This window comes from Falco cherrug, chromosome 2, assembly GCF_023634085.1.
Source record: "Falco cherrug isolate bFalChe1 chromosome 2, bFalChe1.pri, whole genome shotgun sequence".
NCBI lineage: Eukaryota > Metazoa > Chordata > Aves > Falconiformes > Falconidae > Falco > Falco cherrug.
In genome coordinates, this window is record NC_073698.1 from 10,266,103 (window position 1) to 10,410,281 (window position 144,179).

At 40.2% G+C, this 144,179-nt stretch overlaps 3 protein-coding genes across 6 annotated transcripts; 2 read left to right on the forward strand and 1 right to left on the reverse strand.

Moving 5' to 3' along the window:
- The first annotated feature begins 6,833 nt into the window (after nt 1-6,833).
- On the forward strand, nt 6,834-38,336 carry LOC102058819 (putative N-acetylated-alpha-linked acidic dipeptidase). 2 transcript variants are annotated; one of them, XM_055701700.1, is made up of 19 exons: nt 6,844-7,113; nt 8,448-8,553; nt 11,651-11,837; nt 12,625-12,726; nt 17,114-17,239; nt 18,979-19,165; nt 20,613-20,706; nt 22,871-22,969; nt 24,077-24,162; nt 25,225-25,344; nt 26,731-26,813; nt 27,108-27,171; nt 27,680-27,747; nt 29,795-29,886; nt 30,715-30,805; nt 31,587-31,851; nt 33,039-33,120; nt 34,826-34,918; nt 35,983-38,336. In XM_055701700.1, exons 1-19 carry the CDS (start codon nt 6,996-6,998, stop codon nt 36,170-36,172), a joined length of 2,253 nt encoding a protein of 750 aa, XP_055557675.1. In that variant the 5' UTR covers nt 6,844-6,995; the 3' UTR covers nt 36,173-38,336. The 2 variants fall into 2 exon arrangements, 1 of the variants encoding a protein (XP_055557675.1); XR_008730833.1 differs by lacking the exon at nt 35,983-38,336 and having other exon boundaries at nt 6,834-7,113; nt 31,587-31,697.
- A 13,216-nt stretch (nt 38,337-51,552) lies between these two features.
- On the forward strand, nt 51,553-84,703 carry LOC102054726 (N-acetylated-alpha-linked acidic dipeptidase 2). Of its 3 annotated transcripts, none has more exons than XM_005434687.3 (19): nt 51,553-51,699; nt 53,232-53,343; nt 55,949-56,135; nt 57,551-57,652; nt 58,446-58,571; nt 59,254-59,440; nt 60,623-60,716; nt 60,996-61,094; nt 63,315-63,400; nt 63,986-64,105; nt 64,513-64,595; nt 67,315-67,378; nt 69,982-70,049; nt 74,704-74,795; nt 76,197-76,287; nt 76,942-77,206; nt 80,591-80,672; nt 81,621-81,713; nt 83,410-84,703. In XM_005434687.3, the coding sequence occupies exons 1-19, from the start codon at nt 51,618-51,620 to the stop codon at nt 83,597-83,599; spliced, it is 2,223 nt and encodes a 740-aa protein (XP_005434744.2). In that variant the 5' UTR covers nt 51,553-51,617; the 3' UTR covers nt 83,600-84,703. The 3 variants fall into 3 exon arrangements, with proteins under 3 accessions (XP_005434744.2, XP_027654765.2, XP_027654768.1); XM_027798964.2 differs by having other exon boundaries at nt 51,561-51,699; nt 80,609-80,672; XM_027798967.2 differs by lacking the exons at nt 80,591-80,672; nt 81,621-81,713; nt 83,410-84,703 and adding an exon at nt 78,597-80,584 and having other exon boundaries at nt 51,561-51,699.
- Nucleotides 84,704-93,109: 8,406 nt separating this feature from the next.
- On the reverse strand, nt 93,110-112,716 carry CHORDC1 (cysteine and histidine rich domain containing 1). Its single transcript, XM_005434688.4, has 11 exons — nt 112,404-112,716; nt 106,859-106,908; nt 104,088-104,144; nt 103,452-103,612; nt 102,785-102,885; nt 101,755-101,813; nt 100,628-100,698; nt 100,295-100,400; nt 98,498-98,617; nt 97,780-97,842; nt 93,110-97,309 (listed from the first exon to the last, which is right to left on the reverse strand). Exons 1-11 carry the CDS (start codon nt 112,465-112,467, stop codon nt 97,166-97,168), a joined length of 996 nt encoding a protein of 331 aa, XP_005434745.2. The 5' UTR covers nt 112,468-112,716; the 3' UTR covers nt 93,110-97,165.
- Nucleotides 112,717-144,179: the final 31,463 nt, after the last annotated feature.

The window sequence follows — 144,179 nt, forward strand, 5'->3', positions numbered from 1 at the left end:
ACAGTTCATTTGAGCCACTGGGATATTCTTCAAGGAAATGCTTGAAATATGCAGACAAATGGGGGAAAAAAACCTTGCCACTTTTACTGACAGCAGAAATTATGATACAGTAAGTGGAAATTTCCCTGGTAGCATTTTTTTCTACATGTGCACAGTACATAACTAACTTTGTCAAATTTGCCTTTCCATTAACAGCAATTGCAAAGACCAAGGACTAATTAGCTCATCATCTGAAAATCAGATGTAGACTTCAGGAATACTGTAGGCTTTGGATTCAGGGAAGTTATTGTAGTCTTGTGGTCAGGACCCAGGGCTGAGAAATCAGAGACCTTCCTGTCTACTACAATGACCTCAGACAAGTTAGAAAGATTCCACTTCAGACCCAGAGAGGACCCTGCATAAAGTGCTTCAAACCATGCAGGAGAAATGGTGCTGTTTAAGGCAAGTACTCTAATTTCTCCATATAATAAAAGAAATAAAAGAGCATGAAATCTCCAACCACAGAATTATCCTGAATAGGACAAAAATTGAAACAGCCATTGTAAACTTCTGGAGCAAACATTTAGTTCTTACATCTGACCACAAAAAAATCCCACTGAGAATTATTAGCCTCTCATTTCTGAGAAAATGAAATTCACAACAGGAAACTATTAAAAAATGAGCTTCATACTTTGCATTACAATGCAATCACACAACAAACACAAATGTCCATAACAGTGGTGCCTATTTTTAACTTGTTTTTAAAATTTAAAGCCACTATGTCTTATTCACTGACAGAATTGAAATGGTTCCCTGCTTCTGACTACATATACTAAAACTCTTCCAGCTGCAACAGAAGATCTTAAAGAATAAACAGCTAGGAGCACACAAAATTGCCAAAACATATACAACAGTGATAACCACACCAACACCACTATTCTGTAATATTCAAAGAATACATATTGGTTAACTGACACTCAGCATCAGTAAAGATGGGTATTTAACAGAAAATACAATTCAAGTCTGTATGGGTAAGCACAGAAAAAACCCCCGTTATTCTTTTCTCCTGTAGCACGCAAAATCTAGGATATTAGTAGGCTTCAGAGCGCTCCAGTGCAGCTAGGAGGAAAGCAAAAATGGTCAGAATGCTCATCTTAAGGCAGTTGCAACATGACTAAATTGCATTTATTGATTTCTCAGAGCAGAAGGGCACATATTTTAACATCAGCTATGCCCTAACACCTGAAAGGATTTCCATGGATTTCCATTAAATCTACTCCATTCTGCTTGTTTTCCACATTGACATCCCGGTCTTTGCCAGAAGAAATTGTGCTTGCTACATGCAAAAGATCAATGCCCTGGGAAGGAAAAAGCTGGAAACAGCCACAGAAGGAACTGCCTTTCTGTAAAAACTTGTTCTCAATCCATAGAAACATTCAAAGCAGTTCATACATGTGGGGTTAATTCTACAGTAATAACAAGCCACTTATCTTCCCACGGTGACATTAACACAGAGAAGCTTGATTTAATATTTTGCTGCCACAAAAGGGGAAGATACTCCCTGGATTACCTTTTGCCATATCTGCAGCTTGTCTGACTCCTCCACAGATCAATTCAACACCATAATCCAGATGGAAACTGAACTTGAGAGAACTAAATACTCTTCTGTGCCATACTGATTAAGCCTAATCAATCAGTTCATGAGCAGTCCAGTGAGCACTACGACTGGGAGAGAACCGATTTGTGAAACCAAGAGCAGAAGCAAAAGCAAAAGCTCCCTCATTCAATATGACAAGCTGTTAAATCAGGGCAGGCATCTTCATTTAGCTTTATCCTTCTGCATCTTCCAACACTGGGGCTGAGTGTTACAATTCAGAATTATCTCAGGTCTTTCCCTGTGGAGCACAGATCCTTAGAACCTTCACACTACTTCACAGTACCTTCTTCTACAATGTACTACCCTAAATGCTATATTATTTGAATAACTAGACTTCCTTCTGCAAATAGATGGATATTTACTACTATGACTTCTGTAGAAGCTAAAGGGTTCCAGCATTTCATTAGCAAGCCCCGGAAGATAGAAGCATAATTACTTCTGATAGAGTAACTGCGGTCACCATTAAAGATAGAAGGGAGTCAACAGCACAGCACACCTGGGCAGGTAGTTACTACAGCCAATTCATTACCACTTTCACTAGGGCATAAGAATTGATTTCCTTGCAGAGTTTTAAGAGCTGGGAGAGGAGGAAAGAGGACTTGAAAAGAACTCAGAAGACAGAGGAAGGGCAAATGAGTGAACCATTATGGTAGGAAAACAGCTCTGCCACCCCTGCTTTTTCAGGCAGTTACCAGAGCCTCAGCTGAAGGAATGTTATCACTGCAATGATCACTCCACAAATCTCTAAGCACACTGCATAGGGACAAGGCACAGACTCGACATGGAAAGGTAATAAACTTAACTACCAAAAATTAAAATCAGGGAGGTGCTGGGAGGTGATTTTGTCCCTCTATTCTGCTCTCATGAGATCCCACCTGCAGTGCTGCATTCAGCTCTGTGGTCCCCAGCATACGAAGGTCATGGACCTTTTGCAGCAAGTCCAGAGGAGGCCACAAAGATGATCAGAGGGCTGGAGCACCTCTCCCATGAAGACAGGCTGAGCCAAATAGAGTGGTTTAGCCTGGAGAAGGCTTTTATAGCAGCCTTTCAGTCCTTAAAGGGGGCTTATGAGAAAGATGGGGACAGACTTTTCAGTAGGGCTTGTTCTGATAGGACAAGGGGTAATGGTTTTAAACTAAAGGAGGGTAGGTTCAGACTAGATATGAGGAAGAAATTTTTTACAATGCAGGTGGTTAAACACTGGCACAGGTTGCCCAGAGAGGTGGTAGATGCCCCATCCCTGGGAACATACAAGATCAGATTGGATGAAGCTCTGAGCAACCTGATCTAGTTGAAGATGTCCCTGTTCCACTGCAGGGGGGTTGGACTAGGTGACCCCTAAAGGTCCCTTCCAACTAGACTATTCTATGATTGTTCAGTGCTTCATGTAGGCGCAGAGACAGCATTCCAACTTCTTATATAGACACCTACAGGGAGAAAGATATTAAGAAACTAAGTTTTGTTTCAGGTACATAGGCACGTGTGGCACCTTGCAGAATGGGATGTTTCAGAAGCACTGTAAGAGCTTGTGAAAAAAGCAGCATGATTTCTAGACACCTGAAAAAGTTTTATGTATGCAATGTCTGTTGCAAATACAATGAGAAGAGTATACAAAAGGGCAAAGCAAACATCTGCATGCCTTATATAAGTAAAAAGTGTGAAGCTGGTATTTTGAATAGTTTGAAAATACAAAGCTAAAGTGTAAGGAAAATTTCCTAGGTGAAAAGTCTTCAAGGTTTCATTTCCTGCTCTTGCATTGACACTTTACAACAATACATCTAATGTAATTCACTCGTGATGTAACAATAACTTATACCAGAAACACTTCAAATTTAATCGGAACTCATTATTTTTTTTTTTTTTCAAAATAGATGATTTAATCCTACAGAACCCTTGGGAGCTAGGCAAGTCTTTTCATTTTATCATCTGTATGGCAAATCCCTAACAGAGAAACACAGACTTTACCGTTTATAAAGTAGGCCACGAGTTAATCCAGAAGCAGCTCTCCATTAAAACCACAGAATTGTAGGTAAATGTTAGAAGGGATCCTAGGAGGTCAATCCAGACCAACTGCTGCTCAAAACAGCTCACATCCTAGTTAGGTAAGGTTGTACAGGGCTTTCTTCAGGTATATGCCACATTTTGGGGCAGCTTGTTCCAGTGCTTACTCAATCTCGTGATGAAGGACCTGTAATCACGAGACTGCTTCTAGTTGTTTGAAAAAGGTTTCATCCATTTTCTTACCTCGAGAGAGCAGTCAGTAGCAGATGACTGACATAATGTCCCCTTGTTGGCCTCCTCTCAAACCCTGACACATGGGCTCTCAGGCAGCCTATCACCAATTCCACGGTACAATTCCATGCATTTGAGTATATCCTTTGCATCTACTCTCTCACAGTTAAAACTGTAACAGAGACCGGCAGCCATAAGTAAATACACCTGTATTTGACAAGTTATATAAACTGTCCTCAGACACTACAGTAACATTACCTCCACGTTAAACTGGCTGTTCCTCCAGTGGGTTTAAATGACATGACTGGTTTCACCTTCTTCACTTTATGCTCTAATCAAAAGTGTGTGGAAACTCCTGTCCCAATCACCTATCAAACTAGCTTTGTGACTCAGAAGAATGAAATGCTACTGCAGAAACTGCCACTGAGACAACTTTTCCCCACACTTCCCAAATCCCAAACGAGTAAATGCACAGGATGCATTTAGTAGGTACATCAAGAACCCTCTCCACAATATTTGTAACCCTTATTTGTGTAAATTAATGTGACAACATTTTCACATGCTGAAGGGCTAGCAAAGAATAAAGGAGCAATCCTGCAGGTATATCAAAAGAAAGCAGCACAGAGTTGATCTTACTCTATCTGTGTTTGAACAGCATCTTAACACACAACTGGGTTCCTCAACACCTTGCAAGTACAGCTCCTAAGAGTCACATGAAATTGGTTTCAATTGGACGTAAGGAAAACTGTCATGATAAATTATATGTGAAGGGATAATACATAACCAAAACATTGCCTAAGATTTGCATATCAAAACCCAGTTTGTTTATTCAGGCAAATGTATTGAAAAAAAAACTTTCAGACATTTCTCCCAGCTCAGAAATAAGAAAAAAAAATTATAGTACTTTGATTAGTAGAAGATTTTCCACTAAAGCATAGAAAAGAAGCATTAACTTTTCCTGCTTTTGGTTTATTGAACATTTTTGGTTTAGTGAAATGGCTTTGCCTGCAAAGTGACCTAAACAATTCTGTATAGGAACAAGAATAGCATTTTATGCATTTATCATAACTGTAATCTACTCTTGAATAAAGGTTTCCTATGTCCTTTGGCTGCTGCTATTGTGTGTTTAGGAGTCATAATGTCCTGTCCAAGCTGCAGGCACACTGGAAGACTATAAAATGTCTCAAAGCAGTAATTCATAACTTCTAAGTGCTATGGGCAGGTTAGTTTCAGAGTACTGAACAAAGAGCACCAAACTTTTGACTATATTTCCATCTCAGTTTCCTCACTGTTTCTTTCCATCTTATTTTACTTTGAATAAGTGTGGCGATAAACCACTGGGATTGATTAAATCCCTCTAGAATATTAATCAAGAGATAAGATATGCTTTTGCTCCGTGCCTAGTCCCATGGTGCTTCATTAACTTAATTTTCAAGTGCTTCAAACAGAAATAAGCTGATCCAGGAGTTCTTCCAAGTTTCTATGCCCAAAGGTGCGCTGTCCATATTAATCTTTTTAGGAATATCGAAAAATATGCCCATTCGTCAGCCCACTTATCTTAAACACCACATTGATTTCAGCTTCCATCAATGAGTAGTGGTGGAGTAGCAAACATGGGCACATTATGCCCCTCCAGGTACAGAATGGGGAAAGAAAGTAGACTGCTGAGTAGAGGTAAAACATTCCACTGTGCTCATTTCCAAACTCAGGTTCCCTGTATATTATAGGGGGGAGCTGAGCATTCCAGAATGGTATCTACAACAGCCAGCATGCTGAGGGCAACTTGGCAGGTATCTGGGTTTGACTTGACAAGTGGCAGAGTACCCTGCTCAAAGTACCATTAAAAGCTGGGCTTTTGCACAATAAAGCCAGTCTATGTAGGAGACAGGACTAATATCACAAATACTGACTTTTTTGTTAGTATCTGTCTAGTCATTTGAAGTTTTTTGTCTCTTAAAGATTTTGCAGCATGCTGCTGCCACGTTGGTATATTGATGTTTGCAACGAACACTTCTGCTTGCCACAGGGCCCATCTAGCGGTCTTGTACTAAGATTTCCTAGTGCAACGGGCTCTGCAGGTGAGGTCAAAGCTCAGTGTCTGGAATTTATCCGAGATTTTGCCTGCATCAGCAAGTAGTGTGGTGCACTAGGAGCAGTCCTGTAGAGAGTCTGTTGAGAACATGCTGCCCAGACTGTATGTGGATATGGACACAAAATAACCACAGACATTGTGCCTTAAACACCAGCTGTCTCCCTAGCTGGCAACTGGGCCAGGTTCTGGGGATGAAAATACACACAGAGCCCCGGAGGTCCCCTCCATGTGCAGTTCCTCTCTGGTCATGGCCCTCATCCCAAATCCCCATGAGCAAACTGAATGGAGAGGCTTTTCCCAGAGGTGGAAAACAAGACTCCAGCAAAATCAAGTGTGTACAAATTTTCAGGTTTCTCCTCAAAGCAGCAGCCGGGGTGCACCAACACTCCGGCATTACACCTCCATAAAACAGAAAGAAACACAGAGGACAGATGTGGGGTAGTCAACCCACCTCCACAGGGGCACATTTCTCTCTGAAGCGTCTTTACAGCTTTTCAGGGCGTTGGGTATTGAGATACAATCTTTCTTAAAACAAATCTCTTAAAATAATGGGGTTTACCTTTCCCCCCCACCCCCGGGTTTGCCCCGCTGCGTGTGCCTGGCAGAGGGTGGCGCGGCCCCGTGTGTAGCAGCCCCGGCAATCACCGTTTCCCTCCTCACCGCACATTTGTAGCAAATTAAAATAATTAGGGGATGGCAGGCTCTCTAAGACATGCGGGGAGAGAGCGGGAAGGTACAGGGGAGGGTGTGCACGTCTGGACGGACTGACATCCCTCAGCAAGCGCCCGGGCAGAGGCTTCGGCAGCCGGGCGGGCTCCGGTATCTCCAGCCTCGCCCGGGCGTGCTGGCGGGAGGACCTTGTCCCCGGGCGGGGGGGGGGGGCGGGGAGCGGAGCCCTCACGGGCGGCGCCGGGGGTGCCCGTGAGGCGGCCGGGCCGTGGCCGGAGCCCGCCTCCTGCCGCCTCCGGGGCGGGCCGGGCCGGCCGGCGGCGCGGCGGAACTCGAGCGGGCGAGCGGGTGGAGCGGGCCGCCGCGATGTGGTCGTCGCTCGGCAGCGTCGCGGAGCCGGCTAGTCCCAGGGCAGCCAGGGGCCGCTTCTGGGCTGTGGCGCTGGGAACAGCGGCAGGGCTCTTCCTCCTCGGGTTCCTCATCGGTACGGTGCAGGCTAACCGTCCTTCGGATCGCGGGGCTCTCCCCGCCCTCCCCGGCCCTTCCAGCCGGGGGAGACGGCTGTGAGCCGGGCCGGGGGCGGGAGGGGGCGGGAGGGTTCCAGCGCCCGGGGCTCTGTGCCAGGGAGGTGCAGTCGCCGACCCCTCCTGGGGTGATCAGCTCCTCCGCAAGAGAAAAGGGGCCTTTGTCTTTTTGACTTACCTTTCACTTTCCTTTTACATAAAGTAGTTACGCTGTGGGCGTGAGAGGAGGCGCTGGGTTTGTGAGGAGGGGACCGGAGACCGGCCACTCGACCCTGCTGGCTGCAGCTGCACCAGCCCAAACCGGAGGGGCGGGAAGATAAATGCGGGGCTGGGGCAACGCCGACAGGAGGGGTGAAATAAGACTTTGATTTAATGTCCCATCTCTTCCAGGAGGGGTGAAATAAGTCTTTAATTTAATGGCCCGTCTCCCCCTCGGCCCAGGCCCGGCAGGCCTGCAGGCTGCTGCCACACAGGATTTCCTCTCCCCAGCCACCCAGATGGATGAGGGTTGGCATGCGGGAGGAAGGAAAACAAAAGAGCCACTTGTATTTCGAAATGCCTTTTGGTGTGTGCTTGAGGTTCCTGGCATTGGGAAGCCCAGACTGAATTCCTGTCTTGTGGAAAGAGCCTTTCACTGTGCCAGTGACCAGTGCCGTGCACCGTGCACCGGTGCCAGCTTGTTACCCGCTCTCTGCTCCCCACCACTTCTCTCCTTTGCACTACCCATGTCACTGCTGCTGCGTTTGCGCTGAACGTGTCCACAGATGTCAGAAACACTTTCTTTCTAGCCAGGTGTTCCTCTCATCACTTACTCTGGTAATGTCTGCACGGTAAGGGATGGATTCCAGACTAAGAGCCAGACAGACCAGAGAGTGAGAAAGGAGTTGCAAGACATCTGTTCCTTACAAAGGGTGTCTGTGTTTCTGTGCATTTTTGTAAAGCTGCTGCCTTATTACTGAGGTGACTGACATGACTGACAGCATGATGTTCTGGTGCTAAAGGGAGACAGTCAAGTCTCCTTAGAATCTACAGTAAAACAACTGTGATGAATAAACATAGTATTTTAATCCCCCTCAATATCTCCCTAGGTAAGTTGAGTTCTCTTACTGTGTGGGGGACTGCCATTGCCATCACAGTGCAGCTGACATTAGGTTGTGGCTGCTTGTCTGTGCTGAGAGAAAAACAGTTGTAAAATACACAGTGAAAATCTTGTGGTGATACCAAAGAGAAATGGTGTGTGTCATGGGAATGTTGGACTGGTGTTTTTACTGTTGTATTTTGGTGTGTTGTACAGGTTGGTTTGCAAAACCTGCAGAAAAGACGACATCGAGTCCTCATGAGGACATGAAGGCGGCATTTATGGCTGAAATGAAAGCTGAAAACATCAAGCAGTTTCTTTAGTAAGCAATGTGTAGATTAATCAGTCCAAAAAAGAAAAAAAAATATTTCAAGCAGGAACCAGCCCAAGGATGCCACCAGACAGGGGATGGTGTGCAGGTTCTCAGATGTAGGTTTTATTTAATGCCTCCCAATTAAAAATTAGCCAAGCTCTTCCTCAGCATTTAGTGAATGCTTGTACAATGAAGTGGAAGTTCGGCCTTTCTCTTTTCAGTCTACAACAGTGTTATCTTACATTATTTTTTATGGAAAAAACATTCACTTCAAATTAGGCTGTATGAATGAACTTAAATGAGAAGAGATTAAATGGAAAATAGTAGAGCATGTCAATGTAAAAGAGAAGAAAATCATACCAGTGTTTGAGCCTTTAGTTCTTCCTACAGCTTAGGCCTTAGTACTTTATTTCTACTTCCCCTTCACACTTTGTCATGCTGTGACCAGACCCAATTTCTGTTAATTTGTCACCATTCCAACCTTGTACTCACTTCCACGAAGAAAGATAGGTTTCCAAGCTCTGTCCCTCTCACAGTGAATAGCTAGGACATGGTAGATACCTGGTGTCATCTCATGGTACATTAGACTGTTCATAATACATCTAATAGTCTTAAACCTTTAGTCTTTTTTTAAAGACCATTTATTTTCCCCAATAATTTTTTCATTTCATCTACCCTTTAAATTAGGTGATCTCAAATCTAGTTTTATTTATTAAATCATGTAAGCTAAGTTGCTGGCATTTTTTCCTGAAAATTCAAGCAATGCAAGATAATATATATATATATTTTAAAATCTATTACAGTTTAATACTATAATTGATTTTGCAATTTCTGTAACTTAGAAGCTTTAACTACAAGGAAGCTGGTGTACTGTTATTTGTTTGCTTTAGGGATCTTGTAAACAGATTAATTTTCTCTTAGAAAAGTATAGTATTTGTTAAAAGCATTAATTTATTCCAGTAAATAACAGACTAGAAGTCACACTTTTTTGATAAAAAATTATAGTCTGTGGAAAGAAAGTGTTAAAGTATCGGTTATTTTAGGAGTAATCAACAAGCTTGGGTTTGCCTTAAATTCCCAGCCTGACTACATAGCATGAAGTTGTATCTTAGTACAAAGCTAAATTACTTAAAAAAACATTTTTGGTTTATAAGACTGTGGCAATCCCACTGATTCCATTTTAAATGCACTTACCATAAACTATTGCAAATAATTTAGTTGGGAAGTACACTCTCCTTGCTATATAACAGTCATGTCTTGGACTATATAAACATTGAAAACTGATGACTTAGGATTTTTTTTTAAAAGTCTTAACCTGTGGTTTTGCTCCTACAAAGTCAAATGTTGTTAAACAGCTCTGTAAAAGGACTGCTGACTTCTCAACTCCCTGTCTCTGTGCAGCAGGAAACATTGTGCCTCGTTTACTGGCATGCAACCAGTTCTGTGGTGAAATATGGCAGATATTTAGTCACTGCTCAGAACTACCAGTACAGTCAACAAATTAAAGGAGGAAATGAAGAAAAACATTCAGTTAAATGGGGTTATAATACAGGAGAATGTTATTGCATAATTCAAATGTTGATGAAAACTTGAGACTTAAACATTCTTAGCTCTTACAGAAAACAGCCTTTGCCTCTAACAGTAACTGTGCTTATGGTTCAGTATGTCACCCAGCAAATGGTACTGTCGCTGTAACAGGGACTTTTGGTAAGGTGTTGGTACTAGGTGTTGACATTATCAGAAGAACATGGTTTTATCAAGCAGAATTTGGCTGCTAAGGAGTTAGGACTTGTTTAGTTTGGAGAGAAGGATGCTGATGCTGAGGGGTTATCTCATTGCTTTCTGCAGCTCCCTGAGAAGGGCAAGTGGGGAGAGAGGTGCTGATTTCTTCTCCCTGGTATCCAGTGGTAGGATGTGTGGGAATGGGTCACAGCTGCACCAGGGGAGGTTTAGACTGGACATGAGGAAGCATTTCTTTACCGAGAGGGTGTTCAGACCCTGGAACAAGCTTCCTAGCAAGGTGATTGATACCCTAAGCCTGTCAGTGTTTAAGAGGCATTTGGACAAACCCTTAATAACATATTTTAACTTGGGCAGCCCTGAATTGGGCAGGCAGTTGGCCTAAATGTTTGTTAAAGGTGACTTCCAAATGAAATGGTCTGGTTCTGTTCAGTTCTATTCTAAGTGTATAGTTCTTTCAAAGTGCTTTGTTGGATGGCTTTGTTCTCACATGAAGTCAACAATTAAAATTTTTCCCAGTCTTAAACCCCTTCCTTATTGAAGATGCAATTTCCTTCATTAATGCCAGCTGGTGCAACACATGCTTTTGTGGCATGTTGATGGCATGGTCATATGACAGAATGAGGTCATCATGATGACAGCCTCATTCAGCTGGGAGTTTCTTCAGCTCACTTTACCACTGGACTTTCTTGATGGTCTAGTCAATGGGTTTTCTTCAGACAATGGGTTGCTTACTGTTTATGGTATCTTTCACTATTTTTTTTTCACACTGCATAGCTTTTAAGTCACAAGCTGTTGAGTTTTTCTGTTCCTTGTTTGTAAGCCACAGTAAACTCACTCTCTTATTTGCCAGCAAGACATACTCAGAGTAAACTTTTAAATAAATCAGTATTTCTGCCAAAATTAGCTAAAATAGTGGGATGCAAAGAGAATATCCAGTTAATTAAAAGTAGAGGTCAGAGTAATTATGCACATTTCTAAATTCAACACAAAAAAATAATGACACTCAATGCTTTTATCCCTTTGCAAGGAAGGTCAGTCTCATTATGGATAGGAGTGATTGGCCTAACGGCACTTAGAAGACAAGGAGTAAGGGACAAGACCCCATAGCTGATGAGATCGTGCCATTCTTGCTAAACCATGCTGTGAGGAAGATGCAAACATCTGTGATAGCTCAGGACACACTGAAAACCTTTACCTCAGCTTACATATAACAGGCAAAAGCATAGATGCAGAGGGGTCTAGGTCCTTATTTAGCCTGGGCACATCTGGTCATATCTAGGGGGTTTATTTCCATCTAGGCTAAGAGGAGTTCTGCTTATGAGGTGCAATGCTTGATACTGATTCATTGCTTCTTTTTCTCTAGCAATTTTACACGCCTTCCTCACCTAGCAGGAAGCAAGGAGAATTTGCATCTGGCACAGCAAGTCCAAGCTGAGTGGAAGGAGTTTGGTTTGGATTCTGTTCAGTTGGTTCATTATGATGTCTTGCTCTCTTACCCTGATGACACTAAGCCCAACTACATCTCAGTAATTGACGAGCATGGAAGCGAGGTACAGAAAACACCATTTTTTGCCACCAGGGAACAAAATCACCTTCATATACCTTGGAAGACTGGGAGGGAAAGCAATCCTCTGCTCTGTTAATGGCTTTGGGCCTGATCCAAAGCACACAGAAATCAGGAATTCTTGTTTGCTTTTATAATTTGTATCTTTGTTTTGTAATGTATGTACTAGGAATACTAATAATTACTCTGGTTCATATAGCACACTGACATATGGATTAAAGAAGAATGATGTGAGAGAATTACTTCATGTTATACAATTGTTTTAATATTCTGTTATTTAAAATTAGGAAAGCAGCTGCCGTCAGCATCATTGTTTTCCATTGATTCATTATACGGTATTGATGATTGTGCTAAATTAAGTTTCTTGAAGATTAGAGATTAGGCCTGGACGTGTACTACCACAAGTAACATCAGTTCATTACAGAGCTTCTCTAGTGCTCATAGAAGCTCCAGGAATGAGCAGAATGCAAGCGTTTTTTACCATTACGGTCTAACCTGCTCTTATCTGCTGAACTGAGACCACCTTAAGGGACCCTGTGATCATTTAAGCAGGATTCTGTGCCAAGGGTGGAGATGGGATTTGCAAGATGACACATTGAATCTGCATACTAAAAAGGATGCCCAGTGCTTGCTAAAGTATCGGCCACTCCTTGTTTAGAGTCCTAAAACTAGAGTCCTTTAAACTGCAAGTACCTGTGAAATGTGCCGCAATAGACAGTACTCCTTTTCCATGTTGCCTGATTTACTTTTTTTCTTTCCTTCTTTCCTGTTAGATTTTCAACACATCATTATCTGAGCCCCCTCCTCCAGGCTATGAGGCTGTTAGAGATGTGGTACCACCCTACAGTGCGTATTCAGCCCAAGGAACGCCTGAGGTAACATAGTAGAATAGTATAAGAAATGGAGGGACAAACGGAAACAGAATTAGAAACAGGAACAGAGGTAGAAATAGAAATAATAGAAATAGAAAAGATGGAATGCCGTAGCGTAGTGTAGCATAGCATAGCACAAAATAGCAGAGTGATACAGAATAATGTGAAACTCCTGGATCTTAGGCTTTAGTCCAAAACCTGACATATCACCAGCAGGAAAAATGTCCTAGCTCAGATGTTCTTATGAGTTTTGCTATAGAGTAATGTTCAAATTGAACAGTCTTACATATATGTTTGATTTTTTTTCTTTAGTTTGAGTCAGAACTGGGTTTTATTTTTACCTTTTCTTTAAAAATTATGATAATAAATCTTCAATGTTCTGAGCTGCTATAAGCTTCTCCAGGTATTTCTGTGACTGTGCACCATTGTTTCCCATCTTGGTGAACAAATAAGACTGTTACATTTATTGGCCAAATGAACAATCTTAATTTTCAAAATGTTGCTTGCCCAAGGCTCACACTGACAGGTATAACTACACGATGTACAGTATGATTGAAAATGGCTTTTGCTACCATTTCTAGCAGGCAGTAAAAGTGTTGCTGTGACCAGAGCTTAACACTAATCCTTTCTATCTTGTGCTGCTGGTACCAGCTGATGGGTTTTCTTTTATAAAGCTGACTGTGTAACAGGAGCCTTCTATCCTATGATTGTTAGTGGTTTCAATTAATATTTTGTAAGATTAGAAATGTTTTTTTGTTTTTCTCAGTATCTTTCCTGTCTACACATGGAATAATTTAGGTTGGCAGGGCCCTCTGGAAGTCATTTTGTCCAATCTCTGCTTTAAAGTTTGATCTGACTTTGAAACCTGCTAACAATGCTTTTACTCACACAGTGCGTTACTAGTCATGTACTTTCTGAAGTTTGTTAATAAGCTGTGCAAGTCTAGGAAACAAAAGGTATCTTATATTCAATTGCCTCAGGCACTCAAAGTGAGCTGGAGAATCAGGCGGATAGTCTGTGCCCTAGGATATGAGACCTTTGAGTGTTTCAAGAATTGCAGTTGGAATTTTGGAACATAATGTGAGGAAAAATTAATGGATTCTGACTTTGTATTGTAACATAATATCCCCAAAGAAAGACAGAATAACCTCCTTGCTTTACTTGGTCTGTGAAGAGCTGTAGTAAGTGATGGGGTACGGGCAACAATAAAAACAAGTTTAAGAAGCTGCAGCTTCCTCCTTAGAAAATTATTTTATTTTAATTAAGTACAATAACTTAGTTTCTGAAAAAAACAAACCACAATACCTAAAAAACAGATTTTATTTTTTTAAATGTGATGCTTATGTTCACCTTATTACATAGTATTTCGACAAAAACTCCAGGTACCTAGCTAGCAGTGTTAGCAATTATAGTCTCCAGTGAGCGGTTGTCTGCACCTGTACTGCAAAACAGCACAGGAGGGAGCATGTATGGAGCTCGGCAGCGGGAATACTCAGTGGGTTCAGGGTCAGGCTTGTTTATGTATTTTGTGTTAAAACCCATTCTATTAAAAACCACAACTAAGTTGTGGAGAGAGGTCTTTGGAACTTGCAAACTGCAATCATCAGTCATAGGTTCTCTTTTTGCTCATTGATTTTGCAAACGATTCCTGCATAAAGCGCCAAGTTCAATGAAGGGAAAAGACGGTAAAGTACCTGCATCCCAGCATAACTGTAGTCTCATGAAGAGGCCACCTGCCTGGGAAACAGGAGAAATGGTCAGCGTTCTTTCCACTGAGAGAGGCCAATAACACAGCTCACATTTTCTGGATGAGTGCTATAATTAGGGAGTTGTGGAAATGCTGTTCAGCACTGCTAGCAATATTACTTTTTCCTGCAGCTGCTTTTTGAAAATAAGTGGCAGTGACTGTGTTTTGAAGGTTAAATACTGCTAGAGTGGGATAGTAGCTGCTAGAGTGGGATAGTAGCTACTTGCCTGCTGAAGTGAGACCCCACAAAGATTTAGAAGTAGTTCCCACTCATTTCAGGTTGTCGGTAGATGGAACATGGAATATATCCTCTTCTGTCATACAGATGGACAGCAAATTTATGTTTCTTCTGTATGGTGTGTTTTAACTAAATCCCAGTAAACAATCAGATGAAAACAGTTAAGTTTTGAGCAGACAATTCTTTTAAAAGAAATATTTAGCAGATAGCAGACAAAGTAGCAGAGTCAAATTCTGTCAGACAATAGTAGTGTTTTGAACATTTAGCATCATAAATAATGGTAAAATTCTGCTTTTCACTTCCTTTTTAAGTGACTGCAGAAGTACTTCCATCTAGTTAATGACGGTCGCAGGTAAGAGGTGTAATTGAGATCTCTAACTATGCTAAAAGAGCCCAGACAAGATATTTTATGAATCCACGTTACATTTTCAAACCTTGCATTTCCTAATAGTTTTATAAACATGAGGGATTTTATCACATCACTAGGAAGTTATGATGCAAAACTGTCACAATGCCCTGCTGACAAATTTATTACATTGATGTAGTTCATAGTCCTGTTAATGAAAGTTAAATATGAAAAGTTTTCAGAGATGCTAAAAGAATTTAATTAATAAAGCCTAATTTACTATGCAATAGATTAAATATTGCCAGAATCTTCAAATAAGTACCTTTAATGTAGTTTCAGAAATCTAGAGATTGAATCTTAATTATTGCACAACACGCAGAAAAATGCCATGAGTACAGATTATGTACTTTATATCGGGTATAGTTATGAGAGCTTCTAAAGATCAGAGCTGTTCTTATCTTTATGTGATGGCATCTGCTTAATGAAAGACATTATTTAAAAAAACCCTGTAAAGTGTGAACAGGTTTTCAACGTAAAATGTTACTCTCATGTTTTACGCTTCATTGTAGATCAAGGGCCCTGCATGTGAGAACCCTGCAGGTTGCTGTTAATTATTATAATTACAGCTCTGCACTTAAGTAAGCTAAACTATTGAAAACAACATTTTTGTATTTGTCATAAAAAATACAATAGCCTACAAGCGTAGGTATTCTCTACAAGATATTCTAAAGAAATTATGTTAAAAGGGAGGACCAAATTCCCCTTCTGCTTAATCTAAATAGACTTGAAGAACTGTCTTGACTTCAGTAGTTACACTTGATTTTACTGAGGGGGGAAAACTATTCCATAAATTCCGAAAAGCCTACCTGAGAATAATCCTTGTGTTTATTAGTTAATTCTCTGAACAGAGAAGACCAGTCTTACTAGGTGTGAAACCGCCTTATTTAAATACAGTCCCCTTTATTTAATGGATTTTTCCTAACTGCATTAATTTTGCTGAATTTAAGAAGAAATTGCAAATTAAGCAGATTACTGATGAAACCACTACAGTCAAAATGACTGTACCACAGTGTTATCGGGGCATGCTGTATGCTGTTACATGAGACCACCTGAATGTCTAGTCCGTGATATTTATTGGTATAAGAGGTTTAAGCATATGCCTTTTAGAAATTAAATTGAAGACCTCTGTGAAAGTGACTAGTAATATGGAGAAATGCACTAAGAGTTTCTTGTCATCTGATTTTAATTGTCTGAAATTGTAGGCATCTTCCCTAAACCAGTCTTTGAGGGTTGTTATAGACATCTACTCTTAATAAATGGTCTTTGAGATATAATCAATGAGAGGTATATCCAGAAGGCAATTTATTCCTTCCTAAAATAGGTTTTTAAAATAAGTTTTGGGTGAATTCTCCTAGAAAGGGTGTTCTCGGGGAATTTTCCAGCTCTTCACTGGCTATGGAGTGCACTACAGGACCTTCTTAGGCAATGCACACAATTTTCAGGTAGCTGACATTAAGGAAGATGAATCACACCTCCAGTATTGAATAGCACGGTTGAGACAAATCATGAAGAATACTTTATTCATGTGCAACGTGTATTTATTTTGACAGGCAGCCACCTGTAAGCTTCTGCAGTATTATGAATAAGAATTAAGCGCTGAGAATTTCAGAGGGCATTGACATCTTGCTACATAAAATACAATTGATATTTACTGTGGTGTCTGAGTCCAAAATACCTCCAGCTGTCCAAGACTGACTACAGCTTAAACAGACTGTGAAAAGAAGTAAGTGCCATACTCTGAGCACTTACTCTAAGTTTCTCATTCAGAAGTCATATCTTAACATTTTCCATTGTGGACAAAGTCTGGCAGCTTTGGATGGTAGGAGTCTAAATTCATTAGAAATCACTTACCTATGTATTTGTCTCATGATCAAAGAAGAATTTATACTGAAGCCAGTCCCAGAGCATATTGTTCCCAGCTTATTCTCCTACTGGATCACATCCTCCTTTTGACATGCTAATTTATGTTCTTGTTTCAAATTCTACCTCTTTCTATCAGGGTGAATTAGTGTATGTGAATTATGGCCGCACCGAGGACTTCTTTAAGCTAGAACGTGAAATGGGAATTAACTGTACAGGCAAGATTGTTATTGCCAGATATGGGAAGATCTTCAGAGGAAATAAGGTAATGCCTCTATATAAAAACATTAATTGTGCTGTCCTTCAGTTGATTTCAAGAGACTGAAACACTTAATTAAAATGATCTGGAGATTACTTAGTGTAACTGAGTTTTCTTAGAGCTGTGTTCAAAGATGACCCTTCAGTAGAAGGGAAAAAATCCATGTTTGATATGTATATAATACATCTGTAGGATAAAGGTAAAAAAGTTGGAAAACAATACATATTTTAATATTAATTGTCATACTTTAAATTGCTCCAAAATATTACTAATAGTCTTGGGTAATGCACTCTTAACTCTGAACTAAACTGTTCTCCGGTTGGTTCAGCTGTGCTTTAAGATACTTATATTGTGTTTCTTTGTAATGGTTTCTATACAGTAGACAGAGACTATAACTATATGGAGGTTATTTTAATTTCTGTATTTGTTTATTCAATGTCCCTATCATATAAATATTTTTAAACTAAAGATTTCTGCAGATATCCATGGCCTGACAGGAAAGGACATAATCATGTACATGCTTGAGGCATACATTCAAGTTATTTCCTCAGTGAGGATGTGAGAAGACAGTCTATTTTAAGTGTGTTTGGCTCTTGTACAAAAATCAGTTTTCCCCAGTGAAAGTGACATGTAACTCATATCCTGGGTCATTTTTACAAAATTGTTACTGCTTTTAAAGATACTCTCTGAATGGGAAAGACTTAAAAATTGAAGAAAGTGTTGCTGTCTATGAATCTTTTCTAAAAATGAAATACAAACCCTCGAAGTTACTAATATCTAGAAAGGCAGTTGTCCTGTGGTTTAGAAATTACATGCCCTCATTGACACAAAGGGACAATATGTTAATTCTTACAGGAATATTTGTAATGACTGTTTATATACTGAAGTATTTGGTAGCCTGTATAAAATCTGGAGAACCATACTGTCATTTTCCGACTTTCTAATGGTGGGCAAGAATAGCATAGAGCATGAAGGCAAGTACTGTGTTTCCAAAAAAAAGGCTATGGTATTTCTGAATTAAAATACCCAAATTTAAAACTGTTAAGGATTAGTTGTCATGCAGTCACTATACATCACTGTCATATCCAGTAGCAAAAGTGATTGGGATGTCAGAATGACATATATTTTCTCTCTCTCACTCTCTACCAACCGGTATTATACAATCATAAAGTCTACCATGAGAACACTTTTTAAAATCAAAACAGTATGCAGTTCAGGCCTTCTGCCATAATGAGCCTAAGATACACACTCTAATTTAGTCTTGTCAACAGCCGAAGACAGTGTCAATCTCTCCAATAATAATCTTCCTGTGTAGTTTGAACCCTGAGATACATTCAGGAGATCATTTAGGTAAATAAGGTAAATACGTGACTAACTGAAAGACAAGGTTTTTTCCACGCATGATGTGTACATTTCAGTAGTCAATTGATTTGATCTGGATGACAGAATACAAACTCAGGTTATGTAGTAATACTGTGAAGGATGTTTTCTGTGCCACTGCAGTTATCTCCTAACTAAAAATCTAAGCAACAGCAAACCTCTTAATTTCTTATGGAACCTGATATATGCATATATATTTTCAGGAAAATTTCTGTTACAAGACAGTTATAGGCCCTTTTCTTAGCCCAAGCACTGTAAAAGGCCCTGAGGAGTAATCACTGTAATTTATAATACTTTCTTTTGCTCGTTGAACTCTGGTATCAAGCTATAAAGGACTGGATAGGGACCAGAGATATGCTTTGCAGGTGAAGAATGCTGAATTGGCAGGTGCCAAGGGTCTTATTCTGTTCTCTGACCCTGCTGACTACTGCGCCCCGGGAACAGATCCCTATCCAAATGGCTGGAACCTTCCAGGTGGAGGAGCCCAGCGTGGAAATGTGTTAAACCTGAATGGGGCAGGGGATCCTCTCACACCAGGTTATCCTGCAAAAGGTGAGTAACACTAGAGAAGTCATGCTCTGAGGGTCTGGTTTCAGGAAAGGGGTGGGGGTTAGTGAGGGTGTTCTTTCCCTTGGAACAAACCACATTTTTTCTTGGTCTTCCTGTTTCTCAAAGGAGGCAGCTTTGGGCTTCAGATCAGTAGGCCGCTTGTGTAAATGGTGCATGAGGGAAAGTGAGTGAGGGGATGTTAAGGGAGCCACACAGTGCAGTCCTGGGCTGCTTAACTTCACAGATGTACCCAAGTTAGCCCAGAGATCATGACAGAAATATTCAACAGCTGAATCCCTGGTCTTTTCTTTCTGCATCTCATCAGTAAGTCAGCAAGGAGCCAACCTGCACAGCTCATGGGTTTCTTTGCTTTTGCAGTTCTCCTTTCTGCAGGATTTGGGCTGCTTTCACTGCACAAGAGCCCATGCTGGCAATGCTGAGATCTTTCATGTTGGGACTCATGTCACCTGGCTGCAGCTGAGGCTCCTGGGAAGATAACCATTCCCCACTGGTTCATGACCTTCACCTCATGCTTCCTCAGCTGCTTATTTGAGCTCTGCCTAAGCTGTTCCATTTAGCACCTAACCCAGATCATTTTGACTGAAATGCATTAAGAACCATTCATGACAGCACTTGAGCCAGCGTGTCTGAGGGAGGCAATCACCTCAAGAAGAGTCATCCCAAAGTGATGGGGAAAGTTTCCTCTAGCCAGCACGACTTGAGCTGGAAGAGGATCCATGTTCACAACAGCAGCATGGTAGGAGCTGACCATGAGGAAGATTTCTGGTTCCTCATGCAAGGGTCAGTGATCTGATAGGTGAATCCCTGTCTGCTTCTCTCAATAAGGGCCCCTGTGACTGTTTTATTAAGGAGGAAACTATTTTTTTCCATATCTTATCTGCTGGCTTGCAAACATCAAATTTTGTTCACATTGTGAAAATTAAGATTCCCATTTGTAAAAAAACAAACATTATTTGTGTTTGAGCTTTGTCAAAACAAAACCTAGACTTCATTTTGTTCAGCAAACCAGAATATTCAGTAGCCCAGTGTGTAAGATTTTATCTTCATCTCTTATCAACTGGCACAATTCTTTTAGTGCCCAGCTGAATTTTCTAAGCATCAGACTGTGGGCTTCCTCTTTGCCCTTGTTCTTTATCTGTGGCTTACTCTGAAGTTCTTTCTAAAAACATTTCAGCACAAGTAATTAACAAAATTTTAAAATTTCCAGCTGGCTCTAAATGCTTGACTGCAGACACTATGGGAGATCCTTTGTTGGTGTCTCTCTGAAAACGTGATGAAGCATAAAGAAGGAAATCACTGAAGTAATGTCAGCCTGACTTTGAGGACTGTGAAATAATTATCCCTGACTCCAGTGTTAGGACTGTGCTACGAACTGTACAGATTCCTTCTGAGAGTTGTAAATATGAAAATATCTGTCTTTTGCTTTCAGAATATACCTACCGATTAGACAAAGCCAGTGGTGTAGGTCTCCCAAAAATTCCAGTTCATCCCATTGGCTATCATGATGCCGAGTCATTGCTGCGGTAAGTGTATGGGAGACATGAGGAATTTCAAGCAGACTGTTTGTTGAAAGTTATGAGAGTATTTGAAAATAAAGGGAAAAGACTTTTTCACTGTGCTTCTACTGTAGCTGTTGAAATAGTATGGTTGTTTGTCATTAGGTTCTCTGTGGGAGGTAAACATGCTAGCTGTTACTACATATCAGGTGGTCTGCGCAGAGCGATCTGGAAATGATCATTTGTAATATATCATATCAGTCAAGAATACTGATGTTATAAAGTGCCTCTCAGTTTGAATAAAGGCAAAAATTTTTGGAGGTGGCATGAGACCTGTCTTGTGAAAAAGACCGCAAATGAAGTCATTCATTTGTCCAGGGAATTACTGGCCATGCATGTTTGATGGGACAGTATCTGTACTGTCCTGTTAAATGAAAGCGTGTGCTTTCTCTCATCAGGTGTATTATGTCGCTTAAATATGAAATGATGCCAGCGAACTAATCTAAGGGCACTGTGCAAATTCTGGAGTATTATAGGCTATTTAATAGTCACCTACCAGTAAGTAAGTGTGCTTACTAAACATACAAGTCACATGAAGACTACCAGCTTGCCAGAGGAATCAAAATTCATAATTATCTCAACAAATCGAGGAAGTTATCTGAAAAAAACTAAGATGTGATTCAGTTGGCAAGTGTATCATTCCCCTAACGATGTAACAGCAATCATCTGTATCAACTGTAGAGGGAGAGCAGGAAATGCCAGGGTTGGCAACAGTACCATGGGTAAGTGTTTAGTGCAATAAGTGAACATAATCTTGGGTGTTTATATAGGAGCTTTACATCTAAATCACACAAGCAGTCATTCTGCTCTGTCTGATGCCTGTGTTTGAATACAGAGTCAAAAAAATGTTCTACATTGGTTTTCTATACCGGTTTCTTCTGAAGTACTGAAGCTATTTATTTTTATGTGAGGCAAAATTTGACTGTCTTTGGTGGTTTTGCATACCTGATGTTTATTAACACTATTCTATTATTTTTCTTATTTCCTCCCAAACTTTACAGACTAATACATCTCCAAACTTTCTTTTCTTTAAAACTTCACAGTCATCAGTGTTATGAGTATAACTGCTCATAAAGATAAAGGTATCAGTTAAAACCCCCTCTTTTTCCCACTGCCAGCTGGTAGTGGTGGAGCAGATTACTATATATGAATATGATGTAGCTAGATATTTCTTTTCGATAAGTTTTAATAATTCTAGAACTTGGTTTTAATAATTATGAATAAAATCTAAATCTTCTAAAAATACTGGGTCCTGTTTTTCACTTTTGTCTTGAGGAGTCATAACTTCTAGTTATTCCTGCTATCATATTTTTATATAAAAAATTTACTGAGGACTTGGAGACATGCTGAAGTGTTCTGCATAATAAAGCTTGACTGAAGTAAGCATTTACAGTAAAAGACATGCTTTCATTTGTAATAAATATATTTTGCCTAATAAGAACCAGAACATCCAGCATACTTTTAAATATTTTTTAATGTTTCTCAGAAGTTCATGTAAAAAATGGAAATCCTTTAGAATGTGTGATAATTATGGGTTATTGTGACCCACTGACTTACTGCATTTCTAGTTGTGTTAACTGAGAAAAAACATCCCACCTTTGACAATGGAACAAGAAAAAGTCACTTGGGCTGATCACGTTTCTCCAGTTTTAGGCATCTTTGAAACACATCAACTCTGCCTATGCTACCAGATTAAACAGTGCCCAGGGACAGGCACTGGAAGACAACTGCCTATGCTGTTAAACTATTCAAATAGTACAAATCGATCTCTGCTAATTCAAATGCAAATGGAGTTCAAGGCAGTAGAAAGTTCCAGGGACTCTTTACAAGAGACAGTTTGTATACAAAACATTTGGGGGCCAACACTGTTTTCCAACATAGCTGCAGGCCATTCCAAGATAGTCTCAATGCCCACAACTATTCCTGTATGTTAATTTGCTAGTATTAATGTAGCTAAAAAGATTATTCTCCTGTGGAATCTTATAGTATAAATTGCCTGAGACAATGACTATCACTGTGGTCTATGTGTGCATGGGACTTAATAGTGATTCTTGGTTCCTCGTTTGTGTTTGGTTCTATTGTAAGATGTCTGTAACTAATAATCTTTTTTTATTTTTATTTTTCATAATAGTAATATGGGAGGATATGCACCGCCACATAGTAGCTGGAAAGGAAATTTGAATGTGTCTTACAATGTTGGTCCTGGTTTCACAACAAATTATTCTACGAGGTCAGTTTTATTTCATAAGGAAAGAGTGCTTGGCATCAGAGAAAAAAACAGCTAGAGCAATAGAATTTGACCAGGATAGAGTACTTGGGGTTATTTGCATCATTCCTTTGATTACGACTATTTCCTGGGCTGAAATGCTCTCAGTGCAAAGCTTCAGTAGATTTACATCTTGATTGGGTGAATATGACTGAATTGCTTTCGTTTCCAGCTAGTCTTGAACCAGTTTCATTTGAAAAGCAGCTAACCTTTGACAAACTATTTTATGAGACTGATTATTTTTTTGAGAACTGCATTTGTTGGTTTTCTTTTTTAAATTCATGAGGGTCCAGCTTCTGATCTTACCTATTGCCTTATATAAACCAGTATTAACCTACAGGTCAAGTTTTCCAGAAAAAAAAGCTTGAACTACAATATCATTTTTATTGCTTTGGATTATTTTTGAACTGATTTAGTTATTACAGTTTAGGACTAAAGTCCAGGGGTTTCAATATTGGCTGAGCTACTGTACTGATTTCATATGAACTGTTTGACCTTTTCCATATGGCTTAGTTACACCACATGAAAAATTATTTCTGAAAAATATACAGACAACCCTTGAGGATGAGTTGTTGCACCTCCAGTTGTATTGTAGATAAACAAAGTCTCTTGATGCAACTCGGGCTGTCTGATTTTTTGCTGCCAGAGATGCCACATCAGTATTGACTCTGCTGGAGTCAGTTCTGATTTGCACCAACTTCTAAATGATTAAGAGCTATTCACCTTTTTGACATTAGGTGGTTTTAATTTTTCTTTCATTCTTCCAAATTTAAAAACTAGCTGCTAGCAAAAAATCTTTGAATTTGGAGTTCTGAGCCTGTTGCCAATATAAAACTTACTGGCATGAATAACACTACATAGCTTTCAAGGGTTAAATATTGTTCTCAATCCCACAAGTATAAATCCAGGGGAAAAAACCACACTAAAATCTTTTTACTTTGGTTTAATGGAAGGTGAATTTGGCCAAAATGCTTTCCTTTCAGTTTATATTGTGCGCTTTTGAAAGGTGTCAAGATGTTTTATTGTATAATCTGGTGAAATTTGTCTTTGTCTTCCTTCCCAATACACTAGAAAGGTGAAAATGCACATTCATAGCAACAATGAAGTAAGAAGGATTTTCAATGTGATCGGTACCATCAGAGGCACCGTGGAACCAGGTGAAGGCATTTGTCTTCAGTGTAATGTGAGCATGCAGTGACCTCTACATGCACTTCATAGTTACAGGGGGGAAATAAGGAATATAGTTTTCTCTGAAGTACTGTACTACATGATCATTTGTGTTGAAATATTTATTGCATCAGCTTTCATATGGTTCAGGGTATGTCAACACTTTCAGTATAAATGCTGATTTTCAAGGGGGAGTCATAACCAAGATGAAAATACTTGTCTTCAGGCAAGTAACTTTCAAAGAGTATTCTTAAGTGGATATTCTTCCTTACTGACACAAGAATGGATTTTGCATTCCATCTGAAGACATCATATCCACTGCTATTGACTTTTTGTCTGTCTTACAGTCTCTTGTAACCAGTGTGATTTTACACTCTAAAATCCCAAATACATTGACATTCCTAGAGTGATGATAACATCATTTAACTTGTAACTTCAGCAGTTCCTTTTTGCTTGATAAAACAATTGTTAACCATATTATAGTGGCACAGAGATCTAGCCTGACTTTGATCTTATTAATCACATCTCTGTCATGCTTTGGTCAACCCTTTTTTTGATTGACTATATATATATATATTTTCAGAGAAATACTGCGTTCAGCGCACCTTAATGTTGTGAGTTGGCGTGCTGTACAACGAGTGGATCAGTTTTACCATGGAACACACTATTGTAAAATATGGAAAGATGCTCCTATCTTTAGAGGAAAGCTGCAGTATTTCTAAGAATAGAAGTAACAGTATGAAATATGCTCCTGTCTTTAGAGGAAAGCTGCAATAGTTCTAAGAATAGAAGTAAAAGTATGAAATATAATAGTTTTAAGTATTATGGGGTCAAGTTATTGTGTTTGACAAATTCTTTAGCACTGGCCGAAAATACAGAAAAACGTCTTTGGAGATTTAAAATGCTTTTGCCTTTCTGTCGTGCGTATTACAAACTATTAAGCTTTTTTTCCTGATACTTACATGGAAAATTAAAAATATCTTACAATTAACATCTCTATGGCAGAAAAGAAATGTTTTTTCTAAGTACACCTCCTTAATTAATTTCTCTAGACAGATACGTCATCCTGGGAGGCCACCGTGACTCATGGGTATTTGGTGGCATTGATCCTCAGAGTGGGGCAGCTGTGGTTCACGAGATTGTGAGGAGCTTCGGAAAACTGAAAAGGAAAGGTAAGGTAATGAAAGAACAAAACACACCAAAACCACTGCTCTCAGCAGTGTCCATTGACTTCTCTGGGATTTATGTTTATGCTTAAAATTAAACACATGTATCTAACTGATCTCTGGAATAAGCACACTGTTTGCAGCTGTTGACTAGTTCCGATTGCAACCTTGGTATATGTAAGGTACTTCTACTCAAGAGAAAGTACACTTAAAGGAAAACAAAACACAAAATCAGGGATACTGAAATAAATATGACATTTAGGTACAATTGATTACAGTGTATTTGAGGCTGGACAAACTAGATGTTTCAGTGGTCCTGTAAGATTGATACAGTGGTGGAATGATCGAGGCTTCATGAGGGCAACACTGAGAGCCTTCTCAGCATTTGACTGTAGTTTGGAGACAGACACAAGAATAAACAAAGTATTTCTGTGTAATGCAGAATGAGCTGTGCAAACGTAGTCAGAGGTAATGGTTAAAAATACCTCATGCCTGGTTACATTAGAATAGGAGCAAATGTCAACTGTACCAAATTTCTGCTGCTGTCAGAGCAGATGTGTCTCCCTATCTGACATCCCATGGAAAAAAAGCTCTGACGTAACTCAGTTACTGTACTAGAAGAGCTTTATTTGCCCTACCCATTGCACTTAAAACTTACTGATGTTTAGTTTCCTTTCCATTCCCTCTCAGTTATTGGATACCAGGGGAAACTGTCTTCAGAATGCAAGCTGGAAAAAGAAAGAAAGAAAGAAAAGGTATAAAAGAAAGGGAGAAAGAGATGAAAAGGTTCTAATAGCCTCAAAGAAAATTTTGGGCGGAGATAAAGGGGCAGGACAATAAGACCCTGTTTCATCTGGCCTGGATTTAAATCAAGTGAAAGATCTTTGTTTTGAAGGTGATCTGTCAAAGATACAGAGAACTCCTGAGGTTTTGAAATCCAGCGTTTGGGACAGGTCAAAGAATTCACTAACAGACAGGAAAACATGCCAAACACTTTTCTGTCAGAGTAGACACTGGTATGCAGTATGTACTAAATTGAACACAGCAAAAAGAGTAGAAAAGCATTCTTTCAAGAATTTTTGCACAAGCACGTTATTTTTCCTTGTCCAGAGTTTTAAAGTTCAGAAGATTTTCTTGCAATTAAAGCTGAGAGAAGAAAAGTAACACATTATTTGGCACAATATTGAAGAAATGACATTGCTACAAAATTAGAAAACCATTATTAGATTAGGTTATTGAAGAAGTTGGTGTTAAAGTTCCTTAAACACACCTCTTTCAGCACAGATCAGGATGAAAGATGAAACCCAAAAAAGTGACATTTGTTTTCATGTTAGTTGCCATGTAACAAGCAGTCTTTAGTTCTGATACAGTTTTGATGGTCTTTTATTTCAGGATGGAGGCCAAGGAGAACAGTGATATTTGCAAGCTGGGATGCAGAGGAATTTGGCTTGTTAGGATCAACAGAGTGGGCTGAGGTAAACCAATAGTGTTCAAAGAGAAGTTTGCACAGTGGCAGGTCTTTGATTAATCTGTACTAGAAATCAACACTTCCCTCCCTCCTTCCCTCCCTCTCTCCCCCCGCCCCCTTTCTCTTAAGTTTCTTTTTTTTTTAGTTAAGTTTTTTTTTAAGTTTTTGAACTACCAAGGATATACGGCTCCTGCAGTATATGATGTCTTTCCATGAAACAGCTGTTACTTGTGTGGATAAAAAAGTAGTTCCAAGGACAAAAATGTTTATCAGCATTTTCTTCCTCTTTTCCTTGTCATAGGAAAATGCCAAAGTATTGCAATCACGGGGAGTGGCTTATATCAATGCAGATTCCTCCATCGAAGGTACATAGTTCTGATTTGGAGGCATTTTAGTTCAGAGATCCATGAAAGCTTCAATGGGATAATTTTGTTTTATTAGTTTGGGAGTAGATATGGGGGGAAACCATGCCCTGGAATCATAAAGTATCCTTTAGATATTCCTGTTGCTTCAGGGAAGAAGTCAATTACAGTAGCTACATTATTTGGGAAGTCATGGGGAGGGACAAGAAGTGGTGTGCACCTGTCAGTAGTTTTATGGCAACACTTTAGTCAGCTTCTCCTTTTATAATGTGTGTAATAAGCACAAGGACATAAGAAAAACTCTTAAGGGTTGCTTCAAAAGCTGGGCTGTAATGAATCCTAACCAATACAAACGCACTGACAAGATCACAGGAGAACTCTCCTTTAGGGAGAATCAGCTTGTTCCTTGTAGAGAGTGTAGCTTTTTTTTCCCTTTCTTATTAACAAATAATGGCACAAGGTTTCAGCTGAGTAGAATTTGCTTCTTTGAATAGTTTTCCCTGTTTTTCAGGAAACTACACACTACGAGTGGACTGCACACCACTGATGTACAGACTGGTATACAGTCTGACTAAAGAGGTAATATTGCTTGAAATTTTTAGCCAGCATGTTCAGTGCTCACTTACTGGATGGGGCTCTATGTACAAAATACGGTGTCAGTTGTTTGTTTTGTGACTGTGGTACCCTTTTAAAGTCAATAGCTAAGTAATTGGAGCTTTTTTCCCAGGAGTGGCAAAGGGGTTTTAAGCTTATACCTTTAGATTATTAGGTATTCAGGAGTAGGGGATTTTTCTGCTCCTCCTGTGAAAGTATTCCTTCTATGAACTAAAGAACAAAAAAATGCCGTGAGCCAGAGGACAGAAACAAGCACAAACCTGGCTGACCAGTCCAACTACTAGAGTGGTAGTGGCAGACTGACTCCCTTTGGACAGGGGAAGAAATTACGCTTGCTACGGCGTTGTTCTTAGCATGAAATGACAGGTTTAGTCAATGTGCTCGGCTTCAGTGTACCCTGTTAGATATTCACTGGCTCTGACCATGATGCTTTCACACATATTTGTGTGGCACACAAAATAAAAAGGTAGGGACCTTTCTCAGGAAATAGCCTCACCATCTTAGATGTATGATGTTCCTTGCTTTGAGAGTGGGTCTTAGAGGCTGGCACTAAGGGCTTTTTATTTCTGGGATTTTTTTCTGTTCATCTCTATTAAAGCATGGAACATTTAATTAGTCTTTTTTGTGGTTTATATACGTATATATAATGTACATTCAACTACTGTATATATTCTATGAATCTATTATATCTGTCTTCATCTGCTGTTATATATTCACTCATCTGTCTTTTCCAGAGTCAATAATTTATCTCTTGAAAGCTGTCATTAGACTGGTACAACAGTAAAGGAAATGTAGTAATTCAGTATAATAATTTTCTGGCAATTGAAAGACATCAAATAATATTTTGTTAAAATTAAGTGACCAGATAAAGATACTTCTGTCCTGAACTGTAGAAGAGCTCATCACCTGCAGTTCCCATAGTAACCTGTCCTAAGTGCAGGTGTTCAGAACAGTCAGAAAATCAGGTCGGTAGAATCTGAGTTTGGACACCAAAAGCCATCATTAAACTGTTGACCTAAATACCAGTAAACATGGTTGCATAACCCTTCCTCAAGCTGGGAAGTAGCAACAAAGGCTGATGATTGCATGTAACCACATCTTGTTGGTAGCTGATGTCTGAAGAGAATGCTGATCAGGAGGCGGGTCCTGTGTGATCCCAACCAAAGTTAATCTGTGGCAAAAAGTGTTAAGGCTGTTAATGCCATTCTATGAACAATTAGCTTCATGACAAAAACACAAATAGGTTAATTTTATTTTGATTCCTATTGTGGAGTAATTCATAGATAGTAGATACAAATATTAATAATAGAATAGATATTAAAAATTTATAATAGCTTAAAAATAATAAAACCTCAGCAGACCACCAATATAAAGGAAAGATAAAAAAATACCCACATTGTCTAACCTGCTCAGTCATCTGGAAAGTAGTCAGAGTGGTAGGAATGAACTTTAGGATGATCATGGTTTGTATACCTCCGTAGCAGCTATGATGACATAAATGCCCAGTACTGTACACTTTGCCCTTCTAAGGTTACAGTTGCATCCATGAAAATAACTTTTGAGAACTAAACCAAGGTAGAAACAGGTTTTAATTAAACCGAGACAAAATTGAAATTTCCTGCCAAAGCAAAACAAAAAGTTTTGGGTTTGTGATGGATGTTTGTGTTGCATATTTAAATTAAATGGCTGAAATTCTCATAAAGAGGTATCAGAATGTAAATATTGACTTGAAATATTTTCGTTTCCCTGTGTTTTCTTTCATCTAAAATTACCTGGTTTATATATATGTGTGTGTGTGTATATATACATACATACAAATAAAATATTTCTCTGGAAATTTCTATGCAATTTAAATGTTAAAATGGAAATGCAGAAAGGTTGAGAGACTTAAGACTGTGACTTACTCATTGCCCAAAGCCATAGGCTTTATGTGATGACATGTTGTAGATTGGTTGCTTGGCAACATTTAAAATTGTACTCTTTGTCTTTTTTTACAATATACTTTTTCTAGATACCAAGTCCTGATGAGGGATTTGAAGGCAAATCTCTTTATGAGAGCTGGTATAAAAAAAATCCATCAAAAGAATATGAAGAGGTCCCCAGGTCAGTGAGAAAAGAAAATAAATGATATGCCAAAAGTTATTATAACTTGTAGAGTGTGGGTTTTAAAGAAAGATCCACTTGAAAAATTGGATCTACGTGCCTAAAAGAAGTATGATTCTCAGCTGGTATAACTTTCAGTTTTCTTGATTGCAGCTGATAAACTATTGTACAACAGTTTGGTGAACCTGTCTTTGTAGCGTGTACAGGAGGCTTTATATATGAAAAGTAAAGTGTTCCCATAGTTTATAGAAATTTAGACAAATAAAGGCAGTACGCGCAAGCTAGCAGCAGGCACACAAGATGCTAACACAGCAGCTTTCCCTTGCACTTGCTCCCAGAATGCCTCAAAGTTTGGGTGGCTGGGGAGCATACCAAACAGGACTTTACAACACTGTCCTTCAAGTTTACCAGGGTTTCTCTATGGAATCTTGAAGACTGATTCTCTTCCATGGAGCCACACTGGTACTGTTGTGATTTCTCAGAGTTGAAAGCTTGGGATAGTAGAGTTCAGTGGGAGGAAGGGCATTGGGTCTTCTCAATGATTAAAGAATAAATGATTAATGAATAAAGTTAAATTCTTCTCTTGAGAGTCTGATTTCTCTGACACTAAGAATGATGACTCTGCTCCTCTGAGAATGCAGCTGATGAGGTGCATGTAATGTAGGGGTCACAGGCAATTCATGGTATGTTGACAGAAAAGAGCGTACTAGGGAAAGACTGTAGTGACTATGACTGCACAATAAATCATTGCCACAGTACTTGAAAGCAAATGAAAATTATATTTCTACGTATTGTCACTCAAGGTATTTTCCTTTTTCTTTTAAAAAGAATAAATAAACTGGGTTCTGGTAATGACTTTGAAGTCTTTTTTCAACGTCTTGGCATTGCTTCAGGCAGAGCACGTTACAGTAAAAATTGGGTAAGTTTGTGTCTTTGTAATTTTCTCTCCCCTGTAACTGCCTGAATAGTATCACCTGTAAGTGAGCCATTTAGACTGCCAGCTTTTTGGAGTAGTTCAGGTTGGTGTATCAGAGTGGAGTCCCAGTGCATTACTAGAACTCCATGTGCTACTACAACACAAATATTTAATAAATAAGAATGGTCAGCTTGGTGTCAGTCAGACATAAGGACCTTTGCTTAGGGTAAATGGATGTGCTCAAAATTACCTGTGGTTGATGAAGGCTTATGAGTGGCTTATGATGACGTTTGAATGACTTGTAATAACTTATGAAGCTTTGGCAAAACGGTTCGTGTATCGTGGAAACCATGGGTTTGACTCTGGAGCATACCGTGAGATAAGACTAATTCAGGGAGCAATCTATTCAATGTGGTCTTTTCCTCTGAAAAGGCATATCCAGCGGCACAAACAGAAATTACCCTTGAGATCCGAGCAAAGAGAGGAAGAACAATCTAACCTTAATTTAACCAACTAAAAGTTATGTGTCTGTTCTTCACTGTCCTTTTTAGACTCTGTACATGGTCAATGGAGAGAGACATCTCCAAATGACCGTTTGTCTCATCATAGGTTGATGTCTAAGAGAGCCACCACTGAGCAGTTTGTCTCATTCAATTGTCTGTAGTTGCTACACAGGATTAGTATGACCTGAATACTTTATAATGTCTTGAATCCCATAGCAAAGGTTTTCAAGCAAAGCTGAATATCTGCAGCTGAATAATGGTTTTGTTTCGCTTTGTTTCAGAATGTAGAAAAATACAGCAGCTATCCAGTTTACCACAGTGTCTATGAAACCTATGAAATTGTGGAGAAGTTTTATGATCCCACTTTCAAGAATCATCTGACAGTAGCTCAGGTACGGGGAGGGCTGGTGTTTGAATTGGCCAACTCCGTTGTGCTTCCTTTCGACTGTAGAGATTATGCATCATCTGTGAGCAACTATGCTCATATCATCTATAATTTGTCAAGGAATCATCAAGAGGAACTGGCAACGTACAATGTGTCCTTTGGTACGTACAGTCTTTCGTTGCACTCCTCTGTAAATGCTAGAGGTGCCTTACCTTAATGTGTGTCTTACTCATGACTTGGTATTTACCTTGTGCTGTATGAACAGTAAATAAAGCAAGAGCCACACCCCCTAATAATTTGAAATCTGAATATTTTGTCACTAGTATGTCTGTGTAGAGACTATGCCACCGCCAAATAGATCTAATATTTCCATTTGCATGTTTTTTGACCTGTGTGCAGTTCACTGATGCTGGCAACAGGATATCTTTGTCTTGGTCCCCCCAAAATTCACACTGCTTTGCAGTTTATGGTGTTGGATAATTCTCTGTCCAACACTGATCATAGGGATAATTCACGTTAGAAGGAACCTCAGGAGGTCTCTAGGTCAACCTGCACAAGGTAGGGTCAGCTCTGAGGTCAGACCAGGTTGCTCAGAGCTTTATCCCATCTGGTCTTGAAAACCTCCAAGGACAGAGACTGCAGAACCTCTCTGGGTCACAGTGCTTGACTGTCCTCAGGGTAAAAAAGATCCTCCTTACATCCATTCACAACTTTGCCTTTCAGTTTATAGGCACATGATGGCAAGTGCAAACACCATGAGAAGTTTTCCTTGGGGCTTGCTCAGGCAGGAATGGTTCATCCCTATGCCACAATAGGGATCGTGTGCTTGCATGTGAAATTTTATTTCACGTTATAGAGATTCACAGTATGCCTCCTGCCTGAGAAGCCTTTATTTTATTGAGAACATTATACAGTATGCAGTTTAGGACTTGTCTGCTAATGACCAATATCAGGTGTGTGTGCACACACATATATACACTCAGGCTTTCTCAAAACTCTGTGTGTGTGTAGGGACAAACCAGTAAAACACAGGTTGTTGGGATTTATAAAATCCCAGACCTACCTGAAAAGTCTGGTTCTGGCAATCCATGCTCCAGTTTTTGGTATTTCAAGTAGCAAATCATAAATTATATTCAGAAAAATAGTGATTTCTATTGTATCCAAGGGAGGTTTTCACACAGAATTACATAGTTTTTAATGTAGGAATAGGGGGTCATCTGATTTTCATTCGGTGGGAGTTGACAGATCATGATAACAGTGAAAGATAAAACTTAAATTTGAAGAATTTGATTTCTTAAATTATTCCTTCAGAATCTGAAATTAAATACTTCTGTCCTGCTCCCTCCAGATGCTCTCTTTTCAGCTGTGAAGAATTTTACAGAAGTTGCTGCTAGCTTTCATGAGAGACTGCAACAAGTAGATACCAATGAGTAAGTTTAAGGGTTTTTTTCTTCCAAATACTTGATCTAATTCTCTGGGCTCAGAGGGCGTAGTGTTCACTTGCATTTAGTCCCCCAAGTAACCTTGGTGACAAATGACTGTCAGTCATTTGTTTCATTATATGTCCTTATAGACTTTTGTCTTCAAGGATCTGGTTACTCTAGGAAATAAAGTACAGAAATGTTGAATTAGTGATCATCAGAGACACTGCAGAGCCATGTTAGCTTTGAAAACTGTTCAAGCTAATTAATGTCAATTCTTAACAGCTTTTAGTTGAGGAGCAGTGCCAGGTTGATACATGGATGTGACTAGAATGCTGGCTAGCACAAGTAGAGGCAGCTCAGGCGTGTAACTCCCTCTGAGCAGAGGTATGTCCTAAGATTTTGTCACTGCATTATCATAGAGCAAGTGTGGACTCATGGGCTTTGTTTTCCAGTTTTTCTGGAAACAAAAAAGAAAACTTTCTAGTTTTCAAGGTAATGGTACCACTTAATGCAAAAAAAAAAAAAAAGCTTCACCGTGATTGTAGTTGTGGCAGGCTTTTTGATGAGCTTTCAAAAAATTCTATGCACCACCTATGTATGCCAAAAGGCCTAATTTGAACTTGACTTAATTCTTGATTTATTTTTTGTAGGCCATGCCCAAAATGACAAACCAAACTTCCTTTTGTATATACGTATGTGTATGTTACATTTCTTCCAAAGAATTTATTTTAGCCATATGCTTACCCTTATGCAAGACTTAAGTGAGCATAAAAGCCATCTTTTTAATGGTGGCAACTCTCAAGATAAATGAGTTAACAATAATGTCTTATGTAAAACATGGAATTTATGACATGTATGTGACATTTTCAAAATGGTTTCAATGATGGTGGCCTAAGTCTAAGCTTTAATGCAACCAACCAGTTTCGGTTTCATTTGACACTAACATAAACTTGAAACAATTTCATTGATGGTAGTAGAGTTACTCCATGCTTACTGTGATATAGATTTTACCATTTTTTTATTGGTGAATGCTTTGAAGCTCTACAATAAGTTATTTTGGATGTAAACTGCTAAAACCACATATATTCAGTATAATCCTCTTTGCAATTCATTTATTTGTTAAGCATCAGGGTAAATTCAGAGCTATTCAAAGCACACAGACACAGATGGTCTCTGCTGTAGGGAATTTACAGTCTGCCATCAGAACAACACAATTCTTGGATGACTCAAAAGAAGACTCTAGCATCACAAGGTTCCCGTTTCTCAGATGTTGTGGTTTTACATAAAAACAAATGTGATTTCATTCAAGTAATTTGCGGCTGGCTGGCTTTGTGGAAAAGAGGGGCTTTAGAAACTGTTGTACAAAAGAAGAGAACAGTCTGCCTAAGCATCCTAATGAAAAGGAGATAAAGGGGTGAGATGCAACATGAGATAAAATAGCTGAAAGTATCTGTCATCTTTGCCACGATTCCTTGGGCTTTAAAAATAGCTTTAAGAGACCTTCAGGTTATGAACAAGACTGTTTCACGATACAGATCAGCATAATTCTGTTGTGCAGTTTAGCTGACATGGGCTGTGTTTTGTCGGCTACACTTTAAGTTCAACATCTTAGATCTACTGTCCTTCGTAAATCCAGAGCCGTGCACATTGGGGCATGGGGTGAGAGTGGGCCAAACGCTCTGCAGCTAACATATTCCTGTTTTCTTTTTAGCCTACTTGCTGTCAGATCACTAAATGATCAGCTCATGTTTCTAGAAAGGGCTTTCATTGATCCTCTTGGATTACCTGGCAGGCCATTCTATAGGTAAGAAAGGCTTATTTTTCACTTTCTGCCTAGAGTACCCTATGAGAATGCCTTGAAAATTTATAGGTGTCTAAATGGAATTGTAACAATTTTTTCCAACATAATAGTAGATTAAACAGGACAAATAAGATTGAAAAGGGCAAACAACATTAGGGAAAACTTCAGTGACACACTATACAGAATGAGGAAAGGTCTCGTTGGAAGCCTATTCAGATCAGCATTTCCATTGATTTCACTGGTCTTCTAAACAGATCTAAAAGTTTGGCCCTGGACTCAGTTTAAGTAATTTCAGTAGTAAAGGATCTTTAGGAAGTTGTTACTAATATTTGAAAGTGAAATATGGTATAATTGAAGTTTCTATAAATTGATCAATTATAGCATAACAGTCATGCTAGGAAATACAGTGTGGAGGGCAGTACTTCAACAGCAGCGAAGTGAATTCAGCAGTCCTCCCATCCAGTTCAAGAAGTAAATATTTGAGAGGCAGAATAATCAAGTGAAGTCTAGCTTCTTGGTCCTTCTACCAGTCTGCATAATTAAAAACAGGAATCTTTCCACTAAAAACTTCCACTAAAAAGTAAGTGTGGAAGGAAAACTTAAGACCTTCAATCCTTGTACCTCTCACAGTTTGGGATTAAAAATCTGTTGAGAACAGTCTCTTGTTAAAGCATCAGCTTTCCTACCTCAAAGCATGCTTGTATCTGTTGGAGATTGTGCATGTCTGTGAGAAACGAAGCTGTCTTTCTTTTTTTTTTTTTTTTTTTTTTTTTTTTTCCCCCCCACCTTTCCATTTAATCTAAAATGAGGGGAAGGAAAATACTTTAGTCAACTTTATCTCAAGTCTTCTTAGCTATAAATTTCTGGAATTCATATGGAATGATGTAGTTTATATTCTTTTCTTGCATCACAGATTATAGGTACTATTGCTGCAATAATCTTATTTATATCTTCATTGTAAAGAATTTAACAGATGGTATAGAAACAGATTCATTTTATCCAGAAAGTAATGTGTTTTATTTTCCTAATGCAGAATACTATTTTTTTTCCCCTCAACTTCCCTACAGACATATTATCTTTGCTCCGAGCAGTCACAACAAGTATGCAGGAGAATCATTCCCAGGGATCTATGATGCCATGTTTGACATTAAAAACAAAGCTGATCAACATGAAGCCTGGGAAGAAGTTAGGAGACAGATTTCCATTGCAGCCTTCACGGTGCAGGCAGCAGCAGAAACACTGAAAGAAGTACCATAAATATCAACAACATAATCATCAATGAAGACTATGTGTGACAGTTTGCAGAAAAACCGAGTATTTAAAAACACTAGGAGGATTATTACAAAGAATACAGAATAAAAAAAAAATATCTTATTCTTTGCAAATAATACACTGAAGTGGAATGCATTTAGCAATGTGACAAGGTAATGTACTTCATTCGGACAGCTCAGGCTTTAGATACGATCTGAAGTGAAAGTAAAAATGTTTCAGATTTTCTCTCAGCTTCATATTCTAAGAATTGCTAACCACTGGATTTATTTTCAGAGCTGTGAAGCTGTGAATTTTGCTAGCTTGATTGTTGTAGCAGTCTTCATAGTGCATCAGGAAACCAGAAGTCATTTCATGCTTCTGTCAGTTTCTAATTTTGTTGTTGACGTTTTATTGTTTACCTTGGAGTTGCATAATTATATTCCAAAATAGCCCTTTCAGCTCTCCTTTTACACTGAAATTCACGTATGAAGATGGGAAAATTGTTACATACCATGTGCAGGATGTATAATGATCATAACGAGTTTTGGGCAGCCAGCCCAGAATACTCATCCATGATGTTCTTCTCTTCACGTGCTGAGGCTTGCAGCTGTTTGCAAATAAAATTAGGCAAGAAACCTTCTAATCACTGGAGTAAAACCAAGGCAGTGCATCTTGTCAGATGTATAATCATCTCACAAAACACATCTTTTGAGATGAAGACCTACTTTTATTCTTTTATCCAAAATCTACCCCTGCTATGCCTTGTTGATATCAAGGTATTTTTGATATGAAGGTAATTAGAAGCAAAAAAAATTCATCATGTCCTTCGTTTGAAAGGATACCAATTAATTACAACCTTTGTAGAGTCTGTATTTCTGATTTTGGTGTGCAGCTTACTCTTATAACAGACTGCAATGCAACAACCAAGATCAGACAGAGAGGACTCAGAAAACCAGATTCCTTCATCCGCCACTGCTACTGGAGGATTACTGACTTCTTGCAAATATTTTGTGTAATTTTATCTGCCATTTTATCTGAGGCCTCCACCATGTCTTAGAAGGCTGTCCCATGATCTGATGGTTTTCAGCGTCATGGTAGATTTTTTTTATTTTCCATAAGATCTCATGTATTCATAAATATTTCTACTCTTCACATTAAAACCCTTTAGGCTTGTAACCATAATGAAGTCATTATTTTACTTATCTCTTGTTCTTTCTCTAAAATAATCCAGTTTACCAGATAATAGGTAATGCTCTCACACCCACAGTTACTGCCCAGTTATTTTCACGTTTTTATGAAAGTGATTGAAGTAAAACTATGGAGATGTCTTCTCCCAAATCTAGTTGTGCTGATGGGAGACATTGCTGTCTCTGTTTTATCGCTGCTGGCTGCTCCCCGCTTGTTTTGCCAATGGAGAATTTATTATGATGGTCTATAATCCACCTCTGGCAAAATTAGCCAGGTTAGTTTAAATCATCAGTTAGGTTAACCGAGATGATTTTGTCTGCAGAATCAAAGGAATGATAAATTTACCATACAGAAGGGGGCAGCAATAAACAGCTTCTGTTGACCAGGTGGAGACTTAAAAAGAGCTTTTTGCTGTTGCCTAGGAGGATGAACTGAAGTGCCAAACTCCAAAATTGTGGAGTTCTTTCCCTAAATGACCTGTAAGCTTCCTCAGCAACTTCTTCTCTCAGCCCAGAAGATGTAACTTTTTAATCTCTGGTTTAACCATAGCATTGTTTCATTTAAATTTAATTAGGGCCCTTTTTGGCAACAGCTAGCAGAAAATATACAATGTCAGGGCCCGGGACCTCACAAAATGCAGAGATAGTTACACTCTTAAACTACAGCAACATCCATTTCAAAAAAATATCGGTAGGCTGTCTCCTAACCACTGCAGGTAAAAGGATATAGGGACAGAAGTTCTCTCTCTCCTATTGACTCTGTTCCCCTGCATACAAAAAAGTCAAGGCTAACTAGTCGAGAGAGAGGAAGCATCCATAAAGCTGGTTATAACATGATGGTTTATGTGACGTTTTGGTAAGGTGAGATTCAAACTGTCCAGTGCCTTCTCCCAGGTTTGAGTTTGCTTTGTGACCCATCTTTGTTCAGTGCAAACCACAACATGTAGCAGTTGAATTTTTAAATAAAATGGAGCTTTGCTTAATTTTTTAAGAAAACGAGTATCTTTAGATGGTCTCGGTCCGGCTCTTTCCCCAAGCCCTAACCCAGTCTCTTATCTTAATGATTGGAGGTCAGAGACCCTATGCTCCTTGCCATCAGTGGGGGTATTTCTCCACTTGCTTGTCAGCTTAAAGCTTTTCTGATCTCTAATCTGAGAAGTCTAATACTCGGTGCTGTCATCTTTTGTGACAGCCACTGTGATTCTTATCCCTAGCTTATCCAGCATCATCTTGGATGTTCGTGGCCCCACAATTTACAAATTTGTTATGACAAACCAGCACATGTTCTGGTTTTGCTGCAACTTGTACCTGTTCTTCAAAAGCTGCTAAGACATCTTTGTATCTTTGTCGTGGACTTGCTGAGAAGGGGGAGGACAGACAGTGGGTGGTAAGCATGGTAGGTATTGCATGGTAAGCTGTCCGTGCTTGTAAGCGTATACCTCGGACTCCTTCATTTCTGTGAGGAAGGAAGCACAGCTACATAATTCTGCAAGCCCTAAGTTAACATGTGGCAGCACCTAGCATTCAGACACATTATGGCCGATTCTGAAGTTCTTGATCAGTTTTTGAATTTAAAATAAAGATGCTTTTTAGTCGTCGGGAGCTTCTGTGGAAATTCTAATAAGAACATTCTTCTCCCTGAATAATTTCTTATTGTTAGTCTTCTGTGGAGTCTAGATATAGTCACTGCAGCCTTCAGTTCCTCGAAGACTATTTCAGGCAGAAGTAGCTGGTGTCATTACTGGACAGCAAAGGGCAAAGCCTATGTAGCTAATTACTGAAGTTACATGATTTGTAGTCAACTGTCCAAGCCATATGTCAAAATATATGCATGAATGCCTATGCAACTGTCTATTTCCTATATGTGTCACTAGGATTATAAGTTCTAAACAAAAGCAAAAAATGAAATAGTAGTTGTGCATGCACTGAGAAATGTCCTTTCACATGACTCATTTACTAGGAGGATACAAAGAATCAAGGGTGACATTTCGCATTTATGAACAAAACGAGACCAATTTACATGTGCCACCAAATGAAGACATCTAGTTCCTACCAGACAAGTGGGGAACAATTGTTAAATAAACAAGTAATAGGCATTAAAAGCGCTGTGTGTTTATATGTTCTTGCAAACTTCATAACTGTACGGAGAAACATTTCCAGTCCATTGATCCTTAGAGCTCAGAAAACTGTCTGAACCAGCCACGTGAGCAAGGAGGTGTACACTATGAAGCAGTCTTCTAAGGAAAGGCAGACAATGAGAAGTCTACAGGAATAATTACTTTTTAAGCATCTGTGGTTTTTGTTAGATCTGCCAGGGTATCTCAGGGGCATAGCTATTACCTAACTCAGCCCTGAGTGCGAAATCCTTTCCTATGCAAGAAGTCAAGATAAAGTTTGTGTGCTAATTCTCCTTCAGTGAAGTAGAACTTCAAACAACATTAAAAGTCTGTTTTCCCCCTAGACTTTTACAGTGAGTTGAAACCCACTTTTAATGCTTCCCAAGTGCTGTTGACCAGATTAACTGGTTTGGCTTTCAAGCTTTGCTATTATTCCTTAGTAACTGGCTGACAAAGACTGTTGAATTAAGTAAAAAAAATAAATCAGTTATTAACAGGAACAAACCTCAAAATCAACTAAGTGTGTTGAATTTACAGGTTATTGATCATCTAATGTGAGCCAGTTGTTAGTGTAACTGCCGATGTTTTCAGCTAGAGATGGCCATTAGCAGAGTTGTTTACTATAATCAACTTTCAGTTTGTTTATTTTCTAAGTATGCTGTAATTAGTACTTGTAAGAACTAAGGTCCTAATTCCAGACAGCTACTTGCAAACACTGATTTGGCTTTTCCAGTTACTGCAGACAAACTCAGCAAGTGTTTGATTTATATAGAGCAGCAGATGACTTAATTACAAGATGAGCTTTACAAGTATTTAGTAAGCAGAGGGAGGAGCCTGGCTGGTGTGGCGTTGTTGAGAGCATCCAAATTGAGCAATTACATTAAAGAATCAGGAGGTAAAATGAAAATGAATGGTTTTGGTTTTTTTTAAATAAAGTACTTCCTTTCATATGATCACAAATGGATGCTGTCGAAATTTTCTAAAGAACTCAATACAGTCACCATCTCATGCACTAAGAGTCTAAATCAAATGAAAGGAAAGCATACCCATGTGTGGAAAAGGTAGAAACTATACCTGGATTAAAATTAATCCTTGCTTTTATGACACCAGCAATGTTCATGTTCTTTTGGCTGGAAAATCTGTTCACCTGGCAGCATAATTTCTAAATTAAGATGCTGTCAACACAGATCTTACTTTTAAGTGTTTTAGCTAAGGCAGAGCAATGGCTGGTAGTCAAGATCTTTGGGATGGGACCTGTGCTCATCTCTGCTTGTACAAGCAGTTTGAAATGTGCTGCTGTACTACAGGGAATACCATGGTGGAGCAGAGCAGCCACCTCTTGCAGCTGGAGTCAATTGTATTCTTGCACTTGATGGACAGCAGCTCCCCCAGGGCAGGAATGGAAAAGTATCACACAATCAGAGGATCATAAGGTTGAAAAGAACTCAGAAGATCTCTAGGCCAAACTTATACTCAAAGCAGGGTGAGCTCCAAGGTCAGAACAGGTTGTACAGAGGTTTATCAAGTTTGGTGTTGAAAATCTCCAAGGATGGAGACTGCATAACCTCCCTGTGCAACATATTCCACTGCTTCACTGCCTTGATGATAGAAAAGTTTTTCCTTATATCCAGACAGAACTTGTTTCAGTTCACGACTGCTATTTCTCAGCATCCTGCGGTGCATGACCGAGGAGGCTGGCTCTGTCTTCTTCAGAAATTTCTTGCGCATGCTGGAAGATACCGTTTGGTTTATGTTCAACGCACAATCCTTGACTCTCTCTGCCTCACTGGGTACATTCCTCTTGTAGAAGAAAGGGTCAAAGTTTACAAGCTGAACTTGTCAGCTGCCAGCAATGTAAACTTTAGTTTAGCTGGAATCTGATAATGGACTCCTGAAGTTAAAGATAACAGAAACTTCGATTCAAAGCACTGAAATGTACTACCCTTTTATTCTGGCAGTCAGATAGACTGCAGAGGCCGTGAGAGAGTTCTGGGGGACTGTGCAATTGGCACAATCGGAAGGAAACTACTCATTTGAAATTGCGGTTGAGCATCCCCCTGTTGCCTTTTTTTCCTGCAAGAGCTGCCTTTCCCACAAACCAGAGCCCTTTGATCTCTCAAAGCACAAGTTCAACCTTTAGTCAAACATTAGGTCAAGTGGCAGAACAGTAGCATTTATTTTTTGCTGCAGATACTAACCTTTGGATCCCAGTTGCTGAGCAGCTACAACCTACACTTTACAAGCCCTGGCATTTGTTCTGCTTATTACGCATTTTTACATACTGTTGCTGGTTTTGCTAATTGGCTGCATAGCATAATTATGCATTCAACACACAAATGTCTGTAGTTTTGTATTCGGCATGTGTATCCTTGATATTTTTTTTGAGCTTTTCTAGTTTACCAGGGATGGTTTTGTTTGGAGTTTTTTAAATTTTTGTATTATTAAGTAGAATATATGTAACTATCTGCAAGTTCTGTTAGCTTCAGCTGAATCTTACTTTTGTTTTCACTCTCAACACAAGCAATTCTCACCACTCCTAAGCTCAACATGAGGCCTACGCAGCAAGTGATAGTTTTCTTGCTAGTTTTGAAAGTGATATTAATTGAAAGAAGTACTGCATGTTCATGAGTTTGTCTGTGTTTTCAATCTTTTTTGCAGTTTTGTCACCGGGTAAAAGAAGTCCATTTTCCTAGTAATCCTTTCACAGTTCGTTTTGCGTAATTTTTGTGACTATTTAGGGTGGGTTTTATCTCCCATCAGCCTCAAGCCTTAACTTTGATTGAACTTAGACTAAAGCAAGTATTTTCAATATTGAGTAAAATACCCAAGTATTACCAGAGCATCAGCCTTAGCAGTGTCTTGCACTGGTAATATCTTAGTTCTAGCAGGAAAAGCCCCGTGTAAAAGAATAGAGTGGGCAGCGGATGTGGTTTTGATTTGGTCAGGGAGTGACTCAAAGAGAAATTAGTCTTATGGGATACCGATTGTCATAACAGCTCTGAGTTCTCTCCTTGTCTGCTATGTGAGATGCTCAGTAGCAGCTAAGAGTGCGATGAGGTTTCATTTGAAGCGGCTTCTTCCACCTCCTCACAAATATGACTTGCATTCCAGGCATGCTCTATGTCAGATCTCACCACGTCGGGCTCATTTTTCTCTGGCTCCAGTTATTCTGAGGAGCATTTGTAAGACATGATACTACAACTTAGGCTTTGTGATTTAGTAATGTGTATAGTGGGTCATTTAGGCCACATCCCAAGACTGAAGAAACACCGAACATGCAAGATAAATACTGCCTTCCTTATGCTGCGCATCTTGGAACTGGTAGTACCAGCAAAGGGGAGAAAGTAAAGGAGATATAGAAACAAAAAGAGAGGGACAAGAAAGGAGCAGCAAAACAATGCTAAAAAGAACCCTGTCTTCCAGCCCAGGCACTGAAGAAAATGGAAGTGGGTGTAGGAGTAAGCAGCTTTATTCCTGCTCCCTTCTTCTGGAAAATTTACTTCTAGCTGCTCTCTCCTCACATTCTTTAAAAAGCATCTGGATGGCTGCAGCCTGTTCTCCCTTCCAAAAGGGAAGAAAGTAGCATCTGTAAAATCTGTTATCAAGCCAAAACTTCTGTTTTGCCTGGGTGAATGGTATTTATTTAGCCTTTATACGCTGTTTTTCTCATCTTCCCAGGAAGAAAGTAGATGAGATAGCTCAGGAATACTTCTGCAACATACCAGCAAGCAATTTCAAATGTCTATGTATAAAACGTATTATCCAAGATGGGTAACAAAAATTGTTGTGTAGTAATGTCACTCCTTAACACTGGCCTCCACAGCATAGCAAGCGGATTCATAGAATAGAATTTGGGTTCGAAGGGACCTTTAGAGGTCATCTAGTCCAACCCTCCTGCAATGAGCAGGGACATCTTCAACTAGATCACGCTGCTCAGAGCCCCGTCCAGCCTGACCTTGAACATATCCAGGGATGGGGCATCTACCACCTCTCTGGGCAACCTGTGACAGTGTTTCACCACCCTCATTGTAAAAAATTTCTTCAGTATATCTAGCCTGAACCTACCCTCCTTTAGTTTGAAACCATTACCTTGTCCTGTCAGAACAGGCCTTAATAAAAAGTCTCTCCATCTTTCTTATAAGCCCCTTTAAGTACTGAAAGGCCACAATAAGGTCTCCTTGGAGCCTTCTCTTCTCCATGCTGAGAACTCCCAACTCACACAGCCTGTCCTCATAGCAGAGGTGTTCCATCTCGCTGATCATCTTCGTGGCCCTCCTCTGGACCCACTCCAGCAGTCCATGGGAGAAGCAGTAAGTAATCCCTTACTTGGCTGAGAGACAAGAATTAATCTTTCAAGAATTTTGGGCTGGAAAGAACCCAGAATTTCCAATTTATGAAACTATGACATTTCAGAATGTGGCTTTATTCAATACTGGAGCAGGAATACAACAGTCTGAGAAACCAACTTCCTTGAGAACAGGTGATGGCACAGTTGTTTGGTAACATGCTCAAGCAATACCTGTGTGAGGTCCATTACTTTTCTATGCCTGATGAAGAGCATGGATTTAAATAGGACTGGCTAAGTTTGCAGGACTGGATTATGAAGATACTCACTAGGAAAGAAAGTGACAATTTCACTCATTTACAAGCCCTGAAGGAGTTTAAGGGAGAAGAGATCAGCTCAGATTTGCCAAGAGCTGCAGCACCTCAACCTAGTCAGAATGAGGATGTTTTTACAGGGGACTTCACTTTAGGGGAATGTTGCGACTCCAGGGCTCTTCCGAGTAACAAACTGCCCTGCCATTTGTATCAAACTCCCACTCTTGCTCTGGTAGGTCTGAGCCATCAGGCAGCCAAGGAAACACAAAGAAACTGCTAAAACATTTCCACCAGTGCATGGATCTGTCCAGGGCACCCAAGATCTCTGTTCTTTTCCACCCGCTCAATATTACCAGCTCCGAAATTTAGAAGGCTGGTAGTCATTGTCATCAGGATCTAAAAGCTAAAAATGAAGGTCTGATAGCAAGACAGAGAGATCTGCCAGCTCCTTGTAATCCCCGCTTAGCCACTTTATCACACAGACTCTCTCTCCCAGGCGCACCCTGCAAGCTGCCTTTGCCCCCTGCACCGCAGTTTCCCCTGCCCACAGCAGGGTGACATCTCCAGCGCTTTTGTTTGGGCCACAACATGCCAGTGAAGCGATCCCTCAGTCAGCGCACTGCCAGGACCCCCTTATGGACTTACCAGATCCCACAGCAACTCGCTTTTCCTGCCTCATGGCGCATCCCTTCCCTCTTGCCACTCCTACAGCTCTTCAGCTTTTTGAACCAGTCCAAGCGGAGGCACAAGTTATGCAGAACTTGCTTCTGGGGGCTTTCCTCTTCCTTGGGCCTCCAGGGTAGAGAAGGACATAGAAGACCGCACAGCAAAGCGGCAGTATTAGTTGGAGAGGAGGCGAGAGGGAAACTCGTGGCTGGCGTGGTTTTGTCCTGGAGAGGCTGTCACTGCCCAGTGCCGGGCACAGTCGGCTCCAGCCAGCTCCGTGACAGACCCACCGCGGGCACAGCTGAGCTCATCAGCCAGGAGGTGCTGCCTCTGAAAACGTATTTAAGAAAGGGCAAATATGCTGAAAGAGGAGTGAGTTAAAAAGGAAAAAGAGAAAGCAAGAAGCAGCAGTGTGAGCACCTAGGTGAGAGGAGGAGGAGATGCTCCAGGTGCCGGAGCAGGTGTTGCCCTGCAGGCTGGGGACAAGGTGGAGCAGATGCCCCATGCTACAGCCTGTGGAGGACCCCACACCAGGGCAGCTGGGTAATTTCTGGATGAATTGCAGCCTGTGGAGAGCCCACCCAGGAGCAGGGGAGCTGTGTGAGGAGGAGGAAGGAGCAGCAGAGGGGCAGTTAGGTACTGGCCTTGACCCCCACGCCCCTTGCCACGTGGGCTGGGGGTGTTGGAGGAGTCAGGAGTGAAAGAGTGAAATTCAGTCTGGGAAAAAAGGGAGGGGAGGCTTTTCTTTTAGTTTTTGCCTTTGTTTCCTACTACCCACTATTTAAACTGGCAATACATTAAGTTAAGTTTCCCCAAGCCAAGACTGCTCTGCCCATGTCAGTAACTGGCCAGCAACCCGCCTGTCTTATCTCAACCCATGAGCACTTTCAGCCTCTGTTCTCCCCCACCCCCCACCCCCAAGGCATGTTGAGGAGGGGGAGTGAGCGAGCAGCTGGGGAGACTGTGGTCCTTAGCCACAGTTAACCCACCACAACTGTGACTGTAGCTCGTTGTTTCTGCACCTTGTTCATGACTGTTGTAGAAATCTACAGCAGCACAACATTTTTATCTGCATCGTTTTCTGAAGACTGCATATGCAGAGAGATCCTGGTGAATTCTGAGCAGCCACTTCTTTTAACGGCATTAAGCATTTTGCACTGGCCAACAGCATACATTAAGGTCAGCTCTAGTTCAGCATCAAGCAAAATGTTAATCTAAACTATAATAGAAAAATGGATAGAATAAGTTAACAAGACTTCAGTGTGTGCAACGTAGGGTTTCTTATACTGCTCCTGCTCTGCTAGGATGGGACTCATTTCACTGAACATCACCCTCCTGTACTTAACACCCAAATTATACCCAAGACTCACTTTATAAAAAGCAGATAAAAAGAAAAAAACACTTCTGAGATATAACTTGTCTCATTCTAAATCACTGTCTGAAGCAGGTCAAACGATTTGTACCTAAAAAGCACACATTTCTCACCCCTGACTTCCGGAGTAGGAAGCCTGCTGCAGAAGGTGGGGAACTGGCATTGCAGGTACCTAAAAGGGATGAGGCGACCCACCTTTCATGCCTGCTCAGTCCGTTCTGTGCTGGTTTACCAATATGTTTAGCAGACACCTAATGCAATGCATTCAGGGCTTCTAGAACAACTCATAAAATGTAGTAGTCCAGGTCATAAAGGATGCAGTCCAAAGGCACAAAACCCTGTCTCTAGCTTATCATTTGAATGATGCTCAATGCCCTGTGAAGAATCCCTGCACATCTGCTAAGGTATTTAGTACAGGCCGGGTAGTAAAATATGCATCTATACAGTAAAATATTCAAAAATTGATCAACAACAGGGGAAAATACATTCACAAGCCATACTAGGACTGTGAAACTTCAACATTGTGCCACAAAAATACAAGACATCTGTGATATACGAAGGCACAGACCCCAAGCGAGGTCCTTTATTACATACTATATATAATCACTTACTCACCCAAGTGCTGCCCCGGAACGTGCCTACATGCAGCAAAGCACCTTTGCAGCCACTTCACGCTCCTCTGAGCTGTTTGCTCCCTCCATGCTCACCTGAGGAGGTCTCTTCTCCCCAGACCAGGATTTAAGCTGTGGGAGGCTTTGGGCAGCCCCTCACTGCAGGCAGGTGTGCACAGAACTGATTTGCAGGTGAGCTCCCAGAGCCAGATTCAGTGCCAGTTGCTTCCTCACTACATCTTAAGGCATAATCACTGCAGCCTGGCACCCAGGCAGCGAACAAAGCCTTTTCTTTATCCCCACATCCAGGGCTCGGGAGCAAGCAGCAAAAGCCTGCACGGATTTCAGGAAGAGCCCTTACAGACCTCCGCTTCACAGACCGTGCTGGAAATGAAACAGCATGATCAGGCATTCCTAGTATGATTTAGTGACTTGATTTCACAGTTCTAAAGAACCAAGCTGGGTCAAAATACGATTTGAGTGGATTTGCATCATAGGTCAGAAAAGAATCGCTCATGAGAGGATCTTAACCTTGAGCTGTCTGGATTTGAATCAGGTTTCCACTCCGAGGAAGGACTTTACTTCAAACCGAAGTCAACGGTCTCTCCTCGGCACTTTGTGTCCTCGGATGACAGACCGGGAAAAGGCAGCTTTCCATACAGCCTAGTCCAGTCTGACCCCGTGAGCCCTAAGCACCTGTCCTGGTGCTACTTCAGCCACTCCAAGTGACATGTGTTGCAACAGGACTAACAGTTGTCATGCCAGAGCCCTTTATAATACTCTTCCTATTGTAAATCAATAGTTTTCCTCAACACTTTCTGATTAACATGAGAATATCCCACTTGACTCTGTAACACAACATGAGTTTTATGCACTTCCTTTGTATCTGTGGACATTTCTGGGACAGGTCTGGCTCCGAAAACCGGAGCGGGAGAGGAAACAGCAGCATAGATGTGAAATTGCCTGTAAGTTTAAGGCTCAGAGCCTCATCTGGGCTGTGTTCTAATTGTGTAGCTTAATGGCATCGTATTATGTAGTTAGTGGTCTTATTGGTTCAAATAATAATGAAAACAATCACCGTAAGGCAGCAGATAAACGCATTCCCTTACATAGGAATTAAAAGCGTGCTATGCCCGATCCCATGACATGGTCTACCCACAGACGTCTGTCACACAAATCGGTTGAAATACTTTGGTAGACCTTAGATTCTGCCGTGATGTTGAGAAGTTACTAAGCTATTAATAGGATGTCAGTATTGTCTTACTGACATTGACTTAGACTTATACATTTGACAGTTGGAGGGGTTTTTTACATCTCTGGAACGTGAGATTAGGAACGATCTTTGGTAAAAGTGTGCCCTGGCTTTGATGCAACGCGTGATAACATTTCAATCAAGAAATTCAGAACAGCAGCCATCTGCATCTGCATGTGAATCTGTAAGGGATTCCATGGACAGTGGAGGTTTTCTGAGGCAGAACAGCTAAGATACCACGAAAAGCTTTCCTTTGGTGGCCTCAGATGAGAATTACCAGAGAGTGAGCACAAGGCACCCTGGCTGTGCACGCGGCAGCACATGACCTGGCAGTGAGGTCTGTGTGGAGCCCGTGTCACACACGCAGAACGCCCTCGACGTCCTTCCGCATCGTACTGAGCGCAGGACGTGACTCTTGGCTCGCGCCCCGCCTGTTCCCTACTGCTCTGCGACCGACCAGTCGGTACGTTCTGAAACCATCACGCCCCCATGATCCCAGGGCAGCCTCTGACTGGCTCCCCGCTTCCTTTACGTCAGGAAATGCTCATCTAGAACAATATGCAGACGTGTAGAGAGACATTTCTGTGTGTACATATATATATATGTGGGTGTATGAACGTGTATAAATGCATACTTATTCATACGCAGACATACTTTACGTGTATAAATATGAGTGCATTTATATATGTGTGTATACTGCATGTTATATCTCCACATACACACGCACGTATGTATACATCTAATAAGGCAGTAAGGATCATGAGGAAAGCCCCCAAAGGTTTCCCAGCACCCCCCGCCAAACCAGCAGAAGCAGCCCGCGGGTTCGTAGCTCAGAGATGTGTGTCGGGGCCCGTTCCAGCCGCAGGAGGTGGGTGTCGCGGGCCCCCCTCGCCCACGGCTGCGGGGAGCGCCCAGCTGCCTGCGGGACCGCGGTGCGGGGCCGGCTGGGGCTGCGTGTGCCCCCCTGCCCCGGAGCAGGGCTCTGCGGAAAGCTGCAGGACGCGCCGGCTGGGCGGCTGAGGAGGGAGGGGACAGAGCGCCCGGGCCCAGCTGTGTCCCCGTCTGGGCCTGAGGCCGTGACAAATGGGACGGCGCGCGCAAACACGGGGAGCAGCCGCCCGGGGCCAGCGCGGGGGGAGCCACTCGGGTGCGCAACGCCCCGGCCCGGGGCCGCCCCGGCTGCCTGGCGGCCCGACGTCCTGCGAACCCGAGAAACGGCAGCGCGCTGCGCCCGGGGGAAGCGCGTAGCCAGGGGGGTACGCTGAGGCCTCTGGAACCGCGCTGAATATTTACTGTCGTTCCGGTTGTGGTGGCTGGCACCGCCCTGGCTCCGCGGCTGGCAGCTGGCTCACAGCTGGCTGCGCAGAGCGGGGCTGTGACCCCGGCAGCCGGCTCTGCAGCAGCACCGCGCCGGTGCTGTGAGGGCTCCCGGCCGGCAGCCGCCGCACAGCGCGGGGCAGGGCTGAGCCCAGCGCTGCCCCGTGCTGCTGCGCTCTGCCCAGAGCTCCGGGGCACCCGCGGGCTCCCGGCTGGCGCTGGGCGGTTCTGCTCGGCACCCAGCACCGGCTGCACCAGTGCTCCCAGCGCTGCAGATACCCTCGGGCATCTGGCCGGGTCCCAGGGGGCCTCCTGCATCCCTGCGTCGTGTACGGCAGCTCTGCGGCGTGGGGGAGCCGGGAGTGGAGAAGTAAAGTTAAGCTGGAAAGGTCAGGTGCTGTGTGGGAGATGCTGCTGTAATTTTTGTCATTGTTTCCCACTACCAAAGTCAACTTTAATTTGCAACAGATTAAGTTATTTCTCCCTAAGGCGAGTCTGTTTTGCCTATGATGGTAATTGGCAAGTGATGTCCCTGTCTTTGTCTCAACCCATAAGCTTGTTCATCTTCCCACCCCTGTCCTGTTGTGGAGAATGTGTGATTCAAGGCATAGATTTATACTCTTATGTTATACTTGATTTTAAATGGAACATAATATCCTCCACCAGTGGCCAATCCATGGAATGTAAACATGCCACAACTAATAACTAATAGTATTAAGGCTGTATTTTAAGTGGTAGAAGCTATTTGGTTGCTGCTATATTTCAGCCTCAACGTTGCTGATGCCCTTATCACTTTAAAATATGTAGGCATAGAAATAAATACATTTCATACTTTCTCAGTGTTGCTATTCTTACCTTCTTCCTCCACTGATGTTATCATCATGTGAGGTCTAATTTAGATAGTAATCTCAAAAAGCCCTTGTCACTTTACTGTCTATTATGTGTCAGTCCTACACCTGTGGTTCTATATAAATGCTAATAATACATCAATATGCTCATTCTTTATAAGTTCTGTAGGTGGAATTCCATCTGGTTTGTATATGTCAAGTGAGATGGTGGTGTGAAAAGTCCTTGCTGTTCAGAATTTGTGATGGCTTATGAGCAGTTGGGAAATGACAGAAAACAGATCACAGGACTGGACGTGCTTATCATTTGAACAAAGACATCGAGCCGTATGCATGACAGTGGCTGTGACTGGTGCATGATACCCAAGTGGTGTAATTCATCTCTAATCTCTGAAAAGCCTTAGTGAAGTAATTAGGACATTAACCAGTCTTTTCAGCTCTTCCTGAATATTTTCAGCTCAAACTAGTGTATTTAAGAAAGTTTTAATACTTGAAGCATTGCCATGTCTTTCACAAAATGTATCTACTTTGGACTCTTTTGCGAGTGAGTGGTAAGAACTCAGAGCATGGGCAGGCTCCCAGAAAAGCTTTCCTGTCTTTAGTCAGATAACTCATTTCACGATGGGCAGGTCCTCCATTCCAGAAGCATCAGTTTTGGCTTCTGTATGGCTGTGCAGGAACTCACCAGCAGGGAGCAACATGCAGGGCCAGGGTAAGTTTGTACAAAATACGAAGATTGTATGTTTCTATGAAACTATCTTGACTATTCCCTAGGCTGAAGTTCTGTCCTTTCCCATGAGATGCTGATGGATTTGGCTGAATTAGTCTAGGAAAACCTGATCCTAAGAACCTTGTAATCCAAAATGTAAAAAGCTAGAAAATATAGAAAATAATTTTGCAACTATTCCCAGCTGCAAATTGGATGCCTGGAAGTGTCCCCATTGGCTAATCTAAATTGTATCCTGAGCTGCTCTAAGTATTCATCACTTGCCAAGGATTAATGTAACCACAGATTACAAAGCGGAGCAATTCAGAGCTTCCTGGGTAAAGAGAAAACAAGTTTTCCCTTCCTCCATTTCATCTCTAGGCCACTTCCACTGAAACAAATACTGATTGTGGTTAAGCCTAAAACAGGAACTTTGAAAACTGGAAAGTTCTGATACTTAATAGAAATTAACCTTTAAGTTAGTATTTATGCATTGCTTGGCACACAGTCTAGATGCATATTTGTTATAGAGATACACATACAGCTACACACAAACTGTCCTGTGGATTGAGATGAAGAAGTGTGTTTTATTGCACTCAGAAAATCATCATCATCTGGAGATTAAGGCTGGTTAGGCAGAACCAGAGCTGAGAGACACAGCAGCCAAGGGCAGCCCTGGGGCTGAGGGCGGGAGGAGGAGGAGGAGAGGGAGGAGGAGGAAAGCAGCTGCTTGCCATCCCTCCTCACATCCCGCAAAGCTGCTGGCCACCGGTGCCCGTATGGCCAGGAGGAAGGCCACCCTCCGCGCATGGCTGGGCTGCCCTGGGCTGCTGGGCTGCTTCTTGCTGGGCTTTCTTGCTGGTGAGTACAGGGACACAGGGGTTCAGCCTGCAGCCTTTGCCCTCTATGGATACTTACGTGCAACCCCTGTTGCGATTAACTCCCCACCAGGGAGCTTTTACTGCTTTTAGGGATGTTATAAAATATTCATCCTACTGTTTTTCGAAGATATTTTCTCTAGCAATTTGGGTCTTTAGGGAGTGAGGAATATAATGGCCGTGGGCTTCAGCCCAAGACGAGCCCCGGTGAATTGACAGCATCCCGTAATGGGCAGTCAGCCATTCAAAGAGGAAAGTTTAATAGAAGAGATTGAGACTTACGTGGTTGCAAAATCTCCAGATATTTTTATTTTATTTGTATTTCCTGATTTTTACTGAAGATCTATTTAAATGCATCTATTCAGTTACTATTTTAGAAGTTAAGGGCAGAATGTACAGGAGGAGGAGTTTTGACTGACATCCAAGAGTGGAGTTGCTGAATTTTTCATCATGTACCATGAACTTCACTAGAGTATTAGATTATTTAATGCAGTCACTTGCAGCATTTGATTTTAATTCTAAAATTGCATGTCTGCATCTGTGCTTTTTAAACTTCTGTTGTAGCACACACCTAAGGCTAAAGCATGAAGGAAAAACCCATGAGGGTTATTAAATATAAAAACCATTAGTTTGATTTAGGAGATCCCTGAGCTGCAAATTTCTGGTGCCTATGCTATTCTTACACATTTCTCTGAACTTCATCTTTTGGCCATGCTCCAAAACAGGATTCCAGGCAAGATGGACCTTTGGTCTGATCCAGCATCACTGTTACGTTCAGAGTGTTACTAAAGCTGCATTTAAGTCTAACAGGTCATATATATTGTGCATATGACAGCATATATGCTTGGCTTTATTGTGACAGTTTTCCCAGTTTGGGATTTTCTAGCTCTAATAATGAAAAGAATTGTTGGGGTTTTTTTTTAAGACAAATTTGTATTGTTGATAGACTCCTTTTAGATTTATGGCTACCGAAAAATCTTTAACTTTTTAAAACTGACTGGGGGGTTGGTTAACATTATTCTTTTAATTATTAAAAAGACTAACCCCACCCTTCCCCAAATCTATAACTATTATAATGCTGTCAGGGTGGCTATTGAATCCGAGATCTTCTCTTTGAATATATCTTTAAATATCTTTAAATATGTGTATAAATTAAATAAGGGAATTTCATCAAAAGTATCAGCAGTATCCTCACACTGCAAACAGTTATTTGAGAATTTAAACTGTACTTTAAAATAAATGATAGGTGAATCTGCCTTCAAAAGGGGACAGTATTTACAAGAGTTTTAAGGTGTGCTCTTTTAATTATGTCATTTTTTAGGCAATTCAGTCAATGACGTATACTTTACTTTTCTGCTTCTGTGTTTGAGCCAGAAAATACTGACAGAGGGTGCTTTAAGCCCTGTTCATCTCGTGGTTTTAATGAAACTGTCCTGTACTTCAGGCTGCGCATGGGCTCAAATATGTGAGGACCAGGGTTCTTGCTAAGAAGACAGCTTTTCAAATGTGTTTCAGGATGGTTTACAAAACCAGCTGGAAAAGACCCCAACACTACAGATGTCTATCAAAATGTGAGACAGAAACTTGTGGCTGAAATGAAAGCAGAAAACATCAAGCAATTTCTTCGGTAAGCCCTGTGCATCTTGGTTTTTAAATAATTTTATCAGTCACAAAAGTCAGGAAGTGATAACATCGTCTTCAAGAACAAGCCTCTGAAAGCAGAGCTGTTAAAGTGCTTTGAAAGTATTTGGTTTTTACAGAATATCTGGGAGAAGGTGATGGAGCACAGCCTGTCTGTTCCCCCACTCCCTGGTTTTTAAGTTAGCTTTTTGGAGTAGTTGTACTGTTAAGTGTACTTCTCTCAAGCTGCATGACTGCCAGTGCTTATCATTCTTTTTTGTTATGATTTTCCATAGTCTTGATTTAATGCAGTGTGTTTGGTTTTTCCTCACAAGGTCTGAAGCTCTAACATCAGATAACTTTGCTTTCTTTCAGACTGAGACGATTTTGCTACAGTCTAATTAGAAAATGAATATATTAAAAATGTAGCATTAAAAATGCTATAGTTTTCATGGCACTAGGTTGCATGTATACTTAGAACTGGTAATTCCTTTGGTGTGGCCCCATTGGATAACGTGCTGTTAATTGGGTTTGTGAGATCCCATTATACCCTGTCTTCTATTTCAGAAGATGAAGGGCTCCATTCATGCACAGCGTGTGCGTGTGGTTGGTTAGCCTTAAATATACTTTTTTGTGTCCTAGTGCATCCATGTGGTTTTTCCAAACTATTTAAGATGCCAGGGATATAGAAATAGCCTCTTTTTTTTCGGTGTATTTTACTAGTAATGAAAAAAATATTATTGTACATATTTATATCTTTTACAGACGAACAAATGTGTTCACACAAAAAGTAAACAAATATAACCTCTAGTTAGTAACATGGTATTCAGCATGTAAGCCAGCAGCTGCATCAAAAACATCAAAGGATTACTGACAAATTTGATTCCTGTACATTTATTCTAAAGGTTACATTTCTAACATCAATTAGCTTTTTAAGTTATAGGCCTTATCTTATTTGGTCTTGGTTGCTCTCAGTAGCTTGGAGGGTTCCTGAAGATTATGTTTGAGTAAAAATCTAGGCAACACAGAGATTGACAACGGCATGAAATAGCACTGCAATTATGCTAAAGTTTCTTGGCCATAGGGCATTAATGGTATGTGGTTTGTCTGCTTGCTTAGATGATGGACCAAAGGCATCATACAGGTTTTTTTCCTAGATTCAAATACAAAGCAGGAACTGCAGAAAAATTATATTAATATACTATCCAAACAGTTTGTTAAAAGCATAAAAAAATGTGAACTTGAGAATTTTGGTCCATATTCTTACTTTTTCAGACTACCAAATCTGCTTTTGTCAAGTGGGGAAAACAAACTATGAGTCTCAGAAAATGCACTTGGACCTTAACATTGAATCATACCTCTGGAAAGGATGAAACTGTTTGGAAGTGAAAAATTGAAAAAAGGCATCCCGTGTTGTTCTGTATATTTTTCCTGATAACACATGTATTATTTAAACTAGAGTACTTAAGGAATTAAAAGGTATTTAAAATGCTCTAGAGCATTAATGTGCGAGAGGAAGACAGGCAACAAGCTTCAGCAAAGGTTGCTTCCAGCCGGTGCATACCACCACGGTTTGAAGAGAGGGAAAGACAATAGCACAGGGCTGGAGGTTGTGGTTTGCTTAGAGAATCTAGATGCGTGCCAATCCAGGGGCACAGGTGGGGTTGACCTGGGTGTTATGATTGCAAGGCTGCTGTCTATGACAAGTTCTGGTGATTGAAAGAGGACCTTGGTGACTGAAAAAGGCTGATGTTGTGCCCACCTTTAAGTTCTTCCATGGGTTGAAAATAGTCAGAAGGGACAGGGTGGAGTAGTACTAATCATGGTATATGGTACCACTAATTAACGGTAATTAATGGTATCTGATATCCATGGGGCAGACATTCAAAAGTAGCCTGTTGGGAAGTTGAAGCTGGTGCTTAGCACCCAGCTGACTGATCAGCATTCACCATAACTCATTTGTTCTGTGGGCCAAACAAATTGTAGACAGATTTCTGTAGGGTAGCCCAGAGGGTCTGGATATTGTTTCTGACTATTTATCAACATTATATGCTGTATCTCATCTGGATGTAAATTTTCTTAATAAGGCTTTTATTATTCAGGCTTCTGATTAAGAAAAAAAAAAAAAGAACATGACTGTGCAGATAATTTGGCATAATTATATTCAAGTTAAGCTTACTAGTACATGTTATGCCAACAATGTACAAGCCCATCATCAGATACCAGAATTATATGGAGGGCTTCTTTCTGAGTGTGTAGCTTTTCTGTATCAATTTCCGCTCCTTGGATACTCTTCATATTCTTTTGCTGAATGTCTTTGACACTGATTTTCATTGCTTGTGCATAGATGTGCCTATTCTTGCTGTGCAAACAGAAGGGTTCAGCTGAATCATCTTAAGGCCTCAGGAAAGATCCTCTGCTCTGATACATTTTGTGCTTATCCTGATAAATTGACCCTGATAAAGAATCACATTATACAGCTCGGACTTTAATTATAAGACCTTACTGTCTGTGCATGTGGCATGAAGATAAGCTTTGTACACACCGATCCTAGTTTGCTGTTGTGCCTCCCTGCTTGTGCAGCTTACTAGCAATTTTCCGTTTTATTCTAGCTTGTTTACCAAGTTGCCTCACCTCGCAGGAACTGAACAGAATCTTCTTCTTGCCAAGCAAATTCAAGGCCAGTGGAAGGAATTTGGACTGGATTCAGCAGAACTTGTTCATTATGATGTGCTTCTTTCGTACCCAAATGAAAAACAGCCAAACTACATCTCAATAATTGATGATCAAGGGAATGAGGTGATCTTACTTAATGATTAAACTGTATTTACGTAAGACTTCTTTAAAGAAGCAGTACCTTCCTCTGTTTTCCCATCCAGTCACTGCAGCATGTGCTTTATAGCATGAAAAAAATTCAGTGCAAAGGGAACTCATATTTAGAAAAGGTTTTCCTGGCTGTGCAGCAGAAGAGCAGAGTGGCTGCAATCTCAGTGCTTCATACGGTAGAGAGCGGATGTTTGGAGAGGCTGCAATTAACACCAGTAGGCAGTAAGATGTAAGAATGACCATACTGGCTCAGCTTAAGGATACACCTAGGCCAATATCCAATATTCCATAAACAGCCTTAAGTGGATGCACAGCGGTGTTTAAGAGCAAAGAAATGTTTTTAAGGCATGCAATTCTTCCAGTGTCTAGCTGTTTTCAGCTCAGGGCTTCTCTGAGCATGATGTAATTAGGGTTTAAGAATGTTCATTAAACCTCTTTTCCAAGTATTTAACCTGTTAGTGGCCCTCATTAGATCTCTCTTCCAAGTATCTATCCAAACCCTGCTTGAACATCTGTGCAATTTTTGCTTCCACAGTATGCTGAGGTAAAGAATGCCATGCAGATACTACCCATTGTATGAAGCACCTGATCCTGCTGGCTTCCTATGGTGTCTCCTAAGTTAGTGGTGGAAGTAATAACAAACAGTTGGTTTATAATCACGTCCTTCATTTTGTACACCCGGGGGAATAAAGAAGTAGATGTAAAATCTGACAAGGAGCCTGAGCAAGGAGAGGAGATGGGACTGCTAGAGAAGCGTTATAGCACATATGTAGGGATAAAAAGCCCTGGTAGAAACTAAGGAATATGTATGTGCTCAGGGATGACATGATCTTAGAGGTGAAAGAATGGAGAAATTCTTCCAGAAACCCCCGAGTCTCTCAGCTATAATCTCACAAGGTGACAGAGTGGACATGAACCTTGAGGTAATGTGTTACAACAGACTGTGATAAAAGGCAGCGTGTTTAACAGGAGTGTAACTAGTAAAGAGGTCAAGGGAATAGTAATAATGCAGGTGGGAGTAATCACAAAAAATACCTGTGATGGCATGGATGAAATAGGTGTGTTTTGATTGCCACCACCTCTTGGCAATTTCGAGCTACTTCTTTGCTTAGGTTCAGGCAATGACTGATGAACATCTCTGAATACAGAGTGAAGTCTAAATACAGAGCGATCTGTCTTTCTGTATTCATATCTACATTCTGTTATAAAAAATCAGCTATGCATCTCTAGCTGGTTTTTAGTTTGAACTTACATGTGCTAGTTAGAACTGTATTTTTTGCTGACAGTTTATGGAAACTGGCATATCATTTGCAATAGCCAAGCTTAGTGTACAAACTTGTGCCTGGAGGTAGAGTGTTTAACCAAAGACTTCTGTTCTTTATTGATAGATTTTCAATACATCATTGTTTGAACAACCTCCACGAGGGTATGAAAATGTTACTGATATACTACCACCCTATAATGCTTTTTCAGCACAAGGAGTGCCAGAGGTAAGAAAAAAAAAAATTAGGTAAGGTTATTATTAGCTGAAGTCATATTCTGCAAAACACTTGCTGGGGTAGATTGCTCCAACTTCTCAAAATATTTGTTGTAATAGTTTTAATTAACCATTAGTATAAGAGACCACTTAAGGACAGCTAGGCCACATACCGTGTGAAGGTTAGAAGTCTCCTATTACAAAAAAAAGCTTTCTCAGATTTCTAGAACTCTGAATCATATAATAAATGAAAAGTTTTTATCTTTATGGAAAATTTTGGATACATCTCAGATTACTCCACATTACTTGATCATAAGGAGAGGGCTTGTTTAAGTCTTAAGTACAAATAGTAATATATAAATAAATTCAGGAGACATTTTGGATTAAGTGCGTATCTTCAAAGGCTACAAAAATCCCTCACTTAATGTGGTAATTCATGATGGAGGAACAAGTCAGGGCGATGTTGCATTCATGGCAGTGTTTGTGTATGCAAGGAATACCACTATTTTTTCATGGGCACAGAATTTTGTCAGTGTAGCAAAGTATGTTGGTTTAATTTCCAACCCGTTTATAAGGCTGATGTTAAATGCAGGATAATACAGAAATGTCAGCAGCGTGAGCTGTGCTTGCTGTAGAATATTAGGGATATCTTTTGCTATTGTTTTTATGGGCACTGAATTTCATTTGTAGAAATGCAAAACAATAACTATATCATACATAGTGAACAAAACTGTGTATTTCTGAAAGCAGATATTTTGTTTGTTGAATGACCAGCTGCCATGAAACTGCTTCTCTTTCCTGTGCAGGCAGATCTCGTGTATGTGAATTATGGCCGTATCGAAGATTTTTTTAAGCTGGAGCGTGACATGGGAATTAACTGCACAGGAAAGATTGTCATTGCCAGATATGGGAAGATCTTCCGAGGAAACAAAGTAAGGATCGTGTTTTATTTTTTCCTCTGTGGATCAGAGACTGCTCCTGGTAGTGCTGGCAGGAGTTAATGGGGGCTGTAAGCTGGAGCACAGGAGCAGAAGGAAGCCTGCAATATATCCGTTGTGACTGCCTTCTAAGAATAACTTCCAAAACAATAAAAACAGATGAATTTATTAATCTCCTGAGCCTGAGATGACTGCAAACTCCTTGGGCAGTTCTTGCAAGAGATTCCTTTAGGGAACTGAGTAGTTTGTAAGGCCAAAGCTTTTAACACTTTGTATCCATAGAACTGCAATATTTGGAAGAAATATTAGTCAAGGAGTCTGATGCAAACGGACTGAGTGACTAACTTTTCTGACATTAGATAACAACTCTGACAGAATTGGTGACAGTGGGGCAGTGAGGGTAGTGATCAGTTTTTGTGCTTCAGTTTTATGTCCTGTGCTTTATTTCAGTCTTGTGCTATGAGTAAAGGTGTGACACCAATAACAAACATACTGTGCTTCACCGTGGTTTGTTCTTCTGCTGAGTCTGTGGTCATTTTCACCCTGCCACATACACAACTTCTAAAGCTATGTCCTCATGGGAGTAAATTGCAACATTCAGATTTATTACCACATTAAAAAAGACAAAAAGATAAAAACCCCAAAAGGCATTTCTTAAAAGCAAATAATTTCACAGGTTAAAAATGCCATATTAGCAGGAGCCAAAGGGATCATACTTTATTCAGACCCTGCTGACTACTGTGCCCCAGGAGTAGAGGCTTATCCAGATGGCTGGAACCTTCCAGGTGGAGGAGCCCAGCGTGGAAATGTGTTAAACCTGAATGGAGCTGGGGACCCTTTAACACCAGGTTATCCTGCAAAAGGTGAGTGGAAGATCTGTACCCTGGGCCATCAAGTAATTTATAAACTGGTGCTGAAAATTATTGTGGCACTAGAAATTAATTTATTTTCAGTAAAGATGTAAAGCAAAGAGCTGATTAAAGTTATTTTTAGCAGGAGTTAATTTTCCTATTGCAGACTAAGTTCTACCTGTATGTCCTTTCAATCGGTTGCTTTTGAGTTAGGCAGGGAAAGTAAGTGTTTAGGAAAATCTCTTTGTATGATCCCAGCCTTGTAACTTCTAGAAAAGCAGGACATGTAGGTTTACAGACTGTGAAGCAGCAGAAAATGGCAAGAATTTATAGCCATTTTTAAATATCTGTGTTTCCCAAGAGGACCAGTTTAAACTAAATTGTAGTCTACCATCAAAAAGGAGTAACAGCTTTGCTTGGAGGTATGTTTCCTTGTTGACCCTAAATTCCAAGCAGAAAAACAGTTTAAATTTGTCTTTACAGGGAGTAAAATTTCTTTTATTTTATATATGTATATATATATATATATATATATATATATAAAATATATAAAATAGTAAAAATAACAGTAGCCTGGAGTATTTTGAAACTTGGCACTATGTGCTTGTCTTCTCCTTGTAGGCATCCTGAACTCAGTCTGAACTAAGATGCCTACCAGTCCTGCCTGCTGATGGGATGGGGATACAGGGGTGCTTCTGGAAAGCTTACTGGTTTGTGTGATGGTTTTTGGGTGCGTAGGACAACAATCTACTGAAAAAAGCCAGCATAGATTGCGTGTGTCTGGCCCAACAGGTTCAGAGGGACACTAACTGTCTTCAACATTGGTAAATGCATCTGTGGATGTCTTCTGCAGCTTGCCAGCAGGCTGCACAGGGGCCATCTTCACCTCACACACCAGCTCGGTTTTCTCACAGTCAGCTTTGAGGAGCTGTAATAATATGGATGGACAACAAATCTAGCCTTGCATCAAAAGCGGGGACTTCTCTTACACAGCTGGGCAGATGCACTATTGGGTTAGTTGTTCTGTCATTACATTTTGGTTTCCTAGAAGCAATATCTAAGAAATGATGTAAGAATTAAAAAAAATGATGCATGCTTGTGGCTACTGTGTGGCTGCACTCTTCAAAAGTATTTCCAGTTTGGTGAAAGGTGCTAAGAGCACTACAAACTTGATGTTTTGTTCTGGTTTCTCAGAGTATGCTTTCAGGTATAAAGTTAATGAAGGTGTAGGGATTCCCAAAATCCCAGTTCATCCCATTGGATATCATGACGCAGAAGTATTATTACGGTGAGTATACATCAGTCCTCTTCACCAGAAGTCACTATTCACAAACGTGCAGCAAAACTTTTTGTACTAAGATGCCAAAATCCATGCTGTTACTTGTACTTATTGTTCTTTTATAGCAGCATGTGCTTCAGAAAATGTGGAAAATTCAAAGCAATATGTTTCTAGCATATGTTTTCAAGAAGTTTGTAAACTCATCTTGGTTTAGGTGCAGTAATCATTAAGGGAATTTAAGTTTTAGCCTACTGGTCAACTCCATTTGTCTTGGTTTTCACTTGGCAGTGCAATGGGAGGACCCGCAGCTCCAGACGGCAGCTGGAAGGGAAGTCTCAATGTGTCTTATAACATAGGGCCAGGATTTGCAGACAACTCTTCTACAAGGTCCGTTTTAACACTTGCCTATGTATAAAATATTGGGGGGTGGGGTGGAAATCTCAACAAGAAAAAGACTGTGAAACAATGCATCTAGAGATATTCTGGAGAAATTGACTTCCTTCTGAGTGGGAAACACCTGGTGATAATTATTAGAATTTAAAAATAAATTATCAAAACTATGGGGTTTTTTCAGTGTTCCCACTGTCAATAGCTAGAGAGATTCAGAGGGTGTAGGTCCAGCCCTGACATCTCAACTTTAATTCTTACTTTTGTTTCACTGGTCCTTTTTAAAAAGGCTATATAGAATTAAGTAGGCATTTTTTAATGCTGTTGAATTAACACAAAACTCCCTCCTCACTTCAAGTTTGGTTTTTCTTTTCTGTTTCTGATGACCAAAGGAATAGGAAAACCAGCTTGTACCGGTCCAACAGGGAAGGACTGACAATTCAGTAGCTCTTTCGGATATAAGTTTCCCTTAAAAAAAAAAAAAAAAAAAAAAAAAAAAAAAGGGAAAGTTCCACTGGAAGCCTCCCAGGGTTTCTATGAACTTAGAGCTTTGAAGTGTAGCAATTATTTGGGAGTTCATTAACTGTGCCCCAAAGCTGGCAGGCCCCATGGTTGAAAGCAATAACAGGATAGAAGAGCCCAAGGCACATACATCTTGCTAATTTTTTTTGGAGGAACTATCCTTTGACCAGCTGGATTATCAGTAGTATGTTTGCGGTTTACATTTTTTCAGCTCTAACAGAGAAATACAACTTTCCAAGTCTTCAGAACTAAGAGTTGCTCTCCGGCAGACCAAGCTGCATTACGATTGCATTTGGTGATCAGGGACTGTCATAGCGTACTTCCTTTTTTATAACTGATAAGCTACAGTACATAAAGCTAAAGATCACTTTTCTGTCACTTTTTCACATAAAAATACTTTCCGTTTACATGAGATACTATTCTGTGAGGACTGGTAGTGGACCACAACGAACAGTGTGTAAAAATGGTGTATCATTATCACTGCTCCGCCTCCCGCAAAATGAGAGTATGTCTGATATACAATTTTATCATTTTTCTGCTCTGCTTTAACACTAGCTGAAAATGAATAAAGTAGGAATAAATAAATAAGAAAGCATATCTGACATAATTAAGGTGCTGTTTGGAATGTCTTGAAGAGCAACAGTGAGAAAAGAAACAATACGATTCATCCACAAAATACATCCATGGGAAATATTTCTGAATGCACTTTTTAACATCTTCCTACTTGATAGGGTAACAGTTTTTGTAAATGTGGGCTAATCCTACATACACTTCTTTCTCAGAGTAGCTCCATATCAAAATGAACCTTCTGAATCTAGTTAGAAAGTCACTTGCACATGGAAAGTGTGCAAGTATATGCATACTCAAGGCACCAGTGTCAGTTATTTTCTGGGCAAAAATCCAGTAGCTGTCCTGAAGTAGGTTTGGATTTTGACAACTATGCAGATTTGCTGCTGAAAAGATAACTTCAAATGTGAAACGCTTGGGGTTTTGCCAAACACACAAAAAAGCATTGCTTGATGCTTTGTTTCTTCTACGGGTTAAGAGGGGCTGAATACTACATTATTTTTAACTCTTCTAATACATGAATTTCCTTCCTTTTGATAAAATTTCACAAGCAGATTTTAATGGGGGTGGGGGGGTGTGGGGTGGGGTGTGTGTGCAGCAGGGTAGGGATGGAAGATTGACAGATCCTGGTCACTTAGATCTGCTGTCCTAAACAGAGATTTCAGTTTATTCCTGTGTGAATATTTCTAGTGACCTTCTCTCCAACTCTATCTTATGACATGGAATTATTCTAGAAACCAGAGTGTATTCTTTGTAAAAAAAATGTGTAACCAGCATTATAATTTTGGTCAAAATGTAAATCTATTTTTAATTACTGTATATGCTTTTCAGTTTACTCCTGTAATATACAGTTATCCAATTGACTCCCATAAATAACAATTCAATAAATTCTGTAAATGTTTGAAAGTTTATAGATTGCTACGGTCCATAGGGTTTTCTCTAAGGTATCTTTCTGTCAGGAGGTTAACCTGAAATAAAAAATGGGATACTGATACAGCATAACAGGTTAGATCAGTGCTAATACACAAAGCAGAACAGAAACACAAACTTTCTGGCTTACAAGTTGTTAATGTTGACTTTTTATTGCCTTCTCAGTCAGAAATTGTTACTCCATACTGCTTTTCGTTTCAGAAAAGTCAGAATGCATGTTCATACAAACAATAAAATAACACGAATTTACAATGTGATTGGCATCCTCAGAGGAGCCGTAGAACCAGGTGAGCATGAGTGTGATGATTTTAATTCCCTCTTAATTTTGTGTCTGGTGATCTTGTTGTCATGTTGCAAAAACCTCCTAGTTTTTTAGATAGTCAGATAATATGGAATCTGAGAAACCCTTAATAAATGTCCCACCCATCACACTGTTTTTCGTTGGCATTCCCAAGAATATATTTGAGTGAGAATGCTAGAATGATAGATGTCGGACAATTTTTTTTTAACGCTTGTCATTTTACAGTAGGTTTCCCCTAACATCATTCATACATTTTGCCTTTGCAAAAACTACCACAATGCAAAGTACAGAAAAATAGTGATGATTTGGGACTTCAACATACTATTGTTGATACTTAGTCATATACATGAAAGACTTTTAAGTGGAAATATATATATAAAATATTTCTTGTTTTCATTTATATACTTAAGTAGAGTAATTAAATGATTGCAGATTACCTTAAAAAATAAATTTGTAGCACTGGAATTAAATTTTGTATTTCATTTGACACAAGTAGGGATGCAATCAAAGGATATACAGGTAACCTAAATGCATTTTTAATTAAGGATTGATACTGTGTGTTTGTTTCCAGACAGATATATTATTTTAGGAGGTCATAGAGACTCTTGGGTGTTTGGTGGTATCGATCCAACTACGGGTGTAGCTGTTCTACAAGAGGTTGTACGGAGTTTTGGTAAAATGAAGATGGAAGGTAACTTAATTATTACACACATAAAATGACAGATATGGAAAACATCAGCTTTGAGGAACTGTCACATAAGCAGTTGCATTGACTCAGTTTTCACCTCTACAGAAAGTTGTATTTCTCATTATGAAAGATACAAATTCATTGAAGAGATGCATATGTAGCATTGCATCTTAGCTGACTGAACTTATTTCTTCATGTCTGTCATCAGTATAATAGTACCCTCTTAGTTGTGTGGAATGAAAATATTGCATTAAGAAGAAATGCCTCTGCAATAATGTGTTCCTCTTTTTTTTTTTTACTGCTATGTCAATTAAGTGCTATTTTTAAAGTGATTTCAATTAGCTGTTGTGATCTTTCACTAGACTTTCTAACTCTAAGTTGAATTTTCAAGTTTAGCTATGTGATTGCAGGTTGGAGACCCAAGCGAACTATTGTATTTGCTAGCTGGGATGCAGAAGAATTTGGATTATTGGGTTCCACAGAATGGGCTGAGGTAAATAAAAAAAAGCAAAACTTGAAAGTCTGTTGCAGGCAGCTGCAGTACCCAGTGGCATCTATTCCTAGACTACAATCAATAGCTTCAAGGTAAAATTGGAGCACAACAGACTCCTTCAGGTCCTGTGAGGCCCTCATTTGTACAAATTACCTATCCAGCTTCTTACAACATAAGCGCACTATATCTTCCAAGATTTAAAAATCTACTTTGTTTCAAAGCTAATAGACCCTCAGTGCTGTCTATTTGGAAATCTATCTGTTCATTTAACAGAATGATAGCATTTTATATAACCTAAATTGGTTTATTTTCTAACTTTCTATTTGGGAAATTCCTTAGTTCCTATAAACTAAAGCCCAGGTCATGTAACTTTGAGCCATACGCACACCAAGCCCTTAGTGTGGAAAGTAATCCTCCTGGGCAAACGAAAGAGTAGGTAATCTGTGAGTCTGTAGTTCCAGATCCCCATGAAACTTCCAGTGTTGTAAAGTCTCAGGGGCAGGACGATTAATTCTGCAGAGGGATCCTTGACTATATTCCTGCCTTATGGAAGGATGTTGGGAAATTCAAAAGTGAGGTTCTGAATGTTTTTCTCTTCCTTTCCCTGTTGGGCATATTCAGTTTTTAATCCTGTAAGTGGATTTGTTCAGCCCTGGTAAAAAATAGAGATCTTACAAGAGTTTTCATTGCTTTGTCTGTAAAACCCAAACTAGAAATAGAGCAGGCAGAAAAATGTCAGATGAAACACATTTATGCTGAACTATAGCAATTTATTAGTACTGAATGGTTTAACAAAAATTTGTTGCCTTGTTCTTCTGTTAGAACTTTATTTACAAGGTTATATTTAGATATATGGATAGAGCTTTCAAAATCTATAAAAGAAAACATTTTAATCTTTTTCTTTTAGTTTATTGGCATGTATTTTAGTAAACCACAAAATTACATGGCAAAATGACAGAGGAGGGAAAAAACCAGAAATACGCTCCCAAACACCAAGGAAATCCGCTGGTAACAAAGCTGAGATTTCTGTTCCTTTAGGCTTGCATTAATTCTTTCTCCTGTAAAGTGTTTGGCTTCCAGCTGCAATAGACTCTCTGCATCTTACTGTTGGTTTATGGGACATTGGATCAAGAAAGCATAATTTAAATTATCTTTGAAATCGTTTACTGAAAGATTTTAATGAGTTGGCAGTAAAGTTTCATCCCACCTGAATGCCACTGGTAACAAAAGTATACTATATAAAACTTTATTTGTGATTTTTTTTTCTATGTATCTGTGCACATATTTAGATGCTGTAAAGAAAAAACACACAATTGTTTTAACTGTGAGGAATATGGAACAGTGAAACTTAAAAGATCAATTTCTCTTGGGCAAGTCATGAATAAATTAAGAGTTCTTTTTATGTTTGATTTATTCACATATTGCTACTGCTGTTCTATAGTGTTTATTGTTTAGTAATTTCTTATCTGGTATTATATTGTCCATTATTTCATGAAATGGCAGCTGTAGTAGATTAGGCAGCCCTGAGCACAATTCGTATTTGAACTTGAATGAGTTTCTGTATTATTGGTTTCTTGCTTGATCCTGGTGTTGTGCATTCCTACTCGTTTACACCTCAATTAGATTCAGTTTCTCTAGAGACATTCCTCACAGCTTACATTCGTGTTTTTTGCAGCTGCCAGATCTGTCATGTGCTAAATCTTGAGGAAAATTAACCCATAATATTCACCATCTTCTGTGTAACAAAAAGACTCTGCAACTGTGGCAATATCCTTTTGTTACATGGTCTCCATTACTCATGAATCAAAGAATTTCTTTATGTTGCAAATATACTTTTGCATATATGCAAGGCCTCATGTATGCATATACAGGCTTGCTCCCTCCATCCAGATTCTCTTGCAGAATCTCCTCTACTGTTTAAGGATTTTAATTTCATTATGAAGTTATCAATTACCAATTCAATTTTTAGTTCACGTGACTTACAAATAATTAGCTAGGGTATAAACTGAATGAATCAAGTAACAATTACTAATCTAATTAGACTATCTATCACAAAGCCAAGACTTAGTAACGTACCACTTACTGATTAGAATATCAATTTCAAACATAATTACCAGTTTGCCAAAAATTAAACAAGTGTGTGTATATATTCACTATGAAAGCAATGCTTGGTTGACTCAAAACCGTCGGTCAAATCCTTTTTAATAGGAAATGTTAGTGCTTTGACTTACTCATTTTTGAAATGGAGGAGTGCAGAAATGACAGCAACACTTGGGTTATCAGTGTTAAAGTTGAGTTCAGTGCTTGGAGCTCACATGGATAACTAGGGATTAGAAGCGTGGAGGAATTCTGGCTGACCTCACAGTCACATGTTGCATGTTTAAAAAGCACTGCAAGTTCAGGGTGAAAATACATGTGTAACCTTAATTTACCCTGTTACGATGCTGCTCAGTAATTTTCCTGTTCCACCTTGCTCCTGTGTGATACAGCAGGCAGCACTGACATTCTTTGGATGTTTTCCACAACAAATTCAGTCCCAGAAAGCAGAATCAGATGCCCAGATCATTGACCCATCCTCAAGCATTAATATAATTAGTAAGTTACATAATGCTACTTATCCTGACTGGGTTCTTAAAGGTAATGCTGTAATAAACAGTGCACTTATGCCCTTGATGAAATGTCACTAATTGAAAGAATAATTACACTTTTACAACTCCAGGAAAATTCTAGAATCCTCCAGGAACGGGCGGTTGCTTACATCAACACAGATTCTTCTATAGAAGGTGCGTCCTTTGTTTTTAACTCACCTTATTTCACAGATGTCAATTTTAATAGCTCACTTTGTATTATTTATTGCATCCAGAGGTGGCAAACAGAAGATAGGTAATGCCATGTTCAAATACAGAGCTAAGTGGAGGGAGAAAACAGTTTAAATTGTCACGTGTCTTTCTTTTGCAAATAGCACCATCCATCCATGGAGCTGCAGCCCATGTATCTCACGTCCAGAATGTCTCCCCTGGAGGAGTTTAGTATTCTAATGAACTGAGTGGTCTGCATGTTAAACTCTCCCTTAACTACACTAGCTTTAATTTACAGCTACAGTTTTAATGTATGTCAGACTGCTCCTTGTCTGCTTGCCACTCCAGCTTCTTTCCTTGTGGAATTACAGTATTTGGGACACTAATTTATTACGATCTTAAGATGACTTGTGTCAAGACCTTAGGCTTACGTTTTGTGGGGGTGGGACCCATTTGGGTGCTTTGGGCCAACATGGTCACCTTTGTTCATCACTGTGAGCAGGGAAAATATGCAGGGAGTTTTGGGTGTATTATGGCAAGGCTTTTCTAGAAAAATAAGCACTGAAGAGTGTTTCACAAAATAACTGATCCACCGTTATTCCATTTCCTATGCCCTTCAGATTATGAGAAGATTCTGTCATACAGGAATGCTGCTTAGAAACTGGACTTTGAACTTTGGGCCCAACACTATGACCTGAATCACAAAATCCTTCTTAAATTATTCTGAGCTTTATTACAGAAGGACTTCATTTGCTGTTGTCTGTGCCAAAATAACAGTCGGTGGAGTCCTGGGTCATAACCTCAGTTATTTAGGGCATTGCTCTTCCCATGTTAAACCCAAATTATATGGGCTTAAAGCGTGTGAATAAAATGGATATCAACAGACATATTTAATCCTGTCAGCTGAAAATTTTGTCTGTCATGAAAGGACTGGGAAGAAAGAAAAGCTAAACCCAGTTTCTAAATGCTTGGTTGGAGTTGGGGTATAGGGAGGGTTAGAGCTGTTCCTTCAATTATGCAGCCTACATGCTGTGTAAAAAGTAGAGCAGAATTTCACGCCTGGAAGATTTCACGAATGAAATAATAGCTTTAGAACTGCTTCATATTCTCAGCATGGATTCTAACACATATTTTTTAGCTGGTTTGCAGCCAAGGTGCTGCTGCCTTAACAATTTACTTCTAAAGCTTGATTATTCAAACATGTCTCTTGCTTTATGCATTAAAGAAAATGTGAAAGTAAAACCACTGGAAAAGAAATATGTAATAAGGAAAAGAACACTATATTTAGTGTACTGGTTTAATTTTCTTGGAGATCTTTCACCTGACTGAGCATTAAAGTCCCCTGTAGAGCCATATCATCCACATACTCCGCCGATTGTTTATCATCATACATTCTCCACGGCACTTTTTATGCTATGTTTTGGACAGAAAATTACTTTGGTTAATTGTCCTTTAGCAATGAAAAGAACAACAGTAGGTCATCCTTCCGAGCACTTTTGTGACTTTAATTTCCAGTTCTTAAACATAGCCTCTCCTTGGAAACATCGTTAACATTATCTAGTATTTTTTCCATCGCTGTGGGGTTTCCTGTAATTGTCAGTCTAGTCCTCATGTGAGTATACGCTGTGCAAAAGATGACACAAAGGCCTAAAGCCATATCAAAACTTAATAACTGTGTTACCTGCTATCTTAAGTTTTATGATGTTCCAGCCTTGACATCCCTTTTCCCCTCTCTGTTGTTACCTGTATTTGAGGGCAGAGGTGTTTGCCCAGCTGCTACCTGGTGGCTGTAGTCTGTAGAGAAGACGCGTTTACACTCCTGCCTGCCTCGAAAGTGGCGATACTTTCTTTCCGGTGGGACTTTTGCTGCTGTAACTGATAACTTTGGCATGAGATACTTACCTAGCTCAACATAACCTGCAGGCAGTGTGGAAACTTCATGGGTGTAAAGTGTAGAAGCCATGGCATAGTGGCAAAAGGAGAGGTTTAGGAGACAGTAGATGAAAACATTGCATCCTTGTTGCTTCCTATTTGAAAAATATAAAATGCCAAATCTCTTGCAAGTGTTTTAGATGACCTGTCTTTCAGACACAGTCTGCAAAAACATTGAGAAAAAAACTCTTTATGATAAGAGAAGAAGTAGCTGCATTGAAATACTTTTTAAAACATCTTGCAGAGAATATGTCTTTACTCCTGCACAGTTCCTGAATGCGCTAGCTTTATTTTCAACATCCTACAAAAAGTAGGATGTTACACTGCCTTCTGCTTAACACAAGCTTTGGGGAGCGTATGAGTGACAGGGTCTTGTAGCTAATGAGGGTTAGTTAGGCATATTTTAGAACTATGGGAAGGCTTAATTACATTACTGTGTATGTATGAAAACCAATGTACATTGTCCTGTAGTAGCAGTAGCTTATACAGTATGACCAAGTAGCCTATTTCTGTATATATTCTGAGGCAAGGTCTAAATTCCTGCCTTGAAATCAAGAAGTTTGTCTAACAAAAGGACTGCAGGGTTTAATACATTAAGAAGATAATGCCACTGCTACACAAAAGGGAAAACATCAATGTCTTTATTTCATTTTCAGGTAACTACACATTAAGAGTTGACTGCACCCCTCTTCTCTACAAACTGGTGTATAATCTGACCAAAGAGGTACAGAATAAGAGTGTCTATTATTTGTGACTTTCTGAGAATGTAAACCTGCAGGTTTATTGGAAAAAGTCAGATTACTGAATAATATTGGATTTATCTTATTGCTGTGCTGGAAGAATCTTGATTCCACCAAAATCAATAGCAAACCATCCCATTAGTGGTAGACTGTGCAGGCTCCCAGTCCTTCAGTATTCTTAGAAAGACTGAAATGTGTCACTGGCATAAGTGGAATATTATTTTCAATATATAGTAAAAATGATAATAATAACAACAAGATAATAAAACACTTGAGCAAAATCTGTTCTCTAAAGTGATAAGCATTCAATGAAATAGATTGCATTTTAAATTTCCATTTCATGTGCAAAAGAATGTCTATTAATTTTCACACTGGTTAACTACCGCTTTCTTTCTGTCTGTTCCCCCTGAATTCCCTTCCGGAGCTCTCTCCCTGAGCCCCTGAAATACTGTCATAAAGACTGAAGAACCGAGCAGGTTTTGTAACCTGCCAGCGGTATGGATCTGCGTGATTACAAGTGCTCTAACACAATGACTGCATTGCTTTCACCTTTCAGGATTAATTATAAGGCTGAAAGATTGTGATCCATTAAAGTATGAAACTTCATTGGCTGCATGAGGAGTTACCCAGCTTAGGCACCTAGTGTGAGCCGTGGTCACTATCCTCAGATCTGGATTCACCTCAGTTCACAGAGGATATCTCTGTCTTGACTGAAGCAACATAGGCTCCCTTTAAAGGCAATGGGTAGAAATAGGCACCTTTGGGATGAGATACATTTGACCAAATGTGGTTGCCTACTCTTGTGCATACAGGACTCTCCACCTGTTTTTCCCCTTGATATTAAGGGAACCCAGGTGACTTGGTCCAGTGTAAAAATCTACACTGTAATGGCACTGGTAGGATGACTTCAGCTACTAGTCTCCCATCCCACTAGATGCATTCATCCTAAGTTATATTCAAACCCAGTACATGGTTTTTTTTTTAACACTGGAAATGGCATGGTTTGAATCTGGGGAGGTTTATCTATGCTATTCCCATGGTTTTCTTTTCCTTTCTACATTTTATTTTCTTATCAGCTTTTCCGATCTTACTCTTTCTTCCTCGCTGGGCAAGAAGCTGTGCTTGTTCAAACGTTAGCTGTAACACTTTGCACACTGAAGGGCATTTTGCCTATAAAAATTGCCATGTCCCTAGTGCTGCAGGGCCCCTGGATAAAATAATTTACTTTCTATCTGCAGCAATCCACTTACCCAGGGATATGTTTTCCTGCAAAATATAAAATACTCAGGGCTAAAAATAGCACCTTACTCTTGATCATCAGTCAACTATTCAACTATTGCTGGATTCGAGTAGAAAACTTCCATTGAAGTACCATACAAAGTACTTGAGACTGGATTTTTTGAAAATTTTCCTATTGTATTATTTAAGTTTTAACAATAGAAGTTTAATGTAAACAATAGAAAACCTGACAACTATTCCGTAATTCCATGCTGTCTCCCAGCTAGAAGTACATTACATTCATCTATGTTTTTCATAGCTCCATTTATAAAGGAGATGATTTTATGGTAGAGAGTTGTCAGTGAAAAGTGTGACTGTTTCATGGGCTCCTGTTGGAACATCTTAGATCATTTTTCTTCTGTTTGTTGTGGACAAAACCCTCAACTACTTTTGTTTTCTGTTGTTCCACAGAGTAGGATTCTGCAACAACATTCTGTTTCTCGGATGTTCTCTGTTTTCTGTACATAGTCAAAGAGCATTTTCCCCAGTTTTATCATATTGTCTCTGCCCAAAGAATCTCATCTGAAATCCTTTTTTTAATTTTTACTCATTTTTTTTCACAGTCTTTCTAAATAAATGTGAGGTACTCCTTGCCACATTTCTCTAGAGGAGTGTGTTCCTCTTTTTTTTTTTTTTTTTTTTTTTTTTTTTTACAGCTAAACCTGGAACCACCTCTCATCTTTTTGAAAAATAAAATCATGGTTCCATTTCTACAGTGATTCAACACTATAGTTTTCATTCTGAACCACCTTTTGTTTACTAGGGCGGATGTGTCACTAGTGATCTCAAGTGATCCATTCCATAAATCACAGGCTGTGAAATCTTTCTCTGAAACACTTCCACTCTTGAACTTTTCTGTAAGATCATTCCTAGAGATTGTTGGAATTTTCTCAAGGAAAACGGTGTTTTGATGGACTCTTTGAGAGAAGTCAGGGATACCAATGGGCGTTTGCTGAAGGACCATGTCTAGCTAGAACACCATTTTTGTTGGCATAGAAACCTGTATACAGATGATTGATACACTGTATGTGGCACATCTTTTACTGGGCTCCCTGCTTCTAGCATCACAGAATAAAATTCATTTAAGGGTTTTAATGTCTTTATTCTCCAGGTCTAAAAATTCTAGTGAATTGGATCAGGAAAAGAGGGAGAGAAACTAAAGCAATAGCTAGAACAGGGAAGCTCTGCTTTGCAGAGGGATCTGCTTAGGTGTTTTTTTTTATTTGTTTCTTTGTTTTTGTTTTTGTTTTTTTCTTAATTCACTTGCATTTAGGTAGCCTCTTATAAAGATAACCAAAGACTACATTCTGTACCTTTGGTAATAAGTTGTGTCCTTTCCACTAATCTGAAAAAAACCCACCTGATTTCTGGAAGGGCTGGAAGGACCAAGGCAGAGTGATTATATTCTTAGTTTTGCTATTTCAACTGGAATGCATTTGGGTTTGGATTACATTGGGAAGCTAGATATACACATCAAAGGCTCAACCAATTAAATCTTTGCATATTGTGGTTGTTATTTTCTGGAACAGGCATAGTGAGAAGTCCTATCCACCTCAGGAGTCCTAGTTAATTCTTGGAAACAGCACAAATGGTACTAAAATGTTCCGTATGCTTTGTATTAGGCTTTTGCATGGGATTGAGTTTCATGCAGGAAGCCCAGTATGTGAGAGAAGGTTAGTGCAGGTGTGGGTGATTATGTATGTCCAAAGTAAAATCATTTCTGTTCACGTTAAAGAGTCTAACATCCAACTATCCAACATCCCAAGATCTCTTTACTCTTCTTATTTTCAGTGAGCCACTCCTCACCAAAAATAAATTAGCGTATACATGAAGTGTTGTCTTTCAAGGAGTTCTGCATTCAGGTGTGGTCCTTAGCATACAGATGGGACATTTAGCTGCCGACAAGTCTTTTTTGGCCTCTCTCTACTACTAGGCTTTAGACAATTGCTCACCACCAGCTGGTGTCTGCAATGGATCATTTCCAATTCCTCCATTCTGATCATCACTTCTTTGTATTTATACTTAAAGGACTCCGCATCTTCCCTTGAGGTAGCAGCAAGCTTATGCAGATTCTACGTTTGGATCTGAGTCAGGGCAAATAGTATGTTTTACTAGGCTCTCAACGGTGTATGAAAAAGCTGGCCAATGGTTTTAACATGACCAGAGCTGTCAGAATAACATCTCTGCCAGAGCATGGAGCGCTTCTATTCCCATATGTCAGAGTTCAACTTGCTCTTATCAATGTGCCATTTCCAATTTAGCCCTAGAATTTGACCCCAGTGCCCTAAAAATTACAGCAGTCAAGCAATTGCTTCACAATTTGTTATTTTTCTGCTAGTTGCTGACATAATCTCAGAGGTCAGAACTCCGGATTTTCAATTTGGAGTCTGTATATTTTTCAATGCAGAATTTAAGTCTCAACAATACTGCGGGACCATGTATGTAGCCATGAACATTTATGCTTTGTATTCTTTGGGGAAAAAAAATTCCAAACCTCTGCACGTCATGACCGATCGTATATTTAAAGGACTATGTCTATTAAAGTTCGTTTAAGTGTAAATGGAGACCAGGGCCAGAGTCTTGATCTATTTTTACCTCTGCCACAGATTTTCTAAGAGCTTGGGTCAATTAATTTTATACTCTTTCATAGTTTTGCTGTCTGTATGATGACTGTACTAATACTTTTTCCATCCTGGTTATATAGCTTTTCAATTTTTTTTAATGGAAGGGTGGGGCCTACATCTGTGCGTATGGTGTCTTGCACAATGATTGTCCAGTCCTGTTTGAGTCCCCTTGGCATTGCTGTAATATAGTTAATGATGGGTTTTGACCCTTCCTTCTAGCACAATGCTTTCGTACCCTTCCTATAGAAAAAGCAGTCAAATTTCAAGCTTAGTCTGTTGAGACAATATTGCTGCTGCACAGGGCAAACCTCCACAGGGTTTGAGCTGTCATCTTCCCTTGCCTGCTGGAAGGAAAGCAACTGGGGCATCCTGGCTACTGGAGTAGCTCTGTGTTGTTATGTGTGTGTGTACATGCACAGTGCTATCGGGTGGTAAGAAGTCCTAGAAATCACTGGGATCCACTTTTCCCAGAAGTGGATGACCTCCAGCTAGTGTCATTGAACTTTTAACCTGCTCTTCCCCACTGTCCGTGGTTAGTTCCAGACAAGTGCCTTTGAGATGCTTTCTGTGGTTGGGACCCATAAATGTATGTAACAAATGTAAATAGTGTATGTGTACATCCCTGCATGCAGCAATGCTGTAGATTAAGAATGATGCAGATAGCTGTAAAGGTCTCGTTTGATAATTAATTGAGTTAAGGTTACTTCCAATGAGATTATAATATTTTCCTCTCCAGATTTTAAGCTCTGATGAGGGTTATGAAAACAAGTCTCTTTATGAGAGTTGGCTTGAGAAAGATCCTTCAACTGAAAATAATAGCTATCCCAGGTAAGTTGTTAGTCTGTTTTTTCTTTCCTGATATTTTAATCATATCATGGCATGGCTACTCTCCAGAATTTTTCAAGATGTGCTATTGATGACAGCAATACAAAGCCTTTTAGTACAAGGTGACTCTGTAGCAATATCTTTTAAAGTAAAATAAAACAAAAAATCTATTACTTTTTTTTTTTAATAATGGTGACATCTAAGTGTGCTATAAAATGAAACCTCACACTTTTTAAAGGCCTTTTATTAGTAGAAAAGCAATTTGGAAAGCAATCAAAAAAGAGCAGGGTAGTTTAGTCACCCTACTTGATGAGATAATATCGAAATCGTAAGGATAAGCAAATGCTCACGTGAAAGAAACTGCCTGGAGTGGTTATTAAAAAGCTCTTATTCTTTGTGTATACAATGGATGTAAATGTAATACATTACAAATCTATAACTGAGGGTATTAAGACTTCATGTGTGAAGGTATTAAAATGCCAAAACACTCTTTGAACCTATGACTCACGGGGCTAAATCTTATGCGCAATGTGGCATTCCTCACGTAAGGTAAACAGGACTGCCCCTTGGTGTGATCAGATCAAAATATTCTGCTTGTACTGCCCTGGCTTTCAGGCCCTGCTAAAATGAGTTTCTAGATTCATTAGACTCCTTGGGATTTCTTCCTCTTGAAAAAGCTACCGGATCTAATCTTTGTCAGTTGATACAAGTAGTTCTTTGTTGATATTTATACTAACAGAACTTTTGGTGGAACAGAAGAAACTTTTTTCTTTTTTTTTAGTTGAGAAACACCAATTATTCAGCAGATAAACCTGGAACTTAATATAAAATTTAAATAAATATTTGAAAATACTTAGAATATTACATCTGTCTTTATAATTATTTTCCTCTGTCTTTCCACACCTACCCAGCAGATGGCAGTATTTACTTGTAAGTAACCAGTTGTGGCTCCTGCATTGGAAATTATTCATCAGTCTTTGATTCTGCTGTGGAATATGCTAAGGATATAAACACATCTGTCTTTACACATATTGCTGCCCAAGTCATATTAGTTTGGAAATAAATGATTAATGTTTTAAGATTGCAGAGGCATGTCAGATACAATTTTATGGCTCTTGTGCATAATGTGTACTTTTATTTTTTTTAAATGTGGTCAGTCTCATAATCAGAATTGCTACCTTTAAAAGATCTTCCTAGCATTATTGGATACTGAATTAATGTGGTGGAATAAAATTAGAGTAATTAAGCTTGCCGTTCATCTAGTCTCTTTATCTTACTGGTGTCCCTCATGTGCCCTCCAGAAGAACTGACCCCCATTTCTTTGAAAAATCTCCATTTGACATACATTACTACCATACCGTACAGTAAGTGCTCTCACTAAGATGTTGTCTTTTCTACATGTAGAATAAACAAGCTGGGATCAGGCAGTGATTTTGAAGCGTACTTTCAACGACTGGGAATTGCATCAGGCAGAGTCCGTTACACCAAGAACAGGGTAAGTCTTCCAGATTACTTGAAGAAGTTGGATAGTGTTGAGCGGTCATCTTTTAAAAGCATTTATTCATTATTAATTAAAAAAGCTTCGAAGAATCTTTGAATGTTTTCTATATAAGTGTCATTTGTTAATTGAGGAAGAAACCTAAACGTCTGGAGAATAAAACTTGTTACAGTGATGTGTATATTCTGTAGGCTGTCAAGTTCACAAAAAGGTATTTATAGAATCTGATTGGAGGTGTATATGTAATTCCACCATGCTACTAACAGGTCCCTCAATATCCAGATTTTCCCTGATTGTGTTCAGAAATAACTACACAAGATAAAAAGGGGCCGTGATTGAGAACTGCAATCCCAACCCCCAAATTGTTTTAATTTTTAGTGAAGGCAATCTCTGTACAATGGAACGGAGGGCAGGTCTGTGTAGATAGAAGGAAGGAAGCCCACCCAACCTTGTGCAGCAGTCCATGGATTCAAATTGGTTTCATTTCTTAAAATGAACAGACAAAAATGGAAGGATAGTAAATTGTGTTTTGTAGCAATTAGCATTTTTGATTTGGAAACTGTCCAAAACATCATAGTTGTTGATGATCAATACATCCCTTAACTGCAGTTAGCATATGGGGCACTGACAAATTTGCTTGCTCTTTTACAGAAAGCAGACAAGTTCAGCAATTATCCTGTTTATCACACTGTATATGAGACCTTTGAGTTAGTGGAAAAATTTTATGACCCCACCTTCAAGAAACAGCTAACAATTGCCCAGTTACGAGGCAAACTGGTTTATGAACTGGCAGATTCCCAGGTCATTCCATTCGACTGTAGAGATTATGGAGAAGCCTTAAAAGAATACAGTAATAGAATTTATAAATTGGCCAAGAAACATGAAGAACAGCTGAAATCTTACAAAGTATCATTTGGTGAGTAATAACCACAAGACTATTTCTTAAGTGCATTAATTAGAATCATGCAGAGGCACGTTATATCTGTTACAGCTTTGAAACCTGATTCCTTCCTTAAGTGTTTCAATTCTACCATCATGATAAAGCAGGGTTTTTCTTCCTAAACATAACACAGACTTAACACATTGTAGACGCACATTAACCTCATGTGTAGACGAGAGGGTTATAAAAATTTTCATGCATATTATTAATGATGAGCATTATTACAGGGCTCATGAACAGTCATGCACCTCAAATGCAGTATAAAGAGATACATCAGCCTGCTTCTCACTTTCCTGCTTAAAAAAGAAGACAAGTTAAACGTTTGTGGGAACTGCCTAGAACTTGAAAGACACAGGTGCTCATTCTTCCTCAGCCAAAGACTTCATCTGACCCTGGAAAACTTGCTTACCATCTGTCTCAGTGCCTGGTTACCACTTTTAGTCCACAGGAGCACTTGTCTAACTCCTCTGCATAAATATATCCGTTTGCTGAGCAGCTGAACACCTTGCAATGAAGCATATAAACAGCCTGAAGCAGCAGGATGCTCTGCAGCCCAGGCTAGGGGAGCTTCCACAGTAATTTTTCTTTCTCTCCATCTCCCTCCTTTTTTATTTCTTGCCTCATTCCTCCCTTGTGTTTCTGTACCAAGGAGGATTTTTAGTCAGTGCTAATTCACTTGCTATCTGATGGACCCATGGTTCAGAGATATAGACTATTTTTTTGGCAATGCAGTACTCTTTGGTTTGCGTGAAACATTAGAGGCAACTCAAACTGATTCTTTCTTTGGGGAAAATGAAAACTTATGTTTAAAACTTCATGTAATGAGTTAGGTGAAAAATTTTTGACTATTTTGAAAAGACATTGTTTTTTGTAAAAAGGCCACTCGAGACAGAGGAAGCTTTGTGTGATGGATCATTTGGTCTGAGATTTTGCGTGACACAAGGATTTATTACAATATGTTCCTGTGTTTACTGCAGCACATCTTGTAAGGAAACATCAAATCTGGAATTTTTTTTTTTTGCAGTAGTAGAACATCTACCAAAGTTTCTGTTAAATCTTTATTTTCATTGTTTGAGTTTCTTTCTCATTTCAGATTAGAAGTTGCTCAAACTACCTTCTGACCAATACAGCTATTTTTGTTCCTTGATTCTAGAAGCAATCTTTTTTTTTTCTTCTCCCCCCCCCCCAATGTCACTTAACTCTCTCCTTAATAACTTTTTAGAGGTGTCATTTTGACCAGTTTTTTACAAGGCATGTTTTTCTATCTTTTCATTATTTTCATGGCTCTTCTTTGATACCTGCTTAGTTTAAAGTTATTTTTAAATAAAACTATAATTTTTAATTTTTGTTTATTCTATTTTACCAGAGTACATTAAAATATATAGGCAGTTTTTACAATACTGTGAAGTGGAAGATGTCCCTGCCCATGGCAGGTGGATTAGAACTAGATGAGCTTTAAGGTCCCGTCCAACCCAAGCCATTCTATGATTCTATGACTCAAATTAATTTCACTCAGCGTTTTCATAGAATTGCCTCTTGAACAACACTGCATGTCAGAAAATTGTTAATTAACCCTGAATAAATCGTTGTCCTTCAATAATAGATTAAGGTTTTTATTTGCCTTTGGATTCACATTTTCAGCTGTTCTGCAAAAATGAAGGCTGGAAACCTTTTTTCATAAAATACGTACTTTTAGTCATATACTACCAGGAGCTAAGGTTTGCAGGGAAAAAAAAAAAAAAAAAAGAAATGTTGTGTTATTTTCTAAAATAACCAACACTAACAACACTAAATAGCCAGTGAACATAAGCGCAAATTCTCTTACGTATTTTCAGATTATCTTTCTTTTTTGTCTTAAATCCCCTCCTACTGATTCTGAAATACAATCTGTTGCCATGATATAGCCATGATGTCAGCAGGGCAGAACTCTGTCCTCTGGTAAACTTGTAACTATTGCCACCATCGTGGTCAGGCGCAAATTCTGACCCTGACAAGGTGATGTGGGTCTGCCTATACTGCAGCCTGTAAACAGCTTGCGTACGTAAAATCTGTGCTTCTAATTACATAAACTAAACAGAAATATTAATACAAAAACCAGCAAGTGTCGGCTGGTGATGAATAAAAATGTTTGCTAGAAACAGAAGAGCAAATGAGACTGCAGAACAGCTTTCAATAGTTCTGGGAACAGAAAGCCTGTCACTAAATAATGTGATAAATCTACAGAAAGCCTATTACACTAAAATAGTGCGATAAATTTATAAACAGTCAAGGGCCGTAGTTGCCAACAGAGGACTGGATTTTGGAGATGACCTAATCTTATGCCTTTATTCCTGTATGGTCAAAGAGAGGATACTCTGGTTTACATAAAGTTTTCTGAAACTTGTAGGCAAAATGTGCAAGTTGTAAACCTTCCTTTTTATAATTGAGTTGATTTCAGTAAGGCCCAAAGTTCTTCTGGTAACACTTACCTGTTACTTATTCTACATAAATTACTTGCATAAATTGATACTTTTCCCAGGCCTGTATTAAATTAGACCCTTCCGCAGGAAAATCGTCACAGCTGAAACCGTCATTACAAAGAAAAGCCTGCTGCTTCTTTGGCTAAGTTATTCCACACGGCTTGGCTGTACTGCCAGGAACAGAGCAGGAAAAAGCAACCGACTGACCCGCCAGCCTGCCTACACACAGTCAGGCATAGCAGGCAAAATCCCGGGATGCGAGTGTCAGCTCTGCGGGATGCACGCAGGGTCGTGGCAGAGACACCTGTGATGCTGTGACTAGCGCACGCGTAGCGCCGGCACAGGACTTGGCTGCTTTAGTCTACCTGGTCTGTCCCTGTGTCCCCTGACAGCTGTGTCTTTTATGCCTTGCCTAATACTATTCCACATACATATCGCACTCTTCTGTTATGGTATGAATAGGACGTAACGTTCCAAGAGGGAAATCCTGCTGTTCTTCCACAGCCTGCTGGAAGAGCTGGTAGTTTTGATGTAAGTCAGGCTTTTTATACCTAAATGCTGCAGTGCGTCCCTTTGGTAAAAAAGGAAACTGCAGAGTTCTCCATCTGCAGTGCGAGCCAGTCTTTTCCTTGCCAGGCGGAGGGAAGATGCATACTTATGAAAGCTTTATCAAACATTCTGCTTTATTGTTGGCCTCATTGCACAAGGTCTTTGTCTATTCCTGCTAGTAGTGCAGCTCTTTAAAGTCTGCACTAGGCAAACTAATGAATTATGGAAACACAACAAAATTAATGCAATTATATAAGCAAAACAAAAGTAGTTTTTCTCCCACTGGGCAACTGAATGTATATTTGGCTCAATAGATACTCTGAAGTTGTTCACAGAGTCCTTCCTTTTCTAGATCCTCTTTTTTCCGCAGTGGTGAACTTCTCAAAAGCTGCTGCTGAATTTCACAGGAGACTTGAACAAGTTGACAAGAATGAGTAAGTCTGAAAATAAATAAATAAATAAATATATTTATATATGTATATCGGCTTTAGGTAGCTAGGGTGGCACTTCTTTCTTTCCAGTCACTACACGAGGAGTCTCTCTGATTAGTGTAGAACAGAGCCCTTGAACTCTGAGACAGGCAATATCTGCCAAGATGAATTTGCTTCTCATGATAAATAGTATCAGTTCTAAAGCTTATTACTAGTACCAGATTATCATTAAAATTATTGTAATACATAGAAAGGTAAGTAGCAGTGAAAGTTAAAAGTTGGACTGAGGTCTGTGTTTAGATACCTACACTTGAGTGGTGTGGGTGATGCCAGAATCTGTACTTTCAGCACACCTCAAGGAGACAGGGTAATGCTTCGGATTATCTAAGATATCCATATGATGCTTGCAAACCTAAGGGCCTATGGGACTCCCATGCCCTCTGAGTGCAGCGGCTGGAGGCACTAGGTGCTCCTTAGGCACCTAGTGTGGTACCAGATGTTCAGGCAACTGAATCCCATTCTTAGTATGTTACTGCATAGACTAGAGCAGGAGTTTGGATACTTGGCTTGTGAGCAACACTTGGCTTACGGGTGGACACCAAAATCTAGCTATCTTCATCTTGCCTAAATCTCAGCCTTCCTCTCCCACCCGTTAAGTGGGATGTGTCTAGTGCCATTTAGTACTAAGCAAGTATCTGACACTCTCAGAAAGTCTCCCATTTTATTTTGCATGGTATGAAAACTTGTAGTTGAGTTTTCTAAGACTGAAATCCCAATGCATTAATACAACGTATTAAATATCTCCATTTGCAAATCCTCGTCCTTTTTCAAACCGTAGAACATCTTTTTCTCTTTTTTTTTTTTCTGTCCAAAGAAGAGAAAAAGTGTTTAAATAAAACTGTGAAGTCATGTTGCCTCATTGTGTGAAATGTCTGTCTCCGTTTTCTGCAGTCCAGTTGCAGTGCGAATCATGAACGATCAGCTGATGTTTCTAGAAAGAGCTTTCATTGATCCTCTTGGCTTACCAGGAAGGAAGTTTTACAGGTGAGGGAACAAGTTTCTTGACCAGCTGTCTAAGGCACTGTATTTTTGCAGGTGAACCCCAGCCTCACTGACTGGTCAGTTGAACTGCTCTATAGGCCTCATATAGGAATTACAGCTCAAAAGGTTCTTTTAGGCACAATCCAGTGAGTAGCGGACTTTGTTTATAACCCCCAAGGAGAACTTGGCTGCACCAGTCTTGTGGTGCCTAATTCCTCTTCTTGGGTCTGTCACTCTTTTTATTAGCCATTATGCTCTGTGACTTTTACTTGCAGGTGTGTAGTACTACTTCTGTTCACCACTTGCTCTTTTGAACTTGCACAAAGTGAGGGTTGAGTGGTGAATCAATTGTACTGAAAAGAACGGAGAAACAAGGGTAAAGTAAAAAGCAGAAGAGGATGAGAACAGATGTGTAGTGAGAGTCAGATGAAGAAAGAAGTCCAGAAGAGTGAGCTTGGAGAGAGTCCTTTGAGCACAGGACAGATAAAGGCCCATGAACTGCGCTGCGGTCCCATCTGTCCCAGCTTTGGCTGCTTCTATGGATGCTCCTATTGGCTTAAATCATTAGCTAGTTATTCCTGAAATATTCTTTCTACAAGCACATAGGCCAGGAGAAAGGCAATGTTTGCTGCACCACCATACCCTTTATAGAAACCCAGCGCATTTATTAGTAACACTTTCCAGTGTCAGGTGTGACTACCTCACTTTACGCTCTTATCCCCCTTTTGCCAACGAATGGATATCTCCGACTCACTGATTGATGGCTTTCACACCAAGCCAGAAGTCCCTCAGGCAGGTAGAATCGGGAATCACACTTGCATCCTCCTAGGATAAACTGTTGTTCGCACTTTTGGAAGAATGAAATGGTTGTTTTCTACCGTTCCTCTTGTTGGGTGTTAGATATCATTTAGAGCTGTCTGGATTTTTAGTTATTTTTTTTTACTTGCTTCCATTTATTAACATCGTTTTAATGTTTATTTTTATTTGGGAGGACTCTTTCACATCCTACAAATGTGCTTTGCTACTTCATGTGAAAAAAATAAATTTAAAAGCAGATCTGCAACTATTCATTGTTTAAGAAAAAAAACATACCTAAAATAAAATTGATAATTTTGCACAGTTCAGTTCCACTATGCAATATGATCACTTCTTCTCTGAAGAATTCATGCTTTTCTCAAGAATTCTCCCATAGACCCCCCCCTCTCCCCCCCCCCCCCACACCCCCCACACCCCCTCTTTTTACATTTCTTTCCCAGATCTGCTGACCATCATCCTGCCTAGGGGGGGGTTTGAGGTTTCTGTTCCACTTCTCATGTACGGCCATAACTACTTTTATTCCCTGTTCCAGACTGTTGCATTAGTTCAACAGGTTTGTTGAGCTCCCATTTTCAAAATTTGAACAAGGTTTCATTCCTAATTAGACAAATGTGTCATCTCTTCCCAAGGAGAAGTCTATCTGTCCTAAATCTGTGCCCTTTCCCACAGATTTTGCCATTGGGGCTGCTTTCTCCTGTTTTTTTAAAGACAGGTCCAGCTAGATTTCCTGTGTATCTATTAAGTTTTGATCTTGATGAGATTCATGGATGGTTTATGTAGCACACATACAGTTCCCTACAATGAACACCCCCCCACACACACACACCCTCCGTTAATGGTTACTTTTATTTAGTGCAATTTTATGTTCCTTCTTTCCCCCCAGACATATTATCTTTGCCCCGAGCAGTCACAACAAGTATGCTGGAGAGTCCTTCCCGGGGATCTACGATGCCATGTTTGATATTGAAAGCAAAGCGGATCAGCGTGAAGCCTGGGAAGACGTCAAGAGGCAGATTTCCATCGCGGCCTTCACTGTGCAGGCAGCAGCAGGGACACTGAAAGAAGTAGCATAGGGTGATGGCTTCGAAAAGCTCAAACAGCAAAGTCTGAAGCGCAGTGTAGTCAGGCTACTACAGTGAGCCAGTCTCTCCTGACTGCCTACTGTAGCTGCTTTGCCAACCTTCTGAATGCACGTAAGTGTGCTGGCAGGGTGAGCAGGAGCTCCGTGTACCAGAGAACTCCTGAGTTAGAAATTACTGCTTCTCTGATACTGACAAAGCTGTAGGTTTAAGAACAATCCTAAGTGGAAGCAGATTTTTTTTTTTTTTTTTGGGGGGGGGGGATGGTGAAGAGAAGGAAGAATCAGTTCCCAATTAGAGTTTTCTGAAAGATCAACCAATTTTGAGGGCCCATTATTTTGGATGTCCAATTAAAAACAAGTTATTGCCAAGCTACCTGTAACTCTTGTCTGGAGCAGTGATCAATGGAACATTTTTCAAGAGAAAAAATACACTTCTCAGCATGTGCATTTTTCTTGTTCTGATAACTATTTCTATAATATAGGATATTCAAAGGCATCTCTGTATTTCAGAATCTATTCTGCAGGACTGGTGAATGCTCATTACACTGATTTGCTTTCTTTTCCTGAAAAAAAAAAAAAAATAAATACTGTCCCTCCTGCTGATTGCCAAAGTACTACTAACCATTCTTGATAATCAGAGAAAACAGCTGCTTATATGCAGAAATCCAAAAGCATTTTCTTGGGGAGTGAGTGTCCATCCCTCTAAAAGTCACTGTGCACTCCTTTATTTACACTTTGGAAATTAAAGATTTCAGGGGGAATAACCAAAAGCTGACATCCTTGCTCCTTGTGGCACTTTTGTTCCTATTTTTTCTTGCGAGATCTCTTCCATGCAGATGCCTTCTTTCCAGCTGAGGGAGCTGGAGGACATTGTCCCCATGAGGGCATGGGGCTTGAGGTTATTCTGTCTGCAGGTAAGACCTGCAGAAAGTTTCCCATCAGGAACTGCTTTTACATTCAAAGAGAAACTGAAATGCATGAGAAGAATAATTCTACAAAATGTTAATTTGTAAAAAATGTGATTCTTGCTTCGTTTTCCCCTTAAATGTATTTCTCATCTACATGCTTTACAACTAATAAAATTGCTAGAATTTTATTGAATCACCTTTCAGTTTGTGGGAGCTGATAATAACCAATTTCTTCTCTTATGTAAAATATATTACAGTTTTTCTCACAACTTTAAATTGCACCAGGTTGTGGGAATAAAATTCTTTTTGTTTTATGGGGAATAGAACAGATGTGGTACTAAAAAAGACAGAATTAGAGGAACAAGACAATTGCTAGGCTACAGGAGCTGTTCTCATCTCAAATGCCTTGAATTCAGACAAGGGAACAAGAAATTACTATAGTTCAGTCCTTTGGGAAGTTGTTTGGGGGGGTGTATGCCACCAAGAAGAGAGGCTTTCATTGGCATCACTTCCAACAAGCCTCTCTGAAAGAGAAAGGACTGTGTAACTATGGATGTTGTGTTTATAAGTCACTATTGGATTGCTTTTTGCAAATGAAGCCGCCTGCACATGAGGAGGAAATGGCACTTCCACAGTCCATGCTTTACCTCTTCTGTTGGAAAAAGTAGTGCTTAGCTGACCTGGTCAGCATGCACGTAAGAGACATAATTCGTCAATGCCGAGGACACCAGAACAGTGACTAGATTTTTGTTGTTCTCTTTACTTCTGGCTGACTGGGGCCACTCACAGTTATGAAGTTGTTAATCTCCACATCTGTAGCTTAAGGTGTTTCTGAAGGATGCGGTACCTTGGGAACGGTGACTGGTACGTAACAACACTGGTTTTTCTTCGCTTTTCCTGAATCCCCCACTCCTCCTGCTCCATCATAACTATCTGTTAACTGCAATGGGCTGTAACTGCATGTGCCCCAGGGGAGGGTTAGGATATTTGGATGGTGGAAAAAAGCCACTAGTGCCTTTTTCCTTGTGAACAGCAGTCAGCTTTGGATCTGTCAGTGTTCTCTGCCATAGGATCATCAGAGGGTAAGACAAAAAAGGAATTTCACGTAAAAGGGAAATATCTGACAAAGTGTGCTTCCTCCTGCATTTACAGAAATCTCTTTAATAGTATAAACCAGTGAACAAATGTTTCACCAGTAAACATACTTTTTTGGTGGTAGTTAGCCTTTGAAGTTCTGTGCCATTACCTTGCTGCTGCAAAAGATATCTCTTCTTGTTTTGTGTGCAGTTTGAAGCTGTAAGAATAAATTACAGCTCACATCAGGCTGAATGCACAGCCGGCATAGATTGCTTTGTTCTTCTCAACTTAATTGATAACTGTATGAATGTACAATTCATCATGACCCACTACATCCTAAGAAGTATACAAAATAGCTTAAATTATTTCCGTTCCTCCCGATAAAGTTCTGCCCGAGGGAAAGAGATATCCAAATCCTTACATATAAGGAAACCAAACCACTTCTAAATGGCTTATACTAGTTGATTTCCATAAAATCCTATATTCTTGGTACTGAAAGCAGCAGTTACTCAGAGCTGAGATTGCCTTCCCCACTTCAGTCACTAGTATCTCCTTTTCTATAGATGGGCAACCAAGCAGCTGCTGCTGTCTCCCAGCCCAAAGGGTGCTGTATTTGTGTAGCTCTGCCTACCCATAATTTCAAAGTGTGTGGGGATTTTTCAGTCTCTGCTCTACCAATGAGTAACTCCGGATCCCCTGCTCTGTCCTTCCATAATTCCATTTGCACAGTTCATTCACTCAGCCTGGCTGAAGAAATTTGTGAATCATACATCTGGGAGAAGCAGTCCCTTATGCCTAGACTGGGGCTGAAAAAAAAAAAAATTTGGCAAAATTAAACTTGGATGAACCAAAAACCACTTGGATATTTGGCTTGCTGATTTTCCTTTAGAAAATTGTTTTCAAAGGCAAAGTGCCAAAGAAAGGAAGTTTCTTTCACATTGTCTTATGGCTGAAATACCTTTATTTTTAATTTTAATTTGCCTTTAGAAAACAAGCTGTAACACTTGGTCAGTTTAGTGATGGCAAGAATGTGGATATAACCTACATGCTCTGTTCTCCACAGAGTAAGTGATAAACCCAATCCAGTTACAAAATTCATTCATTTGCACCAAAAATGGAAGTAACTTAAAATAGTTATTCTGCTGTGTTTTTCAATCAATCAATCAATAGAAATAGCAACACCTAAAAATAGCTCTGCAAATCTTAAGCTTAATAAAACCTCAAAGTAATTCAAAACCTTTGAAGAGTCAGTGTTTGGGATTAGGTGATGCCAGTGCTTCTCTCAACACCCTGTAATTTAGCAACGCTTCCCAAAGGTGACTCATGCATCAAGGGGCTGCTTTTGTGGAGCAATGAAATTAAAATTTCCCTATCGCAGTATCCCGATGACTGAAGTACAAGTATGCCAGCTGAAGAAGTTTCATAAATCTTCTCAGTAACTATACAGTTCAGTTAGAACAGGGCATTTGGATTTGTCTATTTTTATGGTTCAGCCAAAGCAATTTGTCAGGTCCAGGTCAAACTTTTAAATTGCTGCAGCTGATCTAAAATGTCATTCTTTTGCAATAGTGATAAAAATAAAACACACTGTGTAACTCAGTGTATCTTTATTAAGGAAAATACATTGCAGGAGAAAGTTCCTAAAGCAGTCAGTCAATTCAGCCCATTAGGCAGATGATCACAGCCAGTACTGGTGCTGTATGCTGTCTTTTCCACAGACTTGATTTCTATTATTTTGTCCTTGTATAGATAACCTATAAAATAATCTCTGCATGTTCATAAAGACCAAGAGAATGTGAACTCTGTGCATAGTGTTTTGCAGCAGAAGAGGACCTGAACACCGGGCCAGCAGCCCTCAGTGACCTGAAACATGTTCCTTGTGTGGAGGAACTATTGCTGTTCCTGCCTGTGCCGCCTAATAAAATACCAGGCAACAGGTTTAAAACAAAGGCATTACTCACACTACATGTGACTAGATGGTGAAGCTCGTTGCTACAGCTGCTTGTGAAAGGTGAAATGGGTTAAAAAAGGATCAGAAGCATGCAAGGAGTGCTCATGCCTAATGATCCAGATGCAACTTTTCATTCAGAAGGCCCTAAAGCATCTGGGAATTAAGGCATATGTATGCATGAAGGGATTAAAACATACCTGCTTCATTCCTTGCTTTAAGCATGTGTCATGGAGAGATTGCTGGGAAGGGCAGTACTTGGCACCCTCCCATTGTGGTGCTTTCCACTGAACAGGCAGCCCCTTAAGGGCTGCTGGTGGTCCTCTATTCATGCAAGCTTGATTGAAACCCATGACAGTTAATAAAGATATCTTTAAAAGGCTGCTTATTCACCTCTTTAAGCCAAGATAATAAATAAATGTCAACCACGTGTCTTTTTAAAAAAAACAAAATTGCTTGAAAGCAGAAATAGTCCCCCAGTGGTGTCACTCAAAGGGTAAGAGGTGCTCTGCAGCATCTGCAGAGAAGAGCTATTTCAGTGACCCCACATTATTCCTAAGGAAAACAGGAGCCGGATGAGATTCTGGAAGATACTGAAAGCCACCGAGGACTTTCTGCACCTCCTAGGCAATGCTGTAGAAACCTTCAAGGAGGCAAAGCTGGAATCTCCTCGTGACACAGCATCAAAAGCAGCTGGGGCCCTCCTCTCCGCAGCTGGTAGGATCGGGATATAGTCAGCATGGCCTGTTTTTCCTCCCTCTAACTCTAAATTCCTCTGTTTTCATTCACGAGACTTTAGCATACAGTTAAGAGAGCCATTAAAATTGCTGCATGATGGTGGATGTCATGGACTTCCCTACAGCAAAGCAGAGAAGGCAACACTAATTAAACGAAATACAGACATCTTGCTTCTGCTATACTGTTCTTTTCTGTGCTGAAGCAAAGTGCCACGTTCCTCAATAAGCAACACCTGCTACACAGAAACTGGCCCTAAAGAAACCAGCAGGAGCTGAATTTAGCGAGCAGCCTGTTTTTTAAGGCAAAAGACTGGTTCAATACGCCGCTGAGACTAAAAGTAGCTCCGGTAAAGCAAGAATGGCTACCGTTCAACCTGTGATTTAGCTGCAGGTCTATGGTGTATTAGAGTTGAGCCCTTGGTCAAATTCAGCAGTTACTTCTGTTAATCAGTGCCAGCAGAAGGGGCTCAGAAAGCCTAAATGGTTTAGGAGCTGTCTGTCCCATGGATTGCTTCCGTACCTGCTGGTGTCCGGTAGAATTTGTGAAATCAAGGCAGCTCTGGTCAGCGTCAGCACAGTGTTTGCCCTGATGGATCCTACACCTCTAAACATCTTCCTCACCCAGGAAAATGGACGAGCTATTGTTCTTCAACCCAATCGGTAAGGCACATCCATCTTCTGGAGGAGGAGGACTGTTCTGTTAGGCACCTCATGCAGGAGAGGCTGGACCTGGTTCAAGTAAACTGCAAACATGTCACAACCTTCCATAAAGGGAAAGAACGGGAGAGGTGATAATGGGAAAAGTATTTCACAGGAGGTTGTGAGATAAGAATAGACTTGCTGTGTTTGCACGGCACCTTCCCCAGATGTGCTTTGCTAGCTTGCTGACAGTGAGCTGCTGACGTATTCCTGGTGCTGTCATCCACATTATCTCTAAACTTGGCTGTACGTTTAGAAGGAAACCCAAGCCACCGTTGCTGGACACAGCGGCTGTTGTGACAACACACCCTTATGTAACCCACGAGCAGCAGAACGCCGGGCTGGGCAAACACAGTCAGCTGCAAACAGAGCACTGAAAGGTTTAGCCCCCTCTGGGATCGCTAGGCCCTTCAGATATTCCTGGAACCAACAACCCCCTCCTGAAGCACTGCTTTTGCTTCCTCAGCTCTCTCTGTCTCCCCAGCCACGTTTCCATACTCTTTCCACCCAAGCTCGCATGCTCTGGCACTAAACCATCATTGTCAGCCCACAGCTCGGGCAGGATGAGCCCCAGGAGCTCTGCAGGAGTGCAGGCACTTGCGTGGCATCACCCATTGCCATGGCGGCGGAGTAAAACACAAACTTCCCGCCTGTCTTATCACGGGCAGAAAGAAGCACACTTCATAAGTAAAGGCAAGTTCATTTTTAGAACACCTGACATCTCAACTGTGTAATCAAAGACTGTTTAGTCTCTATTTATTACAGAAAAAGAAAGAAAAAACAAACCAACAAATACTATTACAAACAGACATTTCAGTAACAGAGCAGTCAAAATGATGATGAGCTCTTTCTCTTCCTGGGGTCTCCAGCATCATCCTGTGCCCCTTCTCTAAATCTCCCACACCCGTGGTCCTTTATACCATATCCCACACCCCAGTTTTCAAGGCCTCTGCTTCTATCAGGCTCCTATTCCTCTGCCACCTGATTATAAATATATGTTCTGCACAGAAAAACTGCTTGTTACTAGTATCTATAGACAAAATACGGTTATAACATACAACTATAAAGTGAGATACAAAGGTAAAACAAGTAAGGCAATAGCCACCCGGTCATGACAACATTTGTAACAGCCAAACAAGCTAAAATAAAGCTCTAGGGAGGCAAAGCGAAGTTCAGAAAATGTGAACATGGCAAGTCAGGAGACCCTGCAGAGCCGGAACAAAGCTTGTGCTCTGCTACTACCCGTGGCAATACCGTATTTACTGAGCTGTCAGCAGAGATCGGCACTCAGGGACTACGTGGGGAAGATGCCAAGTTTTTGAAAGAACAATCATTAAGGACAGCTACTTATATATAGTTGTATACATACTTAGTACCTAGTACTGGCAAATCTGAGAAATGGATGAAACAGACCTAGCTTTTCTTTCTACATCTCCAAACCATGCTAGTTCACATAATTCAGCCTGATTGAACTTCGGTTTTGCAAATAACCATCATTCTTATTATCTGCAGTCTGATAAATGATAATCTGCCCGAGAACTGAATATTTATATAGGATTCAGAGTGTAACAGCAGGACTCTGGCAGTATTATACCCTGATTTCTACTAAAACATAATTGCCAGAATATGGAGGAGCTCTGGCAAAACCTGTCAGGTCTTTCACGATTACTGCTTGTTCTGCAGACAACTATACTTAACAGTTTCAGTAAAGAATTCCTACAATGTATAGAGGGAAAATGAGGACATAGAACACTGCAGATCGCAACATACCCCTGAAAAGTTGTTTACTTAAGTACCTCCATGGGACAGTTTAAGATAAAACATATGTGCATTATATAATGAAAATGTGAACTGCAAAACCTCATTAAAATGACACGTGCTTTAGCTTAAGAATTGTGCATTCAGCATTTCGGTACCGCCACTCAACCATGTTGAAGTTTTTGGCTACTTTTGATTGTACAAGTCTCAACCACACTGTGATCTTCAGGCAATGTGCATCGTCATGGTTTAACCCCGTCCTGCCAGTGACCAAGCCCCATGCAGCCAGCTGCTCACTCCCTCCCGGCAGTGGGAAGGGGGAGAGGATTGGAAGATTAAGTAAGAAAACTCGTGGGCTGAGATAAAGACAGTTTAATAGGTAAAGCAAAAGCTGTGCATGCAAACAAAGCAACCCAAGGGATTCACCCAGCGCTTCCCACGGGCAGGCAGGGGCTCAGCCATCCCCGGGGCAGCCGGGCTCCGTCACGCGCAGCGGGGACTTGGGAAGACAAACGCCATAATGCTGAATGTCCCCCCTCCCTCCTTCTTCCCCCACCTTATATACTCAGCATGACGTTCCGTAGTATGGACTGCCCCTTTGGCTAGTTCAGGTCAGCTGGCCTGGCCGTGTCCCCTCCCAGCTCCCCATGACCCTCTTGCCTGTAGGGCCCGAGAAACTGAAAAGCCCTTGACTTTGTACAAACACCGCCCAGCAACAGCCAAAACCATCTGTGCTACTAACACTGTTCTAGCACCAAATCCAAACCTCAGCACTGCACCAGCTCCTAAGAAGAAAATTAACTGTGTCCCAGCAGAAACCAGGACACGCATCAATATAATGGCTCAATAATAAACGGAATAAGCTTCATTGCCTGTGTTCTAAAGTAAAATATAGTTGAGAAGAAATAACAATGCCGCTGTGTTCACATAGCACACAGCAACAAGGTGAACCTTTATAAAGATATGGGAAAAAAATTATAAAATACTGGGATTTGTAAACTTTCAGTGCTTTGGCTCATTCACAGTTGGAGTAATTTCTTTGTATGAACCTTCCGTCTTAGCGTGTTCTTTATGAACTATTTCATTTTTATATAAACATATGAAAACCTTTCCCTTAAAAATTTATTTTCAACTACACTTTAATATCCTCCACTCCATTTTACCAGTTTTATCTTCTTTACAGCTGTTAACTGCTCTTGGAAAGATTAAGCACTCCATTTATGTTATAAATCCATTGAAATACAAAAATTTTCTAACAGGAGTGCCGACAGGCTTCTGATTTGCAGAGATATAATTAAAGAGTAAGTCTGAACTGAACAGTTTTGTTGTAGGCTTTGCTCATGAGTAGGTGCTCCAAATGTTAACTGCTTTCACAGATGAAGGCAAAACATTTAAAGTTCAGGTTAATGTTTATGTATACAACAATGTAACCTGATTACAAGGCATGCCCTTAAAAAATTTAAATTAAGTCCCCTGGGGACTAGAACAGCACAGTGTCAACTCTGTCTCTTATGCATGAGCCTGATTTTCAATAAAGGAAGAACAAAATAGGTTAAGCATGTTAGGCTAGAAGCTCATTATGTTAGTTTTCTCCCAAGCATTGATTTCAGCAGTAATACTGCAGTATCAAAAGTTCTCATAAATTTAAAACATATTTCAGAGAACAAGGTTTTTGAACTAAAAATATTTCACAGATTGTTGTAAGGTAACAGCTCTGCTTCTAGCTGGCTTTGAATTACTTCTGTTGCAACACAGCTTTTATTAATATTTAAAAACAAACGAAGTTTTCAAATACTTGTTTCCAGTAGGTAACAAAAATATTTTATTCAGGAGGATGCTCACACAGAAGCACACTGGCTGCAAAAAACCCTGTACTTTCTGGATAGTCAGAATTAGTCATCATATAGGTTGATCAATGAAGCTAATAAAAAGACGTTAATGCCCTTCTCGTACATCCAGATTCCTGGTGTTCCTACAGCCCCTTTCCTTTCAGGTTCACAGGACTGACTGCAAACGCACAGATGACAGCGGTCGCACACAGTTCTTCGCTCCTGGTCACACCGACGCTGTGTCAGGAAAACAAAATGTTCAGCAGTTGAACAGAAAAAGGTTGACTTTATGAACACAGGTTGAAATCTGTGCTGCCGACAGAGCAATCTTAAGAACCGCACTCCTTGCCCATCCGTCCTCCCTGCCTCTAACGGGGCTGGGAGCAGCCTGGGCTGGCGGAAGGTCCCTGCCCATGGCAGGAGCTTGGGACTACGTGATCATTAACATCCCCTCCAACCCAAACCAGTCTGTGATTTTAACAACCGTGTTGCACATCCAAAGGGAAGTTCTCTCCCATAACAAAAGAAGTAAAAAACTCCACCAAATGCAACCAGCATGTACGAAGAATTTTATTGAATACATTTAGAAAAAAACCCTAGAGCATGGAGACATGAGATTAATTTCCGCATATAAGTTTTACGAACGCGCAGAATCAAACCATGCAAAAAGACATCTCCCCTCTTCAACTGCAGTTGAAGACTCTTATAATGGCAAAATTATTACTGCCTTAAACCCAGCGTTCCAAACACGTAACTCATTGCATTAAAAAGGATCTTGTTCCTGAACAGAGATAAAAGAAATTTAGTAGCAGTTGGGAAGGACCAGTGATTAACAGGTACAGCATTTAACCAATACTCATGCCATGTTTAAAGAATGCAAGCAAAAAATGCATCGTTGCGTAGAATAAGTAGATTTTTTCTTCAAGGCAAAATTCCCAGTAGAACTAATCTCTAAAGTACTGAAATGGTGACTTGATAACATACATGTTCCAGAAGTTCATTGCATGGAAGATTTTTTTTGTTAAGTTACATCGGTGCCCTGTAAGAATCACAGTAGCTAAACAAGCCCAGTGCTTAACAGTATATTAACATTAAAAATAAATTCCAACTCCTCCAAGAAATGTTGCTACAGATATAATATGCAATGCTAGGTAGGAACACGGGCTTATACATGAGGGAAAAGATTAAGGTTTCTGTCACAAACTTGCATAACCATGCAACTTTTCATATTAAAAACAGATTGTGAAGGAAAAGTTCCACAGTCAGTTCTGAGACACATAACACGCTGTCTACATGTGTCACATGTAAACCCATACCAAAATAACACTACAGCTTTTAGAGACTCGTTAATTATAAAAATATAGCTAGACTGTATCAAGTTAACCAACTTGGTAAATACAGCACAACTTCTGAAAACACGAAACATGGGTAAATTTAACAGCAAGTGTACCAGTATGTACTTGTTTGCAATTTAGTTTCACTATTATTAGACAGGTGAAAACCTGTGCAATCAAAAATCACTTCACTTAGTTTTCAAATCTTGCTGTTGAGAAAGTATTGTGCCTGGCTTGGTACACTACAGCCGGTTTCACCTTCTGCCCACATTTACTAGTAAAAGTTATGGCCAATATTCCATTGAAGTGTCAGCTACCACGCTCCATGTCAAAATGTCATTTCATAAAATGCCAGGATCAAACCCCGGTGTGCTGAAGCCTGTTCTGAGCAACTGCTGCAAACACTCCGATGCAGTAAGCAACACAGCTTTTGCAGCTTGATGATGGATGCAGACATATGGTTATAAAAAGCTGCTAAGAATTAATGTAGTTAAACAAGAGACTTACAGCAGCCTACACCATCTGAAAGTTTATCCTTTTATTTTGAAAAACATCACAGGCACAGAAAAGTAGGCTATTATTTGTAAAAACTATACCTCCTTGCCTGATCAAACCTGGGCTTTTTTTTTTTGTTTGTTTGCTAACTTCTTTTGAACAGGTGAATTTTAAAAATGGTTTTATAGACACTGATGGGGTAAGTTATTATGAAACGCCTGAAGTATCTTTAATTTTGTGCTTAAGTAAACAACAGAAAAAAAGTAGGAGGAATGAATAAAAAGCAAAAGCAAAACTGAGGACCACATTTACAGGAGCTTTTTCTACTTCAGCCAAGTTGACTCAGTTACCAGCAGAACGTAGTTTGAAAGTGTGTACCACTTACAGGGTCTCAAACCCTGCAGCATTAACAGCAGAAGGTGCCATCACCCACATTTCCCTCCGTTTAGTGTTAAGTATACTAAAGGAGAATATGACTTCCTTAAAACTCAAAATTCTGCTTTCCCGAGGAAACTCCATTTCTCTTGTAGTTCTTTAAATCTGATTTTATGTGATGTAAACTCAGTGCATGTGAGGATGCAAATAAATTGAAAATATGTTAAAAACATGGAAAAGCTATTTAGGGTATTTTAAATCCATATGGATAGACATGTTTGAACTGGCTTGTTAAATAAGAACTTTATCCTGGCGTTTAAATGCTGCTCATTTTGCTGTCCAAGATCAGAGTTCTGCATACAAACCCACAGATGGCATGCTAGTAACTACAGCTAGCTAGAATTTTTCACCCACTAAAGTAATTCTTCTTGGTATTACACTAATAGAAGCTCCACTGGGTGGTTCAGAACACATCAGGGAACATCTGTTCCATTTTTAGAGGACGATTTACAGGCATACATTTTTGTAAGCTTGTACCCCATCACTTCACAGCACCTGAAATTTTCAAATTTATTTAGGGAAAAAAAAAAAAAAAAGAAAAAAAAAAAAAAGGTGGCATTATTAGAGACTAACAGAATCTTTCAGGCAGAAATTAAAGCTGGAATTTTTAATAGAGGCCCAATGGAGTAAGCAACCACACTCCTTCCAAGTCAATGAGGAAACAGGACCTTGAAATGATGGTAAAGAAGCACCAAAGAACGTTCTGTAAATACAGCACTGGTATTACTTTCTAGATGTCTGCGGATGGGTTTCTTTGGTAATGTATTTCCGACTACTTTAAGCATGAAGTAGGATTTCAAGTACTGCTAAAGACAGAACTCTCAGCTCGAGTGAAATTACACCTGCTGAAAAACAGTAAGATTCTTAGAAATCCATCTTTTAGCTTCAGAATGCCTTTACTAGGTTCTGTGTTTCTCTTGGCATCATTCCAGGTCTACCAAGGTAAGTAGATGAGCATCCACATTTCAACAGTCCACAGGACTGCTTGTTTACACATAAAAGTTTTGGCACAACAAATAACCGTGTACACTCTGCGTGCCTTGTATGCAAAAACTGTTTTTCTTTCAGCTGCAACTCAAAACTAAGAAACTACTTCAAGCAGAAAGAGAAAGCAACATTACTGCATGTGTTGCTGTTTGGACGAAAGTCTCATCTTTAAAACTATCCTGTTTTCAGCCACCCATCTTCACTGATGGAGAACTGAAAACAAAAGTAAGGTCTTGATTTCTAATTAATTGCTTAATCTCTTCAAAAGACATAGTATTTTAAAAAATATTTTAATTCAAAGGTACAATTAAAATTTGAGACGTTTTAAAGCTTTTTGTTTCTAAGATTTGTCCTGTAGATAAATTTAGTTCTTAGATAACCATCCTCAGAAACAAGAGCTATGCATGTTCACATGGAAATAATTTTCCTGAGACACCTACAGTGTGCACTGGCTTCTCCTACTACACACATCCACCAACTTAAAAAAAAAAAAAAGAGACACATAATTTTAAATGTTGTAAAATAGGACAGAATATACATTCTAAAGACTGTCAAATATATACAGCACCTTGGTAATTTTACATTAGTCTGCTGTTTGTATATTCTCCACTGCTGAGATTCCAAGTTATTCGGCCATATCACTGTCCATTCACTTTTATGTTTAACAATTCAAATAACCGAAGGTACAGGAATATAAAAACCCATAAATCCCTTGTTACCAACCAGCAAGTACTGAAATCCTTAGCAAAATATCATTTATTCCATCCCTCCACAGCCAACAGGTATTGAAACAAACCTTACTTTCAGAAGACAAAAATGCAAGTCTACAAGTGTCCTTTCATATTCATGTTTATGTACCTTTTTATTCTAGATGTAGAATTGCATGCTAATCACTTCATAAACTCAGATTTTTCTGTCTGTATTACTGTATACTTCATAATGAACAGTGCTGAATTTAACATGTGCTAGCCAGTAGAAAAAAACACCTACGTTTTAGTCCAGCCTAAACTGAACACTTGAAAAATTAACACAGACCGTTGACTGAGAACACGTCTGTTTGGACAGTCATTGCGTGGTAGGTAAGGCTGTAAGCCAAGGGCAATAGTTCTTCTACCCTAAATTCCCATGGAGACACTGCAACTAGCAGAAATACACTCATGTGAGCAAGAGCAGAAATAGCTATTGCCCTTTAAGATTACACCCCCGTTTGCTGTGCGTCAAATTTCTTTGTAGAATGGAGCATATGATCTAGCATTAACAAAAAAAAAAGGAATCTATATAAAAGTTAAATATTTGATTACAGTAGCAAGTCACCACTTCATAATGGGAAAGAACTTGTCTCTTGGAATCGCTATTGATCTGCATTCTCTTTTTTCTGTTGTGTGCTGGATACTGGTAATTCAAGACTTGCCCATAATAGGGGCTCTGCTTTTTTCATAGTAAGCTCAATCTTTGTAGCCGTCATGTTCACATAACTCCTCTTTACGTCGATTACCTGTAACAAAAAAAGAGATTTCCCACTTCAATTTAAGAAACAGACTGCTAGATATTTGGGAATTAAATCTGAGTACCTTATCACTAAATTTCAGTAGACGTTTAGATAGATGGAGCTTCCTCTGTTACCTAGAAAAGTCACCCCTCTCCCATTCCCAAGCTATGAGCATGTGTAACCTATACATTGGTCTAACACGTACTATAGTGTCAAGGGTTTTCTGCAACACCACTATCATGCTGTTGGGATCAAAAAGGACCTCAGGAAGTCACATGCTCATGCTGCTCAAAGTAGCATCAACCTGATCATTTGGGGTATTAGATTCAGATTTAAGTGTTATTACTGAATGACATGCAAGCAAATTTCTTTCAAAAAGCAGAATAATGAGGAAAACCAAACTATATTGAAAGAGAAGTAGCTGAGGGTTTGTGTTTTGTTTCTTTTAAGAGCAGAAAAATTATTCTTATACTTACTCCCCATAGTTTCACACTGCGATGAAATTCCTTTTCTCCTTCAAATACAATATGGATATTTAACTTCACAGGAAAAACAACAGAAAATTTTGTCAGGCTAATAAAACATTTGACACCTCAAGTATTTTAAAGCAAAATATACCACGCTAAGACTCAGAACCTGCAATGAGCAAAGAGATCAAATTGTCTCTCAGGCATAGGAGTGAAAAATTATTCTAACAGATTCTCGTATAGTATCATAGTCAATAGTGGCCATGTACACATCCTGGAAGCTGTATCATATTCTCTAAATGCGTAATTAAGAAATCAGAGAAGCATTGCAACACTTTTTTTAATATTAGAAGCTGTGAAACTGCATACCATGAAGAACCATATTAAATTACATTAAGCCAAATACAATTAAGTTATGAATCTATAGTTATTTACACATATGGTGATGCAAATCCATCACACTTGGGTTTTAATTTCAAAAGTCAAATTAAAGATATTATTTTACATATTATATTGCAGCTTTTAAAAATGGAATATTAAAGCACAGATGTCCAAACAGAAGGGAAAGAAAAAACTATACATGCTTGAACAAACACAAATGCCAAGAAAAAGCTGTTACTCAAAAGAGATTCTTATGCTAACTCTGCCTTGTAAAGAAAGTAGAAGCTAGATTTTCCTGACTTCAAGGTGCTATAAGAATTAAAAGAATCTTAAGGTAGATACTCACCATTGTGCTATTTGCTTCTACATAGCTCAGGTCAGGAACAGAATTTTTAGCATATACAGAAATAGTCACTTCTCCTCCAGTCTGGTGCCAATCATGCCTGCATGGAACTACTTTCTTACCCTACATAAGAAAAATGGTACAGTAAAGAAGACTTAAAATTGCCTTCAGGAGAATGAACCAATAAGCATAGCTAATAAAGGCCTGTGTTTCATGTTCACAGGAGATTGCAAGACTCCACTTACATCTCTTTTTACTAAATATTTCAGCTATTGGTCCCTGACAAAAACCCCAATGCTTCTAACAGAGACTTCAATAAGAAATCAAGACATTATGTTGATTATGTTGGGGGACGGGGGGGGGCGGGGGGAGCCCACCCCAAACCAAAAAAAGCCACCAAAACCCACCCACCCACAAAAAATATGTTACTTGTTGCATTAACTTCCCTTCCAAGACTACAGTTATCCAGCAGGTTGTAGAAAGGACCTGCACAAAGCAAAACAAAGCCATGACTTCAAGTAACATGACAAGTAATATTGTATTACTACAAAAAATGATTTAGTGTTACAGCCTGTTCTCTGATGCAGGAAAAAAAAAAAAAAACCAGTGAAAAAGTCCCAAAATAACAACACAAACGTAAAGTCAAAAAATTCCTGCTAGCTAGAAGCTCATTATCTTGGCATACACACATTTAATATACACACAGTTTCTTAACGTTTGGGTAAATTCATTACAACAGGAGAGTATTCTTGTAGGCTAGTAACTTCAGTGTAGTTTTTTTGGTTTTCTTTTAAAATCTCTCCTTTCTGTATTTGAAAATACTTCTTCAACACAAACATAAATCTTCAAAGCAAGCAGAAATTCTATGGCTTGAAGGAGTAAAGGACTTGAAGTAATTGTTTTAGAATGAGGTAACAGAACTACACTTTCTATAATATGACTTTTCTCTTCTGTTTAATATTATTGATGATTGCAGTATCAAACTCATTTTTCCTCAGCAATAGACAATATATTCCTAACAAGGATTTTGTGTTCAGCTGCATACAATATGTGACCAGCTAATGTTTTTGAAGTAAGTGTTCAGTTCCATTACTACTTTCTAGACCATTCCCTAAGAATCTTTTTAAAGCTTGAATGGAGATATTTTTCACCTTGCAATTCTGCAGTTTGTTCCCAACACTGCAATTCGAAACCTACAAACTAAACAGATTCCCTCTCTGTGTTTGTTAGCCAACTCGAAACACTCAAGTTAAATTCAGGACATAAAAATATTCAATGTGTAAACAGAATCCAAATTGGACAGAAAGAGAACCTTCCAACCCTGCCTGCCACCCCTGGAACCTCACTGACCTAACCTGCCCTGCCTTCCCAACTCAACTACTCTGAATGAAACTGGAAGTACACTTATTTTACTACAGAACACATATGGCTGCTCTTTTCATGGTCTTTGGGAGAGGAAAGACTTCTAATAACCTTGAAGTAATATATATGGAATACTATAGACTTAACTAACAAAGCTCAAGAGATTGCTATGTTTTTCCTGAATTTGCAAAAACCACTTTACTATATGTATCACTAAAAAGAAAGGCTGTAATCTTATCACAGGTATACTTCTGCCACAGGCTACTTCACACTCCATCTCTCTGTTGTCATGCTGTGCACAATATTCTCCAGATTATTTCAGAGGCAGTGATCTGTAACAGCTCAACTACAGTAGTAACTCTGTCAAGCTAATAACTACATTTCAGTATTCAAAATTCAGAATGGCCAGCTACAGAATGCACCATTAATGCTACTTACCGCATCTTTTTTAGTCCATATGTGTGTTCCTGTTGTGCAGCCTTCCTGAGCTAAAAATGTATTGAAGTCAGACGTTTTCCTTTTACAACAGCTCCAATACTTCATCCTTGAAAGTTTGCAAAGTAATTAAACAATATTAGGACACTATTTACTGTGAATACTTACAATCTTTATGCAATATTACTGCTAATTTAGTATACCCTCTTCAAGCATTGCCATTTTTGATTGAAGAAGAAATACACAATGAAAACAAGGCAACATCTACAAAGAAAGCAGGAACACATAATGACTATTTAATTAAAAAAATTAAAATAAAGTTAACTGAATACTAACCCTTCATGGAATATAGGTACACCAGAATGGTATATACATACTTCTTCTGTGCTGTGTGGTCCTTCGTATGTCTAGTAAAACAAAGCATTTGAAGTACATTACTGTTACAGGATGTGGACCAAAGAAAAAAACAAAACAAACCCCATAACAAACACTGAACAAAGTACTACAAAGCTTATGAGTAAATAATCTACATTTAATGGCTTGCCCTAGCTTTCCAAAGTAACTGTTCAACTTTCATTCACAGAACCTTCCCTGGCACTCCTGCGAACAAGGTACTTTGTATTAGTTCAATGGTATACATCAAGGGTGACATCATCTATGCTCATAAAGGTCACTTTAAATCCTCAGAGGTATCTACCTTTAAGAATACTCTGAATATTCAGAGAAAACAACTACTTAACAGGTAAATAAAATTTAATTAGTATTCACAGAACACACGGATTCTCAAAAGGAAGTAAATTTAAAATATGCAACTCTGCCACTGAAAGTCAGATCAGTTCTTCCTAACACAAACAAAAGACTGTTGTTAAGTTCTCCTCCCACCAGAGTTTCAGTAAAAAATGCAAAATCTGTCAGATGTCCAGTGGAATACCTATTTAAATTCCACTGTCCCATTCTGTACAACACAAGGGCGTCAGTGCAAAAAAATTTCGGTTTAAATGACCGTAATATAAAGACTAATTTTGGTTCTAGAAGTTTTACAACATTTTCTTCGTGGATTCTTCTAGCAGGAAGCATTAATTGGTAAGATCTGCAGGTGCTTCCAACCTAGACACAGATTATCAAGAGCAACTGAAGTATTACCAGTAAAGTACCTCTCACCAATATTATATTTAACATTTTAAGTTGAAACACAGCAGTATCGTAGGTATGGCAAGCTTACTAATTAGAAGTTCAGGACAGGCTTAAAAAAAGTAATGTTAGACCTACTGCATGCACAGTACAATACAGCCCACATCAGTCCGCACTAAAACGTGTTACCAAATCTGCATTCGTTAAGTCTGATGGATTCTCTGCCTTCCCCAAATCAATCTGTAGCACATGAAAAAACAGCCAAGAAAGGAAAACAAAACTGTGCACTTAAGTTTAGCAGCTGGCTTTAAGAGTGGAGCTGTACCACTTACTTTTGAACAGCCTGCATTTTTACATGCCGTCCCAATCTTGATTTCATCACTGTCTTCCTCTGTAAGCAGAATCATATTATAGAAAACAGCAACTGAATTGTATGATGTACTAAATATTTTGCTTTTATTAAGAATTAAAACAAGCTAAGGAGAAGATTAGAAAAAAAAAAACCAAAACAACCAACCCTTCTTAAGCTGCCTGTTTTCTGCCTGACACTGAAGTGACAGGAAGGTACAAAGAAACAGAAATTATGCAAACATTCCAAAAGCTGTATTACCTATGCATCAAATTCTGGGTTCTATACCTTTACATTGTTTTAAAAGTGGGGCAAAAAAAGACTGATGAAGAGGATAATTGCAACCTTAGGGGAAGAGAACAATCACTCATCTTGTTTGGTTTTGTAAAACTAAGAATGTAAAATGCTCCAATTGCCTTCTATAAATACACACGAGAAGAATATGGATGCCAAGCAGAAAGAAGAGATAAGTGGAAGTTTTGGGACAAGAGTATAAAATAGCCACAAAAGTAGGCTGAAATGAGAAAGTGTTTCCTAAGAAGCAGTGTAGTTCTGGTACCAAATGCCAAATAAATTTGGGAAGAAAAAGAGGAAAAACAGATGAGGGAAAACAAACCAGTCTTCAGAGGATTTTCACCACTTTATGAAAGGATTTATAAGACATCATGTTGGCCAAAATACAGGAGTAGAGTTCACTTCTTGGGAACTCTTTCAGTCATACCTATTCAGAAACTGATGTTCCCACCATGTCCACTCTAACCAGGAAATCTCACGAAACAGGCAGTTCAAATAATTTTAATGGCAACATACTGCTCCTAATACCCAAGTCTCTACATTATTTACATTTAAATTTTGATTATCATTCCCTAGACTGGAAGGGATTGCCCAGTTGTTAGGAACAAGAACATAATTACATGAAACAACCACTTCAGAAGCAAAACAAAAAAAAAGCATTTAATTTCTTTATGTGACAATCAGCATCATACATGTACTTAATCTCCCTATAACCTTACCTTTTTTCTCTTCATTTTCTGTTGACAGTTTCAGTTTATCTAGTGCTTGCTTCAAGGAAGCTGACACTTTCAGCTGCAAATTTGTCATTGGCTCATCCGGGCTAAAAAAATGTCCATGCATTCATGTCAGCTTCATGAAAAATCATTTACAAAAGACAAAGCAGTATTTTAATCTTGCTATAAGGGTCTTCTTTTCCAACCTCCCTTACATCAACAAATAAACTAGATTTGTAAATGCCAATTCTTACTGATTATGAAAAAACAGACTAGAAATTTAGAACAGCTTTCAACAGGAAATCCTAAGTACTCTACAACAATAAAAATAAATCAGAGAGATTAAGGAATCTACAGGTAAGCACCCTAAAACTTTTTATGACTGTTTAAAACAGTACCAGTGGTATTCTAAGCTATGAGGCCATAGACTACAATTTTTTTTTCCTCTGAAGCTAAATGCTGAGAGATCCAGTGCTACCCCATCCTAACCAGATTTCTTTTATCTCATTTTGAAGCTTAACACAACATCATAACTGCTACCAAACACAAGCTCTTTTAAAGTTAATTTGAGAATTTTTGCACTGTATGAAGTATATAACATCAAATAACCAAATGAGCTTTAACTTGGCCAACTGACTATAAATTTGGCAAAACTTAGTTTCACATACTGTACCTTGGCCTTTTAATTGTTTCCAATGGTTTTGGTGCCTGAATTATGTGTTCTTGAAATTTGGGTTTCAGTTCAGCTAGCTCCTTTCGTTCAGAGGTAGTTTTGACTTCTGGTTTAACAGGCTCAGGAGGTTTCTCACTGTTATGGAGCCCCTTTGTACAGCCCTATTGTGGAAAGCATATGTTTATATACATTCAGTCTAGTCTGTATGCACAATTAAAAATCAGAAAGAACTGCAACAAGCTTTCTTAATTTATTTCTTCAGCCCCATCCTCTCATTTAGCCAACTTCAAACATTGGCTGCAAAAGAAACCCTACAACTGAAGGGGAAATTACCTTCATTTGGATATATGTGAAAGAAAAATGCATACTTTCCATAATCAAGCAAAGTAACAAAAAATATTGAAGTTCCTTCATTGTTAAAAAGTGTCTAAATAGGTTTTGATAGAATGAATTACAACCATTCAAGCCTGAAAATGAGACTCAAATTCAACATTGGAACAATAAAAATAGCGCATGCAAGACTTAAGAGTTTTAATGAAAGTACGCAAATTTTAAAGATCTAAGCACATGTACCATTCAATATTTATCACTGTCACTTGACAAGTCTAAAAATCATAAATAATCGTAAGTACATACCACAATGCTTAAGAAGTCTGAAAAATCTGTTGTTCTTCTCTTACAACATGACCAACCCTATGAACATTTTGGAATAAAAACAAAACAAGCATGACTAACTTACTTGGCAACAGCTTACAAAAAGCAAAAGACTAATTATACTCCTTTACAAGATGCAGCACATCATGGCTAGAGATTATTTTCTTCCTTTCTTTGGACAATGTTATCATTATCTGTGTTTATAAAAGCCAGAGAAATCTGTTACAGCTGCCATTTCTAGTTCACCCATGCTGCCTTAATCAGAAAGTTCAATAAACCCGGGGCAGTGCTTCCATAGCAAGTTAGATGCCAACTCTGTACAAAACAAAATGCTACTTCATCTGATGAAGTAACATGTTAAACATAACCAACAAATCCTATACAGGAGACTAGGCTCACCTACAGCAGAAGGTACAGGCCCCCTTGCTAAAATGAGGATTTATTTTTTTTTCCTTTCCTTGAGCAAATCTTTCACCTGCTTATTTCCCACCAAAACTCTGGCTATCTGCATTGCATAGCCATCTATCCAACTACATGAACCAAGAGCACTTTTTATTATATAAACCAGAGATCTTATTTTAGAGAAAATTATCTTGCCGCTGTGATTAATGTATCTTGCAATTTGAAGAATATTATTAAAGGCAACAGTTTAACTAACAAATGCACCACTGCTTGGAGTGCTTAAGCAGTGCAACACAAAGGGTTTTAGGTAGGTGGCTCTAAAATATCCTCAACTATTTCCACAGCCAAGGAGACAAATGCCTCACCCTGCCCACTTAAGATTATCTAGAATTCATAGGAAGAAAACTGTTCATATAAATTTATGATAAATTTCTATTTGGGGGAAAGTAGTACTTGTTTTAATGTAAGAGAAAGAGGGTAAGCACAAGCTTTTGAGGTAACTGTATCATTTCTGTCTTTATAATTAGGTAAAGTTTTATGTACTGTGTCCTGGTTTCAGCTGGGATAGAGTTAATTTTCTTAGTAGTTAGTGCAGTGCTGTGTTTTGGCTGTGATATGTGAACAATGCTGGTAGCACACTGATGTTTTTAGCTGTTGCTGGGTGATGTTTATACTAAAATCAATGACTTTTCAGTTCCTTGGGCCCTGCCAGCCAGAGGGCTGGGGGGAGCATGGGACACTGGGAGGGGACACAGCCAGGACAGGTGACCTGAACTAGCCAAAGGGATATTCCATACCTTGGGACATCATGCTGAGTATATAAACTGGGGGAAGAAGAAGGAAGGGGGGGACATTTGGCATTATGGCGTTTGTCTTCCCGAGTAACCGTTACGTGTGACGGAGCCCGGCTGCCCTGGGGATGGCCGAACACCTGCCTGCCCAGGGAAGTGGGGAACGAATTCCTTGCTTTGCTTTGCTGGGTGCGCGGCTTTTGCTTTACCCTTTTTCCCCAACTTTCCATTTTGCTATTATTAATTATTATCGTTACTATTGCTGTTATTATTGTTGTTCTTACCTCTTTATTCTGTTTAAATTATTAAATTGTTCTTATCTCAACCCTTGACTTTTACATTCCTTTTCCAATTCTCCTCTCCATCCCTGAGTGAGGGGGAGTGAGCAACTGGCTGCATGGTGCCTGGTTGCTGGCCGGGGTTAAACCACGGCATACTGTTAAGAGTACAACTGTAATTCTGTACCAAACAAACTGCCAATAGTTTAAGTAACTGTTTCGTATCTGATCTAACAGCACCCATCCCAATTTGCCAGAGGCACATGATGGCCGATTCCACAATCACATACTGGAGTATGAGGAACAGCTCACAGAAAACATGATACCCAGCACATACACACAAGCTTCCATGAGCTCAAAAGACACCACATTATAGGCTAAGGATGGGATGCACTGCCAGAAGAAGCAGCTCCTAAATACCCAGAAAAAATGCTTGCCCCAGAGCTTAGTTCAACAGCAGTTTAATGTCCTAAGAAAGGTCACTTAGGTTACATCTGTATTAATACATTAACAGTGCCAGGCTCCACTCCTAAACACCAGATTTCTGACCATACAATTGTTAGAATGATTTCCAGCACTGTTTTGGCAGTTGTGTCTCAATTATTCCCTCTAGGCACTTTGAGTGCATCCAGTAGATCTTCATGTTGGAAAACAGTCTAACATAACGAATATGGGCTATGCAGTTGGCCTAAGCACTGGAGACCAGTCACAGGTATATTTAATTTGCTACTGAAGATGCAGGCCAAGAATCCTGGACAGCTCCATCGGAGGCATGAGTGACCGGTCCCATCTTAACCAATGCTCCCATCTGGCCGATTAACAGAACACAATTATTTTTTTTTACAGTAGGTAAATGTCACATACACACTAGTGCTCTAGCCACATAAGACCACAAGCAGCTGGTCTGAATTCCAAGAAGGTTAATTAACTGAAAGAGTATGACACCCTCAATGCTTCCAAAGACCTATTCAGAGGACCTAATTAAACTGTTGAGACACCTGAAGTCAAGCAATATGAAATGTGTCATACAGACTTGTATCACATTTAGACCATGTGAGTACAGTTTTTAATTTCTTCTTCAGGTTTAAGTAAGTGTGTTTTTCAAATTTCATGGAGTTGTTCAAACATGATAGGCTGAACATCAGTTTCTACAACACTGAAAGATTTGGAATCAAAAAGGAAAACAATGTTTTACTTTTTTTTTTTTTTTACATTTTTTTTACATATTTGTTTTACATATATGGAAAAAAGGTAAGACTTAAAAGTATAGTTGCATACTTACTTTTAGAGCATCATGAAAGACTGGCACACCTGGATGGTAAGTGCATGAATCTAGAAGAAAATCACTATAATTAATATTCCAGCATACCAAGAATCTTTTATTCATCTGATCACAAATTCACCAAAAAATTCACACTTGCAATTCATGTATGCAGTGTGCTGTCCCACTTCCCCAAGTACATATAATTATTAAAGAAAATACAGAACAAACTTTCTGACTGCATATATTAAAGCTAAATAATCAAGATTTTTTCTCTTCTGTGTTATACAACACAAACTTCCACTTCCATACAGAGCAAGTAAACCTTCTATGGACCATTCCTTGCCTTCATCAATAATCAGTCCTTACCAGTAATTCAGCAGAAGTAAAAAGATGGCCCTACGGCCACCCAACAGACATAAAATACTGGTTTACAGCATCACATACATCTATTTGCATATGATCAAAGCTTTCTATCTAGAAGCACTCTGTTAAAAAAGTCTCTTAATACACATCTTCAGTTCATTAATTTGTCCATGATAATTAGCTTGCTCTTTTTCCCATGTTTGTAGTATCCTAGCTCACTTCAGGACTTGAACCCAAAGGCTAAACTTCCATATACACAATTTAAACATGTGAATACTATTAATTATTAATAGTTCCTGTACAAACACTACACTGAAACACAACTTCAGTTAACAGAACTGTTTATATTCATAAATGTTTATGAACATTAGTTTTATGTAGCAACTGTTACTTTTTTACTGATTTTTTTTTCTCAAAAGTAATGTAATTGCTCTGATTATGTAACTTCTCTTTGACATATACTGCATAGATAGTATTTTAATGACCTGACTCTAAAAGCTATCTTTTAGCCTTTAAAGCAAGTTTTTTGGTGGTGTTAGAGACAGCCAAAATTAAAAGTGACAGGAGCAGTAACCATTTTTATAAGCCCACATAAAAAGAAGAGTGAAAAATATTACAATGCACATAACAGGAAGCAAAAGAGAGAAGTGATAAATAACTTTATTAATAGACTACAGATATTAAATAGGAGAAAAAAAGAACCCAAACTTTGTTGTTTCTGTTTTTTATAAACACATAGATTTGTAACAGATCTTGCTTATCATCATTTTCTCTAATTTTATATTCAGTCTAAGGCACTAATACAATCTGACATATCAGTTCCCACTGTAACTCTAAAGGTACATATTTTGGGACATTAGTTCTTCAGCAGGACTTACAAACTTATCCATGAATTTCTACCAATTCCTTCAGCTTCACGATGAAAACCTAACACTGGTAAACCTCACAAGAAAAATTAAAAAGTGTGGTTATTTTGTATAGAGACCAGAACTTCACTGCTAAATCAAGTAAAAATAAAAATAGAGGTTATTCTTCTCTAGAAGTATGAAACTATGTCATCCTGGGAGTAAAACTAAGCCCTGTTTGCAGCAAAGATTATTTCTGATTCAGAAGACTTAAATGACAATTTCTAATCCCTCACAAGCATGTTTGTTTAAATGAGAGAGGTACTGACAAGCAGTGCAACATGTTGAGAGACCAAAATCATCTTACAATCAATTAACTCAGGGGGGACTATGCTCCAGCTCTCAAGTCAGACAACAGACAAGCATTTATCCACCTGGCCAAGTCCAATCCTTTTTCCTTGCTCTCTGAAGCCCTCACTGCAAGAGGTACATCATGCAGTAAGCGACAGCCTACTTTGCTGCTAACTCACGAGGGCCATACGTGTTCCACAACAGACGATGCTGAGACAAGGAGTTCTGCAACACCTAGAACAGAGGCAGCGGGACTTACCTACTAAGCAGTCTGACCATTCTGCATACAAGACGACAGTAGAAAACCCAAGTTGTTTTCAGTCATACTGAGCCCAACAACTCTTATCTGAATATAGTTTACATCCATAAAAGTATCCTATCTCAGATTAAGTGGGGAGAAAATGGGAATTTAGGATACACTGATAGTCACCCGAGCAGTTAAAAGCATGCTCTGTTTCTGATTTACACAAGTTCTGATTCCAGACTCTGGTTGCTATTTACATTTTTCACTGGGGGAAAAAAAAAAAAAAGAAAAATCTAAGTTACTCTCTACTGGTGTTAAAACCTTTCCATAACCAGGAAAAATGTAAGGTTTTTCAAAGCATGCCATTTCCACAGAATCACAGAATGGTCAGGGTTGGAAGGGACCTCTGGAGATCATCTAGTCCAACTCCCTGCTAAAGCAGGGTCACTCGGAGCAGGCTGCACAGGATCACATCCAGGCAGGTTTTTTGTGTCTCCAGAGAAGGAGACTCTATAACGTCTCTGGGCAGCCTGTGCCAGGGCTCTGTCACCCTCAGGGGAAGGAAGTTCTTCCTCATACTCAGAAGGAACTTCCTGTGTTTCAGTTTTTCCTCTCACCTTCAGATCATTTTTTGAGATGCAAGTACCACAAATTTTCCAGTTTGTTCTTTGGTTTTGTTTTTTTTTTAAAAAATGCTGATTTCATACCCAAACCAATCCCAGACCCACAATGCACACACTGCTGTCTGCTGTTACCTTACTGCTACATACTTCCTTATTCATTTACAGTGCCAAAGCAATGGGAGGTCATTAAACCTCGTGAACTTCATTCAGCACCTTGAGGAAACTGATGCCTTCAAGTGGTTGCTGAAGCTAGGAAGCCAATTCCAGTGAATTTCTCACAGTGTTGGAAAAAAACATAGAAAACTGGACAAACATGGTATGACAAGAGGAAAGAAAGGCTCAGCCTGAGAAACAGCCATGGGGAAGACAAGAGCATCAGAGGTGCACTTCATAGGAACAGAGTTTGAACTGTGGGGACCAGACAAGGTTAAAGAAAACTGACTCCCGGCAGACTCAAAAAATCAAAGCTATCACTTATTGCAACTACATCTCTCACTCATGACATCTCAGAAATACATAAAGTAAGTTTTCATCAGCTCTGTGACCACGTTTATCCTGTGGGTGCAACATCACTAAGTTTGGTCTAAAGGAAAAAGGGTATAAACAAACACAAAAGAGTATGTGCTTCTGGTCTGGCAATGGACCAAATTAAACCACATTAAAGGGCCAAATGTAGCTCACACCAAAAAAAACCCCACTGCAGTATGGTGAAGAAATAGAGACAAACACATATAACATATACAATTTCAGTCTGGTTTTGCACACCATTTCTTTCAACTGTCATTAAGCAGCACTGCTTTCAAACCTATGCCAAAGTTTACATGTTTTACCTCATACTGCTGCTTTAATGACAAAATTTAATCTGGCCTTAAAATGGATTAGAAATGTTTATATGGTCATTCAGAGGTTAAAATAAAGATAATTAAGAAGCTACCACCACTTCTGAATTAAGTTCTACCTTCTATGCCAAATGCTGTACAAGTGTTTAAGACTATGGATTAACTAGTAGTTAACATATCTAAAATGCATGTGAAATTTGTACCTTGTCAGGCATGCCACATAAATTCATAACTGTGCAGTCAGTCACAACTGTGTAGACATACCTTTAATGACTTCCCTCAGGCTGTTTTTTCTGCCTCTCTTTAAGAGGCATACAGTCCTTCATGTCAGCCAGTTGCCACTTGCTCATTTTTTGGAAACAATGAGAGTTTCTACAGAAAATACATGCATATGTTATTTCAGCCATCAGATTTTTAAGATAATATTAATGGCCTCTTACCTCAATCACCACTACGGGATTATCTATACTGCAGGCTGAATGTAGACAAAAAATACTGAAAGACCCAAAACCACTTTGGGGCGAGCAGGCCTCATTTTCTACCTATTATTATTTAAGAAAACTTCCTAATAAAATATTTATTCTAAGCTTAACCATTATATTATGTCAATGCAAAACTTAGTAAAAGGATAAGTATTTCAGTGTTTAAACCTGTACTAGCTTTAATCCCCACAATATTTTAAGAGGCAAATCCAAACACAGCTCTGAAACACAAATATTTGAACTTGGCTGCTATATACAGCTAAATGTGGATTTAGATGCCTAAGTAGTAATCATCCCATTGAGACCATGGTGAAGTTTAGGGACGCCACAAGTTAAAATCACTCTGCTTCCACAGAAAATGTCAAACTTGGTTTTCTGAACTGGTCTGCGAATAACCGCGTTTACCTTTAGAACTGCTTAGTCTAGGACACGGTAAATACAGTAAGTGTTCCAGCCACTCGGTGAAAGAAACTTCACCACAGGAAGCTGTCTTCCCCAATCCAAGCACCACACAGCACAGGGCCATGCCAAGCAGATCAAGTCGTCTACAGCTTGATCACGAACACAGTAGCAGATGGTAAAGAACTGTTATTTTAATAATGAGCACAGGTCATGAAGCCCCAGTGAGTAGTTTTACTATAAACCCCCCTGTCTGCTTTGTCTGTTGGGGCAAAGGGGACGGTGTGGAAGAGGTCACTAAACGGAAGCATTCCACAACTGTGCCTACTTTTGCTGTTACTACCGTTAGCAAGTCTTAATCAAAATGCTTGCCCCTCCCTTTGCAAATACTTAGATCAGAAAAATACTTTATGCCATGGTTCTTACCCACATACTTGAACATGTTAGCCTACTTTTAATCTTGTGGGTCACTAAAAATTAAGCTAATGTAAAGAGGCCGTTATAGAAATGCAGCCAACAGAGTTACTGTACAGACCAGCTGAGAGCAAGCCTGCTGAAAATTCAGACCACCCTTCTTCTGCCTCTGTAGAATTACAAAACCTAAAATGACAGTGCTTTAAAGATGTTTCACCAGCTACTGGGTTGCCAGTACACGCAGGGGAAGCACTACAAGAGCTCATAGCGCTCGGCAAAGCAGACACGAGATACATTTAAGTACCTGCTGCAAGTCCACACACTACCATTACAAAAATAACAAAGTAGCTGGTAACTGCTACGGATGCAACACCACACAAGCCCTCAAGAGAAACATCTGTCGCTCACGGCCTCCAGTTTCTACCTTTGGAACTTAGGGCAGTACCGTACAGGTTCTTACCGGCCCGTTTCCCCTCATACTGCTGTGACAGTTTTATCATTACGACAGAGACCTCGGGGCCAGGCCCACGGCCCGCGCCGCGCTTCCGCATCGACAGCGCAACTTTCGCTGTCCAGCTGCCGCGGAGCCCGCAGCGGAGCAACCAGCAGCATCGCTTGACCCCACCGGGCCAGCCCCGGCCCCTAAAGCCACAGAAAGCACCGCACGAGCGCACGAGTCCGCCCGGGGACAAGCGAGCCTGGAGCAGCACCCTGCAGTGCCAGGCGAAGGCGGGAGGGACGCGGACACACACAGGCCGCCCCCCGCAGGCCGGGGTGACAGCTCCGCACCGCGACGCGGCTCCGGCAACCGGGGGGGACACCGAGCGCGGCGGGCACGCCAGGCGCCTGCCATCGCCCCTCAGACCTCCCCTGCAGACCCCTCGGCACCCCTCCGAGAGGCCCTCCCTCGCGTCCCCCACACCGAAAGCTGGCTGGGGAGGGCAACGAGGGAGGCACCCCGCGCCCCTCTTCCCTCACCGCCGCCTTTCCCCGCAGCTCTCACCCTCCGTGTTGGTTTCGGGGTCGAAGCGCTGGCCGCAGCCCCGGTTGTAGCAGAGCAGCGACATGGCGGCGGAGCGGCCGGCGGCGCTTCCTGCCCCACCGCTCGGAGCGCGGAGCCCGGCGGAGCAGGAGGCGGCAGCCGGGCAGCGCCGGGAGGCGGGGCAGCTCCCTTCAGCGGAAAGAACCGGCCGGACCCTTCCGGAATCTTCACGAAGCTTCGGGGGAAGGGGAGATCGGGCAGGCGCGGCTGCGCAGGCGGCGCTGCCCGGACAAGAGGAGGAGGAGGAAGCGGCGGCGGGGCCGGTGCCGGCTGCAGGGCGGCGCGGGGCGCATGCGCAGGGCGGCGCGGCGGGTGCCGGCGGGCGGCGGGGCGCAGGGGCTGCGGCCGGGGAGCGGGAGCCCTGGCGTCCCGCGGCGCTCGGCCGTCTCGCCGCCCACGGTGGGGCTGGCGCCGGGCTGAAGTGGCCTTGGGAAGCTCTTGAGCTGCAGAGGAGGAGGAGGAGGATGGTTGTTACCTCCTCTGGCCGTGCTCCCCGTTCCCGGGGCCCTCTCACGCTGCCATGCGGTGGTTGGGCCCCTGAGGTGCTGAGGGAGGCTGGCCGCCGCCTGCCTGCCTGCCTGCCTGCCTGCCTGCCTGCCTGTGGAGGAAAGGATACTTTATTTCAAAAGAAATTTCATAGCTATCAGAAATGCCGGTGAAAACGATTTTTTTTTTTTTTAATGTTCTGTCAGTTCCCTGAAAGTTACCTGGAATGCTCCTGTCAGCTGACCAATACATGCGTCCTCTCTAGTGTGCCAACTTCTTTGATGTATTATATGTATGTACTAATTATAGCTAGCTACGTTTCCGCAGGCAAATACAAACTGATACTTTCTAATTAAGCATCTACTGCACGTCTTTAAAAACAGAAATCCCTAGGTGTTCTTAAAGCATACAACAAATCCTGAGGCGCATGTGCATGGAATGAACAGATTAAGTGATCCCTACAAGTGTTTTAAAGGGAGTTTAAAGATTCAAAAAAGATCCTCAGGAGACTGCTTCCAAAGTAGTCCTAAGCTTTGCAAGTTTATGTGAGGTGCGCTCCGCTTGCTTCGTTATATGTATATCTTACATAAAAGATCCAGGCGTTTGCTTGAGCCATCACTTGCTTCTGATCTGAAGCTCCCACTGAGGACTGTGGTAAAACCACGAGGAAAAGCTGCTTAGTTTCAAGCAGAAAAAGCATTCTGTTGCTATTTGCCAGGAACATTTTAATGTATAAGTACATGTGGTGATTTTGAAAAGAAAGGGGTGAAGTAAGGATATAATTATGTTTTATGCTTCTCTTTTTCTATAGAAAGCATTTAAGTTGTTCCTGATTGTTGGATATCTTGTTTTATAAAAGAAGATTGACAGAAACATTGGTTAAAGTAGGTGCATTTGCATTGTTATCATAGGCCCAAGAATTGTTCTTAGGGCATGAAATTCACCTTATTCACTGTCAGTGAAATTACCATGTAAGAATAAAAGTCTGATTCATAAAATAAGCTTTGTGCTATTCCTGTGACTGTTGCATTTCATCCTTAGTCAGCAAGCATACTTCCATTTCAGAAGGAGCTAGCGTTTTTTGGCTTTACAATGCAAAAAAGTTAAGTGACTGCAGAGGCAGCATCAGTTTTGGTTCTGAGAATATTTGTATAGAAGTTCAAAACATGTTATTTTACTAGCATGCTATTTACTGGATTGAACAGTAGCGTTCCTATGACCTTAGTAATGGAGGTTGGTTCAGACACTCACAAGTAGTAAAACTTGTGGGGAGAAAAATTAAAATTAAAATCCATATAGTTCCCAAAAAGTATCATGTGGTGCTATTCCCCACCTAATTATGGAGACATGCCTTTAGATCTTGGAGAAGCAAATCCGTAAAGAATGTATTTGTTTCATAGTTCAAAATTCTATAGTCTATCCTATTAAAGAAACTAATTTGAAAACTCTGTTGTTAATTTTAACAGACATGTAATTGGTTCTCCAAAGGTTACTGAGCTGTATTTGTCTTCTTTCTACATTATATTAAATGGAATGGCTTTTTTTAAATTTTTGCTTCACAGAAGCAAATAGTGGTTTGTAATTGAGTCTTTTGAAATTGCATATATGCTGCCTGCATGAAACACTACAGATTCACAGTACACAATAGTCATCTCGCAGAGGTCTGCGTAGCCTCAAAAAAGCAGTTCCTATGCTTGATAGGAAGGCCTAGGAGATTTTCAACCCAGTTTTGAAAATGTAGTGATTAACTTGTTCAAATAACATTTAGAGATTCATCTTCTTGTGTGCATATTAGACTTCCAAGTCTAGTATGTCTATAAATAGACATTTATTCCTGTATAATTTATGTAGAAACCTCTCTTTTTAACTGAGTTTCAGAAGGATAAGGGTTAACTGTAATGGCTGGTCACTGGATTTTGGGTCCCTAGACCTTAAAACATTAAGAGTACTTACATAATTTTTAATGAGTTTTGTCTTTTTAGTTGCAAAGTCTTCTAGAGTGTTGGACAAACTTTTTATGTAATCTTTAACAATTGGATCTTGTATTTTGTGTTCTGAGATATCTTATCGGAGAAATAGTGAAAGATTTATGTTCATATAACTTCTTTATTTTTATTTCATTTACACATGCTCTATTATTCTCGCTTAAGAAATTCTACACTTAAGTATTCTACACTGAGCAGTGTTCTACAGTGAACAGACATGCACAGGGGGATTTAGTGCTTTTCTGGACTCGTATGTATGTATGCATTTGGATAAACTTAAAAAGTCACTAGGAAATAATCTGTCAGTGGCAGTCATACTGATGGTGAGAACACAGGGGGTTTTTTTTGCTGATCACAGATGACTGCAAAATGTCAGAAGTGTTCTCATTGAGGGGAATTTTGAAGTAATTCTAGAGCAGATTAGGACTTGATCATAGTTTGTATAATTCCATGAAAAACCGCCATTATTGATACGGTGTCACTGAGGCTAGCAGAAAGGGATGGGAAAAATAGCAGCTAGAAAGGGAAGCTGCACATCTGCAATCCAGAAACCAGATGCACATTCTTAAGAGTAGTGATGACTGATGTGATTATTACTGTTACTCCATCACTGAAAGCTTTAAAAGGATGTTTGGGTTTGTATGGTATCTACTGGTTTTATGTATATATACATGTTATATATATAAAACAATGTCTTTCAAGCACAGATAATATATGTGAAGCAGGAATTGCTCCAGGAAATTCCTGTGTCTTGTTATTCAGGGTGTCAAATTAGATGGTCAGACAGTGAAAATGAGTTTCTCTTGTGGTGAAGGAGTTTGATCCCTCTTTCTCAGAGAAAATCCTTTTTAATTTGAGATTCATTATCTGCAATCTGGACCAGAAGACTGAAGTGTCACAGCAACACATTCATTGTGACAATATTCTTCTCTTTCTAAATCCTCTCTGCTTCACCAAAGTGGTAGTTAGACAGATTGAACTAGTACAGCCGGGAATGTGTGTTGCCTTTTAGGTGTACAGAGCCACTGCCAATCCTGTGGACTTGAGAACCGATGAAAAATGCTTCCTTATTATCCCCTGGAGATGACCACTGTCATGTGAAGCGTTCTCATCCTTCACACCTGCTTGCCATGAAATACTATGCATTTTATTATTCTTAACATTAATGTACCTAAACCCAATAGTTCAATACTTTAAGAATTTGTTATGGAAGGTTTCAGTTCAAGGCACTCTGTAGCAAGTAGGAAGCCCCTACCAAGAACTGTATTGGCTACTTTGGACCAAACAGGTAGGTGAAATGAACAGAATGTGATGTTGAATTCTGATGAGGTAGATTGCAAGGCAATTCTTTGTCAAAGGCAGCATTAGGCAGGCATAAGTGATGCCTATTAATTGCACTCTAAGCTTGAAAATATATTATCAGATCTGGTGTTTGTTTTACTATTACCCTCTTTCGGCTCTCACTGCTAAGTAGCATGTCAGTGCACCCTGCTCTTGGGCACTGAATGATTTCTGTGTGTCCTGACATGCTGGATGTATTTTCTGGCTCATAGCAGAGGGGGTTTTATCCCCTTTTTTGCACAAAGCTAGATTCTGTGCAGATTTCCTTTGCCAAAAGCCATCCTGAGTTTCTACCAGACAAAAGTCATCTCATCTCATCCATGGTTAATGGAACTTATACATGAGATAGTCACAAATTTCTAAGCATTTGAAACGGCAGGGTTTCACTGTAAATCCCAAATCTGTAAAGAAACAGCATGTTTCATTTCACTTCTCAGAATGCAGAATCTGCTGATTTCCTTGCCGTTTTTTTCAGCGAGGAGCCTTTGATCCTGCTGTCTGCAAACCAGGACATTTTTCATGCAGAATTGCTAATCCTAGGATTGCAAAAAAATACTCAAACTAAACCAATTTCAAATAAAACTGACAGACGGTGGGGAGAAGATTGTCAAGACTAGCTCCGGACTAAGGCTTCTATGTGGGTGGCACCTGTCACACCAGAATGTTTTGGCTTCTCTTGAGTGGCAAAGGGCAACTTCCTTGAACAGATGGGGAGTCCTTAAATTCAAAGGGATTCTGGGGACACATTGAGAATCAGGGCAGGTAGCTCTGTTTCAGATCTGGAAATATCAAAGTGTGACATAATTAAACAAATCCTTTCTTTAGGAAGCTTAGCAGAGGTTTAAAATACAAATGTAAATCCCTGTAAAGCCAAGAATCAAAAGCCTGCAGAACTTGCAAAAAACTGTCCAGTTCAACTGAAAATGCTTAGGTTTGATGGGCAGAGCATCTTAAAATGTCACATCTCATGGAGAAGGAGAACTACTGGCTTTTTAGGAGAGAACACTTTTCTCCCCCTTCTGTGATTGCCATTGCTAACATTTTTCAAATGCCAGTTTTTCTCAGGCTGTGAAGGAAGTTAAACAGGACCCACTTCTAAAAATCCACCTGAGTGCTTAGATGCTTCATTAAGGCTCGCCACCTGCCTTTGATATCTGGCTTTAGCATAGGCTTGCTGTGTGATCTTCAGAATTCATTTAAGGGAGAATTTTCGAAGTTGTCATCTAACCTAGGTGCCTGCATTTCATTTTGAGAGAGGTTTAGTCACTTATGGCTGGATTCTCAAGGGGCCTTTGAAACCTAGAAAATGTTCTAAGTTTTTAAGTAGTTTTCAGAAGCTGGCTTTCAGGTCCTGCTAAGGAGACTGGAAATTTTGTTACCGAGTTCAATAGGACATGTGTTAAGTCCAAACAATACATTGATTCCTCCCCATTTAAATTCTTCTATGCCTTTGACCTAGCTGCAGAAAATAAAATCTCTTTGATGCAATCTGTACAGCCATTCTGTAGAGTGGTGCTTTTTAATAACTTGCAGTGATGCACGTATTATAATGATCTTTTTCATCCTGTCTGCCCTGGAAACAAGGGTGAAATACAACAGAAGCTGTCAATAATTAAACATAAATGTTATGATGAAATTTTGAAAAATTCAGCTCCCTAGATGAGAGAAAATACTCAGATATTTCATGTAGATACATACAGTCCACTAATGCTATGACCTAAAGCAATTTGAAAATAAAGTTGATATATTGCATGAGTACTAGTGGGACAAGAACAAAAACTAAATATGAATTGGATGCTTAAAAGCTACAGTGTATGAACATGTTTAATTTAGTGATATTTTCATGGAATGGCTTGAGCTTCTATTTGCCCCATTTTTGTCCTTTTTCCTCCTTTTATTCTGGAGGGAACTAACTCAACTAAATCTGGCTTTGTGCATGGTGAGGGGGATTTCTGACCGCCTCTGTCAGAAACAGAAAGGACTTATATTAGAAGTAGTTGCCTGGTCTTGATTATGAAAAATAATGCTGACCTTTCCTTTACTCCTGTACTCTTTACTCATCTGATTACTCCCAGTATTGCCAAACTCATTCAAGGTGCTCTCTTGGACAGTTCTCCACATCACACGTTTCGTGTTTCTCAACCTTTAATCTTACAGCTTCAGGCTTTTCTGGAGCCTGGGTAGTTACTTAGGAGCAAAAGAAGGAAGAGCTAATTTTGTTACGCAACTCCAGAAGTTTTAAGAATAGATTGTGACAATAGTAGAAAAGGTCATAACACAGCTAACAAGCCTGTGATCTGGTTATGCTCTGTTTTCATTCAATTTACTGCAAGCAGTTGTGTTCAAGTGAAAGCTGCCATCCAGCATATTGATCGTCTTTGTTTCTGGTGCTGTGAAGTCAGTGACACTAAAACACGTGTGCAGTGGGAGGGGTGTGCACAAGACTTTACAAGATTGCACCTACTGTGGATTATTATAGTGATGTAAACAATGGATTTCTCTGTTCATTGATATCTAAATGAACTAAATTGGATTGAACCACAACACTTTTTTTGGGAGGGATAAGAAGTGGAAAAAAACCCCTCTCAGTTTGCAAAGTGCAAGTGTAACTTTTTTGTGTGTATTTCCTATTTCTGTATTAAAGAAAATGGGACAGTAACGTGTGAAGTGTGCAGACTGAAAAAAAACAGCAAAAACGTTACAAACTCGGTGTATGTAGTTAAGTAAGTGCTAAGTATTTCTGTCAGCCAGAAGGTGGTAGCAGAATTCTCCTGCAACAGCTCTGAATTGTGTTCCAGCAGGCATTTTCGATACAAAGTGATTTTGAAATGCAGTTCAGAAAACATATTTTTTTTAGTAGCAGGAACAAATAGCATTGACTTTTTTTTTTTTCATTTGGCAGCATATTTGAGTAGAAAAGTGTCTGCACTTACGCCTGAGATGTCATGCATTGGGAATGCATGTGGGATCTGTTACTTGGGTTTTGTCTCTGTTTTTTTGCAATTGTAATTATGGTTTTTACAGACTTTTTAATGCCAAAGGGAGCCGTTTATGGGCTGAAATGACATGAGATTTGTTTTCCTCGTAGTATCACACGACTGGAAGATGTCAGTACCAGAGAAGACCAGATAACACATTATTTCCATCCAGAGGAATTCTGTCATTCTGTCACAGATATGGACACAAATGCAGACAATATTAGCCATCATCTGGGACTGATGCAGCACCCCAGTCATACTCTTAACAAGTGTAACAACTTGAAGATGCAGAAGGATAAGTTTTATTACTCTGTTTTATTATTTTGTGATATTTGTGTGTCCCACTGATAAGTCAGTTCACTGTGCAAACAGCCATTTCTATTTCAGCAGAGACACTCTTCATCACTGTGAGAAACTTGCGAGAAATTCAGGCTGTGAAGCACAGCCCGTCCCTCATTTTCTTCTGAACCACTGTATCACAGCTCTGCTGATACTCCGTACTCCTCTGCAGACTTCTTTAAGAAATCGTTCTGTATCTTAGAGATAGTTTCTATGGTAACTGTGATTGTGTTTTGTTTTTTTTTAAACTTGGTGGATAGTTTGGAAATAGAGGGAGGAGAGTTTTAATGTGACATTAGAAAGAGTCACCACAATAAAATAAGCTAGAAAAATAAAGCGTTCTATGCTTGATCTATTTATCAGTAAACTGAAACAGCAGTTCAGGAGGGCATCAGTCTCACTGCCTGGCTTATAAAGCAAGCAGGCTGGAGCTGCTGGAACTATGTAGGAAAGCAAAAAAAAAAAAAAAAAAAAAGAAAAAGCCCCAGAGCAAGCCCTGCCAGTCTTCCAATTTTGCAGCTACCAGTCTTTTTTTTTTAATTAGCAGCTTTTTAGAGTGACTGCAGTTTTCATAGTCTCCTCTTGCTGAAGTTCTGACAGAGAAAACCATTCACCCAGGATTACAAGAACAGAGCATTATTTCGTGTGTGCTCCCCTCCTTCTCCCCATTGCCTGTTCTTGATAGTATAAATATAAAATTCTTTGGGGCAGTATGTATAGGGCAGTAGGTATGGAACTGGAAGTGGAGCTACAACAATTACTGTGATTGAAGGTACTGAGTGAGCTGATTTAGAACACAGCAAAGGATGGCAAGAAATACAAATAATAAGTAGATACAGATACAAAATATAGATACTAGAATACAGGTACGGTAAGCATGGTGAGGACCCAATATGTATGTACTGTGTGGAAGACATACCAAGATATTGAGATAATCAAAATTCAGACGTGGTTTGCACATCTGCAGGGAAAGCATATTCATGGGTAAGGTGTCTTTTAGACAAAAATGTAGGTATTGCAAAAATGCCGTAAGTAAAATTTGCTGTGGATTGCATCCTAACACCTGGGCATTTAAAAAGCCCCTCATTAGTTTTGCCAACAGCCCTGTTTTCTACTGAGGCAGAAGCTAGGAGAGGGTTAACCCCAAATGAACTTACTCAATGAAAATAACAAATATTTGTGTAATAAATGTCCTAGGATTGTATTTAGAGATAAGTTACCATAATGCTTACCAGTTCTCTGTATTTAACTGTTTCATCTCAAAAGAAGGAGACAAAGTGTTTATTTTGGGGGACCAAAACAATGGTATGAAATCAAAGGCAGCTGATGAAAGAAAAAATGCTGTTAGTGGAGTGCTCTGGTATTTTGTCAGTAGTTACAAAAACCACATTATTCCTCTGTTTTGTTGCAATTTAGGGGAAGAAAAGACCATGCTATTCAAAACTGCTTTACAAATAGGGAGTTCAGTTCAGCATAATACTGAAGTGCACAGTGACTGCACTTTCAAATGTGCAGGGTACAAAAGCATTAATTCTAGATAAGCACAAGTGAATATTTTAGAAATAATATATAATTCCTTTATCTCCAAGTCTGTGAGGACTCCTAATGAAACCAAAGATGTTCCCATTTGCTTTAAATTGGTACTTGGCATCTCCTTTGAGATTATTGGATGTTATTTTATCTCCATATAAATCTGAATGACTGCTGAAAAATTGAAGTTCTTTTAAGATGCCTTATGTTGGACACCAAATTAATTGGGGTATCTGAACTCTATTAGTCATCTGAAACAACTTGGTCTCTATTTCCTGCTCTTACTGACTTATTAATGTGGTTGTGGCAGGAGAGTAAGAGGCCAAAGAAGAAAATGTCAGTGCAGTTCTTTGCAGGTAATGCTTCCATCAGGAGGGCAACAAACACCGCTATTCTTGCAAAGAGGCTAGAGTGTACATACCTTCTGTGGAGTCTCTTTCCTAGAACTGAAGTGAATACCCTGTTGCAGTAAAACACGGAAAAGACCACATTCTGTAGAGTGTCCTGTGCTGACCCCTTTGAAATCTTCCTTTGCTGGCAGTAAGAGACCAAGCGAGGAATGAGGAGTCCCAACTGCTGCTTGTCCTCCAGGCTGCTCATGTCTCCCTTTATCCTGTTGCACTGATGGAAGTGAAATCTGTAGCCTGTGTCTATTTAACTGTAAATAAATGGATGTGTCAGTCAGTGAGAAATTTTAAAAAGGAGGAAAGCTGTGCAATTGATCATATGTAACCAGTATGAGAAACTAAGCACTGAAACTGCTGACATTGATCATGTTGTCAGGCATGAGTAACTACAAGTAGGACTGGCAAAACCCAAGGTACTTGTAATTTAAGCTGCCTGGCTGGACTCAGAATTCTCCAAAGCAGGATGCAAATAGCCATGTGACCAGCAGTTTAAGCCTAAACCCACAATAAAAAATATGAGTTATTGCATAAAGTAGATCAGCAGGCAATTAGTTATTAGAGATCTAAACCAAAGCGTCAATATTTTTCGTGTAAGAGAAGCTGGAGATCCTTTTATTCAGACCTTTGTGGTTGGAGAATAGGTCTTGGTGGGTGCAAGCACATTACACACTGAACTCGTGCTGGCAGTGGAAAACCACAGAGGCTTTGGAACACCTCTTCTGAGTGGATGCTTGGCTGGAGAGCAAGTGATATGATGGCCAGGTCTGCCTTAGGATGATCTCAGCATCGTAGCTCAAGCCCTAAACAAGAACAGTGCCCTGCAGTAGTACGTAGTGGCAGATACGCTTCTGAGCAATGGGCATATGTAAACTACATGGTGTAGTTTTAGCACAACAGCAGCTGTCTGAGGATGGGTTCTTGGTCTAGAAAGGCTGACACACTCAATGTAAAAGGTGAAGACATTACACAAGGTCAGATTGACAATAGATTTTCTTAATACTGAGTTTATTTGGTGAAACTGTCTAGGTTGTTCTTTTTCCAGATTGTTGCTCAGATCTCTACAGTTGATGGCAGTTTCCTCTTCATGTTATTTGCCTTTATTACGGTGTGCCATAATCCCTGCTCAACAACACCGTAGAAAACTATAGCAGCGAGCAAAATATTTATCTGTATACTACAGCCTGTTTCTGAGCTTAAAGTGATGAGATGCGTATTTTCCTTACAATCTGCTAGTAATTTGAGTTACTATTCTACATTGGAAAAGCAGTCTCATCAGTAAGAGCTGTGAGATTTCCCTGTTTTCACAGTTATGTGAATGCCACCCATGCTGAAGTAATAATCACTCGTTAACCTTACATTTGCTGCTCTTTCAGATTTCGCAGCCAGAACTGACACTGCTGACAGCTTGATAAACTGTTTGCCACTTAAGATGGCTTTGCCTCTTCCAGGAACACTCTTCTCTATGTATACTCACTTTGAAGAACCACCCTGATTTTAATCTGAAGCTTCTGTGCAAATTAGGCAGCCTTTGCTGCTGCAAAATTAACGAGGGTGAAAAATAGGAAATTCTGTCTCGAGAAAATGTTGCCTGTAGTTAAGGTAGAATGTTCACATGGAAGAACAGTTCTGCGGCACTAATAATATGGGTGCCCCTTGATGTGGGTCCTAGTTTCACATATGGGTCTTGGTGGTAAGACGATACCGTTGAAGATATAGTTTGGAGGTTAGATCTTAGGGTTTCATTTTGTGGTCTACTTTGATAATTTTCTATTTGCTTTTTAGATAACTATGTCATAAATTTACCGACAGGTGGTGCTGCTGCCGCACTAAATCCTGTGTATTTGGTTTTGATTTGGGGAAGGAATGCAGGCAGTTGTGTTTCAACATCCCAGCAATTTCTCAGGCTGTAAAGAAAAAATATTATGAAATATTACTCGGGTATAATCTTTTCCATGTTTTCCTGGGAAGGTAATTACAATAATGAATCAGGACCTTTTTGTATAACAATGTTACTGTGCTTGTATATAGCATCTCTCAAAGCAATTAGACTCATCCCGCAGGGGAAAGATCTTGGACTGTCTGACTCTTCTTGCCATAGTCTCTTGTAATATGCAATGAACGTTTTATTAATACTATTTCCATGCATGATGCTTGGGAACAGAGACAGAAAAATGACTTGTCTGAGTCATGTGAGAAGTCTTCACCGAGGCAAGGAATTAAATCCAGGTAACCTGTGTCATACCTAGTTTAGCTGCTGTTGGTCAGGCACTCCTTCCTGAGGAAATAATTTAGGAAAGGATGTCTGTCCTGTCTGGCAGTGACAGAAACATGAGTGTAACATCAGAACGAGCAGGAATGTGGTTAGGCTGCCTCTGTCCTCTTTTCCAGAAGCACTGAGGCATAGCTATTTTATTACGTTTGTTGTCATTAGTCAGGGCTACTGCTTGTTTGTCTGAGGCTACCAATAAACACAATGTGATTCATGCAAAACTGCTCGAGGGATGGCTTGACTCCAAAAGCACAGTTTAGCCTTTATTTGGCATTTGTTTGCTTAATGCAGAAAAATGTGTATGAAAGCTATGAAAAATGAATCTGTGCTGTAACACACAGCTTGTAAAATCCCCTTGATTTATCCTGCAGAAGATATTACAGCATAAAGGAATAATGAAGACAACGTCTACCTTCATTTTCTTTTAGTTTTTGGTTATGCTGTCATCTTCCTTATTGCAATGGATTCTGGCCTACATGGAGTCATCATAACTAATAAAATGTCTTTGTAATCAAAGACAATCTGTGATGCTGAGCTTTGCAAAGGACATTTTTTTCATCTAATTGTAACATATGTGGAATTTTCTTTCCCTTGTATGATTACTCTTGAATTAATTCTGAACCGTATGGGAGAGGTGCAGTGGCACAGAGTAGTAGAGCATTTGAAGAGGCATCGTTACCTCTCCAGAAATAAGGCATCGAGGGTAAGTACTGCATTCCTGTTTTAGGCTGACTGCTGGCTCTGTTCTTTGTTCTGTGGGTAATGTAAAGCAGTGCTTTCCTCCTCGGGGCCTCTGAATCTTTGGGGATGTTTGGGCCACTTCTCTGGGGTCCTTGGCCTTGGAGAAGGTGTCAGAGAAAGGCAAGCTTATTGTTTAAATGTGATTTACACGAACGGCCATTTCCAGTGAAAAAATAAACAGGGTTCTATAAAGTCAGATAGTTTGAAAATCTTTGATCTAAACGATGCTCCCCAATGACACTGGAAGTATGAGGGTGAATAACACAAATGTAAAAATGCAGAAACTCAGGAGCTTCATCCTGTGAAGGAAGCACAGGTTTTTCTGACCCAGCTGAAGGGGCTAAGAAGACAATTGCCTGGAAACTCTGAACAATTGGATTCATCTCCATTAGCATTTTAATTTGGATCGAGAGCACACCTTTGAAATGAATCTCCCAGCCATCCCCAGTTTGGCTGCTTTGGTTCAGGTGGTCTCAGAGCACCTAAACTAGAACCATTTCTGATGAAGCCAAGCTGGAAGAGGGACTTCAGGAGCACACCTAGCCCATTTTAGTGGGTAGTGAACATGCAGGAGCCAGGAGTAGACTGCATGTAATCTGAAGGAAACTCCCTGAAATGCATGTGGTGCAGGCATCATATCCTCAGTGACAGGGCTTTCGGTCTGCTGATCCGCTCCCGGTGGTCACTGCTACTTGCTGACGCAGGTGCAGCTTAGCAGGTCGCGTGCAGTGAGGTTCCACCACTGTCCATGTTGAGGCTATGGGCCAGTCTTCACATGGAGATGCGTGATGGCCTTCATGCTCTCCAGGTAGCCTTCTCTGAAACAGGTAAGACCTAGGTGGGCACTAATTAACCCTGTCATTACCAAGGAGAGAAAAGCACTGCGCTGAACAGAGCTCCAGCCAACCAAGGTGATAGACATGGGTGGCAGGGGACTGTAGCGGGTGGGCCATGCCATTGAGAAAATGGCACAGCTGAAGGGCCAGGGCCCAACTGCCTGACCAGCAAGAGAGCAAAGGTCTCAAGAAACTTAAGGAATGTGGTGTTTTCCCTGCTGGAGTCTCAGTTATGCATTATTGTTCTCCTAAAGTGTTCATATTGTCTTGCCCAAATATTTTATTTTTGAAAATTTGCAGGTCCTGGTAAGCACAAGTTGGTTTAGCTTTCCTACATAGTGTGAATAAACCTCTTCATCCCTTAATATTGCTTCCTTCAGGGTATTCAAACTGTTTTACCATTTCCCTTCAGGCTCCTTTTATCTGACAGTTTATATTAGACTCCTGTTTTCTCTATTTTTATGTCACAGTCTCCAGTCTTGCTTTCATTTATTTCCCTGTCTCTGTCTTTAAATATGTGGGATAAGCTAGCATACTGATATGGCATTTTTCTAAGGTAATAGAAAATTTCATATAATTCTAGGTAGATCATTACTGCATCATATAAAGCTCCTCAGGATTCAGCTTGGAGTATTTCAAAGACACCTGCTGTTCCCGTTTCTTTTACATAGCCAGTTTTATTAAATTATATTTCTAACAGAGGGGCGTTTTGTGGTTTTTGTTTGTTTGTTTTTATTTCAGCAAGTGAGATTACAGAAAATATGTTTATTTAAATGACAAGTTGAAATGGTCTGATTTTTTTTTTTTAACTTGATATTTGTTCTCTTTTGCTTACACAGAAAATCTGCAAAGTCTGCAGTCCTGCAACAGGACTGGTATGGATGCCTTTGCACTTGGGCATAATCTCATTAGTATCACCAGGACTTTATACAGGCATTAAGGTGCACCAATGTAAATCCAATTTCGGGATTAAGACATAGCTATGACAACACACAAACTGAAAGAAAAGCCTTAGCTAAGGAAGTGATGCATGGTTGGAGGATGAGAGACAGCAGGCATATGTGGAAACAAGAGATTCACAGGTTGGCCAGCGAGCTTGTGCAGCCTCTGTGTCTGGAGGTTTCCAGGACCGAACTGGATAAAGGCCTGCACAACCTGGTGCAACCTCAGAGCTGACCCTGGTCTGGGCAGAAGGTTGGACTAGAGTCGTACCTCCTGAGGTCCCTTCCAATCTGAATTTCCCTATGATCCTATGAAAAAAAGAATGGCTACATTGTGATGTGTGTGAAAATATTAATAGCTCACAGGAGTAAATCAGTGTCTGCTGAGCTTCCTTCCATAGAGCTTATTTTATTAAGTCTGTACAACCTCATTAAAGAGCGGATTTTTATTTCTGTAACAGCTGGGATCAATCATTTGCTCCCATAATACATACTATGAAATATTTTGCTGATCATATATTCAAGATGGCAGAACCAAATTTAAAAAACATCTATAGATGTTTAAACTTGAAAACAGAGCCTGGTTTTGCAACTACAGCACAATCTGTAGGTAACTTGCTGAAGCAAATAGCCTTGTATATGTCCATTTGAATCAGTCAGGATTTATCGCTGTGAAGGGGTCAGGGCCATAAAATATAACAGGGTATAGACTTCCTACTAAAGAACCTTCTAGTCTGCTTTAAAATTGTATAGCATTTTATATAATCTTATAGCAAATTCTATAGCACCTTTCTGTAAAGGTGCGGATTGCCTACTCACAGAGAATAACCTAATGTTTTGAACTACCAAAACTGCTGGGGTTTTTTTTATAGATGTATTTTTCAGAAGATCTTCCATGTAAGTGTAAATTTAGTCCAAGGGTGGTTGGCATATGAAGTTGGAAGAGATTGTGACACTAGACAGCACAAAACACTCATGTGAGAGAATTCCAAATGTGCTTTAAATCAAGAAGGAGGGGGTCAAGTATATTACACCATGGTAGAATGAGATGAAGCATGTTGATGAAACCACTGAAAGAAAACGTTAAATAAACATAAATGAGGCACAGATTTATCAGAGAGAACAAATTTAGATGTAAACATGCTTGTTATCCACAAGGGTTTCCATAGAGGAGAACTAACTGAAGAAACCACCTCTTGACTTGTGCTTTGATCTACAATTCACCCAGCTCCATTTCACAGTGCAGTCAGATGTGTTGATTCCTTTAGCTGCAGGGTAGCTGCTCATTTTCCTTCCTCCCTCCCTCCCTCTCCCTCTTCTCCCTCTCAGTTTTCCTCGCTTCCCCTTTGCCTTTACCTTCCCTTTCCCTTTCTCCTCTGTCTCACCTGTCTGTAGAATAACAATCTACAGACATGAGTTTCCCAAACATCCAGTACGTTACTACTGTTTTAACACAGAAGGAAAGGGAATGAACCATAAAATCATTGACAGATCAAGAAAAAAACCTGGTATGTATCACATGGGAACACAGTACTCAGGATAACATCGGGGGTTTTATTTCTAAGGAAGAATTGTAATGATGTGTAAATTAAACGCAGGAGTAACAGAAGAATGGAGGCCCAGACTGCTGCATGAATAATACTTCTGTAGTTCTGAACAATGAATGTAAGAGTTTTTCAGATGGCTCATACAGCCACCTCTATACCGGTCATATAGGAAACCATATCCAGTTCTGTCCAGACATTTAAAGTGTCCATCTGGGGCTTTCTGTTCCGGGAGCATTCCTGGCGACCTAACACACTGAGGAAGCAGACATCAGAAAATGGAACACAGGCAACACTGTTGGTCCACCTGGATGACTGTAGGAGATGTAGTTGCTCACCTTTCACAGACAAGTGAACTGAGAACATCAAGTCTCACGTTCTTTAAATCATGAAAAGGATTATTAATTGTTAGAGAGAGTGTGGCTAGATATTATGGTATATTCAGCAGCAGGGCTTTTTGTGTTCTTTTCATGTATGGTGCTGAAAATAATTGAGCAATGAAAAATCCTGTTTAGGATTGTAATAACAATTAATCAAAATTGAGCATGTTATAAAATATGGCTTGGATGTTCATCTGATGCAAATCGGCTCTTGTTTGAAATCAATAGAGCTGTGGCAATTTATGCCAGCAAAGGGCTTGGCTCTTTTTCCTTTGAATGAATAATATACCCAAGTATTCATTTTTCTTTCTTATAGTAAGTGCCAGATTTCAACCTGTTAATTCACAAAGCTGTGGAACACAACCAGTTGTAAACCGCCCTCGTCTCCCATAATTCAGTGCTTTCTAGGGTAGGGTTTGTCATTGTTCATTTTTCTCTTCAGTGTCACCCAGGTGAAATAATGCAATTGTGAGTTTAGTCATGCTGCTAGTCTGAAATTAAAAGTTAAACAGGACTGGAATCTTTCCTTATCTATGCCTCCAAAAATCTGGTGTAATGCTCATGAAGTATTGAGTGTTACAGTAGTGTGAAATAATTCCTGCCTTTGGATATTTACTGACATGAATGAAAAGAGTGGATCTAGGCTGGTGAGGAGCTGGTATTTGGCAGAGACCAGAGAAGTACTTAGTCAGAAATAATGCTGCAGCATTGTAGCAGCAGCACAGCAAATCTCAGCAGGAGACGGTAGAGAGGGGAAGGTGGTTGTCTTTTAAAAGAAAGTTGATTTCATCCATTCATCCACCCATTCCCACAAGCACGTACAGCAGCAAAACATGTATATCCAAATAGTCCATCTGCCTTTGGAGCACCAAGATGCTGGTGTGCAGTCAGGCAGACCAAGACTCCCTGTGGTGACACGGAGGACAGGAGAAACAGGCCAGTTTCTCTTCATATCTTCTGGGTTCATCTTAGGTTAGTGATTCTGGATACACCTTTCTTTGTCCCCCTTATCAACTGACAGGGACTAGCTGCTGCATCCTGTCCCACCAGTGAGTCAGCAGGATTTGCTCACGATCTTTTGTTTCCAAGGATGGGTATCCTGAGAAGAAACACAGAGATGTGCTGGGATCGTAATGACCTCCCAGTCTAAGTAACACCACCACATGTCATTCTACGAGCCCTCCTCCTGCTGTGTGATCCTTGTGGTGCTCCCACACCCACACATTTTTATTCATAGCAGTCAAAACATGTCCACTGCAATTCTCCACAACATGAGACAGATGCTGTTCTCCTAATATTTAATGTAGACATTTATGATGAACTGTGATGCTGAAAAATATGTTAATAGGGGTATTATAGAACTGATATCCAACTCTTGTTGGATTTATATCAATAAATCATCACTGGTGCATTACTTCCCATTAGAAGGAATGTTGCAACAGCAGGACTATTACGGTCTTGAAGACAAAGGCACATTAAGCTTGATTTTCACAAAATCTGTGGTTGAGTATACCTCCAAACATGGGTTATTGCTGTTACAAAGCATTAACATAATCTGCATCTCTTCTTATTCTTGGGATTGAATTAATCTCATTTGACTAGAGACATCTGCAGTGCTGGTATTTACTTTCAAGCTACCTGAAGTTCTGTGTTACTGGTGAGGAGATATGGGCACTTTTAAGGTGCAGTATTTTTGACCTATTTTAGAAGCCTACTTTAGCATAAGAAAACTAATAGCTAAAAATGTTTATTTTTCCCCACTGATTATAAAGGAAGCCTACAGAGAGTAGTTCAAATATAGAATTCTACATTTAGTTAGTAAATATCAACCCAAATGTCTGCTTTGTGTAATAATGGCCCCATAGCTATTATTGTGACCAGGTGTGGACAAAATAAAATTTGCCTGCTGCCCCCAAAAGAGTCACATCAGTGATGGAAATATTTCTGGAATATAAAGAATTTGAATTAAAGCATCTCTTCCATATGTGTAGAATGGAGGTATTGACTTCCTTTGGGGTGTAATTAAATGTATTTCCATTTAGCGTGTGGGGACAAAATCCATTTGCACAAGGGGAAGGTTTGATCCAGAATCTGTTTTTCACCTGGCACATGATAAAAATCAATCAAATGTCTCCTGCACATGAAAGCATTTTGTATTCCAGTTGCTTCTTAATGATAATTAAATTGATAACCTGTTTAGCTCCTCTAGCAGATGGAGATCAGCACCCATCACAGTTATCAATGGCAATGGCACTGTAGCTGCTGTGTCTTTAGTATTTCGGTTTGCAGTGGTGACTACCATAGTTTCGAACTACTGCTGCCCTTGCTAGTTTAAAGGCTCAGATTTTAACTTTTCCAGATGACCGATGCCTGTCTTTGTCATCACTGCTAGTAAGCTGTAACGGCTGTGCAACTTCTGTTCAAGCATTGTGGCTAAGAATTGCAAGTATGTCTAGTAATTCTCAGTGGTCGCTCTGAAATACTTGTGTCCAGCCAGAATGGCATGGGTTTTCCTGATGACATAGCTAGTAGCTCCATACTGATGTTTGAATATCCTAGTAGATCCAGAATAGTGCTGTATGCCTAAGTTTAGGCAGCTGAGTCTTGCTCCAGCTGCTTTTGAAATTCTTGAACAAAAAAACCCAGAGAGTTTGTGTTGAGCCCTGTTTCAGTAAGGTAAAGGAGAAAGTAAATAATTTGTCATGAATGGGATTCCCTTTGAATGACTCAAGGCTCATTGCTCTACTGAAAGTCACCTTTCCCACCCCCTCAAAACCCCCAACCCCAAGCTCTTTTCAACATGTGCAATTACTGTTAAATCTGATCCAGATGCTAAGAAATAAAAAAACTGGTATTTAAGGCTCAGTGGAAACTTTTCAGCAAAATCCAGTGAAGATGGTCACAAATGTATAACGTCTGATGCTGCACTACAAGTGCTGAAGCATTACTCAGTTTTTGACTGTAGCACACATGTTCACAAACCAAGCCTGGGTCTTTCTTTTTTATTTATTCTATTTTTTTTAATGTTAATTTCTTCTTACAGAAGACCTTTAGGAAGCCATCCACTTGTGATGTTCAAAGAACTTGCCTATAGGACAGACTGAGTTCATTGAAAAAGCATGTAGGATCAGGAACACTAGTTAATATTTACTGGCTTACAACAGCAGATGCTAAGTAATAATCAGGTGCACAGCAGCACAGAAGTCAGAATATTGCACAAAACTACAATTAGTTCTTGAGACTTCTGTTCCTAACAAGTTCTGCCGAAGCAGACAAAGAAGAAAGTGGATCAGAAAAAAGTGCTCCTTCAAAGTGAGAGTTGACAGCAGAAGTAGGAATTGTACTATGTGCCATTTGAAATGGAGAGAAATTGTGGAACAGGAGTTAAATTTATCCATAGGACAAAGCTCCTGGAAGCATGCTCAGTCCCAGAACTCTGCTGCAGAATGAACTCCTATGAAGTTAAAATGGACAACAGCACCGTTGTCTGAGGGCAATGCCATGTGTTGGTGGCAGTGTGAACAGTGTATTTGAGTGGCAAGCCTAGTAAAGACTACTCAGTTTCTGGGGGAAACTCTTTTTGTAAGAACTACTAATATATCACTGCATGAAATAGGTTTAGTGAATGCTTATACGGCCTTTCTGTAAAAGCATGAGAATATGCTATGGCTTTGTTCCTCATATATTTCATCATCCCCAGCTAGTATCATGTAAAGACACTGTATACAGCTGAAAAAACATGGTTTAACTTCCTTGTCAGGCAGGTGTGCTGTATTTTTTCATTCCTCTCTCTTTAGATAAGAACTTCCTACTTCTGCTGTATGGGAGCCTTGACAAAAATTGAGAAACAAAAACTGGGAAGGAGGAAATCCTTGAACTAACATTCTTAATAATGCTTCCCAACATAATGACTCTATCATTCTAATTTGCACCAAAATTGACAATACACTTTTTTTTGTTCTGACTTAGGCCCCTGTTCAGCATTATTACTAAGTTGAAAATGATGGTTTTAGCTGTACTGGAGAATACTGATTGCAGGTTCTGTTACATTATGTCAATACTCTTTCATCATTTTCACATTTTCACATTGCTTGTCATAATGATCTCCTTCCTACCATAGTCCATGCTGAAACTTTGCACACCAATGATTAGGTCTTGCTTTCCTTGTGTACACAATGCATTAGAGCCAATGGCTCGATAGCAACTGGTCGCAATATCAAGCCCTAAAATTTAAAATAACCTTTGCCAAATCTGTAGTCAATGAAACCAGCTTTATTAATCCTATAGTTTCTCCCATCTGTAACCAGAAGTCTGAACAGAGCACATTTGGAAGAGTGCAATACTTAACGAAATCTGAATTTTATATGTGTCAGATACTGCTCCAGAATGGATAAGGCAGAGCATATTCAGTATTCTCAGGCAGAACGCGTAATTGATGATAAGGACAAACGTTCCTTGACTTCAAGATGTCTCTTTTAGAAGCTGTATCACAGCCTCCCTTCCAAACCCCTATTATTCTTAATTAGATTACAGTGAATATTGATAGAAAACAAAATAAATATCCACATAGCGGTGCTTTATCAGGGTCTCTCTGGATTTGTGCCTTCATCATATTCTTATGTTTTCATGGTCCAGCGTATAGAAAGAAAAAGCCTAGATGCTGCTGTGCTGCATATTTCATGTCAGAAATGCTGGGAAAATATGCAGGGGTGGAGGGGGAATTCTTTCTGCAAATGACCAATATAAACTGCGTACATCATGTAAACTCTATCCCATGCTACCAGCGTGACTTAAATAACTAAATGTCTCTGCTGGCTATCTTCATAGAATAACAAATTTTACTAGCATCATTAAAATGAGTGTTTAAAAGTATGAACAGGAATTTAAAAGATTGCAGTGGAGCTCTTACTGTGAAACGTTTCACACAACCCTTTATCTGTAGAACTAATTGAATGGCAGGGGTGGACATGGGGTAATTTACCTGCCCTAAGTCAAGCAGCTATACATTTGAAGACCAAAAGTGAATGAGTCATCACAGGCTCCTTCTATAGTCAGGTGGTGATTCATCTCATGCTAGCACAGAAACGTTCAAACTAGCTCCCAGGACTCTGAAGTTTCAGAAGACACCTGTTTACAGCCTTCTGCAATGCGTATTTCCAGTACCCTGTTATTACACCCATTAAGATTTTTTTAACTATTTCTTTCAAGTGCTTGAAGATAGTCATTCCATAATATTAATGAACAGATGTCCACTGCTGACAGATGTGGTAATGATTCGAAGCTATTGCCAAGACTTCTGAATCCTCAAGATGCTGAAGACTCCAAGGATAAGCCATTTCCATATATGAATTGACACTAGAGTGATTTACACAAAGGTGTGAGATGATAGAAGAAGGAGGCTAAGGCCAATGCATGAATGGGAGTTTCATTCATTGAATTCTTCTGTTACAACTTGGTGTCAATAGCAAGAGCCAGGCCCCATGTTTACCACACACTGTACCTTTCACAGGAATTTTCACAGTAATGATTATAGCAATTTCTTATTGCCAAGCATCAGCAAAGTGTCTTGACTGTTCCCAAGTTGCCTAAGTAGTCTGTTGCAAGATAACTCTTGCCTTGGGTGCTTTGCCTCAAAGCTACTGGGAGTATTTTTCTGTCTCCACTATATACGGAGCCAAGACCTGGAAGTTGTGGTCAATAACGTAGGTTAGCCACCTGCTAGAGTGCCACCTGCTTTTTGAGCTTTGGCACTGTGGTAGTTATGGTGACGAAGTTCAGCACCTCTGTTGGGTGGTTTGAATGTGGCCTGGAGTACATTGTGACTCGAAAATCAATTGACAATAACAAAATCCCCAGGTGGATTTTTCTTCCTCTGGGTATTAAACTCTCTTGCTTGAGAAAACTGTTTTCATGGTTTAGTTAGTAATTATTACTTGTTTTCCTCATAATGTGGTTTAGATCAACTTCACATTTTACAGTACCAAAGTGAGCAAATGCTGCTGTGCAGCTGAACCTTCCCAGACAATAACAGTATCACCAACTGCCTTTTGGGGGGGTCAAGAAACTGAGAAATGTTTACACAACAAATGGACATCGGAGCTGTATATTATTTCCTAGTAAACAGAGACATAGCGACTGCACAACACTATAAATTGGGTTCTTAATAGTAAATAAACCAATCTCTCACTTTGTCAGTCAGCAGTGGAATCTGATATTCCCTGCACTCCAGCTCTGATAATATTGTTTATTATATACCCCCCAGAGGCTGTTTCCATGCTGATCTAACAGGCATTAACATCAACCAATCTACTTGGTAAATAGCTCTGAGATGCTTTATTGCCCAGCTCCCTGGTACTCACATAGTAGCACCAGCCACTTTTAACCTTCTGCTGGCAGAGGGAATAAGTCATGGGAAGTCTCTTTCCTGAAACAGGGAATTACTGTTTTCATTTAATTTCTTTCGGAGAGTAGTTTGATGCCCAGAAGTAGTGGTGGTGGTGGAAGCTAAGGGCTGGTGCTTCAATAGGTCTAAACTGTGACAACTCTGATGGATGCAGAAGAGCTATACTGACTTATACCAGCCAACATGAGAGCCCAGAGCTCAGGGAACAGGTATGTGCTGGGCTGTAGCCCTCTAGCCTTCTTCCATGTGAGCAGCTCAGTGCTGGTGGCAGCAGCTCATAGGAAGAGAAAACAGCTTCCTCTGGTCTTCTCATTTCATGCTGTCCTTGCTAAAATCACATGTTAAAAAAAAAAAGGTGGTTTGGCAGCCCTTAGTTTGAATAATAGGATTTGCAGCATGTACCCTTGTTCCAGAGTGCCTTTCCCAAGGCATTAGTGCAGTCCTCCAGCTCCCACACATTAGCAGTGCTGGGTGGAAAAATTCTCTGCATCATGGGAGGAAGGGCATATTATGCCAAAGTGTCATGGCTGTTTAAGAGGAGGACAGAAACCTAACCTAAAGGCAGATGGAGGCTTATAGATAGAAGAAGAGAAAATTTCAGTATAGGGCTTGATGACTACACTAATACAGATACATCCCTGTTATAAATGAGAAAAGGAAACAGAATAAGACCTCTTCGAGCTATTATAAAATAAAAGTTTGGAGCAAAAAAAGGGGAACCGTGGCCTCACTGAAGGCTGAACTAAAACTCCAGTCTGTGCTAAGAAACATTTCTGTGGGGGCACAGATGGAAAGAGCCTTTGCCATTAGTGCCGGAGCACATGTCCTGCTCAGGACCCAGCTGTGACGGGAGAAAAGATTACCACCACCATCATTCCCCTTACTGGTGACTGTTCCTGTAGTTCTGCTTTGGTGAAATAATTGCCTTTAAACAAAAGTATCTGAGTTAGAATAAACAGTGTTATATCCATAATCAGTGCTACTATGAAGGAAACTGAAAAATGCCATGTAAACTGCTCAAGGGATGGGTGGAGAGAGTAACATCCAGCTGGTGTGTGGCAACATGCAGTCAAAGTAGCATCATCTGTGGGGCAGCTCGTCTGCACTTGGCTTTGAGAGTCAATGAAATTGCAAGATTAGCTGAGAAATACTTGCTCTGTGGCAGAAAGGCTGGTGGAGGGGACAGTGGGCTAAAACCATGGAATATCTGTGTTGTTTAGTCTCCTCACCTCTTCTCCCACGTTATCTTTGTACTTCCTTCCCTGCCCCTCTCTGATGTAGCATCTCCTCTTCCTGCTTGTTGAGAAACGTCTCTATGCCTTGAAAACCCTAAATTCATTTTCTTTCTCTACTTCTTCCTTTCTCAGAGTTTTCCTGCAAAGGAGGTAACCTTTCGTGTCTTCCCAAGATACCTAAATTTCCTCTGCTAGAAAAAGCTACTACAGGCAAGACCTTTGCTTTTTAGTTATTTCTAATTTGCTTTGCAAAGCCAGGATGTGGCTTGAAAGGCCTCTATAAATAACAGCAGAGTACAAAGATAATATCTGATACATACTAACTGCATTCAAAACTAACCTGACTGAAGTATCCAGGTATATTTCTTGGGGGGTGGGGGTGGGGGGAAGGAGAAAATCAGGAAAATCTGCTCTTGTCTAAATATGTCCTTTAATTTTATTAGGTTGTAGGTATATCGTAGACAGCATCTAACGTGTCTAAGCAAGTGCTGCATTAGTAGGGGACTTAGTACCACCAGATTTTTAGAAGTCGGGTACTCCGAGCTGCATTTGACCAGGAAATTTTCACTCATGGTATTTCGTGGTCGCACCAATAGATGGCAATCCGTCTTCACGTCCCTTCGCTTCTTCAAAAGTAAACTAAAAGGTGAGGAGGAGAGGGAGAAAACCGTTTTCCTCAAATGCTTTTCCCCTTTTATGTGTCAGAGTTTCAAAGCTAAATGTTCAAATGCCCTGGAAATAAGAAATTATCTGAAAACTAGTACACTGCATGCTACCACAGCACAAATTACCCCATGCTGTCCTGTCAGATTTAATCTGCCTGAATCGTTTTTGGAAGGGATGATACGCGATTTCGTTACCATGTGAGCTAGTAAACTGAGATTAGTGCTGTTCTTGATACTATTGCATATTTTAATCTACGATTCAGTTTATTGCCTGTGTTCTACATTGTGAAATCTTCAATAGCTATCTAAAAGATTAGAAAAAAAAAAATAGATCCCAATTATAGAAAAGTTCCCTGATCTTCCCATCTGATTCTGCTGGGTGCTGCAGTACTGTAATTCAGCAATAACAGCAAAGAAAATATCTCAGTGTCAGATTAGCAGATGTGATGGTAAAATTAAACGCTGTTTAGCTTGTTCACTCTGCTGCAATTGTGGGAGCACTTGTGGAGCTTGAAGCTAGTTTTTCTGGTTTTGATGGCCTCAGTTTTGTTTAGAACATCTGATTGTTGAATTAATTTCACCTTTTTACTCCCTTTATTTACTCATACACTACTACTACATCCACAGAGCCCATGGGCATATGAGATTTTTTTAGGAGGTATTTCCTCTGAAAACTAATTTCATTGCTGCCGATTTGGTTAAAAAGTGAAAGTAAAATGGATGCCTTTGCCCTGACCGTGCAGTTCTTTCCACCGGGGAGTGAGCTGGGGCCAGTAAGTTCAGTTCATTCGGAAAATAATATTCTTTTCAGCCACATTATCTTGTTGATTCAGGTGTTCCTCTTGCTGCCCCGCACAAAGGATCAGACTTTATGTGGAAAGCTGCTAAATGGGGATAGCAGTTGCTCTCTCTGCCCTGATAGCTGTTGCTGGGACGGAGCTGCATGCATGCCAGGAGGCAGGATCCTCCCTGAAAAAGCGGAGGCATGTCAGGGGGAGCCATCCAGCCCTGCCACAGATAACCACAAAGGCCGGGGGCTGCAGCAGCCCTCAACACCAACGCCACGCTGCTGCATGAAAGGCTGTCACGACGGGCATCTGCCACGAGCTCTTCACCCACTGACCTCTGGTTCATCCACACCCCTCCTCCTGTCCTTCCCTCCCAGCACAGATCTTCCTGGCACCTGCTTCCCTCCTGACAATGTGGGGTGGTCTGGCACCATTCAAAAGCCCCAGGCTATTTAGAAAGAAATTGTGTACTTCAGGAGTACATGCTTGTTTCTGTTCAGTTCCTGGCCTCCTGTAATTTGTTCTGTCCTTCCTTTCACCAGCAACCGGAATATTGCAAGTCAGTAAACAGGCTTTAATCTAGAGCCATTGTTAACTAGAGAATGCAGGTAGTGCTGAAAATAAATTGCATCTACTAGCAGCGCACAACGTGAAACCAGAGGTTTCTTATGTGACCCTCCTCTTTACCAAAAATAGTGCCTTGTATATAAAGATTAGCCATCTTATTTAAGTTACAAGCATTTGTTTCTGTGCAGTGCTCGTAGCTGATGCATAGAGCTGAGGCTGGAGAGGGTATTGCAGATGCTAACAGCAGCAGCAAGGCAGGTAGAACAGCAAGCTGAAAGAAAATGAAGTTTCATTCACAGTTTACTCATTCTTCAGGTTTCCAAGTGTAAACACATTGTGCTTCCTGGAAGTAAGATGACCGTGGGCCTCAGGTACAGCAAATGGCAAAAGCACTTTGCACTGTTCTTTACCTTTCACGGCATTTCTGCTCTGAACATATGCTGTCATTTTATGTAGACATTTTATGTATGGCATGCATGTCAGAGGTTAGGTGTTTTTGTAGTGGGACATCCGTTTACTTCCAGAAGGAATGTTATTATGCCTCTTTACATTTTATCAGACTTTTCCTTTAAAGAAAAAGAACAACCAAACCACAAAACCCCCCAAAATCCCAACCACTAGTCAAGGATTATGTGAAGTGGGGAGAGAACACACAAAACCTGGCCTTCAGCTTCAGAGACAAATTGCCATAATCTGAAGCCAATACCAGATGAACTGCTGAAGGGTTGCTATTTAAGGTAATACCATTACCTCTCATCTTTGACCTGAAGGGATTGATTACCTAATTCTGGAGTATTAATGAATTTGCTGAGCTTCTCTGTAGCAAAACTGTGGGCATGAACTTTCTCTTGCCTGAAAGAATGGAGGAGGAATCTCTGAGCTTGTTTTCATGGCTCCAGTTTGATTGCTGATACAGGGGATTTTGTCATCTCTGCAATGAGTGGCAGCAGAATTGACGAGTGTTACGTTTCCTACACACACACACACACATGCACACGCGCACGCACACGCACACGCGCACGCGCACGCACACGCGCGCACGCACACGCACGCACGCACACACACCCACACACACACACCCCCACACACACCCACACACACCCCCACACACACACACACCCCCACACACCCACACACACCCACCCACCCACACACACACACGCACGCACGCACGCACGCACACGCACACACACGCACACGCGCGCGCACACACACACACATGCACAAATGCAGGGCAGGGGGGAATGCAAGAGAGGAATGGGAAAAGGGGAAAAATGCACTGGCATTATTTCTGTGCTTTCAGAAGCACATCTGCTAACACAGTCAATGAATACTAACAAGGCACAAGTCTCCATGCAGCCCCCAGCCAGTTCCCCCATAGAAGTGCAGCACTCTGATCTGAGTGAAAGGGTGTCAGCTTCATTAATGGCAGCATTCTCCAGGTACACACAAATTAATCAAGCATGCTATGAGAAGTTAGTGGGTATAAAATTAATAGGGTATTTTCGCTACCTTTTGTAGATATTCCTGAGTAAACTGGGATGCTTATTCCTGGAGCAAGAGAACAAAGTCCAAAGGCCATTGAGTCAACAGTCTTTTTATTCATTTTCAGTGAACGCTTGAGCAGGATCTCATAGTATAAGCACAGCAGGGAACCGTGGCCCTGGGTACAGCCCCAGGCTTAGAGTTACAAGACTCAGCTTTAAAGTCAGATGGCTCATCTGCTGCACCTTTACAGGTCACTTCACCCGCTGTGCCTCAGTTTCCCGCAGCAGCTCCTTCTGTCTTCCTTCAGGGTGAGACCGATTCTTCCTAGGGGGGATTTGCTGAACCCCAGTTGTGAGAAGGATGCAGACTTCATGGGAGACTGTCAAGGGTACTGTAATGCAGAATGTCAGGCTCTGACTTGTAATCACAGGTTAGGAAATTCCCGGGCGGCAATCAAAGCCCAGGGTCCATTGCTGACATTCACACACTCTGCTCTGTCTCACTGTGGACTTTTGGCATTTCCCCTGTTTCGGTTCTGGATCCTTTCTGAGCACAGACTGTCTATCCTGCCAAACAAGGGCAAAAGGACTAAATACAGTTTTCAAAACAAATGCAGAAAACATCCGTTCATGCAACATTAAGTTTACTAAATGAGTGCTCCCTCAGTGTTGCTAGCTCAGCCACACTGCATGTCCTGTTCATTTCATAGCATGCTTGCACGTTTGATGTATGAGTTTGAAAATGAAAAACCAGCTTCAGGAATGTAACTTCACCTGTCATCTCGGGAAAGTTACCTTGTTAATTTTCTATTGTTCAAGCATCTTGAGCTCTTGAGGAAAAGCACCAGGAGATTTATCCCTGCCAAAGGATATGGCCTTTGTTGAACTGAGAAATACAGCATGCAGTTTCTGTCTAAAACTGACTGTTACATTACTTGTCATATTTATGCAAATGTCCTCTGGCACAGTGCAAGAAACCAGGTAGGCTCACATGCAAACTCACAGGGATTATGTTGGTTCATCCACTAAAGACACACAGACTTCCACTCAAGCACACCTTTTCCCATAATGGAGGAATAGGAAAAATCCTCGTATTGTATTGGAATGACTATCAAATGGAAGTTATGTCTTCCACTGGTGGGGCAATGAGGCCATAATTCAACCCACAAGTGAAAACTGGAATTATTCCAAGTCATCATTCCTATTGAAATGTCTCTGTTTAGCCAAGGTGCTGTATAAAGGCACAGAAATGATAGATAGTCATATTAATTCTATCCTTAGTCTAAGCTGAGACCACCAACATTAAAATGTCACAGCATTTTTTCTGTAGCATCTCCCTAGGCAGAGCTAAGTTTCAGCGCATCCCCTAAATGCAGATTTCCATAATATAGTGTATGGTGATGTCTTTAACATGTTGCCTTGGCCCTGATTTTTCTGGGTTTATAGTATCACTGGGCTTAGGGGAAAAGTCCCTTTAGGAAGAAAGCTCTATAAAGAAGAAATAAAATAATGATTCCTTAAGATCCAGGAGGAAGATACAGGATCCATTGCAGCCCCTAAGAAGAGATTATGCAAATCAACCTTTTTTTTTCTGAGAAGGAGAAAGGGAACTTTGCAAGGGAGCTGGTAAAATAGTTTATGAGAAAGGAAGAATCCTTCTGCCATGCCAAGGGCAAGCACCTTTTCTTCAATACTATCCCCCTGATGCTGTTCCCAGCTTCCTCCCTGATATCTGTTGTGTCAGCAGTAGATTAAAATATATGGAGGGATTGGATACAGTGAGTGTCCCTTCATTTTTCTCAGTGTTTTCATCGCTCAGTATAGTACACATTCTTCCTCTTCAGCTTTTAAATCCACTTCTGTTCTCCTTCAGGAAAATCTCTGGTATTTCAGAGAATCTCTGGTGGATTTTCCCAATCTGCTTTGGCTGTTTTTCTTGAAAAGGCTGCCTCTTGCGTTAGTAGCTCTGTCCCCGAGCTCCAGTGAGTAAACTTAAGATGGCAGTTTATGTGCAGATAATTTTGCAAAAGGGTCTTATTTACATGAACCTCTTCTGCCTAAGCAAGAGGACTCTAAAGCATCCAGCAAGGGTGGAAATATTTCAGTAATGGATATGAGATGCATAATTTGTTGTTGTTTCATATTTTTATTTTACTAAGAATATCTGATACTTCCTGTAATAAGACTTTGCCTGTTAAAGTGTAGCCCTAGCTGCTTGGGGACGGGATGCACAGGGTACCAGACATGGAAACAGTGAGTGTGTCCTTCCTGCCTCATGGCAGCAGCTTCCAGCAGACCTGGCTGTGATATGGAGAGAGGACACAAAGGGAACAGAATTACTGGGTTTGGGAAAGGAAATGATGGAGAATGAGTGAAAACATGACCTGAAGGATACAGATTGGAATTAGAGGACAAGGAGCATCTCTCTTCTGAACTGGAGGTGAGATGGGGATATTTTGGACCAGGCTTCAAGCTGGGAGGGACCTGAGACTGACTGGGCTGGAAGCGTGGAGCAGGAGAAGAAGTAGGGAATTGAGAACTGGACATGGCTGAGGACAGATGGCTGGGATTGGGGTGAGAAGCCTGAATGGAAACTGGTGTGGCAAAGATGAGAAGAAGGGATGAGGATGAACTATGCAAAGTGGGATGGAGAGTAAGAGGACAGCAGCAAAATGTGTGATTCAGTGATTCAGGCTGTGGTGGGTGAAGGGACAGGCAGGCAACTCTGCATTCATTCACTGCTTGCTTTTCCACAACAGGCAGGAGCACAGGGTGGGGTGTCCAGCCTGTGTTTCCTTGTTTTCTGCACAAACAAAGGCTTCCAGCAAAGCATCTTCTCCCCTATCCATGCTGATCCACATCAAAGTTGACAGTCAGCTGTTGCTATCAATTATTCCCTTAGTTTGAATTGGTTGAAAGCTATTTTGGTATACTTACGGGATCCAGCCTAGCTTGAGCTCTATTATTGACACCACACGATAGAAAAGCTTCTGGCTTTTTTGACTGTGCAGTTAGCCTTCACATTGCAGCAAGAAATACTTTCCCCAGATTCCATTCCTTCATTTGCACATTTCAAATTAATCTCTTGGCCATTCTTACAAGCTGAATCGAGTCTGTTTATTTAGCTGGATAAATGTCTGATATAAAAACTCATTAGCCCAACAATTACCTTTGACACCATAGATGAACAAAGTCTCTTTGCCATGTAAATTAGGAAGGCACACCAAGTCCCTTCCTGTTCTAAGAGGGCACGGTTTTGAAAGACATACGAAACGCAGAATATCAGTTAAAGTCATAAATATTTCCATGGTGGGTACAGTACATATTAGACAGCCTGCATACCACCAGATATAGGATTTTATTGTAATTCCTCATGATAAAACTGGCCCTATGCATCATGTGCAAACCAAAAGCCCAGTCATGACATTAATCATTCCACTTGATTTTTTCAGCTTTCCCTGTATTTTGTTTGAAAAATAGCAAAAAGAATGAGAAGAGCAAGGACTGATCTTCACAGGAATGGAAAACATGAAGCCAAGTCCATTCTTTGCAGCATTTTTATTATGAATACTTATTAATGGCCAGTACTAAGCACTATTAATGCAAGCAATTATTTACAGTGCCAGAGTTTAGATTTGGGTCTTGATTCTCTCCTCCACTTCTGTATTCTCCCTTATGTTGTGAAAAGACTCTCTGTTTAGCGAGTGTGTGTGAAGCTCGATTTGGGTACTGAGGGAGCTGGTAGATGTGCTCACCAAGCCACCTTCCATCATTTATCACCAGTCCTGGCTAACTAGGGAGATCTCAGTTGACTGGAATTTAGAAAATGTGATGCCCATCTACAAGAAGGGCAGGAAGGAGGGTCCAGGGAACTGCAGGCCTGCCATCCTGACCTCGGTGCCGGGGAAGGTTGTGGAGCAGATCATCCTGAGTGTCATCATGTGGCATGTATGGGACAGCCAGGTGTTTGGGCCCAGCCAGTGCGGGTTTATGAAAGGCAGGTCCTGTTTGACAGACCTGATCTCCTTCTATGACAAGGTGACCCGCTTAGTGGATGAGGGAAAGGCTGTGGATACTGTCTAACTAGACTTCAGTAAAGGCTTTGACACTGTTTCCCACAGCATTCTCCTGGAGAAAGTGGCTGCTCACGGTTTGGATGGATGTACTCTTTATTGGTTAAAAAACTGACTGGATGGCTGGGCCCAGAGTGGTGGTGAACAGAGATAAATCCAGGTGCTGTTCCTCAGGGCTCAGGACTGGGGTCAGTCCTGTTTAATGTCTTTATTGACAATCTGGATGATGAAATCAAGCGCACCCGCAGTGGGTTTGCAGAGGACACCGAGCTGGGGGCAGTGTGACCTGCTGGGGGGCAGGGGGCTCTGCAGGGGGTCTGGGCAGGCCGGGCCGAGGGGCCGAGGCCAGTTGTATGAGGCCCAACAGGGCTGAGTGCCGGGCCCTGCCCGTGGGCCACACCAGCCCCCCACAGCGCTGCAGGCTGGGGGCAGGGGGCTGGGAACTGCCCGGCGGGGAAGGGCCTGGGGGGGCTGGTCGGCAGCCGGCTGGGCATGAGCCCCCAGTGTGCCCAGGTGGCCACGGCGGCCAGCAGCGCCCTGGCCGGTGTCAGCAGCAGCGTGGCCAGCAGGGCCAGGCAGTGCCCGTCCCCCTGTGCCGGGCCCTGGTGCGGCCGCCCCTCGAGCCCTGGGGTCAGTTCTGGGCCCCTCACTGCAAGAGGGATGTAGGGGTGCTGGAGCGTGTCCAGGGCAGGGCAATGGAGCTGAGGAAGGGGCTGGAGCACAGGTGTGATGAGGAGCAGCT

Excerpts from the sequence above, each read along its gene's own strand:
- LOC102054726 (XM_005434687.3), top strand. The coding sequence starts at position 51,618 with ATGGCCAGGAGGAAGGCCACCCTCCGCGCATGGCTGGGCTGCCCTGGG. Across the intron at positions 56,136-57,550 it reads TTGATGATCAAGGGAATGAG|ATTTTCAATACATCATTGTT; the intron begins GTGATCTTACTT and ends CTTTATTGATAG. Across the intron at positions 63,401-63,985 it reads CAGAGGAGCCGTAGAACCAG|ACAGATATATTATTTTAGGA; the intron begins GTGAGCATGAGT and ends GTTTGTTTCCAG.
- LOC102058819 (XM_055701700.1), top strand. The coding sequence starts at position 6,996 with ATGTGGTCGTCGCTCGGCAGCGTCGCGGAGCCGGCTAGTCCCAGGGCA. Across the intron at positions 11,838-12,624 it reads TTGACGAGCATGGAAGCGAG|ATTTTCAACACATCATTATC; the intron begins GTACAGAAAACA and ends CTTTCCTGTTAG. Across the intron at positions 29,887-30,714 it reads GAATATGAAGAGGTCCCCAG|AATAAATAAACTGGGTTCTG; the intron begins GTCAGTGAGAAA and ends TCTTTTAAAAAG.
- CHORDC1 (XM_005434688.4), bottom strand. The coding sequence starts at position 112,467 with ATGTCGCTGCTCTGCTACAACCGGGGCTGCGGCCAGCGCTTCGACCCC. Across the intron at positions 97,843-98,497 it reads TAGAAGCAAATAGCACAATG|TTAAATATCCATATTGTATT; the intron begins GTGAGTATCTAC and ends TTTCCTGTGAAG. Across the intron at positions 97,310-97,779 it reads GCAGTGTGAAACTATGGGGA|GTAATCGACGTAAAGAGGAG; the intron begins GTAAGTATAAGA and ends TTTTTGTTACAG.